Below are 105,566 nucleotides of genomic sequence, written 5' to 3'. Positions count from 1 at the left end.
TTGTTTTCCTTGCAAGCCAGATTTTATAACTCCTTAGCGATGGGGAGAGCAAGAGTCATTTTCAGTTTAGTCTTACTCGGCATACTGGGGAAAAACACTGGTTTTACTTCCCACCACACACAGGCTTCATGCTCTTCCACCGAGTTTGCTTCCTGTCCAGGCTTCCATTTCCTCACAGGACATCAAATGCCACGCAACCCGCAGGCTTGCACAGAGCTGCTGGCCATGAGATCTATAGAAGACTAATAAGAAAGAGGACCAAGGGTTGTGGACATGGATGAAGCTGATGCAGAAAGGCAATTACTGGCAGAGAAAAAAAGCCCTCATGTGAGGTTGGGACCCTCGAAATATTACAAAATATTTCAATATCACAACATTAATTATGATTATTAATTACAAATATTAATTTGCAATTTAGTTAATTTGAATAAGGGAGACTAATGAACTGCTCTGAAAATATTTCCATGTTTGGTTATGACTGTCCTCTGAAAAATGCTGTCCTTACTTTGAGAAGACATGCACAACTTGGGGTAAGAAGTCAACTGCTCCCTGTGTTTGGCATCACAGCACATAGGAAGGATGGGCAAAACCATGGGGAGCCCTTCTGGGGCTGCAGGTACTGACCTTGCGAGAAAACAGCGATTTGCTGAGCCTTAGAGATGTCCAGTTCAGAACAACCTGACTCGACAGGGAGCTCATCCTAAGGCAGAAGTATTAAAATCAACTTTTCCAAGGCCAGACTTCGTTGATTTGGAATACCAACGCAGTAGCAAGTAAAAAACCCAAATGAACAATCAAAAAACCTCTTAAGCAATGGCACTCTCCTGCTGGTTACACAGCTTGGAAATGCCTTTGAAATCCAAGATTCAAACCTTCCCAGAGTGCGATCAAGTCATTTCAGTGCTTTGTTGTTTATAAAGTACTTTGAAGTAGCCCTTGGCATTCAGTACTGCTTCAGCACTTCATTTTGTTACCAAATTAAGGTCTCTTTGTTAGTCACCTCATACTAGAAAGACTTTAATGTACTGAACTGTACATTTTCTCCTCCTTTCATCCTGCCATAAGATGAACCATAGCACAAGCAATTCCTGGAGCACTGTAGCTGCGCTAGCTCCCAATAAACTGTTGAATGATACCTCGTAGGCAAGAAATCAGGGCCAGTATTACAAACTAGCACAGTTCTAACGTTGCTCTACTTTAAGGAGAATGAGAAGCTTTAATGAAGCCTCACAAGGTGCTACAGGTCAAAGTGGAGACTTCTGCTCTCCCTCTCCCCACTTCACCTGTGGCTTTGCGCTCGGTCTGGCTTTGTATGGCTCTCTCCTGCACTGCTTAAAGGTGACCAGAGGCCAATACCGCGTGCAGCAGACCCAGCAGTCAGTGTCAGGACCCGTGCACATTTTTCCCCTCTCGCAGTGTATTATTGTGCTCAAGATCTCAATGATCATGAAACTGGCAACAAGGTATTTACTTTGATCAAGGTGTTTATTGCATCTCAGAGGGCACACATGCACTGGGGGGTTTTGTTTTGTTTTGGTTTTTTTGTTGATTTTAAACTGAAATACAAAGAAAAGCCATTTTGAAATTAGCTTTTTCTAGAACTTTCCCATTACGGTGTATGTTATCCCCACAGCAAATTCAGATACAACCACTTTTAATGGTACCATACATTGATTAAATAGTTCATTTGAAAGACTTTAGGTGAATATCTTTCCAACCCAATATGCTTTTACAGAGAACTGCCAAGCCACTTGTAACACTGATCAACAGTGACCTCATTGAAGAGTCAAGATCTTACGCCAAGCCATCAGCAGAAACAGTATGAGAACAAATAAAAATTAAAGAAACACAGTATGTACAGTAAAGGGCATGGATCTCTGGATCAGAATTAAATCTAATCACCAATAGTACAAAAGCTACTCACAGCGCATTCGGGGCAATGGAGAAAACACTAGCCTAAGGCATACACAGGTAAGCACTAAATTAAGAGATGTACGTAAGAACTGAACAGAAATGGGTAACGTCACTTGTAATGTTTTGACTACAGATACACCAAAGAGTGCTCTTGTATTTGAAATCCCTTAATGCCAGCACAACTATGGTCGCTTTTTCCAACTACACGGAGAGAAACTGACCCTTTACATTTTCAGTGCATTTAGCAAGAACTGATAAATAAGCCAATTTAAAATGCAAAAACTTAAATAATTAAAATAGATTAAAAAATAAAACCAGCAATAAATATGGTATTCTTTCAGATATGATTTTTCATTCTTGGTAAGTCATCGAAAAAGTAGTTGTTATGGAAGTTTATATTACTTTAAATTATCTTAACATATACAGTGCCACAAAAATAAAACATTTTTTTTCCACGACAATTGAGATTCCTGTGACCGGGAGAAAAAAAAAATGTATTCCGCACAATTTTATAAGTATTTTTCTTACTATCTGGTATTATCACACTATATTTCGTAACAGATAAAGGAGAAATTAAGTCCTAGGGAAATTTTAGGTGTCCTCAAAAAGTTATATACATTGAAACCTTCAAAAAACCACAGACATCGCTCCAAATGGCTCACCAAACAACAGCTGCATAATCTGCCCCCATGGGATAGGTTCAGAAAAGCACTAGAAGGCATCAGAAACATACATCCATTGTTTAAATTGTAAAACACAAATAACCCAAGTACACAAATTTCGAGAAAGTAGGGATAACAGCTAAGGTAGTACACATTCCTAATGTTCACTTTCACAGCTGTGCTACACGTTTCAGGAGGAAGAGAAAGTCTGAGTAAGCGCTGGGTTTGGTACTGGTGGCTCACTTTGAAACTCTGAGCATCTGTTTGTAGACTCCAAACTCATGTTTTTATCATCCAGTCAGAAAAACTGCAGCTGTGAATACAGAAAAGTATTAGATGAAAACCAGAATAATGAGTTAGATAAAGCACGTTCTAAAAAGCGAACCAAATCTCCTCGTGACTTCACACCTCAAAGGAGACGTTATCAGCTTTTAATGAAGCAGCCGTCTTCCTCTTCCCACAGACAGGTATGAATCTGTCTACTATAAACTCAAGTTGAAAGCAGCGAGTCCCAGCAATGAAGGTGCATCTCCACTCCTGGCCATCTCCACCAAGTGCCAGGTACAACTCCCCAGGGCTGGAATGTGGAGAAGGGGGAAGTGGGACTGGGTGGTGCCTGCTAAAAGGAGCCTGCTCCCATCCACTGCTGCCAATTCCAGTGCAGAGGGGGCTTAGAACAAGTCTTAGAATTAAGCTATAGGAAGAAAGAAAAGGGACTTGTGAAGAAGACTTTTAGGATAGGTAATGATCGTCCTCTCCCCACCTGGCAAATCATCCTAGTCTTAGTCACAAAATGCCTTCTTTATTTCTGCATTATTGTTTTTCATTGGCTTCAATGTCCGATTTGATCTGACTTTTCTACTTTGCCCCTCTTCAACTTTCTCTAAAACCCCCACTGTAATGGTTTTGCCTTTTTTTCCTTCCCTTCTGTAGAACTTTTTTTGCTTCTCCTCCATTGTTTCTTTTCATTTACTCCTCTGTTCTTGCCCGCTGCTGTTCTACACGGCGCTGCTCAGGACCTCACGCCTGAGCGTTCAGAAAAGCAAAGCCTTGAAAATTTGTATGGTTGGGGAGAACATTAGCTGGCAGCAGTTAAGAGATGCAAACAACTTTCCCTTGAAGATCAGGACATGCAAGTTTCTCCTCTTTTGATCCCTTTGCGCCTATGTTACCAACCCATTTCCACGTCCACAAGCCTCCTCATCACTGTTTTGCCCCCAGTATTTGTACCCTGTTATGATTCTATTTGTTTCAGTATTCATTTCAGGGCGAAAAAACCCAAGCCATTAACCCTTGGATTGAATGGAAACAAGGTGAAAATGGAAGTTATAGACCGAAGAGAACTTCTCCTGGCAGTCACTTTTGGCAAAAAAAGTAGCCAAAAGACAAGCTTTCAGGCTAAAATTAAGAGCCTGGGCAGAGGATTCTGTTTTCTGTGTAAACCACCACAGTATCAGTGCACGTTTCTACCTATCTCTGCGGCTACGATGTTATCAGTCATACTCAATCTACCAACCTAATCAACACCTGTGTGCCAGACACGTACCACAGCGTAACATGCTTAGGCAGGCAGTCACAGAATACCTTATCGTTTACAAGAAATCCTTGATGTTAAGATCCGCTAATGGGTCCTTTGTTGGAGGTTTCTTGGGACTCTGAGTAGCAGGAGTTGGGCTTGGAGAAAGCTAACAGACGCCAGCCAGGAAGGCAGAAAAAAACAAAGCAGACAAGGATACACAAGCATTAGGTAGATACGGCCGGTTCTCAGACAAGCACACTGCAAGCATACAAAGTTCTCATTTTTCTGCAAGTTCAGCGTGCTGCCATTTGGCTCAAGCATTGTTCAGACTCCACCCTTACTACAGGGTCAACAATGTTTGGCTGGTTTAATGGATAAAGTTATAGACACTGTATATGCTAATCAGCATAGCACCAAGTCTCTCTCTCCCTGCAAGACAGAACGCTGTCAGGATCATCAACCCAGACAGAAGTTAAGCAATTGTTAGACGTTAAACACTGAGGCGCAGAATAAGCAGAGTGCATGCTGCAGAGTATAGCTGAAAACCCTTGCGACTGGCATTTAAGTACAAGTTGTTCTACACCAGTAAGGCAAATAAGAGTTCAAAGCGTACTGGAGACATGACTATATTATACCCTGTCCCTCCTCTGGTAGTTATAAAAATCATCAGTTATTCCACAGAAAATGTTAAGGTTTTGAAGTTCCGTGCAACCGCTCTCATTAGGAAGCCAAATGATTCTCTACCATGTCCTTACTCCTCCCCGTCCCCTACCTTACTCAGGGTACTAGAGGTGTTTTATATGTAGCCCTGGCACCTTGATGACTAACCTTTGAGAAAAAAAATAAATACATTTGTGTCTTCCATAGTATTATTCTTGATAATAGATGTGCAGAGACGGTTTTAAGGCGGGAGGAAAAGAAGACCAAATACCTTCTCACTTAGAGCAGTTTCATGTTCTTCCATTCCTTCACAGAAAACCCAGACAAACTTCAACGGGAACATGGTTCCCTACTTGAAAAGTGTGGTTTGATACAGGTTGATTGCTTAATATTTGCAAAAAAAAGGGAGGTGGCTTTTCTTTCAAGTTTCAAGTGTTTCAAGTGTTACAAGTCAGATTTGAGAGCTGCAGCACCGAATTCCATCTCCCAGCCTACTTGAAGGACAAGGTGGACTTCCAACTTACAAAGAAGCATAATGCTATAGCTAAGGCATTCCCTGCTTTTCCTCTGCAAAGACCCTTTCCTTTTCAAAGTTATTACAAACCAAATTCTACTTTGAAAAAATAGCCTGGAACAGGTATTATGACTTAAGTTGCATCACCTACTGGCTATGAGCCAGAAGCTTTGTATCAGAGTGCTGCACTTCCAAACTTACCAGCTTCAAGTTAAAAAGAACCCTTAGGTAAGTATGAGAAGCAGCTGATACCACCTGCTTCAACATGAAGGATGGTTATGTCTCCATTCACTCAACCTACTTCAGCATTAATTACTCCATTAGGTTTTTTTTCATCATATTAATCAAAGGACTTATCACTGGCAACCAGTGACCTCTGACATAATCTTTCCTGGTTGTTTTTAATTAGTATAGAATTAAGAATAGGCTTGCTTTGGTTTTAGGTGGCCAGCCTTGTGTCTGTCTAAATATGTGACTGTCACAAAGCCAGACTAAGTAAATAGAGTTTAAAAACATGAAAAACAAAGCAGTGTCATGTATCTCCCACTTACAAAAGAATACAGACTGACTGAAGACTGAAATCACTCATTTGCATTCCCCCTTAATGTAAGTTAGAAGAAAAACTTCATAGTACTTAAATTCGCACGCTGCTGTGAAAAGCGTGCATCCTGAGCACTCCCACATCCCATACGTTACGGTCATTCATACTTGAACGCAGTTGTTTTGCACCACAAGAAACCCAGCAGGCTACCAGTCTGAAACAAAGTTGTATCTATCGAGAAACAGCCGTCATCCAAGAACTGGAGACTTTAGCTTGTTCACAAGCAGAAGGTTGGTTTTCTGAAGAAACTCTTGGTGGGCTGGGAGGGAAGTTGTTGAGCGCAGCTCTAGTAAATTTTGACAAGCTCTAAGCAGAATAGGAATGCCCACCAGCTCCACTTTGAGCTTTACTGAAATATCCCCCAAAACCACACCCTGGATGCCAATAGCTGTAGGAGACTTTTCAAACCTGTCCCATTGGGCTCATACAAGGGAATCGAAAAAAATCAAAGTGGTTCATGCGATCTGCCACCAGTCAGGCAGCTGATGCTGTAAGAAATCTCATCTACATATCTACAGGTAGAATTGAACTGAAATAATCTGTACACACAAGCTACTTTTTAGAGAAATGGAGAGCAATTAAACATTCATCTAGCAGTAAGACTTACCTGTACACCAGGGCCAGTGGCAGCTCCAAATGGTGGCCTCATCATAGGCTGCCCGTACATAACTGGCTGCTGGGGCATCATTGGTACACCTGTGCCTGCTGGGGGCTGTAAATTAACACAGTGTGAGCAGGGCTCCGGGTGAAGAAAGGAAAGCAGCGTAACAAGAGAGACTCACCATCCCAAATGCTGCTCCTGGCTGTGGGACAGGTGGAGTACCTCCTGTGGTAGGAACAGCACTTGCCGGAGGCACGGCTCCCGTCTAAAATATTTTAAAAAAAAAAAATGTCTAAAAATGCAGGAATCTCTGTAACACCAGCCATCTGGAAACCACATGGAGTCTCCAGCGTTCCCAAAGTTGTTCTGGAAAGTAGGACTGTTATGTAGCAGGTAATACCTAACCTCCAAACTACAATGCTTCAAAGAATGAGTTGAACGAGTCCTTACACTGATGCTCAGCTTGCTGCTTCATAAGCAAGCAAGGGTGACAGACTCCATTCTCTCATGAATGGAGTCAATCTACTGAATACAACCCAAAATAGGCTCATGAAAGTTTGTACTTTCCTCCTCCTCTACATAATGTCAGAAAGTATCCCAACTTCATAATTGCTAGCCAACACACTATAGCACTTGCTGTAGCACTGTGTTTTAGTAAAAGCTTAAGCAGGTTGTAAAGCTAAGGAAAATAACTGCTATAATTAGCTTCCAATTAAAAAAAAAAAAAAAAAAAAGAAAAGTATTTTTCTGCATTGAGATTCATTAAAGTTGAAGAATAAGTCCACACTTAAGCCGCAATCACAACCATTACGTACTTTACTGGGGAGAATTTAGTTTACCTTGTTATGCTTTTCATGCATATGCTTAACTTGTTATGGTTTTAAGGTGACCTTTAACTAGGATTCAGGAAGACAGAACTGTTAGTTTAGTAGTCTGATCGGATATACAGCGCAACAGCATCTTTGAACAAGGCCACCCCCCTTATCTAGCACAACCTACACATCATCCCTCTTGGTTCCTTTATCTGTAACTTTCCATGCACAGTCTCCTTATGGCCTCAAAAGCATCCAGGTCTCTCTTTTTCACAGGAGTATATACAGCTCAAATTATTAACAACTCTAAAGAGAGGCAGGAAACATTCAAGGAAGGCATTTAAAATTGGTAGTAGGCTTTTTAGGAATCTCATTACTGCTATCGTATGTCCTAAGTATACTGGCCCAATTTCTTCAGCTATTACAGAAGCTGTAGGGTCATGCCCAAGCCTCCACACCCCTTACGACCTACCCTGACTCAGTTATATCCCACCACGTTTGGAGAACAGCTAGCACACTTTCAGTTCAAAGGACACTGTGTCTCTGGAGATACGTTGGAATTACTCACTGCACAGTCCACTTCTGTGAATGCTGCATTCACTGCCCTGGGTTGATCCTTGCTTCCAGACTAAAATATGCCAGTTTCTTAGGAAACCAGAAACAAGTCAAGATTAACCTGTTCCAGATTCATTAATAATTACTTATTATTCTATATACTATACTCTTTATACTCTATTCCAGCCTGAATGTTTTCTAGGGAGCATTTAAATTAAAAGCCGTACTGTGCTAGCAGCACAGCTGTCCCCAGGCTAAAACCAACATCTGGACACTCAGGTATGGAAAGCAAGGTGACATCAGACGCAGTAACTGGACTGCAGCCACAGGAACACAACGTAGCTTGAAATCCAGTTAGGCAGCTGCCAAGAAAATGGCCACACAAACTGAATCTGCCTTTGCCCCAAAGCACTAAGATCACTTGAGGAAACAGACTTATGAAATTCTGCTGATTTTACCCCAGAAGGTGAAAGGTCACAAAGAAGGGAAGAAGTGACCAAAGTGAACAAACCAGAAATGGTTCAACAGTGACATGAAGCAAAGCTTCATTTCAGTGTCCACATTTATTTTTCCTGCAGATCTAGTTTTCTTTACTTTCAAAAAATACCTGAATGCATGACTTCGAAGAAATATATACAGCACCCAAGTTTCATGAAATGCCATCAAACCCACCCAGCTTTCCAGAAAGGCTCGTTACTTATCAAATGGCAAAGCCACTACGAGATTAGGCTGATGTTACAGAAGTTAGAAATTTCAAGTAGTACAAGACATCAAATAGTTCACATCCCAGTAAAGACAGTTTGAAGCCATCATTTTCAAGCTTACAGGACAGAAATGGTTAATCACTGCTACCATATTCAAGTACACATTGCCCGAGAATTGCCTGCTGGACAGACTGTCCAAGAAGAGCCATGTTAGGTGGCTTCTAGCTAGTTTTAAGCCAGTAGTAATAACTGTAATGCAGGTGGGGTGCTGTTAGTATCTTCATGTTTAGTAAGTAAGTACAATAAGAGATTTAAAAAAAAAAAATAAAATCACTTACGCTGTACAGTATTGCCCAGCCTTTCTATTAAGAAAAAAAGTTGACATTACAACTAATACATTCAATGAAGTACCAAGTTCAGGGAATACTTGTGTCTTCCATAAGGTTAAGGAACAAGCTGGAACGTGCTTAAGAGTCACGTTAACATCTGGCTGTGGCAGCAGGGATCTGAACTGGTCATGCTCCCCCTTGACAGTCGTTTTCTTCCCTTTCCAACCCAACTTTTTCAAATGGAGGACATTTTATGCCCTGTGCGACTTTGATGAGATGAAGTATGACCCCTCTTCAGATTCCTCTTGTAGCTTACGCGTGATCAAGTTGCTCTTGCGCCAATTTTAGATTTTTAGCTCAATTCAACCCTCTTCTCTCAAAGCTAGTGCCTTCTGATACGTTTTAAAGGGCAGTTTTAGCTTTTCCAACAGACTGCTTTGCTCTGCCAAACAAGCTAATCAGTTCTGATCTGACATCAATCACTTGATCAGTATGAATATCGTGTAGTTAGTCTTTTGATCTGCTTCATTCAGGGAAGCTTGAGAAAAACTTATTTTCCTCTCCTTCCAGTACTTCAGCTTTGGATCAATACTATTCTCTTTGGGCAACTGACCTGGGGCTGGTGTTGGCAAGACCTATATGGCTAACCACACACCTGGAAACGTCCACAGGTATTAAGTGCACATGTAGAGTAATATCTTGATACATATGCTAGTATATTTTTCGTTGCCCTGGTCTCAATGATTGATTTACGCCAGCTGTAAATCTGGTCTTAAAAATGTGACTTGAAACAATCATACCATTTATACAGAAGCAAGCTCTTTACCTGAAGTAGACTTCAGGAGCCGTGCCTACACGTACGCCTGCATAGTCTCATAAAATATTGAGGTTTCAATACCAGTGGTATCGATGGATTAACTACCTACCAATGGACCGCTGGGGACACCACCAGTTGACCATGTTGCAGGTGCTACTTTTGGCTGCCAGTTGGCTCCTCCCGTTAGCTTCTTTTCTCCAGCGTTCCACTGAAGGTCTCCCCTAACAGACGGGGAGACAGACAGGGCCATTATTTACATACCCTCACAGTGAAAATGAAAACCAGTTGCGGCACACATTAACATTGGGCTTGCAGCTACATTAGTTTATGGTGTATGCAGTTTAAGTTATTAACGGACAGGTACACTTTCAGAGTCACTCAGTTTCAAGGGTTGTTAGCAGCAGAAACCAGTACGCTCTATACTGAAGTCAGCTATATAGTTACGGCCTTTGGAGTGAGAATTAAAAAGAGGTTTTATTTAGTATTGAATGAAGGTAAAGTATTATTATTATTTCTTCTTATTATTATTACGCCCTTGAAAAGTAGGAAGAGGGACTGCTACTGCCTGTTCTAAGGGGCCAGGCAAGTAGCACTGCCTGCTAGAAGTCTTTGAAAGGTCATTTCATTGCTGGAAATCTTGCTCAAACAGCTGAAGGAGGAAAGCATTCGGTTCTGAAAAAAGTTGATAGAACATAAACACATCAATCATAGAATAAAAGGGCCGTTGCAAACCCAGGTTTTGTTAGAGGCCATTCTATCCAGAATAAGAAACACCATTTGAATGAAGTAGATTGAAGGAAGGTAATTTCTGGGGATAAACCTCATGATGTGTTTATACATATCCCCCCTATCATCTCCACAAGAGGCACAAAACATTTTGAAGTACACGCATCATAAACTGGTCTTGCATACAGAGGAAGACTAAGCACAGAAGGAAGCAATCAGATTAAGATACATTCAAAAATCAATGCAATGATGTAAATACTTCTTCTTGCAAAAAGAAGCTTTTCACTGCATGGAATGAACTTCTTTTCTATTTTACAAGTATTCCAATGCCTATACGATAAGCACATCCCGTGTCTGTAAAAAGATAACAAAACTATTACATATTAGCCTAGATTACTGAGGGGAGCTATAGAATTTATTATCTGGACTATTTTCCCATTTTAAGTTGTTTGGAGATCAGCTGTCCGATATGAAAACAGTGATTTACATAAAAAATTCTAGGACTCAGATTAAAGCAAGCAAGTTTAAAAGCTACGTCAGGAGCATTTAACCTTAATTATTCAGTGAATCTGTACAGAATAGAATACTTCTTCCAGAATTTTTCTGAACTGATTTTTTGGGTGCAAGGGGGCGCATAACCCATTCATTGATTCTTAAAAACCACTGAAATAGATGCAAGATTATAAAGCAGAGTTGAGAACTTTTTTTTTCTTTCTTTTTTTTTTAAAAAAACAAAGTTGAACTTACTTTTTCGAAGTGGTACCAGAAATGCCAAGATCTGAAAAATCATAAGAAAAAAGGAAGTCGTGTTCAGTAAACTAAAGCACGTAAAAGTAACAGCTCATGTTTCATTGCACATGGGCTTATACAGAGTAATAAAGTTTCAGCTGTCCTCATTTAGGCAGCGTCAGAGGACTGGCCACATCTACCCCTTCTTCTTTAGGACAAACATTTGAGGAACCCTGCAGATGTCTTGTGCTTGAAGAAGCCGGTTTTGCTCCATAAGCAAACCAAAGTAACAATATATTTAGGTCTACAAAATGCTGAGTTATTTAAGGGCACCAAGCTATTTGCCATGAATGACAACACTAGTCTCTGTTCCTCATTATACATACGGGAATAAAAAGCTATTTTTCACAGACACATAGATCTGAATGTTACCTGGAAGATTTGCAATGCTTTATCTGCTCTATCATACATGGAAGCTCCAAGTAGTTTCCTTAATAACTCTTTGGAAAAAGTTTTAAGCTAAGTTGTAACATGACCAGTACACGTCCTGTAAGTGACAAATGGCTAAGTTTGGTTTTCTCCCCCAAACCTGGACGTAGCAAATGACAGGCAGAAGTGGTTTCAAGTGATTAACAGTCCTTCTGACTTCTAAGCATGGTCATTTCCCCCCACACCTACCAGGATAGTATGCATCATAAGTTCATTATATCTTGGCTGTGGTGTGTATACATATACTAACAGTATTCCATTTACGCAATCCTCCAAAATACAACTTCAGTAGTATCACACCTTGGCCTAGGTGTGCCTCTTCGGTTTTTTAGGGGGCTGTGGATATTTATCTCTATTTATAAAGGCTCTAGCCCTTCTGCTACTACAGGAAAGAGAACACTTTTTAGTTCAGCATTTCAAGAACATGCTTTGGAAATTTCACTGTTGGCTGCTGTGCACTCCTGACCCCACTGCTGCTCCTCCTCCCGTTAAGCAAGAAGTCAGCCATTTGGGCCACCAGCTTTTCTGCCTAAATTCCACACTGCTGTCAGATGCTTTGGACAATGTTTACCTCCCCATCCACTATTACACAGGGGCAGACCCATTAAGGGTCTGATGTGTCTGTGAATGTACCTGGGATGTTCGCGCATTGCAAATCCCACCTACCATACACAGATCCCATCACTTGACTCAGACCCTGGGCACAAACAGGGACAAGTTATGAAGCCAGACTACAAGTTATCTGGATCAGGCCTTATTCCTGCCTATAGCTTCCTGATCTGCCCAGGGAAACAGAAGGACACTGAAGCCAGCTAAAACACGGGGGTATTTGGCTCTGTGGGAAAGTAACGCAGTTGTACGCCACACCATTTACACCCAAAATTTGTCACTTACTGCCTACTAAGTTTGCAAGAGATGAATCAAGATCGCTCCCGAGGCCCTTGCTTGCTGCTGAAGCAGTGACTGTTGCTGTGGCTGAAGGTACTATAGACTGGCCCGAAGGAACCATAGTTGGCATAAGAAGATCACCTAAGCCATCAAACACTGGAAGTGAAAGGAAAAAGGGTTAGAACAGCAGCTGTGGTAAGACAAACCCTACCTGCCACTTTGCTGTTGCTCCAACAAATATAGCACAGACAACCACATCACAAGTCTTACCAAAACACTGTTTGACGTTAGAAGTAATGCCAACAAGGGCATGCATGTCATTTTACTAGACACTGAATGTACAGTAATCCTGCAAGAGCTATACTGATGCGAACTAGTTCGAGAAGACATGCCTAGAAGGACTTTAAATGGAAAGTTAAATCTCCATAGACACAACACCACTTCCACATGACACTATTTTTTCTTACAGCCATCCCTAGAGAGATGTCGGATGCACACACACTTGTTAGGAGATATTCATTTAAAGGTTTTTAAAATGAACATCTTGCAGCAAACACCAGTCAGAATTACTGTGACAAAGGCAGTCTTATACCTTGACATCTTACAGCAACAGGGTTGGAAGTCTCAAGATGTTACTATTGACTTGCAAGCAGCAGGGAATTGGGAAAACCTACTAACATCTTATAAGATCAGAAGGAACCAGAACCATCCACACTGACAGAGCCAGCCTCCTTAGTCCAGTCATCTAACTCGGAAGTTAATTTTTAGATCCCTTGAAGTCAAACCACCTGGTATATCTTATGTCAGCGTTCTATCTTCTGATCTGTGTTTGAGGTACATGCTAATGTTAAGTCTATAGGAAGGGGTAGCATGTGCACTGGCAAGCAACCAATTAACCAAGCAGCAGTACTACTTCAACTTTTTTTTTTTTTTCTTGTTCAGTTGCAGAACTCACCAATTTTAAGTTTGTAGCAAGGACCCAGCATGGAAAACATAGAATGGAAGAGATGCAAACAAAACGATAGCAGTGATGAAAGTTTAAGCTTATAGTCAGGCAAAGAACGTGAACTCTGTCCCCATTTTGTGTACACTCAGGTGCCATGCAAGCTCAAAAATAGCTTCAGCAGGAGCAGCAATACGACTTGCCTATATACTCGATTTACAGAACAGTGTTTTCCTTGCATAATCCCTGATTCTGCACATCTCAAGCACATGCAAGGATGTTTACACTAGTTTGTTTTTTACTGACATAGTAGAATAAAAAATGGGTACAGAGAGCTGTAGGGCACACAACAACCTTAACATCATCCTGAGTTCTTCCAGTAGAGAAGGAAGAGGGAAATAACTGATATTGCCTGTACTCAGAGCCTAAATATGGCGTCATTCACTCATCTAACACATAAAACACATTAGAAAATTCACAGGAAGAAACCCTGTGGCTCACCTGATGCATCAAATGAACTGCCAGTCGTTGGAGCTGTTGTCCCAAACGCTGCATCAAAGTTAGGCTGTAGTAAGCTGGTTTGAGCTGGAGTGACTGGGGATGGTGATGGAGAGGGAGCAATAAAAGAACCTCCAAAGCCTTGAAAAAGCCACATAAAAAGAGATGTGGACATTAGAGTCAGTCGTCCTGGGCTGTGTTTAACAAAAGCTCAATCTATACAAGGCGGAATGAGACACAATTCTTAGCAGACCATTACAAATAACTCCACACTACACAAGCACCCTTGGTATGCCAGGTCTGACCCAGTGAATTTTGGGAGAGTCACCAATAACAACTTTAATGTTTTTTATTTAGATTTCTGCAGAGACAGACCAACAGAGTAGAGAACACACTTCTTCCAGTACTACGTGCTATTGCTCTAGGTAAATAATCTCACAGGCAGAATGCAACAAACAAGGATTAGTTCAGAAAAAAGAGAAACAGAGAACTAACTTGAGAAAAGCTTATGATGACCCATCAACTACTTTGGAACCTCAATTCAGAAGGCAGTGTTTTACTAATCTAATTCAGCTTCTCTCACCATCTTAAAACATCCTGGTCTCCTTCATCAAGATGTCTTCAAGCTGCTGAACCCCCACACTCCCATGCCAAAGCAGGATCAAGAGCATCCACAAGTGAACTGCTTGTAGGCTGGAGATTATATCATATATTATAAACCCTCTATTTATATAAATAAATCCTACTCATGGAGATTCTCTAGCCTGCAAGCAATGCACTTCCAAGCTTGGTTATTCTTAAAATCCCTCCCTTGCCCTCCATATAATTTGACCTCCCTTGCAATTAAATCTTATTTGTATTATCTACAGACTCTGGAAACTGATTAAATATGCAAAGACTCTGGCAAAACGAGACCAGACATATGACACTTTCTCAGTTCTCTTTAGTCTACAAGCCGTTCCTCTTATTCAATCTTCTTGACAGTGATGTCTGAGTCCTCTGTACTACATCTTCAGTCTCAGCCTTGTTTTTCCCCAGCTGCCCTCGCATAGAAAGGATCAGATCCCAGCTTAGTGCTCCAACCACGACTACACAAATACGGTGGGAAGAGCATATTCTTTTGCCACAGCTGAGCACAAGACAGCGACGAGCCCACGCTCCACCACTGCCTTTAGTTTCTTTTCAGGGAACGTCCTGCCTTACAGTCTGCTGTCCCTATTTGTCCGGCTAACCGCTGCTGCCTGTGGATAGAAGCTCGAACATTTACTCATTTGAAATTTCTCCTTTAGATAGTTTTCTCAACTTTGTAGAGACCATTTTAAATCCTATTCTCGTATAAAGTAAATACAGACCTTTTCACATGGGTGAAATCTGAAAAATTTGGCATGCTACTCCAACAGTCACATTGTTGAAATTCAGTACCAAATACAACTTATCAATTTAGAAGAGATCATCTGTTTACATGAAACCCTTATCACTGCTTTCTGCCTTTTTACTTAGTTTGTACCACTCTTGTTTAAGCAGTCAACTAATTCCTTTCATCTTCTGTCCTTCAGCTTTCTTTAGTTACCAGTTCAGTGGGGAAGCCTGCTTTTTAATAATGGGAAAATAAAGAAAATTCTGAAGATCCTCGAACCACCTTTTTTATCCAGACTGCTTTCCACGGTCACAGGGTATATTCGATTACAGCACATTATGCAGACATCTTACTGTACTGGTTTTGGCTGGGATTGAGTTAATTTTTTCCGTATTAGTTTGTATGGGACTATGTTTTGGATTTGTGCTGGAAACAGTGTTGACAGTACAGGGATGTTTTAGTTGTTGCTGAGCAGGGCTTGCAGAGTCCTTTCTGTGTCTCACCCCACCCCAGCAGCGAGCTGGCCGGGGGTGCACAAGAAGCTGGGAGGGGGCACAGCTGGGACAGCTGGCCCCAACTGGCCAAAGGGGTATTCCATACCACACCACATCATGCTCAGCAAGAAAAAGCTGGGGGAAGAAGGAAGGGTGTCGGAATGACAGTGTTTTGTCTTCCCAAGTACCTGTCACGCGTGATGGAGCCCTGCTTTCCTGGAGACAGCTGAACACCTGCCCGCCAACGGGAAGTGGTGAATGAATTCCTTGTTCTGCTCTGCTTGCACGCACAGCTTTTTCTTTGCCTATTAAAGTGTCTTTATCTCAACCCACAAGTCTTCTCACTTTTACTCTTCAGATTCTCTCCCCCATCCCACCGTGGGGGGAGTGAGGGAGCAGCTGGGTGGTGCTCAGTTGCTGGTTGGGTTTAAACCATGACACTTGCAGTGATAAGAGCACATTTCCCAGCTATGAAATCGAGCATCTGCCAGGCATTTAACTATGAGACAGGCTAGAGCTCAACATACAGAACCTGTGCTCGAATTGCAAGCATCCACTATATCAAGTGTTACTGTGAGATCTCAGACGCTGTCTCTGAAAACGTTTCTTTCTCAAAGAACGCAGCAAGACTAAACACCAAACACTTACAAATTGAAAGAGTTAGAGAAATGTATACACACACACTTGATGCAAGCATCAGACTTATTTACACATCAGATGCATGTTTCAGAAGAGGAGTGAGTTAGCAGCAGCTAACTGTATTCAAACCCAAACGCTCAGCAGGGAAATGAGAGTGGTGTGCCATCACCTGGGCACCAGGCCAGAAACTTGCTCTACCACCAGCAAACAGGTTTAGTTGTGGAACAACTGGTCTATAGGAACAACTACATTGGCCCCAGAGACAGCTGGGAGAGGACAGCAAACCTGACTATGCACTACAGGTCGAGGAGAAAACAACCTGATTAGAAATACCTCATAAATTATGTCCTTCAGCTGAAGCTTGCCAGACTGCAGGCAATGACCAAACCCACTCTGATTGTAAGTTAAACTGGTCCCTTCAGATGCTACCGACCAGGCGCCCTGGCTGGAGCCAGGGAAGCAGCAGCGGGAAGCAGAGCAGCCTGCTTTCTGCAGTCCCAAGTAAAGAGCTTTTCAAAAGCCTGTGTGAGCTTCCCTGCTTCCCACAGAGCCCTTATCACCCAAACCTTAGTCCACAGTAAGCCACACGTTCACACATGCTAACTCTGAATCTGGACAAACGTACTGGGATCAGAGACCTGTCCTCAGCTCTCCAAGGTCTGTTCTCGAAGCGGGTTTGTCACGGCATAATTTAGGCTGGAAGGGAACTCTGGAGGTCAGCCAGCCCAACACCCTGCTCAAAGCTGCTGGCCTGGTGCAATCAGGTTGCCCAGAGATCTGCCTTGACACCTCCAAGAGGACCGATTCCACTGCCCCTCTGGGCAGCCTACTGTCATATCTGACCATCCTCATGGTAACAATAAAAGAATCCCAGTATTCAACTGGAGTTTCCCCGCACATTGCCTTGTTTCCTATCGCTGTGCACCTCCGATAAGAACCTGGCTAGTGTTCCCTGTGTCCTCCAGTGAGGAAATTTAGACACGAACGAGGCCTCCCTTTTGCCTTCTCTTCTCAAGGCTGAATGGACCCAGTTCCCAGCCTCTGCTCATACGTCATGTGCACCAGGTCACCGTCTTGGTGGCCCTCCACTGAACTCACTCTGGTATGTCTTGATCACCCACATCAAGGGATTCTCTAACACATTCCAGAAGTCCCCTGCATTACCTGTGCCCAGCCACATTCCCTATTGCCCTTCCAGCCCATACTGTGGTGGCTGAAGTTGCTGCCAAAGCCTGTGACAGTGAGGCTTTCTGCAGGCTCCCTCTACTGCCTCTTCTTGACCAGGTGGTCTGTAGCAGACACATGCTAACACATCACCGATGCTGGCTTATCTTCTGATCCTTACGTACAAGCTCTGTCCTAGTCCATCACCTGTCCCAAGGCAAAGCTCCATCCATTCAACTATCTGCAAAAAAGGTACCTATCTGCAAAGAATCAGTCCAGAAGCAGGCTGATGAGATACACGGATGACAAAAGGCAGTTGACTGGAGCAATTCCTAAAGCTCTGGAGCCATCTAAAGATCCTGTGCTCAGTTAGATCCTTTCCATATCCCGAATGAGAACAAGGAGCTGGGCAGCACGGCATTAACTTAATTCCTGTAAGATTCTGCTTTAAAAGTTACCTAAGCTTTTGCAAAGCCCCATAAAGTGTCTGTTCTCCAGCTACAGAAGAGAGTTCTCCCCAGCTTCAGGTAAAGTTTGCATGATGATTGGTCTTAATTCCACAGCTTTTAGCCTTGCACAATTTAACAGCAACATCTGGCACAAAAGCCATAGAAACGCTTTAATAAATTAAGTTCTAGCTGTCTAGGACTTGCACAAGACCCAGAGACAGTCTGCAGAAACAGCAGCAACCGAGTCAGAAGTATTGTCTGGACATCCCTAACTGCCCAGTTTTGAGGTTGCTTTTACTTACGCATTCATGTAAGATTTTTTTACAGGAACATGCTATTAGGGTATGTACTGGGATAGACCTAGAAGGGTGAAAGGTTAGATTATTGTATTTATCAGCGTAGGTCTAGTCTTGCCTGGTGAGAAGCTTAAAAAAGTATGAAAAACATTCTACCACAATTTCTAAGTGAGCCAGGAAGAGACTAGAAACTTTTTTGACAGCAGAACACTTAAGACAGTGATGCATAGTAAGTATACTCATAATATTATGCATATGAACACTGAGTACAATGAAACACTCATAAACCATGAAGGACAAGCCGTCAGCCACCATATGAATTCTGGACACTCTTGAATTTAAAACTGGATTACACTGCAGGCTATACATCTGCCATTATTTAGGGTGAACAAATGTTTAGCAATATGCTGTGATGTTTGCAGAATATCTGTATCTGCCAAAAAAAAAAAAAAATAAGTCTACTTGGAGCAAAAATAAAATTTTAAAAGAAATCATCTTATTCACCCCAACTACTTCAGGTCAGCTTGAGTATTTATAACTCACAACTTATAACATTTCTTTTATAATTTAGGTTTTGATTTAATGTGACTCATCAGATTCAGAGAGCACACTGCTGAAGTTTAAGCCATCTGGAGCGTAATTCCTACTGGAATTTAAGCTTAGTTACAGATAAGGAGATAAAATATTTTGTATTGTAATGTTTGCATAAGCAGGATTAGCTTCTGCCTGACAACATCTTTGCACCCAGTCCCCCGATAACACACACGACTGAAAAACCACTGGTATCTTTCAGAATCTACTACTTTAAGCCTATTCTCCTCATGTAATGGAGAGCCTCTCATGAGCATAAAAAGGAAAAACATACACAGGGTTGGACCTCTGACACAGGGTAAGCTGGCGTGAGAGACCTTCAGACGTACAGACAGCAGCTGATGTCAGGGCCCACCACACCTGGAGTGGTCAGCAGTTGCACAAAGGGCAGACTATCACTCCAGCTCAGAATTAATGGCACAGAGGTACAACACAAAGCTAACCATCATCTTCGAAGTTCATGAAGGATAACCTACCAACGCATCCTACTCACAAATTCACGTTTTGGAAACATGGGGACAAACTGAGTCAAGTCTTCCTGAAGCCAGAAGTGCATTAGTTTCCTTTAAACTTGAGGAAGGCAGGCTGGGATCTTGTTCTCTACTAACTTCAAACCGGGATGGGGAGGAGTCACGACTGTTTAGCACACTCACTATAGCCACCAAAATACATGGTGGTTTAGCATGAATTTTGGAGAATGGTACAAACAGAACTCAGCTGAAGCTGCTTACTTGTAGTATGCCGACTACAATGATACAGTTATTCAGCTTTTGAAATAGGGCGTGACAGTGATGCCACACTCAGCATAGCAGAGACCTCATTTCACCCAGTGTGACGAGAGGGTCACTATCACCTCTATGCCCTTGTCCTCAGAAAAGCTCTTTCTCGTCAGCCTGCTCTCCTTGGCTAAACGCAAGACTGCTGCCAAGTCATTCATCCAAGCTCCTAACGCTTAAGTGTGTAACCTGCCTCGATTAAATCAACCGAGAAATCGAGATGTATTAGAAGTAAGGAACAAGTAGCATAGCCTGCAATACTGCTTAAGTACTGCTGCAGTCAGCCAAAGAAACTTTACGTACACGCTCCTATACAGTGAACAGTATAGAAAAACAGCAGGAGGTAGGAAAATGAGGAGCATAGGAAGAAGGTAATCTAGGACATTAACTCGTACTTCAGTATAGCCCCTCCCCTGTAATTCACCGTACTTTTAATTTAAGACATCTAAAGTACTAAGAAATCTTGTAAACAAGTATTTTATTCCACTGCAGAAGTCCACTTACACCCAAGGAACATAAAAGATTTCAAAGACCATTTCTTAGTTTGCCTTAAAATAACAATTTGCTAGAAGTTCTTTATTACCAGCAAGTAGGTCTGCAGAAGCTGAGGAACTAGAAGCAGCCTGGGTTGCGGGCTGGGGTTCAGAAGCACTACTTCCAAAAGCATCTAAAGGGAATTCCAGAAAGCATCAAGAAAAGGTGAAGAGTTCAATATTAAATGCATCAATTCATCACTTAATGTAAACAAAAGATGACAAAAGGATAACCACTTCATTCATCAGAAGAAGAAAATGAAAGCGTTTGGCCATCTCTATTGCGAAGCAGTACCACGGATGTGAAGTGCAGGTGGAAAAAAGGAGGGGCAACAAACCAACACTTGAGAGGAATCTCTTCTCTTTTTAGTTGAGCCTCTTCTCAGAAAATCCATGCAAACCACAGCATTTTAGACAAGAGGGCTAAGCCCTTTGGAGGTGAATGCATCAGACGAGAGTTTGGAGTTAATTCCAGACAGAACCTACTGACTCGTATTAAGTCTTTTTAGAGGAGTATGTCACTAATGTTTGAAAATTCACTACTTCTGAGCAACATTTCTGTTCTACAACACTCCTAGAGCTGGCTGGCCCATCCTAATTTCCACCTTGTCAAATCCCACAAAGATCCTGTGATTCAGATAACCCACTCCGAGACAAGTCACCCCCAAAACTTCAGCTGCTTTGAGAAACGGAACTGAGAGAAAACAACATGACCACGGAGAGTTGCAAAGAAGAAAAAAAGAACACAACAGACTTTTACTGGACCGCTGAGGAAGAGCCACACATGCACTGACTGAAAACAGAATGGCAAGTGTCATGACAACGAAATGAGCACGCTGACAGCTTATTTGCAGTTCGTTAGTGTGCAGTACTAAGAACTGGGCATGCTAGTCTTAGCTGTCATGCTACACAGAAAAGCTGTGAGAAGGGGGAAACCTCAGCTTTAGCAAAGCGCAAAGGTAATTGAAATGAAGTGATTCAACTCTGAAGTGGTGAGGAAAGAAAAATACCCACCACCAAATAGGTCAATCACACCTGAAGAATCCACCTTTGCTGGAGAGGCAGTGGGTAGAGGAGAGGGGGCTGCAAATGCATCCACTGCAGTAAGCATAGGATAAATAATATTTAGTATCAGCAAGGCAACAATGATAGCTAAATATTTCAAAGCCACATGGGCTCCACCAGTTAGAACGACAGGGTTGGTAAATTCAGGTAGCAGTCTTCAGAACTGCAAACAGAAAGTGTTACATTTCTCACACCGCAACTGAAAACCACAGTGCTTTAACGAAAACATTGCGTATTAAGAAAATTCTTATGCTTGGAGGATTTACTCTCTCAACAACTACATTACTTACTCAGCTTCGGTGTCAGCCACTTCACAGCTTGCATCTTCAGCAACTGCACATCTTGTGACCAAAGCATCAAACCCACAACTTAGTATTTCAGCTTAAAGATGTAAATTGGTAATAAGTGTTTTTTGGTTGGTTTTTTTTTGTTGTTGTTTTTTATTTTACTCTTGGGGAAACAAAAACAAGCAAACCCAGGAAGTCTGTAAGACGGCCTGTGAAAACAAGCACTCACCAGATAAGAGATCAGCAGTGAGAGAACTCTCAGGCACAGGAGAAGCTCCATGCGGCGGAGATGAAAAAGCATCTTCCAGAAATGAAAGAAAAACCGAGGAGAAGTAAGTATCACTCAAGTCAGTTTACACCATTACACGGCATCAAAGCAGCAGAGTATTGGAAGAATTCTCTCTTTACCTGTACCAAAGAGATCTATGCTAGGAGTAGCATCTGGTTTAGGTGCTGCGGGTACATCAGGAACAGACTCAAATAAATCTAAGGCCAAGAACATAACACATCTTTAACTCATTTTTGAAAGGCAGGACTGAAAGCAGAACTTCCATGTTTTATACATCATATTTTGAATTAATAGGCTCTCTGGTTTGAAAGCCCAGCACACAGCATGCATGCAACAATGATTTGTTTGTTCTGTACTCCTGACAGATCAATCCAACAGAATCAAAGAGTTAAAAACAAAATTACCACCAAAGATATCTAGAGCAGGAGGAGCGGAGGTGGTGGTGGTAGCAGTAGTGGTGGCGGTAGTGGTAGTGGCAGTAGCTGTAGTAGCAGTAGCAGCAGCAGCAACAGCAGCAGCTGGAGAAGGAGTTGTTGCAGGAACTGGAGTGGCTGCACTAGTTGTAGGGGTAACTACAGGAACAGCAGTCTCTGTTGGCTTCATAGCAAAGAGGTCCAGCTCAGGAGCAGCCTCTGCACTACCTTCGGATGGGGCAAAGGGGTCTTGTAAAAAGGAGAGGGGAAATATTTGTGTATACGTACTTAGGATCAGCGAGGGAGGAAGTCAAGAACAAAGCAACGACAGGCAATGCACATACTGCAAATACACGCACGCACACAGAGGAGGTCGTTAACATTCAGCTTACTTATTCAGACATGTTACTTATGTTTTTCCAAAATAAAGACCACCTGAAGGGCTGAGCAGGCTAGTTAAAGGGGAGAACTTTCAAAGGCTCTTTGACAAGGCCAAAAAAAGACAGAAATATGACAAAAGAATATCCACTTTAGCAGGTTACTGCTTACAAAACTCAGCACTGATAGAATTGTCCATTAGCACTACCAAATAAGTACAAAGTTACTGGGACTCAGTAACAGGCAGTTTTGTTAGGCATGCTCTTCAGTCTAACATTTGTTTTTGACCAATTGCAAACACTAAGAAAATTTCAGAAAAACACACTGCCATGTAGTTTAAACAAAAAGCCAGCAAAACAAGAGACTATCTAATGACATAAAACCCACCATTTCCTGAACATGCATCAAGAGCTGCTGCTACAGGGGTTGGGGTAGCTGGTGCTGCTGCCCCTTCAGCCGCTGCAGGGGCTTCCCCAGGAGAAGCTGCAAAGGCATCTTGGGTGCAGTTTAAGAACAGAAATTAAAAGGAAAAAGGATAAAGAGAAGAAAAATATAGTAAAAGAACCAAGTTAAATTGCACAGGTAGATCCCCTTATACAACATGAATGTTCTTACTCTGACAGCAAGACAAGTCATGCAGCACAAAACGCTCTGCCTCTCCCCCAACCCCACATGAGCAGGTTCTAGACAGGGTTTGAAGATAGAGCTTCTCTGGTTGCCTGCAGGAAGTACAGTGAGTGTAAAATAAGGCATTATTCTCATTGTATAAGGGTTCAGAGCAGCATGCTCATGTACTACCCAAAATTAACTGAAGAGCGAGCAGAGGTATGGCAGTAAGTTGGTGTTTATAAAAATACTAAAAACTTGCATGCTCAAAGCCTGTAATACGTGTTATTGATCTGTAACTGTGAATTTACTCGCACAGTGCTTTGTGAACTTAAGCACCATTACAAATAACAGTCCAATTACATCAGCACGAGATCTGCATCTACCATTTCTCAGTTTTGAGCCAAGTCAGTCATGCAACATCTGAGAAATTGAACTTACTTGTTTCTTGACAGTATTCCAATTGGATCTTTCTGAAGCCATAACCTGACGCATAGGTTATATTTACTCAGCTTGCTTCTGACAGATCAAGGATCTTAACTACTGGCCAGCCATAGTGTGTCTCTCCTCCTTTTAGGATCACCTCTAGGCCAACCAACCGAGTCAGGGAAAACAACTGTTTGGAGGTTTTGGAATGACTTGCTCATGAGTTTTCTTTGACCATTTTTTTCCTTGCCACTTGCTAAGTGGTATGTTTAAATTTTAAGCTCTGAACTTTCACAGCATTATTCCTAGGCTTAAACCACCATCTGTAGCTCTTAATTCCATGAAGTAGTCCTAATGGACAACGCCATTTGGACTATCCTCATAGGCAAGCATTTTCTTCACAAAAAGACTGCACAATTAAGATCAAATGCTTCAAGATGCTCATAAAGGCCATTTTTCTACTGCTACAAAGTTAGCAAGTTAAAAAAATAAAATCTGTTGGGGAATACTGCAATTGCACTGTTAAACTACTACAGGAAAAAGCTTACCATGCTTTAACTTGAGTGTCAATTTTAAAATGAAAACAACCATTTTAAAAACAAGTTTGTGCCACTTAATCTAAAAAGCTCAAAAGAACATGCACTGAAACTTCAACAGAAGAGATGAAAGCCTTGTACAATAGAATTAAAATGAGTTAGTAGCAAAAAAAGGCCTGCTAATAAGCCATTTCAAATACAATTCTATTTTTCACATAACAGGGTTCAACAACAAAACTGGATGGCAGTTGTCCAAGTAAAAAAATTGTAATTTGTCAAACATCACAGTGTTGTATGTACACCAGACACTGGCATACATCCTATAGAAGAAATTCAACACAGCACCGGACTGAAGAGTTTTGAATGGTACTGCTTAAGAACATGCTATGCATATGGTCATGTGTGTTGGGGTCTGCTCTACAGGGCCAGCTTTCAGATAGAGGGTCACCCTGGGCTCTTCCAAAAAAGCTTATTTCTATCCACACAAGCTTGTAGGTCATCAACAGCACAGAAGCTGGTCAACGCTATTTATAATTACCTCCCAGAATGAAAGGATAGCCTCCAGGTTTCATATGAAGTGGTGTTTCAGAATGCATACAGTTAGTCACCAGTTCTATGCTGGGACCACTTCAGCCTCAGAGCAACACCCATTGCTGTCCAGATGTGAACTACTGAGGTTCCACATACAGCAGCCATAGAAATTCAGGTGGGCACAAATTCCTTCCAGTCCATAGATGGAAGGGAACGGCTAGCGTGGCATCAGCTTTATTATTTATTGCCGCTTCCAAATACGAATAGGTTGTTGCCAAGCGTATCATATTCTTTAGCATCATAGTTGGGTTAAATAGCAGGTGGGATAAACACCTAAGTTCATAATGGAATCTAAAGAAAAAACTTTAAATATTAGTTACTCCGAGAAGTTCAAGAAACTTCTATAAGCACAGAGACAAACCAACCTAACCAGGTGACCCTACAGCTCACAGTTCAAACCAATGGTTTGCTGGGTTGGTTTTTTTTTTAAGTTAATACTTATCAAGTTCATTGAAGCCTTCCAAAAGGCTGTGCTGCACCTGCACAGATGCCCTCTGCTAAAAATCGAGCATGACATGCAGAAATTGATAAAATTAAGTATTGCATGTTTTATTACTAAAAAACAGATTGGAATGTTTCTTTTTTTGTTTCTCCATATTGGCACAGTAACCCCACATTTGCATTTCCAGCACTGTAAGAGATCTTCTCCCTTTACAGCAGTTACTGTATATACTCAGTTTATGCCTCTTTACATTTGTGCATCTTCTGCTTCAGAAGTGAATCTAGCTTTTGACTTTTAGAATCAAGTAGCACATGATCCTCGCTTGGGTTTAAGATGTTGCTGAAACCTTTGCAAGTTCACACTACACGGAACAGCCATTAGGAGTGATAGCTATGTATTCTGTACTGCAAACACTTAAATTGTTAAATAAAATCAGTTCTTATTGAAGTGATGTGCAAACAATGGCATTTTTAAGTTCTGAAACACTGAAGCAGTGCTTCAACACATCTTGTCTGCAGCAAAGTAAGTGTTCTTGAAGAGTGATCTGTTTAATTTCATAAATTCATAAATTCAGGCTTCATCTGACACCATGGCATCAATATACAACAAAAGTTACTCACGTATGATGATACTTATGTATGACTTATAATCATTTAATGTATTATGCAACATCTGAAACAACCCTATGGCAAGTCACAAGTATTTGAAAGATCATAGAACTAAAGTGCACAGGTGAGCAGAATTTTTTTCTTGTTTCCACATTTTTTTTTCCTCTTCAGTCACCCTTCATTACTTTGGCATGGAAAACCTGGCTTAACAAGAAACACCCCACTAGGATCACTGCTAGGAAATAATAGTAAGAATTATGGGATTTTTGTTGTTGTTTTTTAAAACTTAAAAAAAAAAGTTTTCATTTTAAAATAATTTTAAAACACTTTAAAATAAGTGCTGGTTTGCTACAAGCATGTTCCAGCATGAGGGACATTCATTTGCCAAGTGCCAAAAAGTCTCAATCACTTTGCCTTTAGTTTCTTTAAAGGGAAAACCACAGTTCCCTGCCTGCTTGTGATTAATACTGAATACTTAATAACTGACATTTGCACAGTGTCTGCCATGAATTTTTACTTGCACCACTTACACTATAATCGCACAACAAAATATAACTCAAGAACACATTATTAGCATCTAAAAATACTGTGTCCAAATTCTATTATTGAGGTACATGGCATTTCAAGATCTTTCGCCTTTCCTATACATTTCCCCCTCTCAGGAATGATTCCAGCTGCACTTTGAAAACAGCCTCCTCTTGTTTATCTTGGAAACAAGATAAGGAATTCTTCAAGTTGGCCCAGGTAACTGAAAGCTTGCCCATTAATCAGACTGAATTCTTCAAAAAAGCTATGCTGGATCAATCCTGCATTTCTCATCTGCTTTCCAAAAGCATGTTAAGACATGAAGACATAAAGCAGAGCTGCTTCTCCTCTTAAAGACAAAGCCCAGTCCCAGGCAACACGCAGGCTCCTATCAGCTGAAGTACCAGCGATGCAGTGCAAGAGAATTCAACAGTCATTCCTGCCAAGTCTCCTCTTCTGCTTCTTCCATCACCTTGGCTGCCTCTCTCCTGCAGCTTTCAGCTTCCCTTCCCTACCCAGCCACTCCCTGAAGACTCTACATTCTTTCTCCCAAGATCACTGGTCCTGTATCTTCCCCTACCACACCTCCCCACAAGGGATTGCATAAAGCAACTAAGAACTGGCAAGCTGCAAAAAGTTAACATGACCTTGAAGACTGTATCTCTAGCAGACCTCAAAGATCAAGTACCTACTTTAAGATTAACTGTAAGCTTTCCTGGCACCAAAAAAGCTAGAGTGACAGTGTCTGCCCCCAGACTACCGCTTCTTGCACTGTACGTAGTCTTGAAGTAAAAAGGAATGTTGGTATGGGATACCAGTTACAGCAAAGGAGTCAGACAAAAAAAAAAAAAAAACAAAACAAAACAAAAAAAAACAAACAAAAAAAACCCCAAAGAAAGAAACAAACAAAAAAACCACAAGCAGAGAGATGGAAGTTCAATATGGACTCCAGGATCCTAAAAGGGTCTGGCCTGCGGGTGTCTTGAAGGCACTGCAAAAGTACCTTCACTGCTGAGTGTGTTTAGACTTTTTTCCTTCTTGAAAACCAGAAGTTTTCTGCTATTGTAAATAACAAAACCTTGCTTTGTCCTGAAGCGTTCCAGGAAAAAGTCAGCATTCATCTACTATATAATCCACTGGAGATTTATAGTATTCGAGCAAGAAAATACATTCTCTTTTAAAAAAACTGATCAAGTCACAGAAGTCTGGATGCTGCAAAAGTATAATTCTTTCCACACTGGAGAATGAAGGCAACTCCACTTGCTAACATGTGCCACTAAGTAATCTAATGATCAGTTAAATCTCTAGAAACTAAATGCATCCAGCTCTTTGCCACTGATTTGGTAGCAGCCATTTTTCCAGGCACAGAATAGTGCAAAAGGTAGAAAAAAGGAAGGGTACATCTTGCTGCTGGAAGCAGTAGCGCTGGAAGAATATGCAACAGTAGGTGTTTTTCTAATCCTGTTGCAAGTTTACAGTGATTTCTAGCCATTTAACTATCATTTAATTTTTTTAAAAGGTCATATATCTATGCTAAATTACTAATGTGATTTGAAAGTGCTGTATCCAAGACTGGTTCGACCCCAACATCTACACACCAGAAGTGTCATGCGCTGTGCATCTGCAGCAGTGTTAACAAGCACAGGCCTTGGCTTCTGCAACAGTCTTCTGAGGGTAACGAACATCAGAATCTCTCTTGCGCCTAGTGGTGTCCAGAACCATTGCCCACAACTATTTTAAAATTGCTTCTGAACTGCCTGACCCTGTGGCACTTGACCTATTATCCATCTTTGTAAAAGGGGGAGTTAAGTAGCAGGTAGCAGCTGTACTCCTTTCTTGCAGCTTCTCAGCAGTTCCACTGGGGATATCCTGGAGCTGTCTGTCTAAGTCAGTCCTAAAAAACTTCTAACCGGGAACTCTGAGTCTTTAGGAAACACCTGTTTATGTGTGAGACCTCTCCAGAACTCCTGTCAGTAGAAGCGATAAAAACACCACACTCCACTCAGAACATACTGGAATGCAGTTTTGCTAGCAAGGATGTTATTACTAATTCCTGACATACATGGTCATACTGGAAGAGAAACCTACAAAAATACTGTGGTCAGGTGATCTTAAACGTGTTAGTAGTTTGTAAATCAGAAATTTTTTCTATTAACCTGGGCTGGTATAGTGCTGAAAAGAAACGGTAATTTCTGACATGCTGCTGACAAGCCTCCTGCTCCATGGGAGTGACAAGAAAACTGACAACGTACAGGGGGAAATTTATTCTTATTCATGAGGTTAGCAGCTACCATGAGAGACTGAAAGAGCATAGCTAAACTCAAAGAATATGTTTCTTACACATCAGTTGTATAGTTGGCATTTAGTACGAGTTCACTGCCACTTTAATTTACTATTAATGCTACATGAAATAAAACCCAGATTCAAGAACACTGTAATATAGTAGTTTCTGCTGGCTCCGTACTACATTTACTGAAAGGACTCAGAAGAAACACAACAGAGCTCAAGCGCCACACGTAATGAAGGGGCAGGAAGCTGCCACATCCCTCCTCAGCAACTACGAAAGCACAACTGCGTTTCCCACAAATTGTAGTACAGTGCGTAGTTACTGAATAATGTGGAAAGAATACCTGCTTCTCCGGGTGTGCACCTGAAACCTAATTTTTTTTGCTGTTCAACCATAAAGTAATTCAGTCTTAAGTGTGCACAGTTTTCCATTTCCATATACATGCAGAGGAGTCTTATCAACTAAAAGCACAGCAAACAACGAGGCAGTTGGACAGTTTACATTTCCTGCTCCATCTAGCATCCAACACACAGGCACCTCTGGCAGAATTGATTAAATCAGAGGCCTTGACACAGTAGCTGAACTCAGTATTGCTTCATCTACCTTATGAGCTGGCATAGAGCACTAGAGCAACCAAACTAACCTCCAAAGAGATCCACTTCAGCAGTGGCAGCAGTAATAGTTGTGGTTGTAGCAGCGGCAGCTGAAGTAGTTGCAGTATCAGTAGTTGCAGCAGTAGTTGCACTAGGCTCTGGGGCAAATGGATCTGAAATCTGTGGCTCAGAGGTAACACCGGAAAGTGCAGCCAGATTATCTATATGCAACCACATAATGAAGATCAAACAGGAAAAGTAAGGGGAAGAGGGAGAGAGACCACAATTACTCAGCTCCAGAAAGCTGGAGCTTTTAATAAGGAGTCTTAACATTCAAAAGTCTTAGAAATCAAAAATGTTACTCACCCTCTCCCAAGAGGTCTAGTGATTGTCCGTTACAATGACAGCAGAATAAAGAAACAGACTAATTAGTAGAACTGCCAGACTGAAGATGTTCGTTAGCCATATGTTCATTCTTTTAAGTGACATATCTAGGTTAAACAATTTCTGCACTTGATCTTCCAGCATTCAAGAAGTTACTGTTACATGAAAAAGTTCATTCTGTTCAATAACTCTATTCAAAACAGAACCAGTATGTAAGTTTCACAGAGGTGTTAAGTTCTTTAATATCTAATCAGCAAGATGTTCAGACACTGGTAGTATTTATCACTTCTGTTTTATACAGCTGGCTTTCTTTGCTTAAACTGTAACAAAGAGAACCAGGGAGTTGCCTGTAAGGGTAGTACCTTTCACCACCCCAGGGTACACCCAAGAACCACTTCTTTAGAAGCTCGATTCATCACTAGACTACTTCTCTCTTGCATTTGGCCTAGCACTGTGGAGAGTAAGACCAGAAGTAAGGTAGACTTCTTTGAAGTTCATGAGCAGCTCTCATCCCCCAAGAACACTGCGAATTTTAAATTCAAGTTCCTGGGCCTAACAGCACACAGCTTCAAGACTTTCATCGAGTAAGAGTGTACACAGGGAGAGTGAGCCCCAGCGAATCCCAGTGCTCCCATACAAGTACAGTAAACAGGCACTGTCGAAGCTTATTTAAATCAATAAGCTAATAGCAGAACATGCTCGGGTACCAAAGAGAATCTCAAGATAATTCTGCTTAGTTGCACGTATTTTCTAGGCCAAAGTAGTTAGAAAGCAGTCAAAATCAACATGACAGTCATTAAAAGTAGGCAGAATTCAGCTTATTGTTCTGCCGAAGTGAGCAGTTGTGATCCACCCATCGGCCCTACAGCCCTTCACAAAACTGGCACCAAAGCCAGGGTACTCTAGCAGAGAGCAGCCTGCAAATACAGTGTTCAGTGGCTTCAGGATACAATACACGGCATCCCTCCTGCCCCAAGTATATTCCGAGAGGCAAACAGGCTGTGGTTCTTGTACTCAAGACAACTATTTAGCAAAGAAAAAAACAGGAGACCGGCTCCTCTTTGAAAGCTTCTCCTGCATTTGTAATAGAGCAAGCAGAAACAGCCACCTCTGCTAACGCTTGCTATGAGGACCATGACCGACTGACAATATAAGCAGGTTGGCTCTGTTCCAACTTTGGTTCCTTAGTTAACTGTTTCTGGAAGTCACTGAAACATCTTTAATGACAGACTTCCCCACAAATTGATGTCCTCTAAGATTAGTCAGATTGAGCTCAAAGTGAGCTTTGCCTACATAAACCCCAACTACATGCTATAAAAAAAAAAAAATCTGTGAAAACTAACCCGTTTGGCCTATTACATTTTTATACTGCAGTTAGAATAGTCTGAGCTCAACAACTGCCTATTTACGAGCCAGTAGCTCGGCATGGCTCCTAGATTCCTTGTACAGGTAACAGAGTCATGGCTTCATCTGAGGCATCACCGAACAGTGAGCAGAGTCCGGATGCTTTACTGTGGGTCAGTATGGAGGAAGCAAAATGACTTGAGCAAGCACAGCTCAATCTTCACAAGTTTGTCTTTATTTTACAGTACTTGTTAAAAAGCTACCAAGGAACCACATGCAGGTATTTTCGTAATTGGCTCCTTGGGAGAACTCTACTTGAGACTGACTGAACAAGCCGAGGTAAGTCAAAACACCATTCTGAAAGAACATTAACAGTGTATTAGAGATGTAGCACTCTGGTATTTCATTACTGCACATCAGGTGGATGTCTCACAGCTAGACGTAAAACAAGCAACTGCTGGCAAACTCTTACCTTCTATTAGCTTCTTCTTCAACGCATTTTTGTTATCCAATTATGTTATAGATCACAACACAGTGAAATTACAATTATCCAGCATGGCAATCTACCTTTACTCTTAATACGGGAAGGATTAAAACCAATGCTCTACTGTACAGTAATATTTAACTATACTAATAGAAAATCCATGTTCTAATGCACACTGCAAGGTAGTTAGTTCAGTAGTTAGAAATTCAAGTCAGTCTGCTTTTACATCTGAGAGTCAAACCTCACGAGGATGCAGAATTTGACCTACTGTATTTTTTGTAATACTAAAGTCAAATTTGCTTGCCAAATGCCTATCTATTCACCTTGCAGTATGTTGCAGGCAACTTGTTACCCTACCTTGATCATCTCCTGTTAGCACAAAAGTGTAGATTTTCACGTTATAGTTCATTTGCTAGATAACTTACGCTGTATTCAGAAATATACTAGTTATACAACAAAATATACAGCGCACTGTCTATACCACTAAATACACAGTGTACTATACCAAATATACAGTGTATGCCAGAATACATGGCATCTACACTGCCAGTGAGATTGAGTAAGCAGGATCATTCGTTGGTGATGTATTCCTGAGGTTTATGTGACATGTAAAGTGCCATTTTGATGTTGCATCTTTAAGTACTTGCTATTTACATTTTCCCAGCTATTCTGAACTGCAGCAATTCTTCCAGCTTCCTCTGCCTACTACTTTCTGACAAGTTGCTGTGTTAACTTGCTGTGGGCCAGAAGAGTTCTGCAGATGAGGAAGAAGCTCAAGTAGCAGGGAGGCACTGTTACACATTCTCCCAAAAGTCCTGGGTGGAAGAAAGCTCATCTTTTCCAGCCTCCTGCTCAGAACATTACACCCAACACCAGATCAGGGCAGTAATGGCTTTGCCTAGGTCAGGTCTTGAAGAATCTCCAGGAATGGAGAGTCCACTGGCTCACATCGGGGTCCTGCTCCACTACTGCCTTACCCTCCAAGTGAAATAATTTTGCCTCACGTCCAGTCTAGCTCTGAAGCTGCAGTATGTTGTTACCCTTCATTATAATCAACTATCACTTCCAACCAAATTTTGGCTCTGCTCTGTAACTCCCCTTCAAGTAGCTGTAGGCCACTAGTAAGAGTTCCCTTTAGCCTCCTCTTTGCCAGATGACAGCAGCCCAGCTCCCTCAGTCTCTCTCTGCAGAGATGTGGTCTAGATCCCTGGAGTCCTGCCAGTCTTCTGCCAGCCCCCTCTCCCTTAAACAGGAGAGCCCAGGACTGGATGCAGAATTCCTGATGTGGCCTCACCTGCACTAATTAGAAGGCTCTGTAGTACCTGTGAGGTTGTGCAATTTGTAGTGACTAGTGGCTTCATCCTCCAGATTTAGTTTAAAAAACCCCAACACCTTAACACAGGCTGAAAGGATTTCTCATTACCAGATGAAACATTCATGGAAATTTCAGTATTTTCACCACAAAGGCATTCCAGTTCTCCATTTATGCACGTCTGATATGGTGTTTGGCAATTATTTAAAACAGTTGAAAAAAAAGAAAAAGAAAATAAAAAGGGCAAGATTCTGGTGTAGTAACAGGTCATCATACCTGGACTCCTGCCAGCAGTAAAGCAGGCAAACCTGAAGCTTACTACGATACCAAAATGCTATTCTGAAAGGCAAGACTGAAGTATACTTGAGGTCAGTGATAATCTTGACCAAAGGAAGAAAAGTTAGCTGTCCTTTTCTGTTGTGGAGTAAGAGGACTAGGTGCATTACAACTCAATTTTAGTTTTCAGTAATTCAGAAGACCAAAACCACCTAAGTTCCAAACTACAGGTGCTTTGTTCAAAAGAGCAAAGAAAAAACCCAAATAAATCTGCTTTCAATTGCAATGTGAATCAGTATTTTACGATATTAATGGCTATTTACTCTGCATAACTGTGCAACTGCCTAAAAAATTAACTGAGAGGCCTGAGCTCTTTTGAACATCTCAAAAGCTTGTGTTCCAGTACTTGCCAATGACAAAGCAAGACAAATAGGATGCAATCAAAAACTGCAGAATAATTAGTCCCTGGCATCCTAGAATAGATGACTTTTTGGTCTTGCTTTCTGGGTAAGATTATACTTCAGTTAATAAAACTGACACTTCTGGAAAAAATAAAGTAAATCGATTCAACAGATTAAACTGGAATATGCAAAACATGGCCTGTGTGACAGCCGTAGCTAGCCTCTCATTATGAAATGGCTGAGATACAATGTCACCTTTAATGAACTAAAGCTAAAAAGAGAAATGTGGCATGCAGAAGCCACTAGTACCCAGTATCAGCATTCTCGGCAGCCAGCGTGACTCAGTGTACCGCTCTTACCGTGAGAGCACTGATGAGTTCATTAAGCTGCCACACCAGGTTTCTTAACATTACACCGCAGTGGGTTTACAACTGTGTAAGTTAAATCACATTTACTGGCCTAATTCATTGCCTTCACAGGACAGGAGAGAACACTGCCTGCATGTGTTGCGGTCCTCTCCAGTTCGGCAGCTGCCAGTGCTGCTGGGAACAACAGGCTCAGCTCACCACAGAGCTCACCTTTCAGACTGGTTAGGTATTCCTCTCTGAAAGCACTCAGCCCTCTGCTTCTGTTTTCAGACTATTATTCTAAGCGGACAAGGAAGATTTTAATAAAACGTGTTAGGGTTTGTCAGAGGTAATCACACTTGCAGCGGAACTGATTTGTCACCGTTGGCTTTAGATGCATCACTGCTTTAAAAGGTGTTTTTGACTCTCCCCCTACTGATCTGTGGGCTTTGCTTTATGAACAGCAGAGCCGACTCCTGCCCTCACCTTGCCCATGAACACGAGCAGTTCTAGTTCTTCTGTTTTAAAGTGCCTACCCTACCTGTTCACCTTCAGCCATCCCCCTCCTGCTCACTTTTAGTCACATAATCCTGGCTCCTCCCAGCTTTGCAGTCAGGCCCTTATAAGCAGCTTATACCACTATGCATATCCCTGGAAAAAGAAGTAGCCTTGTGCTGCGAAGGGATGCCTGACTGTCAGGTCAGCAGAAGCCTGGGATTGAGCTGGGCACATCCTGTGCTAGCAGAGAAAGAGCCAAGGTTCAGTTCAGCCAGGCAAGAAGATGGAGACTGCAAGAACAGATGCTGACAGCGAGGTTTTTCTACCTCCCCATGAAGTGGCTCCAGCAGGGGCTGCTGGAGCTGCCTGCCCAGTAGCGGCGAAATCTGGCTGAAGATCCAGAAGATCGCTGGATGGTTTGGAAGAGCTGCCAAGGAAAGGAAGAGAGTTATTATTAAATACTGGAGGAATCTGCCCACTTTAATCAAGCATAGAAACACAATCATGACAGGATTGTAGGAATTACCCTTTGTTTGTACGACTGATGAAATCATTGAGAGACACTTGGGGTTTTTTAGGCCTTGGGATCAGAGAAGTGGCCATAAACACCTCTACTGCAGTAAGTGCTGAGAACACATTACACCCTAGGATGGAACCTTAACTTCCTTTCATTACTTGACAATGGCATTATAACAGATCTATGAGACTTTAACAATCCTAAAAATCCCCCAAAAACAAACAAAAAAACCCCCACCCAAAACCAAGGTCTCAGGTGGCCCCTAAGAACAGGGCACATAACTGAAAACAGCTCCATTCTACTTCAATATTTCATTGTGCCATATCAGAAAGCAAGAAATCTGCATTTCCAGGCAATAAATAGGCATTAGGCAGAAGAGAGTTGGCAAAACTACAACCTAAGCCAGTCAGATATATGCTTAGAAACAAGGTCTTGCTCCTTTAGAACATTTAAATAATAAACAGTAGAAGCTCTTTCTTCAGTTAAGTACTTCAGCTGAAATTTAACTCAAGTTAGTCACATCTTCAGACTTTTGGTTCAAGCTTAGAGCTTTTACATTTCTAGAGTTCTTTCACTTCTGCTCATCACAATGCGCAACAGCAGTTTGTTCTGGTCTTAACTTGAAAGTACTGTTCAGATTTTCTCATTGGTCAGATGTTTATTTTTTATTTTAACCTCCAAAAGTTCACTATTTTTGTGCTTCGTTAAGTGATTTGAACAGCAAGAAAAAGGAATCTTAATCCAGCAGTTTTAGAAACAGAAAACTGAAAGTCAGTAAAAACTAATTTGGATTTGCACTTTACTTCACTCTATTAAAATAAAAGTTTGTTTGGAATGGTAGTACACACTAGTACACTGAAAGCAAATCAGTGGCTACAATTATTATATATTTTTTTGTGTGTGTTACAGCTCATTTGTGATCTACACTGGTAGAAGAATGTAGCCCACTCAATACTGATGTATATTACCTGTAAAGTACACAAAATCTTGCAGGCAAGCCTCCTGTTACAGGTGTGACTTCAGCACCTACCCCAAGCTCAGTAACTCAAATACGCTTTTTAACTTACCTGACTGGAGCAGCTGTAGATGAAGTTGCAAAAAGATCAACTGGAGGAGAAGTATCAATAGTTTTTGCTGGAGTAGAACTAGGAGATGTAACAGTTGTGGCTGGCGAAGACTGGAGAAATATTTTAAATATACATTCAATATACCAACATTTCTCCACAGGTAACTCGTGCATAGATTCACTTGCTTTAAAAATCTAATTTTGACATCAGGTCTTCTTATTGTGAGCTGTTCCCCCCTTTGAAAGAATGTAAGGATGATTGGGCTAAGTTTTCAGAGGGTGGTGGAGCTGAGAAACTCCAAGGTGACTCCACCTAGCAATGCCTGGCTCAAGACAAAATGCCTATTGCATGCATTCAGAGAACCTGCGGACACCAGTGGACAGTCTCATATGAGCTTTGGTCCCTCACGTTGAAGACTCACCCAACACCTAAGTAACTGACTCAGACTTGTGATCTGGAGTTGCCTTACCTGCCTTTTAAATCCCAGTTAGGGTAACTAACAGTTCCTATGTGTCAAAGGATTCTCAGCAAGTTCCAAGAAAATAGTTTGCTCCCCAGCAAACTCCCTCCTCTCAGTTTTAAGACCATCCTGAAGATGGGAGAAACAAAACATTTCTGTGGGTTTGTTTCTACGTTTTGTCCTCAGAATGAAATATCTGTTCATCCCCAACATCACCTTAGTATTGTAACCACAGAAATGGTGGGAGAAGAGATATGGTTAGAAACTGAGTCAAAAGTGTGTACGTAAACCTTCAAACTGAAGAGAATTTAAAGAGCCATCAACAGCTAACAGTTAAGTCCTTGCGAAGATGTAAAAGACACCTCAGCCTATGATTTTGCTTCATTAGCTCCTCCAGTTCTGGATAAAGATACCTTAAGTATGGCAAGGACAGACACCCAGGAGAGTATTTTGCAACTCTTCCGTGCACTTGAAGACTCAAGTTACCTTGAAGAGTATCAATTTAATTCTAAAAGATACTATGAGCTTTGTCACAGCATCTCACACGTTAGAGAGATCCTTTTCTTAACGGACGAAAACAAGTCCTATGTTTGCCATTCTGACTACTTTCAAGAAAGAAAAAGTCAGAACTTCCTCCTAAAAAGCTGCAAATAAAGTGAAGAATTTGGAGGAGAAACAGTACGGAGTATGTTTTTCACTGACATGAGGAATAAGGGGAAATAAAATAAATAAAAAAAAAAGTTGAGATAGATATGCCTCTTTTATGCTTTCACAAAGCATGACCATCAAATCCTGGCAAAGCTGCTTAGCATCCTGCACTGGTATAAGCACTATAGTCCTTCAGATCAGTGAAGTGCTTTTATGGGGCTACTATTTACAAGGCCATTAAAAGATGCAGTTTTGTCAATTAAATAGGGCCTAGATGGCAAAGTCTAAAAAGCTGATTAGGAGACAGAAACTGAATTCTTTATGCTATTAAGATGTTCTAAAGCATTATCACCCAAACAAGAATTAACTACAGCAACTGGCAGTATTTACCTTGCTCAGAGGAGAAGGAGCCCCAGATCTAGAAAAAAAAAAAGGGGGGATTTTCAGATAAGTACACTTTTTGAAACTATGTTTCTGGTCATCAAAACTCCTGTAAAAAGACCAAAACCTAAGTGTGACAGCTTTCTGGACTTCTCTACAATTGCATGCCCTCGCCATTTCTCAAAATTCCATGTGCTACTTTAGACAAGGACTGCAAATTTTACTGCAAATTTTCATTTCAAATCTTAATGTTTTAAGCTAATTGGTATCACTGAATTATTCTGCCTTTTAAGTAAGTTCTACTAAATGGAGGAAAGGCAGAGATGCATGCAAATGTCTTTCTGTTGGGCCTACAGGAGCAAGTAGGAAAGAGTTACTAGGGCAAGATGTCACCATTATGACCATAATGTCACATTATAAAACCATGCAACAGCAGCAGAACACCAGTAGTATGGAAGCAGTTCTCCAACACAAGTGTCAGCAAATTTTCAGTCTGCTGTTCTTTTAAAGAAAGTCAGAGTTACTTTAAAATAATGATATTTATAAGTATGGAAACAGCTGGAAATCTAAGCTGAAAGTTCTCCCACATGCAAGAAAAATCACACTAACACCCACCAACAGGGCCTTAATCACAAGTCAAAATGTACGTTGGTGCATTTGTTTACTTTCGTCATTATAAGGTACGAAAATACTGCCACATATTTTTAGAGTTGTTTTGATGTAAAAGAAAGGAGGATCTGACGTTAAAACTGCACCAATATTGAACTAGCATCCATCCTATAGGTGGCTTGAATTGGGCAAGTCCTAGGAGCTGTAGAATTGATTAGAAGATTTGGAGCTATGACAGAAATGACCAAAAGTAACTCAATAACTATATACAAATATAGTTATACTTAATAACTATATAAAAAACTATATAAAAAAGCAAGCAACAGTTTAGGTACAGTTTAAAGAAGATATCTATTTCTAAGTGTTCAAGCTATCTTAAAAAAAACCCAAACGTCATCACATCTGCATGCAAGTGATATGCAAATATATGTACTTACCCTTCGCTAAATTGCAAGGAACGCAACAGTAAAAGAGAAAACACAGGTTTAGCTTAATCCGTCCTAGACTTAGCCATGACAAGTATCTAGTAAGAAGATGCAGAGCCATTAGAAAACAAATTTTGATAATAAAAGCCTTTGCAGCAGGGAAAAACAGTTCCTTCTAGGAGTTTTCCAGAGTTAATTTTACTTAATTTGGGTAAATGTGTAGTTGTTCAGTGTGTTGCTGCCCTCCCCGCCCCCCTCCAACCCCTGTAAGGAAAAAAAAAAGGTTGCCATTAAGATGACTTTGTAAGAGAAAGGAAAAGCTTAGTCCTATCACGGCTTATTTTCCAACTAAGTGACAAAAAGAGGTTGGGGGAGGCAAACCTAAACATCAGCTGGTCTCACACTGTTACTACTATGCCTTGATACATGGTATAACATATATACCTACTTGTTGCCAGGTTTTTTTCCTTCCAGTGAGTTTAGATGTTGCTCAAGGGTCTCCATGAGACTGCTAGGAGCCTTGAAAGCAAAGAGAAAGATACGCTTCTAAACACGCTGCATTGACCTAATGATACTTTGAAATCTCACACCAGCTTCCCTGAAGCCCATCATGTGCATGCTCATGCTGTTATTTTATTTACGCTACTGAAAACAGTGGATTTCCATGCTAGAAGTATTCAGGCAAAGACAGCTTTTGAAAGATAATACTGTGTCCAAATTTGCAGAGAGAAGACATTTACCTCTGCTAAATAGCACCTGAAGCCTTAAATCCAGGGTGTGCTGCTCATCATGCTTTCAGCCAGTATCAAACATTGACAACAGCACAGGTATCCACAGGGTTAATTTTAAGAGTTATAGGTTCAAGGTCATCCTTTCAGTTTCGATTTTAGTCAGACCTCCCAACACCTCTTTCATGACTAGAGGGTTAGGTAATATTTGCAGTCTAAACAAAACAAACTAAAAGTCCTTTCCCATACCCAAAGCAAAAACCCCTTTGGTTCAAGACTCCCAACGTCACAAAACTGTTTCTTCTCCAAATGGCAGCCAACCACAGGTTACTAAGCCCAGCAGCAAACTCACAATTCAGAAAGATTATTATTTTAGACATCGACAAAACCCAGGCTTTTCCAGGCCTCCCTGATCTTAAGATCCATTTTAAACAACTTTTTTGTGGTCAGGCAATACCCCCAGGCATGCACTTGCTGTTACAATGGCAGATAGGAGAAGCAGTTGTAAATGCAAACAGTGTGCATAGCTACTCCAGTGTAGAGTCCAGATAAGTAGACTCCTACAAGATCAACAAGCAAGGAGGAAACCCTTGAGAGATAAAGTAGCATATAACAGTCAAGTATTTCACCAGGGTTACTGGTTCATCAATGGTACGGTCTTTAAATGGGAAATTCTCTTTATCAGTCTCTTTCAGATCAACCGCAATTCCTGACAGCTATACCTACGGTGTTTTTAATAAATAATGTTTTTAATTTCAGGGTACACATATGCATGAAAAAAGTCAGTCTGAGATGCTTGAAAACAGACTATCCACTGCTCCTGTGTACAGTGTGCTGAAAACCAGCTGGCCTGCTAAGCCAGACATTTTAGGATGCTTAGTACCTGCTGGTACCAATGGACAGCTAATTGTACTTACAGCATCTGCATATTAATTTTGACATTAAAGCTAAGCAGTAAGGTAACTTAACACATGCAGAAATTTAAAATGTTCAAAAAAATCCTTAAATGATGGCTTGAGTTTAAATATGTCCTACATACATATGCAGTGCAGGAACATCCTAACCATTGCTGCTTTTTTAGGAATATTTATTCATGTTCAACTAATTTGAGCACAATTAAAAATCCGGTTAAACACAAGTAACTTAGTTACAAGAATTCTCCAGCAGCAAGAAAAACAGGAACAAAGGCTCCCATTTGCTTAAAAAAAAATAACAAAAAACCCCAGACTTCTACATATTAAAAAAGGCTACAGCATAAGATACAAGTTGTACCTCCTTAAGCAGAAAGCTATATTTAAAAAAAAAAATTAAAAATCCATTATTTCCTGTTACCAGTTACCTCTACACATTTTAAATAGCTTTCCAATATACTATTCACAGGTTTCTTAAAAGCTCTCTCTCTATCTCTAACTCTCATCTATCAAACAATTCACAGAGGAAGCTTCAGAAAACTTCTACCTAGATGCAACAATTCGGGAGTTAAATATTGTCTGGTATCTATTTTGCAACACTGAACATTGCTTAATTTCTTCTAGATGCTGCTTCAAAATTAGACTAATTTAGCAGTCAGCATTGCGGTAGAACCTTAGAGATGGGTTCCCCACTAGCTATTTGGAGCAAGACTGCCATAGTTTAAGAATTGCTAATAACTACAAATGAGCCAAGCTCTTCAGCTGCCAAGACGCCTCCACAGCCTCCAAAACTTTGCAGCCAAACTTGGAAGTCCAAAGATGACAACTAGTGACCTGTGTTTCAGTACTGCGGCCGCTTGTTTGGATTTACAGAGTATGTACACACACCCAGCGTCAACACAACCAACTTCTTGTGCAATATTACTGATATCGGCATGACTTGCTTTAGGAATTTAGGTATACCACTGGTATTATGTACAATTATATATTATTTATTAGCTGAGATTCAGTTTTTATGATTCACTTTGCATTTATTTCTCACTGAGATACACTGCCTAGGTCTTGTACACAATCTACAGCATGTTGCAGATTAGCCTTACCAAGTGAGTCCCAAGCAGCCTTTGGGGGAATATAGCTATGAGCGGCTACCTGAGAAGACCACTGAAGGGGTCAGGCAGTTGGACTAGACAACCGTCGTAGATCCCTTCCTTCCAAAGGAACTATTCTATTAGATTTTAAAGTGCTGGTTCATAAGGTGAAAGGGACCCTCCGGCAAAAGTAACTAAGGCACTGCCGAGCCAGTGTGGTACTGACTGATGATGCAGAACAGGGCTTGTGCAGTCCCAGCAGGCAGCCTTTCCAGCAGACTGATGCAACACAAACAGATGCAGACAGAAGTGCTACAGGAATTTATAAAGCATATTTCATTAACTGAGTTTGAGGCGAGTACTTCTGGTTCAAGGATTTAGTTGATGACTGACTGGACCCTGTTGAAAAAGAGCCCCTGAGGTACAGTTAGGTGAACGTACTACTGCAGCTGTTTCAGAATTGGATTTGATATTCTACGTGCTACAAGAAGTCTAAGCTTTCCTCTGCTAAAGACAGGCTGGACTTCATATCCCCGTAGCATCTGAAACTCATAAAGATTAAAATTCTCCACCTTCACATCACGTCTCATTTTCAGAATTTAACCGCCTTTTTAACCAAGACAACCACTATTCCAACACTGACTGAAACCGGGCTTTCAAGAGGCTTTCAGAAACTGCACATACATAAGTTACGAACACATTCAAAAGTTAGGATTTACAACTGTTAAGCAGTTTGGGCTGCTCTTCTGTTCCAATTTTACTGGCATCAACACTGCCACGAGTCTTCAGCATGGATCTCTTCTTCCAAGTAAATATTCTTTTCACATTAAACACAAAGCCAGGCACTCAGGCCAATTTGCAAGCAATATTGGAAATGGGCCAGCACAAAAGAATTTAAGCAGCTACAGCATAAGAGAATTTTGATGTTAAAAAGTTGTGATGCATACTGACAGATGTTAGAAGTTTTGGTGCATACTGACAGAGAAGTTCAGCAATCAAATCACAACTTCTGCATTTAAACTTCAAGTTCACTGTACCTAGAGCAAGACAGTAGTGCTAGTGCTGCTCTGACTTTCATCTCTGGACCAAGACTGTGTCAAGGAGAGATTATTAAGCAAGTCACTCCACAATCTCTACACAGTCGATTGTCAAAAATGAACTTGAGCTACAAGCTGTGAAAATCCGTCCTTTAGCAAGGAAAGAGCAAAACAGTCCACCCTTCAACTACAGGTCGGAAGTCATAATGAAAGACATTAATTATGTCAGTCTTAAAAAATAGCTTTGGGCAGTTCTTATTTGCAAGTTGGGAGGGCTTTAAAATGTTAGGTGGTATGACTTCCTACCAACATTTACATTCCTGGTATGCTTCCTCATTACAGAACTTTCAGTTATTACACAGACCCAAGAAGACTACAAGAGAAGCTTACCTGCGTAAGATCAGGGATATCACCTTTGTCAATTCCAACTTGCTGTGGATGTAAAAAGTAAAATGTTAAGTGCATTATTCAACTGCAGCAGGCGCTAATTTTGACTAGAACTGTGGTACTCTTGCTCTTCAACCTTTAATGCACTTTATCTTTAGAAAAAAAGACTACAAAGTTAGCAAGTGCAGATGCCCATCTTTCCAGTAGCTACTACCTTCAAAAACTTGCAGCAGTCTTATTTTTTTTTTAACAAACTAAACATCCATTTAAAAAAAGGGGGAGGTGGGGGGGTGGAAGCGAGTTTGATTCCACCCAAGTAAAGTGCATATTCCATACTGCAAGTCAGGTAGGGCTTTCTGGTCATACAGTCTTGTCTCAGAAGACAGCGTTACTGAACTGCCAAACACACGCTGTCCAGATACCTGACTATCCTAATGAAGTTCCCTAAAATTCAGCCAGTACACAAATCCTAGAAGGCATCACCAAAAAATGCTAATGCTCAAGTCTCTTCGTTGTTCCACCCTTCTCTCCTAGCATTTCAAATACAGCAAGATGAGGTTTAAATCTTCTATTAGTTGTCCTGTTGCTTCACCATAGCTCTTTGAAGTGCCTCTTGGTTTAGCTTTTGCAGAAGAACAAGTTCCACTGCACCTAGTCATCCCAAAGTACAGTCACTACAATCCCTGTCCTGCAAAGCTGACCTATAGATGTCTAAAGTAGTTCAGTCCGCAAAAGTTCAACATTCATAGCTGACATGACATGCCATTTGGGAGTCTAGCAGGCTTCCTCATAAACAGTTAAGCAAATTTGCAAAGAAAGAATCTTTTTATTCAGCTCATTACTGCTGTCCATTACAATGAAGCATGAAACATGGAAAATGTGCATTTTGTGCCAAGGAGCCAACTACCACAAATGAGAGCCTAGTAAAAGAGTTAAGTAACCATGTAACATTTATATTATCCACATAAAGGGATGATAACAAGATCAGAATCAGGAAAATCTCACATTCCAGTTAACTTGCAGCTGGCTGCGAAGATTTAAAAAGCAGAGTTATAAAATCATTGCACTTTTATTCCTAATTGCTCTATCTTCCTCTAATGTTCAACCCTGTCCTAGAAGCCTGCATTTATTGCAACGCTACCAAGAAATATTGATATGGTTGAAGTCATGTCATCTGTTAACGTTACCAGGAAAGCTGAGGCTGACTGCACAGTAGAAAGATGTGGAAGTCCTAAGCAGGTCTTAACTACCTCAAGAAGAGCTGAACAATCAGATCCAGGAACTTCTATACTGCCTCACATCTGTACACAGTGAGTCAGATGCTTAACAAGTGCAATTAATATTTTATATCAGTGCTAAAATAATCACAAAATACTTAAGTGTCAGACTCCAGAAGACTGGAAGTCACTTACCTCTGCAACTTTAAGAAACTCTGATACTCTGGTCATTCGAGTAAGAAATCGTTTGTAGATTTCAAGAGCATCTTTACATTGTCCCTTTTTCATTTCAAAAAATTTCTCTAGAGAAACAATTTGGCAAATTTCAGTTAAGTTATCTTACATTAGGTCTGCATTCATCAGCAACTCTAGTTTTCAGGAAAATCACACTTCAAGAATATTGCACTCCATTAACATTTTTCTACTCCGACACTAATCTAGTGGTGTTCCTAGTCCTTAGCAGAATTTAGAAATTGGGCTTGCTGAGCTGCTAAAGAATTATATAGACTGGAAAACTGCACCCCAACCAGCTGTAGCATTGTGTGTGATGTAAACCAGTTTTTTAAAAATAAAACGTAAGGAGGTGAAGTAGCTACCAAACTTTAAATTCAAAGTAATTAAGGATACTTAAACATATATTAATACATCCTCTCCCAAATTGTATTTATGCCAAAGAACAGTACTTTCTCTACTTGAGTAGCTCTCTAAAGTTGGTTTGTGCCCATTATCAAGCACAACTGCCACGTATTTCGACCTGAACTTACGCTTTAAGTAGCAGTAAACAGCAAAATCTCAGTCCAGTTTTTATGCCCAACACATTTCTATCTGCTCCATAAGCTTCCCATGCCTATAGTTTCAGTCAAGACACTTTTCTGAAACCACCAGAAAGTGTTGCAACATGGGTACAAAAAAAACTGTCTGAGCTTTACAGCTCAGGAAAATCTTCTTGACTGTTTAGTCCCTGTAACCTCTCTGTTTCTTCCTTTTCTAGTTGCAGCCAGAGTTTTAGGTCGGTCATGCTGGCCAAGCAATCTCAGTTTTCAGTTGTCTTTATATACCCGCTGAGGTGCTCAAAAGTTTTAATAGTTGAAGCTTATTTTCTACAGGGTCAGTTATGTTTCCAGCAGTTTACAGCAACTCCTGGTGTCAGACTTCATCACAAAGCCTTTTGCAGGCACAGCTTAAGGTATGTTATGCTGGTGATCATGCCAAGCTGTCTGATCACCAACACGCTCACAGCCTTCTATAGACCTCGTAGGCTGGCAGTAGGTAGGGTTCTGGAGGAGATCCAGCTTTGGCAGCCACGCTTTCAGACAGATCGGGAATGTTATTCAGGAGTATATTCCTTCATCTAAGGCTACCACATAGCATATAAAAGAGAAGAATCTGTGCATCTTAGAAATGCAATCAAAGAGTAAAAGTTGCTTTGCTAACCTTGCAGGATATATTACGCAAGCTCACACAGCACTGTACATTTCTTAAGCACAGAGTCTTTAAGTAGATATCTGTGCAATTTTAAGAGCATATGAAAATCCAGCCTCAGACAAACACTAACGCAAGAGGTTATGGCTTAAAGTTTTCTCTCACTTCAGAATAGAACCCATCAAGAAAAATGTAGTTTTAATGAAAGTTAAGTCAAAAATCTGAAGCAGATTTGAAACTCATTTTTCACTCGCACATGGTTGTGAAATATAGACACCAGGTTACTTACCTAGTAAGTTAATAACCCCATCATTGTAGCAAGCAAAAAGTTTGATAAGATCTTTAAACAGAAGCATGAACGCAGCATTTATGACACCATTTGTCAGTTCATTTGGATGAACCTACAAATAAAATACCAGTTATTTACAACAGATGTATTGATTGCAGTCAGAATTTTTTAGCTTGCACCAGGTATCTGATGCTGTTATAGACAGAATCAAGCGCTGAATACAAGCTTTCACACAAAGAAACCAAATGAAAGTTTCAGTTAGCAGATCACGGATTGCTTTCTTCACCACTCCAAAACAATGCACCACGCCACAGGAGTATCCCCATCAACAGTAAACACCTTAGTCTTGACTCCTTCACCTATCACAAAGAGGAGGAAGGCAGAAATGCTATTAAAGTTTTAATGAAACTGGACAAAAGATGTCAGTTCACGGCAGAGCTTGCCAAAACCTCAGCAGTCTACAAAATAATAGTCGGGTTAATGATGTCAAGACACTTCCAACTCCTACGTTAACTTAGGCAGAACATAAGTGCTCATTTAAAAAAAGATCTTTCTTTGATTAAAAACACTTCCTCTTCTGAGACCGCTATCACTATTGTTATCCTATTTAAAGAACAAAAAAACCCACTAGGCTTTCCTCCGAAAGCTGTAATAGGCCCTGTCTTCCACCTGGAAGCGTGTCCTTCTGCCCACCAAAAACAGAAGAACCTCAAAAACCAGAAGAACCTCAAGACCGATTATTTCAAAGACCTCTCTGCAATGTTACACCGTACCTCCTACAACAACTGACTCCCGTTTTTATCCTTAAGGCAGATAAACAATCTGACCAACATTCATAACATTATAAATACATTGTAGACACTTATTTCTATGAAGAGTCTAGATTAAAAGTTTAGTCAAATTAGTTTACAGCTGAAAACCAGATGAAGATTTTGAGGAAGCCAATGCACATGTATTTTAATTGCTCTTTCCCTTCTCCCAAAAATAAATTGGCTGCCAAGAGAGAGAAAAAAAGATTCTTCAGTCTCCTTTGTTTTGTCCATTTCTTCCCCTCACTGCTGATGCAGAAGATGAAACTCCCAACTCCAAGTCAGCATTCCTCAATGCCCCTCACTTCTCAGGCTGCTCCTCTACCCACTCTACAAAAAAATATTGTCATAAAAAAAAAATATGTAGTGCAATCTGCACAAATCACATGTATAGGAAAGGGCCATCCTTCACCGCACTACCTCAGTGGGACACTGCAAAGAGGGGTTTCTGGCCCACACGAAAGGATGATCAGCAAAGCATTACCTACAAGGTGAAATGTATTCATTACAACACAGCATTTGTAAGTCACTGCCCCGTGTGAATGCTGGGTCAGCTTCAATACATACATCAAATTCAAGTAGTGCATCAATTTGTTCCTGCAATATTGGCATACTCTTCAGCAGCTTTTCAGGTGCCATTGTTCTCATTACACCATCAGCTCTGCAAGAGGGAATACAGATTAGAAGCCATGGCATTTCCCCTCTCCTTTCCCCTAAACTGATTTCTTGTATAAATTTAACTTTAAAGCAGCTATAATCCATTTCAAACATCTGGAGCACTGTCTGATTCTCCTGCTTCTCACATTATCATGAGAGCTGGCATGAAAAATACTTCATCCAGCCACCCTCCCTGACAGCAGGTGAGGCAAGGTTTTGTGCTAGAGTGATGAATGAAGAGATTGATCTCTTTATGGAATGAAGACACTGAGAGTTTGAATAACTTGACAGGAAATACTGTCACAGAAGTACTTAGAGACCCGATAGTCTTTGTGCATTAAGTTTGCTAAGAATAACTAACGACAACTCATTGCTGACATGTCTGTGGTCACTGGAGACAAAAACACTCCATAAGCTGGTTTCTTCTCCCATCAAGTGCCACAATATATGCATGCCAATTCAGCGACAATTTAAATCAGGGCAATCTTTGCTTACAGTTCCCTTCCTCGGTATTACTGGTACTAATTAATTCCATTACTCCTTCAGAGCTCTTCCACTGACTTTGACCTGCCTTATCAGTCCTGAACCATTACTCCGATGGGATCACGCAGCAGTCATGGATGGGTGGCATTCCTTAATTGCCACCCATAGTCTTATGGCTGTCTTCACGCATGCCCGTTTTTATTCTGAATATCGCAAACCTGCACAACCACCACGATGCATTGCCCCGTTCTGGCTGCTGACAGGTACAGCATCTCCTCTCTGGAAACGCACACCGTTATTGTTACTTTATGCTATATTCTGAGGCAGCACCTTGTCTCGAGCACCACAAATAACACACGTAGAAAACCTTTCCAAGAACATACAGCAAGGCAGGAATATAAGGATCACCAGAAACCCAAATTTAAGTTTATTTAACATGAAGTGTTCAAAGGCACTAGGTGACAAAGGGAACTTAGATGCTAGCACTACAGCAGCCTGCTGGATCAAAGCTTGCCAGAAATATCAACCCAACTAGCTACCAGTCTGCCTATCAAAAGCATCTTAGTGTTTCCTATTCCAGATAGGTTCAAGAGGTAACTACTCTGGTCCCCACTATGAGAATGGCATCCAACTACACAGCAAAGCTGTAGGCCCTATACCTTCTGGCAGTTTGAGAAGCAGAAGAGGAAAGCCTGGCAGCAACGCCTACATTAACAGCTCAGAATCCCAAGCTGCAGAATACACTGGAACTGCCAGAAGGATCCTGTACACAACTCATGATTAGCAGGAGCATCATTAGCATGCAGTCAATTAAGCTGCACCTTCAGTGGGTGTTAAACCACTTGCTGTGTTGTCTGTGCTTCAAGAGAGAATCTTGAGCCATTAACGTTCCAGCTAGAAGAGTCAGAGACCAAAAAAATGTTCTGATAAATACCAACATACTACGCTGGCCTGGGTTAACAAGAGCAAAGTCACTGAAACACTAAAATTAAGCGCAGTGCCACAAATGAAACTTTAATGGGTCAGACAACCCTATCAGTTTACATACTTAAAATTTTGCTTACCCTTTCTTCACTCTTGCAAAGTCAAATGCCATTTGTCTGTAGGAAAACGCTTTTTCATTCAAGTATCTACTATAACGCCTTATAAAGGTGGACATGTCATAACCTGCAAAAAACAGATATGCATTTTACATTTCATTTTCATGCTTGTTTGGAGGTTCTTTACTAATTGATAATATACAGTCAATAGACCCTAAGGTGATCTCTGTTGCACTACACATCTCCACACAGAGAACAGGCATCACAAGACATCTTCCAGCTTCTGAAGGAAAAGCTGCACAAAACAGTCTACTGGTGTCCTCTGCTTCCAACAGATTCATCCAAGGCACCAGTGGCATGGTTCCTGGAGAAACCTGCTAGTGGCTTTTACATAGTTATGTGGTAACATAACTTGACAGAGAAATTTTTACCACTCTGTTAATGGGGAAAAAATGTCAATTTTACAAAAAGTTTTTACTGAACTGGTACCTGACTTCCAGGATAAAGACAGATTTCAACTTAAAACACTCCTGCTATTTTATATATGTCAGTGCCTCCAACTCTTATAGGGACATTCAAAATTCTCCTGACTAGGTTTACCATAACAAAGAAATTATGATGGCATTCACAGAGATTAGCATCTTCTTTGAACTATCACACCAGAGATCTTCAAGGCACATAACACTGTACAAGAAGCCTCAAACTTCAAGTATTACAGTCTATCCTTCAGGTATTAATTTCAAAGTTTCTTCCTTTAAGCTACAGAAATGTGTGCAGAAGCCAACTCATCCTCCTCTTCAGTACAATTCCTTTTTTGCTACCTTCGCTAAAATCCACACCCCTTGACTTAGTCATTGACTGTATATTTTTAATACCTCTCAACATGAAGTATCTCTGCCAACTCAGGCTCAACACTACCAACTCTGATACCTCATTATCTGTGACACACTGTGTATTAGCTATGAAATGGCAATTTAAGTTTAAAGAAAGTGGCAAAGAACAAAAACGTGCATTTAACAGAATTCACTGTTGCCAAATGACAGTATTTTTGAGCAGGCGTAGCATGTTTTTCTTAGACATACACAGTTTTAATATTTGTTTGGCTTTGCTCCTGTCCCATGTTACCACTTCTGAAAGACGCTCAAGTCTTTTTGGTGTCACATGTCTCCATCGAGAGATGGAGTAATGCGGCATCGCTTCGATCCTGCCCATTACTGTAGCATTCCCACATTCTGCATGCAGTCTGCAAATACTCTCTGAAAGCTGCAGAATTTTGAGTTTTCTCTCTTCTCTAGTAAAAGTACCATGAAACAGCTTTTCCTCTGTTAAGTTAGGGAACAGGAAAAGTCACTAATAATTCCAGAGTCAAAAGCAGAAAAGCAAAATTTGTAAGCTTTAGAGGGAACAACTCCTTAATTTCTGCCTAGACCTTTCTAAATTCACTACTAAAACCAAAACCAGCTAGTGTCCACCCGGCCCCAGTTAAACACTTGTAGATAATTCCTAAGAAAAGCAGTGTCCCCAGGCAACCAAATTACCATTTAAGACTGAGTAAAAACCAAGAACCTAAATGGAAAGTTATCCATTTCATCCTTAACTCCTGTAACAGCTAAGGAGATAGCTGACTTGGCCCAGATTTCAACCAGCACTTTCTAAGGGAGTTTCACAGTTTCACCTTTTGGCTAAAACTTTTCCATGAACTGAGAAACACTGTTCTGAAGTTGTTCAGCAGTTCACTTGAGCTACTGTATTCCTTAAGTACTTATAAATGGCTTCAGTAGCACATTTTTATATTATTTGCATTTTATGAATGAAGGAGCAAACTAACAATAGTATCTTATGTAAAATCTTGTTGCGATTATAGACATGAGTAGGCTTACCATGAGATCCACTTTTGTCCAGAAAATTGCTGAGATTGAACAATGTGTTTCTAGATGCCAGGTACTGAATAAATCTCTGCAACACAAAGTTATTTTCTTATCACAGGCTGTATCTGAAGGCTTTGTACCTTCTAGTGGGAAGATTACCAGTCTAGTTCCAGCAGACACACTTGAAAACCCAGATTTTTGTCTCTAGTCTGCAGCACCTTCCTCAAAACCTTTTTCACCCATTCATATTAATTGCATTTAGCCTGAATCTCTACAAAACATCCTACTATATACATAAAAATAGATCCTGTGCAGAATACAAACCAGATTGTGGAAGGAGCAATAAAAGTGGTTAATTCTCAGAGATCTGAGGAAGCACAAGATATATCTGCTTACAAAGCAGCACATCCAGGCTAGTCCAAGACTTCTCAATCCAGCAGCCCCCAGTTTCAGCCAAGCCAAGGGCCTGTTTTAGGAACAAGGAGGCCCCACACCAAGTACAAGGACTAACAGCCTGAAACAGTTACAGCAAGCAAATCAGAACATTGGCCAAAACTTGGAACAGAAAAATAGCACAGGAATAAAAATTTACGCTGTGACACTGGAGAAGTTCATTGCATGAAAACACTTCATATACAGCCAGGGAGGAATTGTTCCACAGGCATACAAAAGCTCTTTAAGTAAGTTTTTTGGTTTTATGCAGACATACGAGTCTATAGAGCTCAATGAAAAGCAAGCACAAGGAAAACACAATCCAAAAGACTATCAAGCTGAATTTACAGATCTAGGAAGATTTTAACATTCATGCAGAGAGGGCAGCTGTTTGGATGGCAGTACACATGTGCCAGAACATCAACTTCGATGCCAGTCAAAAAGTCACAGGTAGTCTTTAATCCTGCGTAGCTCTGTTTTCAGACAGCGCATCAACTGCCAGCATTGCTGAACAGCCTGCGGCTCGCTCTTACGCTATGGTTTTGTAAATAAAGAGACAGATAATCAGCATGCCTTCAGCATGCCTTCAACTACGTTGTTAAAGGTAAATTTGCTCCTCATCAAGAATCATTCTTGCCCTTTGTTGCCAGGTTATTACTGGTTCAGAAGAGACGCCTTTGAACTACTAACGTTTTTGGCTTGGAGTCTGCTCAGTGCCAATGTGGTCTCAAGAGAAAGCTGATTACACTTACCTCATTGCCATGAACCATTAGATGATGTGTGGTGACTAAGGCTTTAAATACGACCACCCAGCTACTATTTGTTGCTCGCTCAAAAAGCGTATCAGCCATCTGAGGAATATTCACGTTTGTTTCGTTAGTTGCTTGGATCAAATCTGTAAGAGAGAGAAAAGGAAGGTGTTAGATGCTACAAGAAAGACAAAAAAGTTTGCAGCATGACTAAGCTCTCAGCCCGCCAGGCTGCAGGCCATAGCTGTGACTAACAGCAAGTCAGTGCTTGCGTTCCACGTTTAAAAAAACCAACAAAACCCCCTCAAAAAATAAGACTGTATTAGTACATGCTGACAGCAACACTGGTCTGACTCTTCTGTCCAACAGTACTAGCTTTCCAAGAATTCTGTCCTGAGCTATGCCCCAGCCTTACTCCATCTTCATCCCAGCTAACTGTGGCAGCTGTGGCAGCTTACTCCATCTTCATCCCAGCTAACCTCTGGGTGAGATGAACGAGTATTACCGAACCCTTCACTTAGAAGTAATATGTCAAGCACAAACTGAACCCAGTCACATCAGCAAAAAGAGTTACCAACTGAAACAGATGCTCCAGTTATCTCAGAGGTTAGTTTCATCTACTACTACAGCACACCTCATAGTCTCTACAGACCTAGACAGCAGAAAGGTGGATTCAGGCATGCATTAAGACCTCTTCAACAGCAGGAAAGAGCAAGGATAGACATTAGTTTATACTGAAGAGTAACAGCCTTCTGCAAGCAACTGCACCTTACATAGAAGAAATAAAACATTAGACTGTCTTAGGGTACAAGAATAAAATACAGCTTTATGTCCTGTGCATTAGGAAGGTGTAGACTTGCACAGAAGAATATGCAAAATTAAGATAAATACTTAAATCATAAGCAGTAGGGCAGCAACCTTTCTACTAGCACCTATGTCCCACATTTTGACATACGACAGGTGATGGCTGTAGGTGATTACCTACAGACCCTTGCTAAGCAGCCAACAACGACCTTCTACAAGCTATCTCGTCTTTTTGAGACACAGCTGGAAACTGCATACTGCAACTACATGAACAAAACCTGTGTGATGCCAGACACAACCCCAGCAAGATTTCAGGAGACAACTTCAAGAGCACAGAATACAGACCTAGTTGTAGGGCTGAGGCTTAAAGTTTGAAGACCTAAGTAGGAAAAGTTAAAAACTTTAATTACTAGACTAAGCATTATGTGTGTTACTAACGAATATACTCATCTTTACTTTCCCTGAGAAGACAGTATCATTGTTAATGATCGTCCATGTATTTCTTTCCACCCTGCCCCAAGGCTAGAGATGTCCATCCAACTATTCAAGTCATTCTGTGAGGACAGATATCCTTCCCTAGAAGCAGACAGGCTATTCTGTTGACTGATCCTTGCACACCTAAACTATGAGTCTGCTGTAAACACTCTACAGGGCTTCAGATCACCTGGGCAGCAGGGACACCACAGACTTGCTTTCCCTCCCCAGCACAACCCCATACAACGGGGGGTATTAACACTGCTAAGAGCAGAAAGTCAAGTACAGACTGTTGTTAAACCACTGATTATGCCTCTGTCCATAAGGAAAAGTCCAGAGGATGGGACTGTCTAAACAGACTGGTAAGTGACATCAGCTGCTGAGAACCACCAGGTATGTTTCGGAAACCCACACTGTTGTACCAGAAGCATTCAGAAGTTTAGTAATTTATTTTCTTTTTTTAATCCATGCAAGTGATTTTTAGGGGTTTTTTTGTTTTGTTTTGTTTTGTTTTACTTCTGTTAAAGAGACCAGTTTAAGATAGAAGAAGTCTACAGCTCGGAGTCAGAAGCATGTGAAAAATACAGTGCTTGTGTTTATAACAGTCTTTCATAAGTGCACAAGGGCTACAAGTTGTCTTCAGTTTCAGGTCAGTGGAATGATTTTCTGTAATGAGACAGAAGACAAATTACATATGTTTGGTAAGTTCAATTTTAAAATGTTTGTTGTGGTGTGGTTTTGTTTTGGTTGTGGGTGTGTCTTTTTTTTTCAGAAGATCTTCTGTAGCCTAAGTTAATTTCTATAACCTCAGTAGTACTGCTCTTCAAGGAGGCAGTTCTGCAGACAAAGCATTACCATAGTAAAGCCGTGCTATCAAATGACAACTGTTCAAGCTCACAAAATTCCAACAATTCCCCTCGATATCGTTGTACAAACAGGCCAATAAACTTTTATTCTGTACTGCTGATTAATGCACTATAGAAGACAGCGGTTTGTAAAAGCCTAGAAGCAAGTCACAAGTGGCTTGCTCACCATTTACCCTGTATTCAGAGCTTTTACTGCAGATGACAGCATTTGTCCTCAATATAAAGAAACATGCAAGTCCTAAGTCAGAGTATGTAGCTCATCATGAAGAGGGGTGCTATAAGTTGTGCATTCCATCGGTGGATGTTAAGATAATGAAACTTCAGAGTCGTCCACCCACAGCAATGCCAGCAACGGAGGCTACAAAGCACTACTCATATATGCTACTACAGCACTGCTTCGAAAAATCACTCAGGCATTTCTGCCTCCTCTCCAGACTGCTGGAAGGTACAGCACATCAGCCTGCAGCTCTGAATGTTTTAGGACACAAGTAATTACAGTGTGCCGAGCAGAGGGGTATGATTAAATTTAAACCTACTACTTTCAGTGCACAGAAGAGAATTACACCACACATGAAGATTTCACTTGTCATCTGAGAGGGGAAAAGAAAAGACGAGGGGTTAATTTTTGCAGAGCTGTTCCCCATTAAGTCACACCACAACGTTAAGGTATTCAAGCTTCCTGGGTTTCTTTCCCCAATACCATAAAGTCTCAGCTTAAGCAGCAATCATCAGCATCTGGAGCAACTCACAAGCATAGCTAACTTCAACAAACTCTGAGCAGCAGAGTTTGGTGGCTGAGCTAAATTTTAAAATAAGACTTGGCAAAATTAATTTGACTTCAGTGCGGTAAGGAAGGGTAGGTACAAGGAAAAAGAAAACTACATTTTCAAAAGATACAGATTCAAACATTTACTGGTGGGACAGAAACTTTGTTTTCGAAAGAGACAATGACATTCAGTCTTCCACACAAGTCACAGGTGGACTTGTTAACACAAAGCAGATAACCTTAATAAGTACCAGATGAAGAACAGCCCAGAAGCCACATAAAGCAATCTTACAAAGTTGATTCCATCTGGGGTACACACAAGAAGGACAAACAAGGATTAAAGGTACCTCCTGATGAAGTTTCTGCTACTGCAGGCATCCGTGTCAAGTATACTGACAGCTAATCCCCAAACTCAGAAACTGAGCTCAAATACAGATTCCAAGCCGAGTAAGAGATCGGGAATTGTACAGCAGTAGCAGCAAGTGCTTTCATCAGGACTTTCACAGAAATCAAGTAGTTGGAGTATGATGACCTATATACCCTTCATTTGAATCTATTTGTTTACTGTGGGACTAAATTATAATTGCCAAGTCACAGTACATGATTTCTCCTATTCCCTCTCTTCGCATTTTGATAGCTGCTATTTTGAAGCCTTATTCAGTCTAGAGATCCTTGTTTAAACTATAATTTGGACTTCAATATAATTTTTCTAGTTAAGTTTTGCAATACAAAACCAATGCACAAAGATTAAATAAATGGTTGCCAACTGTTTGACACCAAAACTTAAACATCAGTCTTAGATCAGCCAAATTTTTGACCCAGTGTCCTGGTTTCAGCTGGAATAGAGTTAATTTTCTTCCTAGTAGCTGGTGCAGTGCTGGGTTTTGGGTGTGAGACCAATGTTGACAGCACACTGATGGGTTTGGTTGTTGCTGGGTCATGTTCATACCAAATCAAGGACTTTTCCGTTTCTTGGGCCCTGCCAGCCAGAGGGCTGGAGGGGCACGGGAATCTGGGAGGGGACACAGCCAGGACAGGTGACCCGAACTAGGTGTTCCATACCATATGATATCATGCTGAGCATATATAAGCTGGGGGAAGAAGGAATGGGGACATCTGGCATTATGGCATTTGTCTTCCCAAGTAACCATTATATGTGATGGAGCCCTGCTGTCCTGGGGATGGACGAACACCTGCCTGCCGATGGAAAGTGGTGAATGAATTCCTTGCTTTGCTTTGCTTGCGTGCGCGGCTTTTGCTTTACCTGTTAAACTGTTCTTATCTCAACCCTTGAGTTTCACATCCCTTTCCAATTCTCCTCCCCATCCCTCTGGATGAGGGGGGAGTGAGCGAGCAGCTGCGTGGTACTTGGTTGCCAGCTAGGGTTAAACCGTAACACCCAGCTGACATCTGCAACTTACTTAGGGAAGCAGAACTGGAGTATGATTAACACCTTCATTAATAAAAGTATACAAAAACTGAAGATCAGTACAGGGTTCAGTGAGGAAGACACTTTGGTGCTTCGTGACCTTTTAAAGGGACCGCTAAAAGATGTGACTAGTTTTGGTGTTTGTTAAGATCATAAGGAAGGAAAAAAGCAAAAAAAAAAAAAGAAAGGGAAAAAAAAAGAAAAAAAAGATTGAACAGCAAGAAAGTTTCAGGATTTCAGACATCAGTCTCATTAAAAACCACTTCCTGGTTTTGAGAGGGTTTTTTTTTTAATGAAAGATTATATAACACTTTAAAGAATCTCTCTTATTCCTTTACCTTTTCAGATTGTACTCTGGATCTGGGCAGGGGTTTTTTCCCCATTTTGTTTTAAGGTTTTTAAACTTAATTCTTTAATAAACAGATCTGGGATTCCTCAGTTCAAGGTTAATTATTCACAATCTATATTTCAGTATGCAGGGGAACAGCAGCAGAGCACAAGACCTCTCCGTTCAGAGGGATATTGTTGCCAGCAGCCAAGAGCAGCTGTTATTCCAGGTTGAATTAACATGTGAGCTACCTTAGCATCTCAGCTGTGTCATACATTCAGTTCCTACACTTTGCCAAATCTCTTTGGCAGCAGTAAACAGACCTTCCTCACTATTATGTTGAACACAATAGTCTTCACAAGTTTTTCTTTCTTCTAAGTATTTAAATAATGCCTTGAACCTATAGAAAACGAAATGCAGGGTTGTTCCAAATCCAGACTAGTCAAGAACAGAAAGAAGTGGCTTAAAGTAAAAGTTTACAAGCCTCACTCAACCAAAAAAGTTAAATAGGCAAGTAACAGTACAAGTCCTCCTTGCAAGATGCAGAACTGCATGAGGAAGCTACTACATCACTGTGCTAACCAATGCAAGACTGAACTTCCAGGTCTACAGAAGACTGACCACAAAACAGTACTGAAAAGCAGAACAAAGTCACCAGTTTCTGCTTCTACAATAATTGCTCATGAGAATGTTAGATGATTTTAATGATGCTGGCTTTGACTATCAAGCAATTCCACAAACAAGAGTTGGGGATTTATTTGTGGGGTTAAAGTTTACCATCTACTCTTTTCACCGCTAGCTTGCCCTGTCTCCACCAACATGCATCATAGTCGGACTTGTAATAATCTCCCCAAGCAGAGGAGCAATTCATGCCGTCTCCTCCTTCCTCCCCAAAAGCCCACCTCAAGAGCTACTACATCTCACCTTGACTCCAGCAAGTCTACCCTTTAAAGTCCGGCATGTTCCAGATATTGCCTATGCACTTTCATGCCTACGCCAGCTCAACAAACCTAACACAATCTTCCACAGAGTGCATGCTCTCCAGGTACTTTAACGGCTTTCCCAGTAATGCAGCTACAGTCCTTGTGACTACAAATAACTAGGGAGACTGTTACCTCCTCTCTCCAAAGACCACCCCGTCCTCAAATGTATCTCAGACTCTTGTGAGGACAAATATTTACTGCAGATCCTGAAGTCTGAGAGGTCATGGCAGTCAGTCCTTGAACTACACAACTGCACCCCACACCAAGACAACATTGTACATACAGTTTCTTCCTCTCTGCCTGTTCACAGGCATACTTGTACTACGCGCAGTAGTGTTTATGCACTTAATATACACTCAAGAAAAAAAAATGCTTCTTCCCTATCAAGCACGTGAAAAGTCTGCAGCAAGACAGGGCAGATGACTTCAAATACCAGCAAATTTCTGTTCGAGCTTCCTCCCTTTCTCAAACTGCAAGTTTACTTAGCCTTAAAATCATCTTATTATCGCACTACTTCTTTTTACTTTTTAAATACAACAGTGCACCACTTCCTATATCACCAAATACCTGTTTTGGAAACAAAGCTGAAAAATCTGCTACATTGCTGGATTTTATTCCAATGCACTTTCATATGGTTTGCACCCCTCCTTCCCCACCATAATCAAGGCAAAATATTTTGCTCTAAGTCACCTGCAAAAATCACCTCAGCTCATTAGCGCAGTATTAAACTAGTTGTTGGATTTATCCCTTTTGGTCCTTAATGATTTATCATACGTTTCTTCCTCCTGAGAGGTTCATGTGCAGCTCTCTTGGAAAGGTGAAAATAAAAGCCGACTCTCAGGTAGTCTTCTACTAGATCTGAAAGGGTGCAACCAAGGCAACTGTCTCCCTAAGTACTAATAATGGGGGAAAGTGTGATCATACTCTGTTAAAAAAAATAAATTATTGCCATAAGCAACTCCAAGCTCCATGAACTATGAATACTTTTTGCTTAAAAGTTCCCAGAACATACTGCTCCACTGCCTCTGGAGGACAATAATGTGCATTAACTGTACTGTTTACATTGGAGTTCTCTCATTAAGCATTGTACAACTGAAAGATGACATTCAGGCCAGCTCAAGTTTAAGCAGCATTCATACGGGTTTTTTTAAGAATTGTCTTTAAGACTGCTAATTAATTGGTGATGAATATATTTTATGGACAGTCTGAGACCTTACTGACACGTGTGATCCAACTATTCAGAAGAATAAAAGCTTCAGTTCTACTCAGGAATTAAATATCTGGAACAATAGAGCTGTCACGCAGAAGATGAGCTACATGAACTCCCTAGTACAAACATAGTAAGGAAAGCAGCTTTTTAGCCTCACGCACGAAGCCAGAACACTAAGCAAAGGGGAAAAGGCCCCATGGTCAAAGAATCCTGCCTGATTTCTTCCCAACCACAGCCACCATAGTTTTTCCAAGCAGCTCCACTGCATGAAGAGCCTTAGTTACTAAGCATAGAACCTTTCCCTTGTCCAAAGTAGTAAGAAGCTCAGTCCTGAACTTCATTTGTACCAACATCACTCACTTTGAATACGAAAGAACTTGCCTCAGGCAAGAATACAAGTTCAGCAAAACAGGGGAAAGAGAAGAAATCACGACTCTACATGATCCCTTCCTCTCACTCAGAGACCCCATCTCAGACCTCTTTTCCACCCAAATCCTGCTCCACAACTAGCTCAACAGAAACGTGTATTTTTCTGCTCAAAGACAAGAATTGGGTAGTTCTGCTTATGTTGATATGAAACATCAAGTAGTTCTGGAGCAAGATGTGCCGCTTCTCTATTTTACTGATTTACTGCAAATAGCAGCTGAGCCACAAATCATCACTGTACTACCATTTTTGCACAGCTCAATAGTTTAAGATATACAAAATGCCATTTGCATTTGGTGGACACCAACTGAAGGTTATAAGGTTGAAATATAAAAGCAGTTGTCTTGGAGAAATGCTATTCCCCATGCTATTGTAATATGGCATCTCAGATGCCAAACCCTTGAGGAGGAAGGGACGTGGAAAAAACCCTACTAGCACTACAGGTAGCATTTGTGTTAACCATTTGACCAATAACTTTTATCTGATATCCTGTAATAAGGAACTTTTATCCCATATGGTGAATCTCCGACTTCATTCTACAAGCCATTTCCTCAGCAGTTCAAACCTGGATGCCTTAACCAAAACACACATTAATTTAGAGAAGAAATACGTAACTGCGGCCACCAGCCAACCTTCTGCCAAACCTTCAAAGCATTCACTCAGTTCCCTCTAAGGGGTACTATTGTTCTCTCCATCCATGCAAGCATTAAAGCAACAGCCTCATTGCATCCCAGGTCTTGCTGCAAACAGAACAAGTTTAAAGGGGATATATTGTTGCAAGATTATTGCTTAGAAGGATAAAAGTCAATAAGATCTAGTTAATCGACTACTGCAACTAGATACCAGGATTCCAGCTGTGGCTTATGATTACGCTTCCATGAGGGTGAACAACCCCTAACACTACCTGTCGGTTATATCAATTCATAACTCTCATCACTTGGCCGTTTACTGGAATATCACTAACAGGATCAACTGCGTCTTTTGTCCGGAACAGCACAGATACACCAGAAAAGTAAGGATTTCGTGTTTGCCACAGCAGCATGGGGTCATTTCTGGTAACCTCTCTACTAGAGCATTTTCTAATCAGCCTTTACATGTTGGGCTGATCTTACGCTCCAGCCATACCTGGCAGAAAGTGGTAATCAACCGAGGTGGGACACATGAGCTATCTGAGTTGCTGTGCTGTTGGTTCTTATTCTGAGAAGAATGAACCCTAGTTAGTGCTTTCCACCCCGAAATGATCTACTTTCTTCAGAAATCCGTTTGTTTTTAATAAACTTGTTGAAAGGAAACTAGCCTACCAACTCTGCCCAGAACAGCAATTTGTAATCTTCTCCAAATGGGAATCAGACTGAAAACATACTGGAAGCAGCCTGATGTTTCAGCTGCACTACTTAACTGTTAGGTGTTGGGAACACATAAAAAAATAGGGTGTGGATGAGACAACAGGCAAGCAACTTCAGTGACACGTTAGCTAGCTACAGCCTGTATGCTAGGAACAGGTCTGTATGCTAGGAACAGGTCAGCTGAGTAGGCAGGCTCAGCAGGTGACGTACCCAGCTTTCAACATCCAGACTGTGGTCCATGGTTTGCCTGGTCTCTCAGCAGAATTCTTCTGACAGCCCAGCGATTTTGTCAGTGGATGCCACATGACAACGCAACTTTGAGTAGGGTCAGCCTCAAAAATAACCAAACAAGGCCAGAGAGCCCACGCACTCGGCCAAGCTGACAAGCCACCGCAAGCTCAGCATGGGTTGAAATTCTTATACTGGGAATGAAATGCCCACAACTATGCAGTCAGTCCTGTTGAAAACAAGGACATATCTGTAGGAAAGAAGAAAACAAATGTAATGCAAACCTGTCTACGCAGCTGGTGCAAGAGCATGGCCTCCTAGAAGTATACCGAAGCAGCTGCAACTAAACAGCAAGTACTTTATAATACGGGTGCAATCATTTTAATCCATTTTGTCTTGTATCTGTATATCTATAAAGCAACAGAAAGACCACAAGAGTCCCTAAATTAAACCTGGTGGATTTTGTTGTGGGTTTTTTGTTTGGGTGGGTTTTTTTTCTTTTTTATTGTTGTTGTTTTGTTGTTGCTGTTCAGGGTTTTTTTTGTTTGGGGTAGTTGTGTTTGTTTGTGGGGTTTTTGTGGTTTTGTTGTGTTTGTTTGTTGGGTTGTTTTTTTTTACAAACTAACTGATGTCCTTCACAATTAGACAGAGCTTTACTCTCTCCTTGCTAAAAATAAAAAAACGAATGTGCAATTCCTTTATGTTCATTCCCCTGTACTACACCAGTTAAACAAGAATCCTTTGCATCTGCCACACGACAGGTGAGTTTAAGTCTCACTTGAAAAAACACCAACTACCAGTAGACTTTACTCTTCAACGTGAGCCTGCAGCCTTTCATATACTGCAGATTTCTTGATGTTGCAAAAGAATTCTGTTAAATTCAATGGAACACCCACCTGAGAAATGGAAGATAGTTAGGACTACTAACATTTTTTTAAAAACTGACAGTATTTAAGTTGCTACCTAACAGTTCAAAGTCACCAATGCCGCTGGAAGATGTGTTTGCCACTGGCAGTGAAGTCTCCTATCAAGCTGTTGATGACTGGGGAAGTTGGAATTAATCACAGAGGCTCACATCCACACAGCAAAGCTTCATGCAACGTCAGATCTCTGGAAGAGCCAGAAGTGTCAAGTAAAGTCCAAAGCACGATATGGAGGTAAGTTTTGAAAGGTAGCTTCTCATAATACAGCCTAAGCAATTTCCAGCTTCCTGATAAGAGGAAGTTCTTTAAACTCACCTATTCAAAACACAGCAAACTTTGCCTGTTAATACTCTTGCCATTCACAAATAACAGAGCAATCGAAATTTAAATCAAGCTTAGCAAAACTAGGAAGAGTCTACCTGGCTTAGAAAGAAAGATCAGATCAGGAAGTCACAGGCATGGCTCACATATGAAAATAGCATTCTGCTTCAGATGCCAGTAATGAAACATCACTGATGATAAAACGTACATGTTTTCAAAACACTGGCACACTAGATATGCTGACTTCCTCTGGCTTGCTGCCCCTTTGCAGAATGTACGTTCTCCTATAAATAGGTTTCGATATAGCTGTAAAACTTCAATTAAGAGCTACAGGCACAATAACCATACAGAGTCAGGCAGCAAGATCCAAACCCAAGTCTCAATTTGAAAACATTAGATTTTAAAACTCCAGGGCTGCTAAAGAACTGATGCAATGACGTGTTAAAGCTTTCATCTATATTTGACCTCTACATAATGAGAAACAGTGGCCTTCAGAGCCAGCAAACAGGCCAGCTGGCTTCCCCCTTTCATATAAGTCTGAAACAAGAAGTGAAAGGAAGAGTTCTTTTAAAAACCGTTTGAACTCCCACTTAAGTGCACGTATGTGGGCTCTTCAATTATGTGTAAAGATGTATGTGCTAGCTCGTGCAGTCCTGCACTGTGGCAAGATAACAATCACTTGCCTACTTTGCAGACCTTCCTCTAAACTTGTAACCTCACATACGTTCTAAGAATGTGGGTGACAAGTCAGCATGTTTTAGTCATGCTTTCAGCAGTCATGTCTTCCCCTCACTTCTATGAAGGACCATTTGAGAACGTTCTGTAAACTATCAGAGATACTTAAGAGATGTAACAAAGCTATGCCCGAGGCACTAGGAGCCTGCCAGGCTCTGCAGGCTCACTGCTGACCATCTGTTATGGAAGCACCTGCTGCCGTTGTGTCATCCGCGCTCGTGCCAAGCCGTGAGCCAGTTTGAAGCGACCGACTGCACGGTCAGTAGTCAAGTCACAGTCTCGTCCCACCTCTTTAAGACAGCAAAGTTTAAGACACTTTCTTGAAAAGACTTTTCTTTCTTCCTTTATAGATACGGTAGAACAATCTTGGCTCAATTGAACACCAAACTCTCCAACCTACCCTTACCGGTGTCTCACATCTCAGCCATAGCCTAGTCTCCTAAATACCTAGAAAGAGCCACCAAAGAACATGGCCTTCTTTTTCATTCCTTTGCAGAAGTAAAGCCACCTTGGCAAAGCACAAGGCTCAACTGTTTTGTTAGGGCTCTGTGGCCCAACTATGACACAGGAGTTCCTGCCAACTAGCTTTCTACCTGTGGTAATTTCGCATATTGGCTTACAACCAAGACAAAGAGTTGATTGCCACGAGTCATACCCAACCTGCAGACACGTCCTGTCAGCAGCTTGCAGTTCTCAGTACATACAAGAGGCAGGGTGTGCTTTCTTGGTGGTCTTCAAGTATGGTCATGCCTATGTACTCACAAAATCTCCCCTACAAGAAATATCGTAACACATTTGAGTTTTATTAATAGCTAGAAAAAACAGACTCTAGGAAAGGCCACTGACTGACACACTGCCCCAGCTCAAATGGCCAGAGTACAGATTACGCAAACACACAACGTCAGCGTGACACCAGGACTTTTCAGCATCCAATTCCTTTCATTAAACTAAGTTAAGATAGAGATAAAATCTAAAACGAAGCATGAGATAGCATTATCCTGGGCAGGGAGGAGGAACAGAAAGGTACTTAGACTTGGTTGATCCAGAAGTCAGTGGTAACACAGTGCACTGCCGTTTCCTATACTGTGCCTACAACTACACTGCAAGCCTCAGACCGCCCAGTGGATGCACCATTTGCCAGTAGCCTAGAAAAAAAAAAACTGTTCTAGGATTCCACCTACATTCACAGTGACATTTCAAGACTGATGTCCAATAACCATTTGTGGTGCTAGTCCAGATTGCTGGTATACTCCCTTTCCTAGTGGATTACAACTTTCAGCTGCTTCAGCAAATGTGTTTCACAACCTAAAGAGAAGAATTTTTTATGAACACGAGCATCTTACTGACTACCAGCTATGACTGTTGAATATACCTCTGAGCTCACTCTTGTAAAGCTTGTTTTGCATTGACTTCCAGTGTTTTCAAACAGCTCTGCAGAAGTAACCATGATCAAAATAGCAAGATTAAAAATATTAGAAACAGTTTTAAGGGACTAGCAAGCAGTTTGCAAGACTCCAGAAAAAGCAGACTTAACCATGCTCTACAAAGTGACAAGCTAGTCTCTGCTTAGTATTCCAACTGCCTTCCATCAATTGCCAACATCTGGTTTATTCAGTTTTTATTTAAGACACCAAGCTCTCATCCAAGAAAAATTTTGGCCAGTAGGAAAATCAAGCAACCATGCTGAGTCTGACAGTCTGGGATACTCTAATATCCACCTACCAGCAAAGCTTCATACTGCAATCTTGCTGGTGCTGCTGACTCAGGAGAACAAAGTACTGCTGCAAACCCTGTGCTACAGATCACTGCCCGCAAAATTGCTAGTAAGGCTTCTTCTATCATATCACTTGGTTTGAGTTCAGGGTTCAGCCCCATGCTAGATGACCCATTCTTTCAGCACACTAGATGTCCTGTGCCGAGATTTAGACCCTGATTTCCTGGGTTGCTTTATTCCTTGCTTTTTAATTGTCGTGGTATTTGAAACTCCTCTCTCCAAGCCAGGCAGAACATTGCTCCTAATCCACATGCCATGTGTTGAAGTTTGGAGATTCAAGTTTCATCAGACACTCACTGGTGAGACTACTGCATCTCCCCTAGGCACACATCAGAACTTGTGCTCTTCCACACCTGCCTGCATCCTGATACAAGCCTTGAAAAGAAGCTCCAAAAAGGAACAGGGGATGTTAACTTAATGATACTGTTTGGTACCACTGACTCATCTTTAGACTACAGTAAGACTAAGGGAGGGAATATAATGTTACTCCCCCTGACCCCGCCACAAAAAAAAATTTCCCCACCCCTAGAAACACTGGAGCCAGCTCCTTCAGCAATACCACATGTCCACAGCTGACAGAAGAAGGTCTCTCCTTTTCTCTTCTGTGGGAGCAGGGCGTATATTGGGAGCACATGGCAAGGCTTTGTTAGCAAAGGGGAACGCTGCAGCTGTGACCTTTGAGAATAGGGGTTCTTTCACAGGCTGCAGGGGGTATCTGCTCCAGCACCATGGAAATCCTGCTCTACCTCTGACCTTGGTGTTCCCTCCACTATTTCTCACTTTCTCCCTCCTCCTGCTCCTCTGCCTGCCCAGTGTTTTCTGCCCTTTAAGTATGTTTTCCTGGAAGTGCATAAGCTTGGTGGATGGGCTCAGCTGTGTCCTGTGGAGAGTCCATTGTGGCACTGGCTGCGTCTGGCACAGTGCATGCCCTGGTCTCTCCTCGGAGAGGCCACTCCTGCAGCCAACACCTTGCCACGGACACCCAGGACTGGGGAAAAGGCAAGTACGGTAGGAAGAGCAAAGCAGTCTTGAGTATCTTTAAGAGGCAGAAAAAATACTAGAAGCAGGTGCACTTCTGCTCTATTAGCATTTCTTTGGAAGTGGAGACTAAGAGGGCAGCAAATTCTCCTCCTTGGCTACCAATTTCTCCATTCAGCAAGAAGGAGGGAAGACTAATAGCATACAAAATGCTCTATGCCCTTCGGAGTCATGCTGTCATCTACTTTTAAGCACTTCAAAGGATCCTTCAGCGGGCAGAGACACAGAAACATGGACCAACCACACCAACAGAGCACTTTCTTGGAGACTTCACAGAACTCCTCACTAGGACAGGCCCAGGTAAGGCACACACAGAAGATAAAGGGTTTAAGAACCAGGCTGGGAAATCACGAGGCACAGATCAAATCAAACCACAGGAAATCAAACCGCAGATTTTTATTTTGTTTGTTCGAAAGATGTTCAATTGCTGCCATCCAGGACCTAAGGGAGTAACACTATGAGATTACTATGAAACATATTGAACTACTAAATAGAAATCCTTAAAACTGTGGACTGATCACTGCCATACTGACCATCTCATGAACAGGGGGTCTCAGAGAAAGACACAGCTACTCCATTATCAAGGTCTGCTCATGGTAGTCAGTACAGCAGAAAGACCTGACTTGTCCCAGATTGTGTCACCCATGACCTTGACAAAGAATATCTAACAGAAGGATCTTGATGACTATTGAAAACGGAGTAAGAATACATGCCTTCGGCTGAGGAAAAAACAAGGGGAGGGAGGGTAGGACGAGTCAATCTAGCTTTATCGAGTTACACTGTTTGGATGAAAGAAAGTTTAATATTACACTGCCTACCCACCCTTCTGTTTCCTCATCGTCCCTTTCCTTTCCTTAGGCATTGTACCATAGGACAACTTAAAACACAGAAAGTTCAGATGTTTCAACTTTCGTATCTTAACATGAATTCAAACCTCTACTCAACTTGAAGCATATTTTGAAAAAGTTTTAGTTAGCCAAGTCTTAGCTTACTCAAAAAGGCAGCCTTCCCTTGGTACAACATGTGCCGTCAAAACAGTATGGGGCTGAGAGGGGGAACTGAAAGTTAATGCCATTGAAATACTCAAGATCAACTAATCTAAAAAGCCTTCTTACTAGCTCCCCTTGCCCATGACAGACATTTCTACTCCTATTCAGAGATCAACACACTTCCAAATGAAGTGAGTCTTCAATACTGTTTTGGGAAAGGACACAGGAGAAGCCCACAGAAACAGAGACCTGTTCATAAAGGCCAGTGACAAGTCCCTAGATACATACACACCCACACAAATAAATGTGCTAATCCAATATCCATTAATGAATTAAAGAAAAGAATTGCTTGTTTAGATTTTTTTTCTTTTCAGGTCTGAAAGAGATCCATTGGGGTCACAAGGAGTTCACAATTTAGAATACACCCCAGCTGTGATAACAAACACCAAAACAGTGTATTGCTGCTGATCTTCAATGCTAACTTAAAGTCGGTTCTCTCATTCCTGGAAACTGTGACAATTGCTGCAATACAAAATACAGTGAAACATACAAAAGTAGTTTCATTAGTAAAGTGCAAAGGATTAAGCCCTGTTTGTACAGAGACTCCATTCTTGGCAATTTTCTTGAAGGTACTTCCACAGCCATAAAGACAAAGTGTCACTTGGACTGCAGAGCAATGCAGTACTCGTACGTCTGCGCTACTCCCGCTAGGAAAGTAGCCCAAGTGCCAATAGACTTGGAACACACCCCAGATCACTTCAATAGCAAACAACTTCTGAAATATGCATCCAAGTTAACCTTAACAGTCGCTGAAATCTAGTGACTCAAGATAGCTCCACTGACACCCCTCCACACACACCCCTCTTCCAAAAAACAGAGACAGACTTATTCCTCAGGAATGAAACAGAGGTTTCTAAGACTAACCTGTGGGGACTAGCAACTTTATCCTTACTGAGACTAGGAAAAAAGTTTAACCCATTGATTTTGCCCAACAGCCACTTCTGTTTCAACACAAGATACTACAGTGATTCAAACTTCAGGTCATGCCCACAGCTTGTAGAAGAAAGGCAAATCACTGCAGAAACTAAAGTGTCTGTATAAGTAAAATACTGATACCAGCCCTGCAGTTCAGTTACCAGCATGAATTAAACTATAAATTTCTTTTTAGAGCCTTTGTTTGCCAGCCACATACAAATATGCAAAATTAGACTTGGGATGGAAAGATGTTACTACAGATACACAGGTCATCTCCACAACCACAGAAAATCAAGTTCTGATCTTCATCTGCTTTTTTTTCCACATTTCATGAAAATCTCTCAGCTCTTGTTCAGGCCTCCAGAAGGGCCTTCTACCTTACGAGAATTAGTCTGAAGAAGTAAGCAGGCATCACATGGCCTTTTCAGAATACACACTCCAGAACTTCCTCCTGCTGCAAAACAGTTCACTCGACAAAATAAGTCAAGGAAAATCCCAGCCACTTTGATCATTTTCAGCAGACACGTACTTGTTACAACCAACCGCAGACGCAACAACCTCGCTAGTATCCAACTCGCTTCCCTAAATGAGAGCTTGACAGTCTGTTTCTGAGTGAGATCCTTTATAAAAGGAGCTGAATTCAAGTCTACCTATTTTCTTCTCATCTATCGTGTGTTTTAACATTTGAAAGTCAAGTTGGTTCCCTCCTCCAAAAGCTTCTCCCTGTTGATACCATCAGTCACCCCCATTCAAGGCTGGAAGCTGCCTTTTACTTGCCCCCCACAATTAAACCCTCAGTGAAGCCTTAACACATCTTTCACAACAATTCTGAGAATGAAAATTCTATGCTGTGCACTAGGATTGCCTGCCCAGTTGAACTACTTACCACACCTTGAAGTAGCCCATATATCTCATTCACCCACTCTGCAATGGCTCTTCTCGCTGCATCAAAATCAAGTTGCTAACCCCCATTTCTTCATGGAAATACTCGCCTCATTTGCTGTATCTAATTGTTATTTATTTAATACTGTGTGGGTAGCTGAGGGAGATGAATCCATACCACTGTGGTGAATTCAAGACAACTTTAAGATAATACCAGTTTGGTAAGTCCAAAAGGATCAGAGCTCTAACATGCCAACTGCAACAGCTTGCCCCAAACTATCAGAGCATCCTAGATTTACATTCCTTTTCTCCCCACAGGGACTTGCAAAATGCATTTAATGCCATCTGACACTACTCCCAGCAGTTGCTGGAAATTCACTAGTATGAGAGTTGGCATTCAAGAACATGGTAAATCTCACTAATGAGTATATGATAGCAACCTAATCGTACCTCAGTACGTGACAAGCCTGTGCGGTACCCAGAGCCCATGCCAAAGGACAGACACTACAGAACATCCATACCAAAGCCTGTATTTGAAAGCTATGCAAGTATGAAAACCCACACAAAGGTAAACACTTAGCAGCTCAGCTTTTGTTCACAGAAGACATTCATTCTGTTCTCCCTTCCTCACACACATGCACTCATACCCAGATCATGCTTTTTATTCCTCAGAGCAAATTCCCTTTAGGTAGTACTCACTTTAAAAAAAAAAAAAACAAACAAACAAAAACAACCAACAACCAAAAAACAACTAAACCAAATCAAAAAATGACCCCACAACTTGTCACCTATCATCTTTTTATAACCCTCCGTAACTAATACCTCCTGCAAAAAACATTAAGGACAGGCACGATTGTGTCCCATCCTCACAGGACTACTTAACTCATGCTAAATAGTTGATCTCTCCATTTAATTTACAAAGCCCAGTTGCTATACAGGGCAGTGGAAGATAGGTTGTGTGACATCACACCTGGCCACTAAGAAACTAAATAAAATTATGAAGCTCCCTAAGGGTGCAGAACTCCCACACCAATACTAGAATTACAGCTCTTCATAAAGCACCGCTCCAACCATCGCTTTCTGGTACCTGAAGCTTTAATTAGCTAAATCCTTCACACCTTGACTCAAAGCTTATCTTAAGGCATTGGCAAGTGTTATCCTTCATTCCCTTCTCCCTATCTTCAAATGCTACTTACCCACCCTGAAATGCAGTCAGCCATGTGCCTCTGATCTACCTCCACACAGCAGTACCTCCTGCGTGCGTGGGGGCATTGCTCTTTCCGTGGATGAACTTGTGATTTACTCTCGCTACAATTATATAAAGCCCATTTCAACACTTGTTCACAAGACATACATCAAAGTTCAAGGAATTGTATATCAATTCATAGTTATGAGGAGATGCCTCAGGTTTAAGAGCCTGAGAATATTTTTCTTTTAAAACATGAGCTTGATTTTCATTTTTAGTTCACAATTTTAAACGTGCCTATCTCCCACCAACAAGATTCTGTCTCTAACAATACCAGATACTTAAACTCTCAGCTATTACATATAAGCTTGGAAAATAGAAGGAAAAATTAATAGTTATTGATGTCCCCAGGAAATGATCACTTCTCTTCCTCTTGTGTGTCTTACACGCAGGCGGGTATTAAATCACATGGAATACTACCAGCTTCAGTCTCCCCCAAGCTCATTTTCTGAAGGAGTAATACTAGCACCGATATCCAAACGCAGTCCCTTTCCAGACCTTAATATAGCACCAGTAAATAACTTCTACCTCACTTTAATCTTGCCTATTCTAGATAGTACTTTTATTTATATATATAAACATATACACATATATATGTATATATATAAGAATACACACAGAGACACAGCATGCTACTACATACAAGAGCTATGCTTTTTTTTTTTAAGCTGAGTAACAGATACAGTAGGACAGTCCAGACACAACCTACAGATTAAGACGTGTTGACAGCTACAAAGCAGCAACATAGGAGACATCAATAACCAAGATGTTTGGGTTTTTTTAAAATCTACAAGAAAACAGGAGAGGATATCTATCAAGACCACTGATCTATTTAAACAATGGTTTAGACTCAAGTCAGTCTTCAATCAATGCTGCTTATGTCAGCATCTCTTAGACATATATACAAGAGTACTTAGATATACTGGAAGATTGGCATGCTGTTTGCCACTTCAAGGGTTAGGTAAGAAGTCATTAGAATGGAAATCTGGAATATCTTCCAGAAGTAATAGTACCTCCTTTTAATAAATACATCATCATCAGAACTGTACTTACATGCACCTGCACCAGCATTACTTAGTAACAGCCAGCAGCCAAAAGACCGCTTGGTATAAAACCTGCTGATCTTTACTTGAAAGCATTTCTTGTCATGCCCAAAAAAGAATGGGAAAAACATTTAATTTTAGACATTAAAACCTGCTGTTGATCTACTGAGTTAAATGCTGGACAGAGTTACTACTGGTAAACATGGCCAATTAACCTCATGCAATCAAATTCTTTCAGCATTCTACTCCTTGGTGTCTCCAAGCAGGGACTGACAGTTGAGTGGGTTGAAAAGAAACAAAATTGTCAAGACAAAACATCACTAGCTCATTGGTTTTTTAAGAAACATTTTGACTTCAGCCTTGTTTCATGCATTAACTAGCCAATGCCAGTACAGAATAGATCATAAGTCTATGAGACAAAGTCACCAGCCATCTTCAACAAAATATGTTGTAAACTATCGGACAGCTCATGAAGTCACTGTCAGATATTTGGGACCTCAGCAACAGCCCTTACGTTCTCCAAAGGCTGTCCCAACCTACAGCATAGCGTTATCCAAGTGCCTTGCCATTTAAGTACACCATCATCTAAACCCCTTCAGAGGTCTGCTGTGGAGATGGCCACACTCCCACCAGCGCCTGGCCAGCTCCCGGCGTAGCGTTTATGTCTCTGCCTAGTGTAATTCTCACCAAAGTAGACAGTGACAAGCGCATGTCCGTTCTGCCCTGTGTCCAATTCCCTTCTCTCTTTCCGAGCCCCTGCTCCACATGGCACCCTTCGCACTGCCTTCCTCGACAAAAGGCAAGAGGTCATCAGGGGAAAAAAAAAAAATATGGCCGAAAGAGCAGTATTATGCAATAAGAGACAAAATGCAACAATAACTCATCCTCTCCTGGAGACATCTCATAAACCTTCCAGTCTGCAAGCTGGATGGCAGCAAGCGCGACGGCCAGACGGCTCAGAGGCACAGCACGGAGCCCCGCGGGCTGCCCCCGCCGCCCCGGGCCTTCGCTGGGGAAAGAAAAAAGGGATGCTCACAGTCCAGGTGCTTTTTCTTGGGCCCCATCACTTCATGCGTGGTGGCTTTGCAGACGGCTCTGGCTACGGCTGATCCCGTAACGCTGTACTGAGCAGCTGCGATGCGATCTGTCAGCGTCTGACCCGACATCTTCGCCTGGCGTGCCTGCTGCTGCCTGCTCGGCTCTGCGGAAAACACGGGAGGGGAAGGGGAGATCCCGGGTTTATCGCCGAGGGGAGGGGGGGCCGGGGGTGGCACGGCAGGGACACGCACGGACACACACGGCCACGCCACACGCACAATGGTCCGCCAGGCAGCCCGGCCCCTCCCGAGGCGCAGCCCCCCCGCCCCCTTGTGTAAACCCTTGCCTCCCTAGCAGCCGCCCGGGGCAAAAAAAATAATTAAAAAAAAATAAAAAAAAAAAAAGAAGAAGAAGAAGAAGGGTATTTGAGACGCTGCAGGGAAAGGACGAGGAGAAAATAACGATGGCAGCAGGCACACAAACAACGTACGAGCCCCCGGAAAGGGGGGAAAGGACCCGGACCCCCCCACCTGCCCGGCAGCGCCCGCCCCCCGAGCCGGCCCGCAGAGAAGCCGCCGCCGCGCCCCGGCCCCGCCGCAGCGCCCGCCCCGCCGCCTCCCCGGTGGGGGATTATGGCACCGTTGCGCCATGTTATGCCCTCCCGGTGCCCCCCCCCCCGCGATGGGGAACGGGGCACCGCTGGATGCGGCGGCGCCCAGCGCCATGCAGCAGCCCGGGGCGGGGGACGAGGACGAAGCGAGCGCCGGCGGCCGACCTGTCAGTGCGTCCTTCCCTGCCGGCCTCCTGCCGCCGCCGCTCCGGGGAGAGCGCCCCGCCTCCCGCCGCGACCGCTCCCCAGCCCGGCCCGCCGCGCTGCCCGCCGGTGAGGAGCCCCGCGGCGCAGCAGCCCCCCCCTCCCTCCCCCCGGCCCCGGTAGCCCCAGGTGCGGGGCGGGCTGCCCCCTCCCGCCGCCGGGGATGCGCTGGGCGTCGGCAGCCGCCGCTGCTATTTCCAGCCGGCGGCTTAATCCTCCCGCAGCCTAATCCCCGCGCTACTGCCGCAGCAGCGCCGCCCCCTACCCCGGTGCAGAGGGCGGGACGGAGCGGAGCGCCGCCGCCGCCGCAGATCGGTGGCCCGGCGCAGTCAGGTGACCCCGCGCGGTGCGAGCGGGCCGGGCCGTGCCGGGCCACCCGGTACCGCGGGGCAGAGCCCCCCGCCCCGCCGCGCCCTCGCTCGGTGTGCGGCGAGGCGCCGCCACCCCCACCCGCATCCACATCCCCGCCTCCCGCCTCCCGCCCGGAGCTGCTCCCACGGGGGTGCTGACCGGGGGAGCCCGGTGGGTGTCCGCGGGGCCCGGGGGCTGGGGACGGGGGAGCCACTGGTGCTTCCCCTGTCTGCAGCGCGGTCCCGCCGTTAACGCCTAAAACAACGCGCCGAGGGATCCCGGAACTGCACACACACACTAGATTTCTCCAGAATCTTTTCATGATGTTGTTATTGTTATCAAAGATACCCAAAATATGGCTCCGGAGGGGGTTTCTTTCTGTTATCTAAGGTACCCCAAAGGTCCGGGTTGCAACACAGCGCTGTGCCAGGGAGGGTATATTTTGTTTTATTTTACACAATTTTCTTCTGTAGTTGAAGCCTAACGGGGTGATCTGTGGAGTACTGAGAAATGTGGCATACATATATTACCATAAATTGGCTGAACTTAGTTTTGGAGTAAAGTGATTTAAGGGGGTGGGGTCTAAAGGAAATGGTACTGGTAGCAATTACTGCGAGCTGCTGTTAGAACAAATTTCAGAAGATGGTGTAAGTGCATGTTATTAATTAGCTGAAGAAAACAGGATGTACAGGCAGCGCTGAAGATCTGTGCATATGAAGTGGTAACTGGGTTGTGTTGCATACAAAGTCATACAGCACCATTTTCATTGTGCCAGGAGCAGAATACTGACAACGGACCGTGGTCTGTGACAGTATGAAACAGCAGCTTTTTTTACTATTTCTTTACTTTTTTTCTCTTTTTTACCTAACAACAAAGAGATTTTCAAGTCCTAGGTAGCCTGAAAGCTTGGGAATCCTGTTAAAACAATGCTCTAAAGTTCAAATTCCAATTTTATGGAAAATCTCTTCCAAAATAACTGTTCAAACGGTGCTTGTTTACATTGAAGAAAGGTGTTTGAAATTTCAGGCTTTCAATACTAGTTAAATTGCCTTCCTTTTTGCAGAGCAGGTAGAGATGTTTGGATTTCAAGATTCAAATGTTTTCTCAAATGCAGTGCTTGAATACAGAGAGGGGTTTCATTCCAAAAAAGATGTAAAGCATATGTCACAAAACGCTAGCAATAGGCATGAGGGGTCTGCAAACTTGGAATGTTCCCATAAGTGAGACACTTATATTCCAATAGTGCAAACGTGCCTCTGCCTCTCAGCTCTACTCAATAATAGGTAGCAAATGGATAAATGCTGGAGTTGCACAGAAAGATAATATAACACTGTTCTTTAGCATTACTATAGCCTATTTTTCAAGTACGGAGAAATTTTAGTAATATTTGGAAACCATGTTTAATTTACCACAGAAATGTTAACTTCCATTCTTAGAGATTCATCTTTGACGGAGTGATTGGGGGGACCTCAAAGCTTGTCTTAGCAGAGGCACACAAACAGTTTTTCCTCTGTACTTCACAGCCAGTTATTGGGGTCACAGCACCAATCGATTTCAGAGAAGAGAAACAGTAGGGATCTACAGATACTTCATGTTCCATTAATGGCGTTAAAAGTGATTCTGAATTCTTCTCGCTAATACTGACAGGATTTTAGAATGGCTTGACTTCCAAAAAGACAGAAGGTTTCTTTTAAACTGGTATATAGTAGAAGAAAAAATACAGACACTGTTTCGGAGTTTGCTGATTCCACCCCACAAGAATTTAGAGAAGCTTTACTTGCCACAAGCTAGATAGTTTTTCAATTTTACGCTACACAAAGTATTTAATTAGTGATGTGACATCTTATTAATGACTAGTGTACATCTTCAAGTGTGAAGGTCTGGATACTTTCTGAACTACTCCATATTGTTATCAGTAGCTTCTGTCACTGAGATTCTCAGCTGTGTTACCAAAAACTATGATTGTTAATATTCAGCTCATTTTATATCTTCATATTGTCAAAATATTTAAGCAGAAGATAAGCCAGACAATTTGTACTATTGCCTTAAAATTTATGTATTGCAAACTGAATTTAAATGCAAAGAACAGAGTTCTTCCAGTGTTTTGGTTCTAAGCCAGCAGATGGCAAAGTCATGATCTGGAGTATGCAAAGGAACAAATTGCAGGACTGCAATTACAGAAGCAAATTTAAGATATTAATTTATCTGCCATTACTTGTATATTCAGAGACAAATAACCAGTGTCATGAATGAAAACCACTATGAAAGTTTGTCTTGTTTACATCTGTACCATGTTCGGTCAGTACTGCTCTACATGGGGCTTCTCTGTTTCTTCTCAGCGTTGGTTGATGGACTTCCATCGACAGCCACATACAAAGACTTTGTTGAGCAAAAGCAGGATCACTTGACCCTGAGAGGTTCAAGAGGTATTTCAGGCAAATCTCATTCTCAACAAGCACGTCATCTGAGTTTTTGATGCATGACGATCTTTCTGAAAACCTAAGATGCTTCAAGAGAGCGAGACAAGACCCCGAGTTAACAATTCAGAGTAAAGGGATGTGTTCTACTGAAGCTGTATTGCTTTCGGATTTAAAAACAACCACCACCATCCAAAAGAATAAGCCAACCCCACAAACCCCACAAAACAGGATTTCAGGTTTGTAATAAAAGCCACACAGGAAATAGGAACCATCTTGAATAAGGAGAGGCCACGGCGGGAGCTCCCCAGGCCTAAATAGACAGGGGCTTGGGGTAACCATTTGGCAAGGTAGTTTTAGACTCAGTCCCACAAAGTTTTCTGGTGAGCTGGCTCCGTGAAACCCACATGGAGGGAAGGAGGCACGTCTAGAGGCACCTGAATTCTGCACCAGAGATGCCCATGTCTCAGGTGATGTAAAACATATAGGCTCTATTTCATGCACTTTAAGTTAGGGTTTTCTTTCACTGTATTTCTGCTTTTTTTATTTCCCAGTTTTTCCTCTCAGCTCTTCCAGTTCTTCTGCCAGCTTCGATGCCCTTTCCTCCTGCCTTCGCGGCCCAGGCGGAGGTTCAGACCCCATCCCGTCTGTGCCCAGGCCAGCGTCGGGCCCAGCGCTTTGCTTCTCCCTCATGCTCGCAGGGCCAGTGGTACAAACAGCGCTCCTGGAGAGGCTGGCTGTAACCATAGCGATACCAGCAGTCCTCAACAGATCTGTTTAGCTCTGGGAAAGGGGAGAAAAGGACTTTTGAAAGGAGGAGCATCCTCCTGACTTTGTATCAGGTTGATGGAGCCAGTATTCTCCCTCTATGGTACCTGCAGCAGAAGTTGCAAAACACCAGTAGATACCCAAATCATGCAGTACCCAGGAGTTTCTATGCTTCTGCTGTGAAATATAACCTCATCGCCTGGTGTTGGGTGGTGTCTGTCCACAACAATTCATTCAGCCTCTGTACCTCTTTAATGGCAGCTTTTCCAGTAGTTCCTTTGGTTACTGTGACAAAAAGCACCAATGAGAAATTAAAGCAGGTTGTCAATTTTTCCAGTCAGAATGATGGGCCATGAAAGACCCAGCCTGAATGTGCTCATACAATCCAAGTAGACTATTTGTTAAATTTTTTGAAACTAATTGAATCTACGAGAACAACAATACACGGTGGTACAGGTACAGGCTAGGAGGTGTGAGTACACACTCTGTGTCCCATAGAAAATGCCTTTTTGTGTTTTTGAAGAACTTAAAAAATTAAAATTTGTCATTTATAGAAGAGAGAGAATTGATATGAGAGAGAAAGTTATACAAAGAATAGCTAACAGGCTCTTCTACTGGTCGTTAAGCCATGTCAAACCAAGGTCATGTTCTGCAGAATATGGAGCGACTGGCATATTGCAGTGTTGATGATTACAGAAAGGTGGTGATTGGCAGATGTTGTACTGTTCTGTACAGAGCACCAGCTGTGTTCCTTCCCCTTTTCCAGCATGCTGGTTCCCACCAGGACAACCTTAATATCTGCATAATCTGAGACCTCTGTTGACTGATGCGTTAGTGGTCCTCATCATCCACGTCACACGGATAACTTTTGCTGCTGGAGTAGCTTTTGGCTTGGGTCTGGCAATAACACAAAGGTTAATAGACCAGAAATGGGACAGGTGGACACATGTATCAGAAATGGGATGAAAGTCCTCTAATTACAAAAGTACCTGTGAAACTCCTCACTATTTCGTATTGATTTTGGTCATTCGTTTTATAATCTTGGTAGAGCCTCCAATGCAAAAGTCTGGAGTTATGAAATATAATAAATTTCCACACAACAGACTTGGGCTAGGCTTATTTTTGTCTATTTTTTACCTTTTCTTTTATGCTAAGAGTTAATCTTATTCTATGGATTTATTTAAACATTCTATGAATTTATTCTGTGTACCAAAAGCTACCTAACTCGCTGCTTCTATAGGTAATGTGTATTCTAATATATTCAATGTAGAAATAGCAGCTGTATATTGGTATTAGACAGATGTGAGAATTAATTTAAGAAAGTCCGCAGGTTATCTTAAATACAAATATTTAATATTCCATCGAAGCTGCTGATAGCGGGAAGGGGAACATCTGTCAAACAATTTAGGTGAAGTCATGCTAGGCTTCACAGACATCAGCATGAAACAGATTTGCAGCAGCATACAGAGACAGATAATTTACTACTAATTGACTTTTAAAAATTATTACTTATTGACTAATTGATGGTCCTGTCTTTGAACACAAAGTAACTCTGAAGGCACTGATCACAGCTGCATCGTTTCCTCAGAGAGAAGAATGCTGCCTGAAATAAAGCCCAAATTTCATTTCTCCATGCGCTATAGAAATTGTGATCCATGGAACAGACAACAGACTGTTGTCTAACCTACTTTGGCTTTGTGCTCATTGAATTTTTCTGGTCAAGCAAACCCAGCTTTTTTGGGTAAAGGTGTATTATTTTGTTATTCATACTCACAAAATGCCAACATTTTGCTGTCAATGGTGAATTGCTATTGTATTAATAATTGCAATAATTATACAATTGTGGTAATTGTATTTTAATACAGTAGCGGCTGTAGCCTGGCTATGGCCATCATGTACAGAACCAGGGAGGCTTCATTGACTGTCACTTGTCCAACTACTGTCTGCTCTGCCAGTGCAAGCATTATGCTGCTGTAGCTTACATTGAGGAGAAGCAGCATAAGTGGCACAAACTATGGCTAAGAGGCAGTTAGCAATGATTTGCAAAGGAGAAAACATCTCTATATTCTTCCAAAAAGAAAAGGCTGTCAGGAGAAGGCAATTTCATTTATTTGCCGTGCTAAATCAGTAAAGCATTGCTACCATCCTGAAACCTAAGCCTGGCATCTCACCTGCTTGTTTGGCTCTTGGCAGCAAATCTAGGTGGGAAATTGTCCATTTCTGCAAAAGGGGGGCTGCCGTTAAACAGTAACTTTAACATGCTGAATACTTTTTGGTAAACTATGTGCATTTACAACATGTTTTTAATGTACATGTTATCCAGTATCTGCAGGAGCTGATGGACAGAGAGTGTTAGGCAAAAGCTATTAAGAGCGTGCGTGGGCCTTCAGTCAAGGCCAGGAAGGACAACCCCAGCCCTGCTCAAGAGCTCTGCCAGATGATGTGAACTGTTTATTTGAGCTTTTCTGCATCCTAGAAGCAGGTTTAAACCAAATAAGAATTTGGTGTATTATAGAAAGAAGCCCAACTACAAGGAAGAGGTTGCTGGGGTTGAGCATAATGCATTTTCCTCATGGTCAGTGGAAGTGTGCTACCATGCAAACTTCAGGGCTGAGCTCAAGCACATGCCATGTGCCCCATCTGCTGCTGCTCTAGGTTCAGAAATACACATCTGCACAGGAAAGTGACAGCAAAGTATTGTCAAAGTCTGCTAAGAAATTTCTGAAGTTATAATTTCAGTGACAGATTTGTTCAGCGGAGGTTCAATAGGTGTCAGATATATGTCAAATACAAGTAATATTTTGCAACCCAGAGGGTAGAATAAGTTTTAGGCAAAAATAAAAGCACATATCTAATAGGGGAGGCTTGAAATCATAAATGGACAAATACGACCTCTGTCCACTTGAAAAGAAACTGGATTAGGCAATTAGATACATCAATGTATGCTGAAACATATATGCAGATATGTATATCATAGTGATTTTTTTCCTATTTTTTTACAATACTTAATCTTTTAATAGTTCTGGTATTTTCAGTGCACATTAGAATTTTGCTAAGGCCTCTGAACAGAAAGCTCCGTCTGCTAATGTAAGACCAAATTCTTCTGCAATGCTTTTGAAGTGGTAGCATGACTGGTATGGCTTGGTAAGTTCTCACTTCCTACTCTTCCAAGCTTGAAGTTGCTCTTTAACTGAATCTGTCCACCCACAGGAGAACGCTTTTGATTGTACTGGCCTCCAGTGGCAACCTAAGGGCCATTGCGGTGGTGGGATGTAGTCAGTCAGCTCCTTATTCTTGACTTCATGCCATATACATTTAATTGGTCTTGCACAATGTTGACTGTGTAACAGCCATACAAAGGACTAAGGCCTTCTGATTTTTGATTGCTTGGCAAACTGGGATCGTTACCAACACTTTAATACAGTCAAGTGCATATATCTAGAAGCAAATCCTATAAGATTACTTGCTGGAAAGCTTTTACTCTGAAAAAGGATTAGGGGTCACAGCAGGCAAACAACATATTTGACCTTCCAGTGTGATGCTGTGTGGAAAGACCTGGTCAGACTTACAATTTTATAATCAGATACCACCAACAGGACTGGGGTGTAATTTTCATTTCTGTGTATGGCATGGATGACACTGGCAATCCAAGACTACTGAAGTTCTGATTTTCGTGCCCTCTTTAAAGAATTTTGAGAAAATGACTAATGTTAGGAAGCTCTTTCTGTCCTCTTGATAGAGAGGTCCATGTATCCCCTCATGATAGACATATGGACCATGGATATAGGCTGCTTTCCACAAAGGGGAAGAATTTTTCTATTTCTCCAAATTAGCTAAATCATTTGATAAGAGGAAACGGAAGAGGACAAATAATTTTCTTTGTCAGGAGCATCTGTAAGAGATAAGATTTTATTTCTGGCATTTTTTTTCTGTCCAGCTGTAGATGTTGCTACTATTTCTGTAGAGAGATATGCATCCTTTGCACAGGATGGTTGGTTCAAGCTGCCTCCAAGCCAAAAGAGAGATTTTCCACTGTCTCTCACAGGGGCAGGACTCTACTCAGGGTGTTTGCAACCTCCAATCCTGGCAGAGAGAACTGTAATGAACATTGACAAACCTAAGTTCCCTTGCCCATTCCTTAGCTCACTGTGCAGTCTGATAATTACCACTTACTTGGAAAAAACATATATTCCAGCTCAGGATGAAAACTGGCCACTCCTGTGTTTGCACGAACACCATGAAGGTATTTAGCATAGGCATTGCCCAGTGCAACCTTGATGCTCACTGCTGCTCTTCCTCCAACAGTTCTCTCCAGTAGCGCATGTAATGTGGACATGTTTGCTTGCCTATGGGGCATTCCCTATTTTTTTTTTTTCTGGTTCTGGGATGATATTCTCGTTTCATCAAAGCTGCTTACACTAGAATAGAAATCCGGAAAAGCAGTCCTCAACTTCTTGAAAATCAGGACTATAAAAAACAGTCATGGATTTGGCATTGGGTAGACAGGTGAGTTCATTTTATACTTAAAACCATGGTAGGGATGTTTCCTTAGAGGCTACACTGTTAGGTTATCACAAGAAAGCATAATTTCCACAGGAGAGGCAGGACCTGATCTTAGTATAAATTACTGCTTTAAAAAGTATGCATCGTTCAAAGATATTCATGATATTATGTTGAGTTCAGCCTATGAGAAGAACGAACTAAACACTATTGAGATTTTTCAATCTTCAACTGTCTGATGAGACAGACTGTTTTCAATAAGTGCTGAGTGCCAGAGCTCTCTTTGTAAATGATGGTACTATGAGTATCTTGCAGCTCTGGAAAGTGTTGTTGGTTTTTTAAGATCCAAAGATTGGCAGGCGCAAAGTTATTGACCCTGCCTCAGATTAAAAATGGCTTATGTGGGAGCTAATATTGCGCTAAATTTGGTGTGAAGTAGGGGATTCAAGTCTAGAACTAAAAAAATGTGATGCTTTTAAGCATGCGTACTTGCACATGTAGCATGTATGGTTTCATCAAGAAATGCTGCTTCCAGTGGGCAGAACAGGGAAAAGGATCTCTAGGAGGATTAAGAGAAGTGGCTTGATAACCAGGTACTCCCAGAGTGAGGCCGCATAAAAGTGTAGTAGGGCCTGCAAGAGCAGGAGGCTAAAGATGATTACAAATTCTTACACCTGAAAGAGAGGAACAGCCTCTAGAAGCAAACGTGTCAAGACCAAGATGTGGACAGAGATTGTCTATCTGACCATGCCTACTGGGCTACTTATTTATATCCCTGGGTATATAGTTAGTGCCTGTATGGAAGACTTAAGTTTAAAATCATAACTGATCCAGATCTAGCATAAGTCTCATTTCTGTGTTGCTAATAGAAAAATTATGGCCATTATTGAATAGCATTGATTGTTGACATTTTTGCTTCACAACGTACTTTGCTTTAGCCTACATTTCTATGGCATCCTCCATTCAGAGAACTCCAAGTACTTCACAAATGCTAATTTAACCTCCCAACTTCACTGTGTGGAAGGTAAGTATTATTATCCCCAGGGACTGCCTTCGCTTTACGGGGAGGAAGTGTTTACTACATTGCTGGCACTGCTAGAGACCTTCTGTAATAAGCTGTTTGTGGCGCTAGAGACCTAAGCAGCAAAACCAATAATGGCCTATCTTTGTTCAGTGTGAAACAATTCTGCTAGTAAATCTCTAGGCAGTAAGTTTAAAAATGTGCAGGAAAATGCAGCTGAGTGAAAAAAATAATATAAAAAGGCACAGCAAGATGTCATATAGAAAATACACATATGTTATACTCCGTTTATGTTTTGGTGTACAAACAGTATTGATAAACATGTGGACACATATATATGTGTCTTTCAGCTGTGTAAATTGCAGTTAGTAAGTCTTACTGCTGCACTTAACAGTGGAGAATATGTAAGTTTATCTTTTTGCATCTTTTTTGCATTTACTGTGTCAGACTTGGCAGATCAGGGCAGAACACTCAGTATTTGTGGGTGTTACGTCTTGATGAATTTGAGTGGGACTGCTGTAGAGGAAGGCTAGCCCACTGCATAATGCTAACATATTTATATGTCTTTTCAATAATTAATTGTATGCATTTCTGTCTCTTTAGTAAGGTTTCGTAGGAATAAACAGCCTTTTCTGTGTAACATGCAGGATTAGATATTGCTTTTTATTTACACTGAATTTCACTGGGATTATAAAGCTATTTGATAACTGCTTGTGAAGAAGACAGAACATGCATACCATTCCTTTAAAACTGGAATGTATGCATTTTATGTACATTAATAGTAGTATCATTGTTAAAGAAATTAATTTTTTGGTAGGGATGAACAGGTCTTTCTCTCTCAGGACTGACACTGGGTAATTTACTAAATCCATTATTAAAGTTTGATATCCAGAATGCCTGATAGTCATTCTGATCTCTGGTAATGACTTTGGAATAGATGTAATGAAGTGGAATAACTCATTTAGATAGCATCTTGTCAACATCATTATTAATTCAAACCACCCATTTTTGAAGATTAAAGTAGCTTTTGATGATCTGCATTGGCAAAGAAAGAACTGAGCAGAATAGTGGGGCTGGATTTCCAGTCCGCTGCCACCCTTTCATGCCACTCCTGCCCCATAAAGGGTCTGGAAGCCCACCAGGATCATCCCACAAGTATTTCTAGTGGCATAAAAGCGATAAGTGCATGGGACGCTGTCTCTTTCCAGCCATTCAGTAGGAAAGGCGGCTGATCTCAACCATGAATGACAGTAATGGGGATGCTGCAGCCCTTCATCATGGTTTCTCTAACCTGTATCAGGCACCAAAGAGAATTTCAGCACTCACTGCAATGCATCAAATAGTCCAAAGCTCAGCTGTACCGATGAAGCGAGGCCTAAATTATGTGGTAAGCTTTTATTTAGAATGCCAGCGCAGTTTGTAGAGTTAATTCAAACTGTTAGAGATTACCATAGCATTTAGACTGTTTGGATGATACGAGACAGCGCAGGAGTGCCCCTGCATGCTCTGATTTTTAGCATGTTGGTTCTTCACTGCCCTCAGACATCCTTGAAATGTTACTGAACTGCCTCAAAAAAATCTGAAGAAAGAAAAAGAAGTTTGCTTCTGTATCACTGGCTCACAACCTGGGGAAAACAAAACCAGAACTCTTCAAGCTTTCTTTTCTATTGTGCACTAGTAGCAAAAGATCCTGAGGTAACACCTGTTTACACAAATAAATCTGATGCAGGCAGCCTTGCCCACTCACCCCTCGCACACTTACAATTCTCTGCCCTAGTTACCTTGGAGGGTTAATGTCTGATAGCCTTGTTTTACAATTCAGCCATGCTCTGGACCAGTATTCCTATAAAAAGTTTTCATATAGATGCTTTACAAGCGCATGGAATGTAAGAGGAGGGTAATATTAAATGTGATGGATTTTCTGTGTGTGTTGATGCAGAAGTAAAAGCTTCTTGGTCTTACTAGCTTCATTCACAGTCAATGGTCCAAATTACACAAAGCGTAAGACCTTGCACAAAGGCTCTGTGAGAATGATGTGATTCTTCTGAGACAAAGTGTGGTTAAGGAAGACCGAAGTCTTTATGGAAATCAAGCACATTCTCTTTACAAAGTAAAATCCCACACAAATTCAGGAATCCAAAGAACCTGGATACAATAATGTTTGGGGTTTTTTTAATTACAGTTTTGTCATTTGCGTTGCTGTAGAGGTTTATTGAAACTTTCAGAAATTTCACTATTCGTGTCAGGTGAAATAGGAAGTCAGGTCTAGTTAAAACACTTGCTGTCAACCCTCACACACAAAGCTATAAACAAATAAAAATTCTCTCTGAAACTCACTGAGCCATCTTTAAATTTTGTACTGTTTGCTGATTTTGAACAATTGGATGAGGTGGATTCCTCATGATTGCTAAGCAATAGGAGTCCACAAACTTGGTTTTGGCTCATGTTCAATCGACAGTAACAAAAAACTTCTTTTGGTATTGTTGGGGAAAATTATATAGCTAAGACATCTGTTCAAGTACATACGCATCTTCAGGTTGTGTTTTTTTTAAAGCAAGGGTAGCTAAGCATCTCTTTCTCTATGTCAAATACATAGCAAATAAAGAATAAGTAATATTTCTGAGTGGCTTTGGATATATTCCAACGTGGGTCATCATATTTCTGTTCTCCCCAAAGGACAACACTAAATCATAAAAATTCACATCAAAGAACAGGGTGTTCTTAAAATAATAAGAAACTGCAGTGAACCTGCTTCAAGCACCCACTTGAGGGACAAGCAAAAAAACAGCTACTTAACATATAATGATCTAAATGACATATTCTCAGCTTGAAATCAGTTGAGGATACTTTGGGGTAGCTTCTTGAGAGGGGGTTACCTAAGCAAGGAACACTTTCATGTTGCTTTTTACAATACCTAACATGTAAGTATTGTCTTGAAAAGAGTAAACTGAAATTTTCTTGGAAAAACAATCATTGAGAAACAAATAAAAAATGAAAACATGGGTATAAAATGAAAATAAGCTAGACACCTGTAACGGGAAACACAGGATTGTTGCAGAAACATTGCTCTTCAGTTCTCACCCAGAAGGGTGATGTCCTTGTCTTTGGCTATTTCCATATTCTATAACCTTTTTCAAAGTTATGTGTAGCTTTAGTTGTCATTTACACTTCTGTCATCATTACAACAGAGTTCATTGTGCTGGCAATACCACAAATTTGAAGAGATGGAGATCTAGCTCTAGGAATATGATTCATTTTTTGAAATGCGAACATCTATCTGAGCTATTTATCTGTTTTCTAGCCAAGAAGTGGCAATTCTGAGGTACAATCCATCTTTTCATAAAACAGATGTCTTCATAAAGATCAGATGAATCCCACATATTTCTCTCCTTTAACAATAAAGGAAAGCCAGGTAATGAGCTACACACAAATATTCATGGTGTGGGCATCTAAAGTGACCTAAGGCAAATCTTACAGCTTCACCAATTTATTTAAACTTTGAGGCCTTTAATTCTCTGTTAACACTGTTTTAACCCCTGAATGAATGATGCAAAGCAGGGATGATTGGATAGGACATCTGACAAGTATTAGGTCTGGAAATCACATAACATACTGCAGCCTCTCCAGTATCTTCATATGATTCTGCCAGGGATTTCAAGAATGTTACCAGTTCCTTATAGCTGACAATTTCAGAGGCTGCTCAAGTGTGGGACAAACACCTGGTCTTTAGCAATAATAAAGGCTCCAGGCTGTATCAAAGGTCACAAAACCTGACACCTGCTGAGCTGCTGAAAATACTTCTCCTCCTCTGCAGTCCTTTTTTTTTTTTTTTTTAAAAAAAAAAAAAAAGATATTTTAGAGAGGGCAAAATTAGAGCTCTCCACAAATCTTGAGTGAATGGGCTTTCACATTTTTCCTTGAAACTGAATGGGAGAGGTGGGGAAAGAGAAAGGAAGGAAAATTCCCTCTGTTTTGCAGGTGTAGATAGAGAAGGAACAGGACATTTGCTCCTCCGGTGGGCTGAAGTAGTGGCTGCTTCCCTAGAAAAGACTTTCTGACCTGTTTGTGCCATGTCCTTTTATATCCTACTTTATATCCTACTACTTACATGATCCAGTAATATTAGAGCAGAAGAAGTTCCCGTGATTTATCCAGCTGCCTACATACCTGTTTCAGGGATTTCCCTCTTGCACTGCTCAGGCACCCCACAGGCTATTCCCACCCTGTCCATGCAGCTGTGTAGGATGGGCAAAAGGGTTTTACCTTAATATTACCATTCCATTCCCTCAGCAAGTTCACTTATTTCTGAGAGATCTTACTAGAAATACAACACTAAGATCTTAATCCAGTGTAAATCATAGCTATTTTATCTTTGGATAAGAAACTGCCTGCAAAATTTAGAAAAAGATGCTGTACTGTTGTACCCAGTTCAGTGACAGACCCAGTGGCAGCTCCAGTGCCTTTTAGCTAGGGGGGGTGTCAGAAGAAAATTTAGTGAGACTCTGTGCATGTTCACAAGTGTGCAAGCAAGCACACACGGTGCGATGGCAATTTTAGAGTTCATGATCTCACAAAATAAGAAGGCATCACAGCACATGGGAAGTATATGAAGATGTGCACACACACTAGCCCTTGGTGCTTTTTCTAAGCTCATATAAACTTGGGGAAAAAAATCTTTCCTTAAAGCAGAATGGAATCTGATACGCTTATATGTAAGCACTGGGGAAGCAACTGGTAGGAAAGATTCAGGCCGGTGTGTATATCTACTGAAAAGTCCCTCACTGTGGAAGGTGAGTGCTGACTGTGGGACTACAAAGGGAACAAGTTATTCTTTGATGTGAATAAAAGTTTTAGAATTTGGATCTAAGAGAGCATCCTGAATATGTTTAGATTTCCTTTCCTCAATTTTTTTATTTGCATAGAGGTGGCAGACATAGATCATCACAACATACACTACTTCAGCACTTTTGCAACAAATAGCTGATGCATAATCTTTCAGAACTGAAAATAGTTTTCATTTCATGTAATGTTTCTTTCTATGATTCAGTACCTTCTGTGATTTCAAGATGCATTTGATTGCTGACAAATATACATAAATTTCTTGTATTTAGTACTTTAGTTTACAAAAGGAATGTTTTCACTGCCAGGACATACACTTTAATAAATATTGTTCTACATTCTGACAATTTTTTATTTTATATGCTAAAAAATGACCAATAAGGTACATATTCATTCCAGATTACTGTCTCATGTTTCTATAATAGAACAAACTGGTATTTGATCACCAGCTAGCCAGCAGTCTTGCTACAGGTTTTAAAGTCACAACTAGACATAATACTAATTCTACTATCAAAAAACAATCATGGAACAATTCACCACCCTAAACCTTTAATTCAGCCTAATCTGTGCACACATAAGAGATGCTAATCTTCCCCCCTCCCCCCAGTTTTTTTTTTTTAATTAAAATCTGTAAGGCCAAGGAACAGAGTGGGATATGACACTGATTTTATATGCTTGCGTTCTGGCTCACTTGTGATGGCAGTGCTCAGAGCATGCGAAGCAATGCTTGTTTAACGTGATTTACACAGTTATTCTTCCTGATTTTTTCCTCTAAAATCCAAATCATTCTGTCACTGATAGGACCAAATATCAAATGTATAAATCAGTGCAGTTGTTAAGATAAGAGTATAGACACTTCAAGAGTTATTAATATAAGCTATAATTTAATTCAAGGGGCTAACAGTCAGTAAAGGCTAAGTCCAATTTGCCTTACTTATGTGAGTTACTACATTGCAATGAGATCAGTCACCTAACGTAAGTGGGAGTTGGTTCTGTAACAAATCTGCAAACAAGCACACAAAAATGGAGTGAATCCTGAAATACTATTTTTAGCTTGCTCTCATTGTGTCTCTAATATTATAGAGGTCTCCTAGTGGTGACAGTTTTAGCCTTGGCTCTCTTGCTTTTTGAGAGATGAAGTCAGTCCTTCATCTGAATGTTTTTTTCATACTTTAATATCCTTATCAGTTTTACTTGAAAGCTAGGCTAGAAAAATGAATAATAAATTTGATGAGAGCTGGTTAAAGAAAGCATTGCATTGAATCTGGATTGCTCCCAGCTGTCTTAATTGAACAAAGGGAAAGTTTCCAAATACACCTTCTATATTGGCTGACTGCCTTAAAAGTTCTCTGAAGCTAGAAGAAAAAGTCCTTCCTCTCCAAATTAAAGCACATACTGTAAAAAAAACACTACGCTATTAAAATCTGTTGTATGAAGTTAAATCAGAAATAATATAAAACAGATTATTTCATTACAAGTTGGCATCAGCATTAAGTTATACTATGTATCTGGTTTGGTATTTGAATAGATAACAAGATTCTAGTTTTTGTCATTGTGTAATTTTGCATATGGATAAAAAACTTTTTAAAAGCAAAAAGTCCTGTTCTTATTTGGGTAGATGTAAATCAGTAAAAGTGCCGGCACGATTTCCTATTGATGTAGAAGTCAGTCTGCAAGGTCTGGCCCCAAATTGGAACGGGAGCTGCTGATACCTGGAGGCAATTGAAGAGAGCTGGCTGGTGGCACCAAAAGAATCGACTGGAGCTTGGATTATTTTACCATCTAGAGAGAAGATAAACCCAAAATGTGGTGTTCCATGGAGCCGCATTGTCCCTTCAATACAGTACCCAGTGGTCGGTTGTGGCCAAAGGTCTGCGTAGCCCTGATTTCCAGCAGAAGCTGAAGGGCAATGAGGTAGGTAGGTTGATGACTATCAGTGAAGAGAATTCCTGCCTTATTGTGTTGGTGCTTTCTGACAGTGGGATGAGATTCCTGCATCCCTAAACTGCAGGGAACTCCTTCTGGTGATGGGAAGGGCCTGTCAGAGAGGCAATATGAAGCCTGTGGTGGCAAAGCTTTGCAAGGACTTTTCCAGGGGTGGAGGAACAGCAGCACAGCAGTTGTTAGCATCCCTCCACCATGTGTATCCTGAAACGCAATATCCATGCATTTCTCAGCAAAAAACCCTTTAAAATCGGCAGTTTTGCCTGGTATGGCACTCCTGGGCTGCAGTCTGCCAAAACCCACGAGTGAGATGTCAAGGACCTTATGGAAATGGGTGTGTAACGCTGTGAAGGTGGCACTTGTGTAATTGAAGGCAGTGGTATTTGTACATCATGTGTAACAGCCTGCTTTCCCACCATAAGACCAAAGATTTTTCCATATGGAAATTATACCAGCATCTCAAGAGCAGCAGAAACATGTGATTTTCAGAGTAAATAAGCCTGAGCAGAGGAAGGCAGCACAAAAAGTACATATTTAAAACAAAAGGGAGTTAATGATTATTATCTGTACATTATATTTCAGTCTGCTCACAACAGCAATCTGGCTTACCTTCTTCATACATAATTTCCTGTATTTGTCATATAAATTGCAAGTTCATGGGAGCTGCTATTTGCCACTGGCTATATGGCAATTACACCCAAATTATACTAAAAAATTAGTACACATAGAGTTCAGTGTGCAGAGGCATGTAATTAAAGAATGTTAATGTTTTTAACCAGCTATTCAGCCTCTGAAAAGTTAGGGAGTGCCAAAATTAGAAAAGTAACTCAAATTTAGCTCATTTGTGCATATGGTTAATAATACCGTACCTAAGGACACAGTCACATCCTTTTCCCACAGCATTTCTGCCTCATTTTGTCTAGAGAATGGACAGACCTCACTGAGGGACAAGCTAATCAAATATTCAGCTTTCAGTAAGTTCAGGCCTTACTTACACATTATTAACACAATTATTCAAATCCTCTAATGAATTATTAATCTCCTTATGAGATTTACTGTTTGCAATATTATCAGTGTTTACCAACGTTAATCAGTGCATCCCTGCAGCTCTGTTTTGAGGTTACTCTTCCCTCAGTTTTATGCCCAGGGACCTGAGACAGAGACCTGAAGAACAGATGTTAAACCCAGAATTATCAAGTATTATGCAAATTTGGGTGCCCAATTTCAGAAGCTCAGAGCCTGATTTTTTTCCATGTGTTCAATTTGCAGCTAGCAATTTTAAATGCAGCTGTGAATGTTCAGCCCTTTTCTAATTTAGACCCAGATGCCTACCGTTGGGCCACAAGAAAATGAGAAATGACAGAGGCAGGGATAACATCAATCTCTCCAGGACTGAATTCAATTGTCTGCAGTCCCCTGCCTCATTTGCTGCACATTTCATAACTTCTGGAGGCAGGGAAGCAGGAGTCACACTGACAACAGCTAGACCAGTTACATGACCCCAAAACCCTCTTTAATTATCTGATTGCATATGGGCTTTTATCCAGTTCTGTCTGCTTATTTAGTGCAGAGAAAGAATGATCTTCAGAAAAATACCATAATGCAAACAGACCAAGTTGCACATGAAGCTTCATTCTAGCATTTCCCAGATATTGAGAGCCTGACTTCGCAAACTCTGCTTTCTTTTACGGCATGCTACCTAAGCCTTCTCTAGTGCATCATCACACTAATATCCAGGGGGCACTTCCATGCAAAATATTGAAATTATTTATTAATAAAAGGTTTTTAAATTTTTTCCCTAGTGTTATGCTCTGGAGAAGAACTGTCTTGTAGTGAAAGCTTAAGGCAAGGAAATAAATTTAGTTCCACAACTGGTTCTGCCATAGACTTTCTTAGTGACCTTGGGCACTCCATATCCTTGCTGTCATTCCCTTTAATCATCTTGAGGACTAGCACAAGGTCTGCTTCAGGGTAGTTTTGTGGAATTCAACTCATTATTCTTGGTAGAGGGTCAGATTCTCAGGTGGAGTGTGCTATTGAAGTGTGAAGCATTACGCAATACCGTGCTGCAACAGAAGTGTCAACCAAGTGGTGTTATGAAGCACTAATAATGGTATAAATGTATTAGGAGATAAGTCCTCATAAATTTTTTACTTAAATAAATTTACTTACATAAATTTAATTGCTGATTTCTCCTTATCCTGACTGTGATGATTAGATACCAAGGCTCCGATGGCTAGTATAAAATGTCCAGCATCACTGCCCAGCTTCAGAGCTGCATTTACCCAGAACACCAAGTAAATACATCCAGCTTGACATTAACTGGAATGACTCGGAGTCCAAACAGAAGTCACTGTAGTTCTATGTATTTCACACCCTGCTTCTGGCAAATTCTTTAGCTTTTTCATTTACTGCTATAGCCTTAGCTTTGTCAACTTTGTAGGAGTCTTGGCTGCAGGAGCCTAGCCCCCACATAGTCCATTTTTTCTATAAGAGTCTAACATTAGTTAATAAATGTAGCTATATGATTGCCACCCGAGAGATGTTTTTAAGGACATTTGTAGTGGAATGAAGCTGGGTTAATTAGCATTGATAACATACAGCTGTGGGCTGGCTTCAGGGGTGGTGGGTTGGCCGATGCAGACAAGGTGCAGCTGTGGCTGGTGAAGTTAAGTAGTTGAGAGCCAACGAAGAGAGAGCAGCCGAGGAAGAAGCAGAGAAGAGGAAGAAGCAAGAGGAGAGAGAACACGTGTCATGGGTGAGGAGAGACAAGAAAAAGGCAGCAGAGGGACTGTATGAAGAGTATGCTGGTGTGAGATGGTAAAAGACTTCGTTGCAGCTTGATGGTTTGGAGAGTGCTGTGGCAGACATTCACCTGGCTTTCCAAGTATGGTTAAGCAGTGCAAGATACCGATAAATAATATTTAAACATGATTGAGAGCAAGCTAAACAGAGCATTTCAGAATTGTCCTCGGGGGTTACTGTCAAATGTAAATATTTCTAATGGGGCTTTACATGGGATGCATGGCTGCAGCACATGCAATGCTCTCCACAATCTATAGCAGATCTATAACACTCCTGGTCTGCGGAGGACACGGACTGGCAATATGCTTATGATGAGGACTGGGCTGTCATACACAGTGCACTGAACAATTTAGTTAACTGCACTAAATTATACTTCAATATAGCCCAAAGCAGTCTTACGCACCTTGGAACAATGTACTCAGACTGTGTCTCGGTAAGGGAGATGTGGCCAGGAGCGGATGTGAGGACCACGGCAGGCAAGCAGCTCACCGTGAGAACCCCGCACCACACACAGTGTGCTTGCATGGGCTTGCAACCATCAGAAGTGTGGGAAGATAATGTTGGAGGTGTGGCTGGTGAAGCAGATATTGAAACACCACACAGAGTCTATGTACACATCTTTAGAAGGCAGGGGATAATGAAAAAAAAAGTGCAAGCAAAAGACACAGAAATGAGATATCTGGTAAGGTGCCAGAAATTGCAGTCTTTACTTGGGGTAGTTAAAGCTGCTAGAATTTTTAAAAAGAGGTTAAATTACAGTGAATCAGCATCTTTCTGGAGAAATTATGATAGGTAGGATAACTCTTTTCAGTTTGGGAAGGAAAGCTATAAAATACCAGTGCCTAGAATTTTAAACTGGGCAAAATTAATAGGCTAGAAGATAGGATTCTTTTTTGTGGGATAGTAACTAATCATGGGAACATGTCACCACCAAGGATAGTGATGGATTTTTCTGTCCCTTTGGATTCACAGCTTGGATGCCACCTGGAGGATAGGCAGCAGTCCAACACAATATCAATATCATCAGTGATATACAGGACGATCTAATGATCCCTTTTGACCTGATACTGAAGGAACTGAAGTTCATGGGAGTTCTGCCATTGACTTTAACGAAGGCAGGATTTCATCTTCTGTTCCCAAGGCTTTAATAATGGAAAAGGTATTAATTACCTCTGCTCAAATGAATGGAGGCAGAGTGATGTGCAGTACCGTGGAGGAAAGCTGCCAACAGAAAGCAGCAATGATGTAAGTTGAAACCATCTTCTTGTTTTGTGGGTTTTTTTTAATGAGTATTTTCTGCATTTCAGCTGCATAGTCTTGAGGCACATCTGTGTGGTCAGTTCTAATTATAGAACACTTCTGGGATGCAACCCCACGTACAGCGGGAACCAGGGCTGCATCACAGGCTTTGGAAAGCAGCAGATGAGAGGGAAGATCCTAGTGATTCAGATTTCACCAAAAGAATGGATGCAATTTTAGTAATTGAAGGTGAGCAATGTTGTCAAAGATGGGGCAAACTGAAGGTCATCTGTGTTCTCAGTGAAGGGAAGCAGGATTAACAGCAGCAGATAATTCTGGACTTTGGAAATGACGCATATTTGTCAATGAGCCAAGAGAAAAGATAGATTCTTCTGCTTCAGCGGGGTTGACTATTGCTTCAACTTCAGAAACTGGCTTATTTGTGTAGCTGCATTTAGATGCTTTGCCAGAAGTGAAGCCACTGGCTATGCACTAGTTTCTTTTAATAAAGACATGTTCAAATGTTACAAATCTGCAAGTGTTTCTTTCCTTTCTATCTCTGCAGCATACCCTGCACATAAAAGGCTCATCAGTTATTTTACCCCTTCCCAGTTAAGAAGAGCTGGAATATTTTCTATAATAAAAAATACTGGGTTTAAAGGTCAAGTACCACAAATACTGTGATAATACTGCAGCTATTGAAAGCATACTTTTGATTTTCCTATTTTCTTATAAATTGGCATTTTGAGGCACCAGATCATGAAACGTAAGTGATCCCTCTAAGATATGGACACAATCCAGTAAAATACGGACGTATATTTGAGATGGATGCATACCCACAGGCAAAACCACGAATGTACAACTGATCAGAAAGTCTTAGAATCATAGACTATGAAGTAGCCCCCAAAAGGATTTCAACATTAAATATTTCAAAGATTTGTGATAGTGAGTATGTACAGTAAGCCATCAGAATAATCAAAGAAAAAGGATTCATTTTATTCTGTAGCTCTTTGAAAACAGTGATTCCTCCCATGAGCATGGAGAGGAAAAAATGCATAAATGAGTGGGTTCCAGATTATCAACTGTCCCTGATATAAGCCTTTCTCATTCAGAAAACCCTTAAATTCCAAACTGAGTTTGCAACAACCTCACCCTGGAACAAAGATTACGTGAATACACCTATATGCTTTAGCCATCCAAATACAGAGCTTGGTCTTTCTTGGGAAGCAGAAGCCATTAGGACCTGGTCCACAGTGACTTAGTTTGGCCTCTGCTGGGGCCTGTCTGGTGCAGCTGAGCAGAGACAGAGCTTAGGAAGACAAGACAGCCAACTTAAGTCACTGCACTGAAGCAATGTGAAAAACCCTCCTCCATCCTCTTATGGGACTGTTGTGTGAAAAAAAGGTCAAAAGAGGGGTAGCCTTCATTAAAAGTGATGTCGTGAAAGAACCAATGGAGGTTGTATCATTGCATGATCTACTGTGAGTCTCTGCTGGGGCTACAGATCCCAGATTGGAACGCCCTCATGCAAAAGAAACAAATTATAAATTCCTTATAAATGGTGAGGCTAAAAATCTATCATCTAATCACAGGAATGTAGATGTCAGGCCATAAATCCAGAAAAGAAATTCTATGACCTATAATGCAAGGACTTAGAACCTCTTTATCCTGCAGTGAGCAGCCTAACAAAAAAATGGTATGAATATGCTGAGATCCAAAGGGAAATGAAGACAACACAGCATTCATATACTGGCATTCACTTTCACCTGTTTGATTTGCATAAAATCACTGTGTTTTTTCGTGATAATTAGACCCAGGATGTATGAATTCTGCATTCCTCTTTCTGAAATGACCTATGGTCTAAAGGATTCACTTAGTGTCAGTGCCGCTTCATCTCCTTATCCAAAACCATAAAAGGTTTTCCTTCCTGTTGAAATAAGTGCGTTTGTAAGTGCCAAGTATTACAATCCTGTCGTCTGAAGAAGAGCAAACTCATCATTTCAGATGTATGTGGCTGAGGCTGGCCACAATGTTTACTACCCTTAAAGTAATTGCACTTGTAAAGCTTAAAACATTATTTCTCTGGCTATTTATTGATCAGTTTGATTTTCCAAAGCCAAACCTCTTTAAGGCTTCTATACACCATACTCAAACCACAAACAATGCCAATTGTGCCATGCCAACTGGGTCACTTCCATGAAAATATTTGTATTTTTAAAGTTCATTGTACCTTGTTTTCCCCTCTTCTGTTTTTCCCTTTTCTGTCAGGTGGCGAGAGAATGACAGCATGTCAGAGAGGTCTGCCTGGTCCAGCCTTACTTCTGCCTCCAGCCTAAATTGGAAAGTAAGAGGATAGTTGAGTAAAAGACCTCTTAAGAAATTGCTATGGTTGTTAGACTATCAGGGGATAGTTTTACTATCACTGACCAAATTCAGACACTTTTAACAGTGCCATATGCAATCCTATTGCCTGTACTTTTGATATTACAAAAGCCATCAAAATTCTTTATAAGTGCTGCTGTGACGTTACACCTACTCACCTTGAGAAGAAAAGGTCCCAGCAGCACAATGTTGCCATTTGACAGCTTCATCATATTCAACTCTCTTTCAGTCGTCCTGCAGAGACTTATGCTATATTCACAGTTGGGGGGGGTTCTCTTTAATTTTTTTGTTTATTTTGTATGTCAGGGATACACACCTGTTTTCTTTCTTTTTTTTTTTCCTACTCCCCACCTACATTTATTGCTTTCTTTATATATATATACCTTAAACAGTTTAGATAACTACCATTGGTTCATTACATTTGGTTTCTACAGATGCTGGAATACTTGGAAGCAATACCTCTTTGTAAGTATTGTCATTTTCTTAAATCCAACAAAGTCATTTACAGCCTATTAGCAAAGTAATAATCACCAATGGTGTGGTACTTTCAAATTCTGAGCCTTCAAACCCCTGGCTAGTAAAATTCTGGCTTGTGTAATCTAGAACAATCTTATTATCAATGTGAAACAGCTGATCTTAGTCAAAATATGGGAATGAATCTCCCAGCCCCCTTCTCTGGCTCACAAACATGCAGGTGCACACCATCTTCTTCACTCGAGTACTACACCAGAAACCTCACTGATGCTGTCAGGAGATGCCCTGCATTAGTAAACATCAGATGACTGAGACTATAGATATGGATCTGTAGACAATTTTTGAGTCATTTGGCTATTTAAAAAATCAGTTAAGATATCCTCTTCTTTTAAATTCAGTAGAAGTTCCCACAACCCAAACTGACTAACCAGCATTGCAGCCATTAATTAGGTCAGTAGGAATTATTGGCTCAATATTATGAGTTATTGGAGGAGATTCAGAGGTCTGTTTTATACAAAGACTGCACCAGCTGGTCGTGTGCTGTCGGTAGCTCTGAAAATATAGCAATGCACTCAATGGGATTCAGTTCCAGGTCAACACACCTGAATTTAAGTGCCTACTGTTGTCGCCACACAGGCATCTAGAGCTTTTTGAACATCCCTTGACTGTCCTGCTGGGCCACGAGCTCCTGCTGCAGAATGGTTTGGGACTCCTGCAGGTCCCACTGTCATATGTGGCAGCTCTGTGTGGAAGAGTGAGATAAGCAAGGGCACCTCAAACGGCACAAGGTGCCTGGGTGTGGGCGCTGCATCCCACTCATGCCCTCCTTCAGAGGCGGTGGGAGTTTGTACACTTGGCCCACATGTAGACCTAGATGCAGACGTCTATGTGCAGGTGTTTGCATCCTTCACTGTGTGTCATCTAGAAGACAGATTAATTTCAAGAGGTTGTTTACCAACACCCAAGGTTGGTCCTAGCCTTGATGTGCCCTAAATTTCTCCAGAATTTCTTTGGGAAAACTCACAGCTGCCCACAAATGCAGTCAGACAGTGCGGCTGAACCCAGAGGGCGGAGAGAAGAGACACAGACCTCTTCCCTGGGACAGAGAAGCTCTCCAGGCAGCGCTGAGTTTGTGCACATGCCCTTTCTGGCACTGCTGGCTGCCCCCTGCAGAAGAGCTACTGCTGGGAAGGGAGCCGGTAGGCAGCACTGCTGGCATTGCTTGCCAAGAGATGGGCACACAGATGTGCTGCAGCATTGTCGGGGATGAACGATGCTGTCAGAACGATGCTCTGTTTAGCTACTCAGTAGTTTTTACATCTGAGTTGTCTTTGCAAAGCCATGGTCACAGCCAGACAGCATCCCCCAAAAGAACACAGCAACCACTGGCCATGGCACTGGCTGGTGCCCATCCTTGAGGATGCATGGGAGTAAGAAGGGGATGACACAGCAACTAATGTCTGTAATGAATACATCATTTGTGTACAAAACCAGATGCTGTAGCACCATGTTTCCTCTTCTCCAGTAAAATTTCCTAACTCCAAACCCCAAATTAATATATTGTGCTTGGCTGTGAAGGCCAATCTGAAAAGTATTTAGCAACTCCAGAAGCCTTTAGGAGCTCACTGGTAGCATCCAACAGCTGGTAGAGAAGTGATACATGAATATCCATAGACATATTTATAGATGCATTGCATATCAGTGTAGTTGCTGATCTCATTAAAACACATCTGCATGCTTGCCTTCCTAAAATAATCCTGGGATGTGTGAACGAGTATCTGGCCGTAGATGGCACCAGACAACCACGAGCAGAGCAATCCCTTCCTGCTGCTGGAGCAGCCTGGCTGAGGCTGCTGGCTTGCTGCTGCACCCCGGGCAGCCCCAGCAACAGACTGTATGCCATGAGATCCTCGAAATTTCACAACTTCTGCTGCCAAGACACCATCCTGTATATCCCCTCAAAATCAAATAGCCTTTCTGAGCTTCACAACCATTTGTTCCTGTTTAATTCCACCACCACCACCCCTCCCCTAGTAGTTTTTTTCTTTAGTTACAGCAGCACAAAAAAAAGCCCTATCACAGTCATGGATGTAGTACGTTGGCACTTTGAAAGAGCACAGGAATGGACCATTGCTGGTCTGAAGACCTAGCAGACTGCTGCATAGGATTGTACGTCATGAAGCCTAATTTTTGCTTTTGTAAGCAATTAGGTGAAGTAATTCTGTTCATAAACTGATGAAGCTCTATCTTAAAATCTAGTTACTGTTTTTTATTCTCACAACAGTTATTGGGGTGGTGTTTTGCTCCTGTGCTTCTCCAAAACTTAGAAAGGTTTTAATTTCTAACCTAGATTAATTCACGGACATATTATCCTATTTCATTCCTGTACCAACACTGTGCTTTAGCATAAACAGCTCTCCTCCCTACCTGGTACCTCCTGCTCAACAGAGCTTCCCGTCAGAGCCATTAGACTCCGTGACTCCCAGCCATGGGCTCACTGGCTTGGGAGGAAGACATGTGCTCTTTTAGCCTTCATCTCTCTACCCTGAAGATATGCCCAGAGCTTTTCCCTCCTTGGCTCAGCTGACACTGGGACTAGAGCATTGCAGGCCGGGTAAAGGGCTTATAAGGACGTCAGCTTGATGAGGGCCATTCGGAGGGCATGAGCCAGGTGAGAACAGGGGAAAGATGAGTAAGGAGTAAACAAGCAAGGAAAGAAGTGAGGGGATGAGATCTCTGGAGAAGGGGCAATGAGGTTGAGCGCTGGTGCAGATGGCTTGGGGGAGATTGCGTCTCTCAACTAGCTTTGGAGGCTTCTGTCACTACCTATTGTGAGACTACCACAAAGGCTAGAAAACAGGCATTGTGGACCACGTGTGAGGCCGAGGCCCTGCTCAATTCACTTCATGCTATTGCCTGTTGTCCTGGAGTCTTGCCATTAGGGTCATCAGTCTCCTACAGCTTGCTAACCAGATGCTCTCCCGACCCGCTGGCATCCTGCAGCTGTGTGCACCTTGGTGCCCACTCATTCACCAAACTTGACAGTTAAACTGGATCCCCGTGGTGATCCTGCAGCATTTCCCGGAGCACCCTCCTTCAAACCATTTGCTTGCCCTCAAGCACAATGTGCTGTTATTCTCCATCCCTCCTTCTCCTTCCCTCCACCTCAGCTGTGGCCACCTGGAAACTCCCCTCACCATGCCTTCCTTGTACAGTTAAGCTAATATTTTTCCTCTGTGGAGGCCTTAGTAAATACTTTGCAGAGGTCCACGCAGGCGTCCCTCCTCTCTGAAATAGGTAACTTATTTTGGAAAGAGGAAACTGAAAGTAAGTAAGATTAACCAACAAACAGGTGTACTGACAACACTGGGTGTTCACTTGCCCAGAGGGGGGCAATTTGTCCCCAGCCATAGCTACTATACTTTGGCCTATCTCTACTACTCTTTTTGCAAACTTAAATGCACGTACTGAAGTGCAGTTTTGTGTATAGTTAAGAACAGGGGCTGGGAAGTTGGCATGTTGCTGGGTCTGAAGGTCTGCTTTCATAATCCTCAGCTCAGATGTGCAGTGTTACCTCTGAGAGGACTCCTTGCCCTTCGTTACATTTCCATTTCATTTTAATCAATGAGCATTGACGGATACTGAGTGACCTTTTCTGGGACTAAAAAGGGGAAAATGCCACATGGATATGAAAACAGGATGGGCAAATTTATTTTGCAAACACAAATTTGGATTTTTAAGACTTTGTTCAGCACAGGTCTCTCATTAAACATAGATTATAAGCTCCAGAAATCAAGGATTGTCTTCTGTATTCTGTAGCACAATTTAGCTATGAAAACAGTAACAATTCTGTTGGGAGTTTTGCCTCAGTAAAGATTGAACACAAAGTACGGAACTAGAACATAAAAAAGGCTCAACTGGCTCAGCCCAATAATTCACATGGGGTCTTCATCCTAGGAGAAGGCAAAAGGACAGGGGGAATGTAAAGGGATAGTGCTTTACATCTGCAGCTTTCAAGAGTCTGGCTCTTGCTCTGGTTTGTATTCTGCTTGCGCTCAACTCATCTCAACATTGTAGTAAAATGTTTCACGTCCCTGACGTGTTTCTTTCCTTTTGACCAGGTGGTGGAGGCAAAGCTAATATAGTCTCAAGGCTTCTGATTAACACCAACGTTTACTTGAGCAGATGCACAGATTATATGTAAAATAGATAAATTTATAGCCAGACTCTGATATCACAGCTTCTTCTCTCACTTAGCACAAAGTAAATTAACCTAAGCATCCCTTTTCTACTGTATTTGCTATTGGTCATACATGATAACTGTGATATGTCCAAATAATAGTTGTAGTCCATGTTCACAAGCTTTCTGCAATTCATATTAGTATATTTTCATATTTAAAATACATTTCTGTCCAACAGAATGAAATGCTGATTAATATCAGCTCACTACAGGAAAACAGAAAGGAGAGATGGTATGACTAGACTGGCCTTTATCTGAGCCAGGTGGAATTAAACCACCATTTTCTATCCTTCTTTCTGTTTGTTTAATAACGTAATAGCAATTTTATTTTATAAATTAAAAACTTTCCCTGAACCTTATCCATCCTTCCATTCCTTTTAACCTTTCAGTCTTTTTCTTTTTTTCTTCTGATTTGCTTTTCTGTATTACCAATGACCCCTCCTGAATTAATATTCATATAAAAAAAGAATGTTTTCAGCTTCATTTTGAAATTTATTTTCTGTCATCTCCTTCACATAAATTAAGTCTAAAGCAGAGTACCAGATAAATCCACCTGCCTTCCTGCAGATCCCAGGACACCTAATATCAAACTGATGCATTTTAGATAGGCTGAGTGTTACCCGTTTCCCAGAACCTAGCAGCGCTAGGGGTGGGTTAGTATGATCTCAGGCAGTAAAACCATCTCCATTATGCACAGGCAGGTAGAAAGTTCCCAAGGTCCCCAGCACATCTGAGCTCGTGGAAAATGAAAAGAGTCAGGTCCCAGAGAGATTTGGAGCATGTACTGGTGGTGGCATGGAGGGTGTTTCTTTTTCCTGACCCTGAAGCCTTGAAGCATGAGATTTGATTATAATCATTGTCCCATTGCAGAGCTGCAAAATTTATGAGCATTAAGAGCACAGCAGCGAGTTTCCTTTTCTCTGTAGAAGATCACCAGTGGGTATATAAAGTAAGCCCCAGATTTCAAATGCACACATGTGCAGACAACACACACAGCTTTCCCTACCATGCCCTCAGGCAGGAGGGAGAGAGCTAATTCACCTGAAAGTACATGAGCAGCATCTATTGCTTTCCTGGGTAAAGTGTTCAGTCATTCACTCCTCTTTCTTTTTAAAATATTTTAATTTCATCTAAGCTCAGCTGATAATTGCTGGACCGCGTTTTGCTCCTGTTTCCAAGGATGAAATGATCCTAGCTTCTCCATATGAGACAAGGTTATCGAGTCACCTCCCAGCTTCTTCTCATGAAAGGATTTTCCTAATCTCTGTGTTATTTCTGGGTCTATCCTCCAGGCCGGTGCAGTGTAGGTGCTCTCCCAGCTGGGTTGCATGGGGGGCAGGTGTACGGCCTCACTCACAGGCCACCTCCCTCCCCAGGCGACCTCTCCTTCCCTGCGGCTGCTTCTAGAAGCAGTGCTGTACCACAATTTGTCTTCTCCCCCACATTTCCCTTTCCCATTTTGTTCTCCTCAGAGCCGCTCATTTCCAGCATATTCTTTCACACTGAGAATGTGTAGAAATACCCTTTTGCCCCCAATAACTGGTTCTTACTTTTGTAGATGTTAGAAGAAACCCTACTGCATCAGGACCATGTACGCATCAGATCCAGAGAACTATGTAGCCAATTCCTAGTACATGTTACTGATGCAGTCTTCTGAGATCCAAAATCTTGTCAGCAAAGGCTTTGTGACTCACCCTGTGAATCATCAACGTAAATGCTGAGTAGCCTTGGACTAGAAACTGAACGCTGGGAGACCCAGCAAAACCAGCCTGCTTCATCAGAGGTCTCTGTTCTCATCTAGCTTGAGACCTGTCTGTGAACATCTGGATTTACCACTTGCCTTCTTAATTTCACCAGATAACAGCTTTTAGATCTAAATAGAAATATTAAAATATATTTAAAAAATAACTATATTTCAAATATAAATATGCATTTTTTATATAGAAATGCTCTGTGGAAACCCATGTAGATTGCATTGACACATTGTTGCTATTGCCCAAACTGTAACCGAGTCAAAGACAGTGAAATTTCATTTAAGATCTACCTTCCATGAAACCATGACATTTATTACTTCTATTTTCAGCCTCTACCTCTTTGCTCCTACAGTCTTACAGAAATCATTCCAGTGTTTTGCCTGTTACCTTCCGTATATTTTCCCCTCTTTTTAATATTGCAAATGAATACATTGAAATATTTCAATACCTTGAAATATTACTGTTAGTGGTTACAAGATCTTTTCGTATTATTTCCTTTGAAGTCCTTGGTGTGAAATCTCTAGACCTGTGCACTTGAAAATGTTTTAGTAGGTACCACTTTGCGTTCTCCTGTGTTAATTTTATAAAAATAGAAAAGAAAGTTTCTGTGCCAGCTGAAAAAATGTTGCTGTGGTTTGCGTTTTTCTTTTTCACTACATAGGCTGAGCAGAGAGCTGGTTGTTTAATACCCCTGAAGTCTATGGAGCAAATCTGAGTCTCATGTGAGAACTTCACCCGAAAGCTTTTAGGCAGCAGCTTCAGGGAGCCCTCCCTCCACTGTGGCAGGGGGTGTTCAGGGCTGCCCACTGCCCCACACATCCCTTGGTACCTGCCACGTTCACCAACACGCACAGCACTCATGGCTATTCCATCTTCTGAATTCCCTTTCAGCTACATGATTTGCAGGTTTTGGATTTACATCCTGATCAGCTACAATGTGATTCACCAGATGATTTTTCTAAGCATTCAGAGAGTTAAAAAGAAAGCAGCGTTTCTGGTTTTAGTACTCTAACTACAGTTTAATGACATGCTGTGCCTTTACTTCCCCCCTGCTCTACAGCTTTTCGCTCCCCAACACTTAATTCTGATCTTCAGGGTGCATTTAAACCCTACAAATTTTAGCAGATTACAAAGCAGTTACCATCTATCTTGCCGTGATTGCATTACTAGCCTTGTTTTCTCTCCAGAGTTATTACTTATGATACCTATAACAGGCCTTCCCCTACAGACCCTAACTGATATTGATGTTATTGACGACTGTGTTTTGGGAACTCTGCCTCTCTGTTGAGGCAGGGCATTTTGCTCTCAAATTGCACGAAATACTAATTATCATTTTTAGTATATTGAATTTTACATTACATAAATTGGAGCAGATGATTTAAATCACTTTGCCTTAGGTGTGGAAATAGGCTTCCCATGGCCATCTTACATCTATCACTGGAGTGGACTTTGGGGACACATCACAGTTTGGCCACAGTAACCCTGACCAAGTGATTGCTGGAGTGGTTTGAGATCGCTCTGTGTACTCCAGAGGTTTCCACATGAGCTACAGCCATCTTCAGTTGTTTCTTTCTTGTCACATTGCAGAATGAAAGCCAGTAGTTGGGTGGTTTTTTTCCTCTGGACTATCATTGCTAGTGAAAAATAACAAAAGCTTGCTGTTTCATAGAATCATAGAACGGTTTGGGTTGGAAGGGACCTTTAAAGGCCGTCTAGTCCAACCCCTCTGCAATGAGCAGGGACATTTTCAACTAGATCACGTTGCTCAGAGCCCCATCCAACCTGACTTTGAATGTTTCCAGGGATGGGACACCTATCACCTGCCTGGGCAACCTGTTCCAGAAGCTTCAGAAAGTTTTGCTTAACCTGAAGGACAAAATTCATGGCATGAGATGAAAGTGCCAGGAACTGGTTTGGTTCTCAGTGTACTATGGATGTAAACCTAAGCACCAGCTGTGTTAACTGAAATATTAATAATAAATACTGATGGCTTTCTGCCGTCAGTTGGTTTTGTGAAACACTTCTGATGCTTTAAGCAAATTGTCCACAAGAGCTAAGCAGGTCAACAAAACCATGTTCAGCTAAGAGAAAGAGATATGCTCGGATATACTTAAATATTGGGTTACATTAATTTGGACATCAATTACCCAACAACATCTTTCTGAGTTAACTTGCCTTTGAAGGCATACATGTGTGAGCTTACTTAATTTTTAATGTGTTAGAGAGTTCATATATGATCTCTCAGTCATGTTAAGTGAGACACATTCTCAAGGAAGTTATATAATACTAAGGGGAAATATTAAACATGAACCTATTTTTTATAATTAATAGCTATGTTGCCAGTACAGGTGAGAAGTGCTAAAATATGTTGATTAAATGCTGGCTGATGTTGGGCAAGCATGTGAAACAGCTGAAGATCAATATAATCATAAACATAAAGGTGAAGTCTTCATCCTAAAGGAACCAAGCCAGCCTTTCAAGGAACTGCAAAAGGTGGGAACTGTCACTGACATTGGATCCATGCACAGGCTAAGAGTAGTTAGTGGTCCACCAAAGAAGCCTGGCGCTTCTTTCAGCTGAGCTGTGGTTTTGTTAAAATATTAAAGATGCATAGCATCAAAACCACTAAATATCACAACTAAGCCTTTTTACATCACTCCACTTTTTATACATGACAGTTGCAGGTTCCCTAGACAAGCAGTGATTCCGTGGGTACATCAACACGAGTCACACGTGCATTCACAGGGCAATAAAACTGTTAGTGTATGCCTGGGAAAGCACTGCTTTTATTATAAAGCAAATATGTAAATGCGTCTGCTTTGTGTGGGAGCTCCTCCACTCCTTTTTCCATAAGACACAGAGGGAACAAGGAAAATATCAAATGAAACACCATGCAGTTTGAGAAGAGAATATGTATTTCTCTGGCCTCTTGTTAGAAATGCAATTAGCTTTCCAAACCATCACTTACTTCCTTATGTGGGTAGCATGGAGGATGCAAAAATTTACAGTGCTCAAGTAGAGCTACAGAAGATGGCAAGTGACAGAGAGGTTTTGCTCCCAGATCCTCTTAACAGGGCACGGGACTTCTGCAGTCGGCACAGCACCTCAGCCTGAAACAACAGCAATCCCCAAGAATGCTTTGAGTGACAGATCAGCAAACTCTGAAATCAAAAGCAGTTTCTTTCAGTGAGCTGATCTGAGTACAGGAAGAATAATATCTTTTTTTATGATGCTTTCCCAGGGTATACCACACAGGAATTATAGCTGTAATATGGTACAACTTATTTAAATGTCAGTGCTTTACTTAAAAGACATGAGACTAACTCAGGAGTTACTCCTCACTGGTAGTTGGTTCTGAACCAATGATTTCATTGTAGTAAGTTTAAAAAAAGGATATTACTCTCTAACATGTCTCAGCTAGTAGAGCAGGAAAAGAGAATAAGCATTAAAGTACAACACATGCTCAAATGAAACATTACCATTAACAAGGTTTATTAGTCAAGTGTCCAGTGTAAGTCAGTCTGTGCTACAACAGGCTGAGTGGGTATTTCTGAGGCTTTCTGCATGGCTAAGAAGTCAAAATGATGGATCCTGATTTGTGACATTGCAGAGCTTTTGTTACCTTAGGTGCTCCAGTACCCCTGTGAGGCCTGGTCTCCACTGAAGTTAACTAGGGGAGATTTAATCACAGGTCTAAGACCTACATTTTTTTCTTCTACCTTAGATTTAGTTATTAGGCTTTCATTTTTCAAGTTCTTGTTTATCTTCCTTCATATCATTAAATGTAACAACCAGCAAACTGCAATTTTGAATCTTCAGGGATTGTGACAAATGTGAGATGATGAAAAACTTCAGGATAAAATGCCTGCCAGGGACCCCCAAAGTGAAATTCTCAGGACATTTCTTTATTTTGTGCTGATAAATCTAGCTGAAAGAAAACAGGATCTTTGTTTCTTAAGACTTTGTTTCCTTCCACTATTTCTTTCCTATACTAAGCTGCAGATTGTAATCCTGTTTGTCATCACAGTCTGTCGTGGGAATTATGATATTAAGCCATTCTCACTGACGGCAAAACTCCTTTTGACTTAGGAACACAGGCAACCACATTGTGTAATCTTTTTCCTCAGTTTACATGATGTAGAGTCAGCCCTAAGTCATCAAATGGGAAAAAAAGTAAAATACTCCACTCTCAGATAAGAAGAATAAGCAGAATGTTCTAGGTATAAGAAAAATACTCTCAAATTTATCTGTTTCTGTGTCAGGCATTTTTAAAAAGTGTTCAGCATCCCTTACTCACTGAAAGATAGTTTATTCACCAGGCTCAAGGTGTTTGAATATCTTACGTAAGGCTCCTCAGGACTGAGACACACAATATCAGAGACGATGAACAAAAATTTCATTCTGGGCTCTATGCTTTCTGCGTAAGATTGTGCAAACTGTCCTGCAGAAGCATGTGATCTGCAGTGGAGCAGGATCCCCCAGTCAGAGAGGCACCAGCACTGCTCAGCGTAGCACAGCTCATGGCAACGCATGAGAGAGATGCTCTGGGGACTGAATGAATCCCCAGGACCAGCCTTATGTCATTTGCTTTCTTGTCAGGGTGTGACCCCAGTTTTGA

General features: G+C 41.4%; 1 protein-coding gene across 27 annotated transcripts; it reads right to left on the bottom strand.

Moving 5' to 3' along the window:
- Nucleotides 1-1,466: 1,466 nt before the first annotated feature.
- SNAP91 (synaptosome associated protein 91) lies at nt 1,467-75,088 on the bottom strand. Of its 27 annotated transcripts, none has more exons than XM_080389460.1 (30): nt 72,725-75,083; nt 71,399-71,563; nt 51,580-51,722; nt 50,408-50,483; nt 48,552-48,654; nt 46,915-47,008; nt 45,539-45,650; nt 44,023-44,129; nt 42,614-42,655; nt 38,908-38,978; nt 37,435-37,462; nt 35,937-36,046; nt 34,679-34,779; nt 29,673-29,687; nt 29,357-29,527; nt 23,080-23,187; nt 22,306-22,563; nt 22,021-22,098; nt 21,842-21,913; nt 21,275-21,358; nt 20,311-20,394; nt 13,965-14,102; nt 12,527-12,676; nt 11,162-11,192; nt 9,798-9,909; nt 8,881-8,904; nt 6,653-6,736; nt 6,478-6,582; nt 4,161-4,261; nt 1,467-2,889 (listed from the first exon to the last, which is right to left on the bottom strand). In XM_080389460.1, the coding sequence occupies exons 1-29, from the start codon at nt 72,885-72,887 to the stop codon at nt 4,169-4,171; spliced, it is 2,922 nt and encodes a 973-aa protein (XP_080245586.1). In that variant the 5' UTR covers nt 72,888-75,083; the 3' UTR covers nt 1,467-2,889; nt 4,161-4,168. The 27 variants fall into 27 exon arrangements, 21 of the variants coding, with proteins under 21 accessions (XP_080245586.1, XP_080245589.1, XP_080245588.1 ...); XM_080389463.1 differs by lacking the exon at nt 72,725-75,083 and adding an exon at nt 72,480-72,648; XM_080389462.1 differs by lacking the exon at nt 72,725-75,083 and adding an exon at nt 72,176-72,449.
- Between the last annotated feature and the right edge of the window lie 30,478 nt (nt 75,089-105,566).

This window comes from Falco punctatus (assembly GCF_963210335.1).
Source record: "Falco punctatus genome assembly, chromosome: 5".
NCBI lineage: Eukaryota > Metazoa > Chordata > Aves > Falconiformes > Falconidae > Falco > Falco punctatus.
This window is presented reverse-complemented; position numbering and strand designations above follow the sequence as displayed.

Excerpts from the sequence above, each read along its gene's own strand:
- SNAP91 (XM_080389460.1), bottom strand. The coding sequence starts at position 72,887 with ATGAAAAGATTCTGGAGAAATCTAGTGTGTGTGTGCAGTTCCGGGATC. Across the intron at positions 34,780-35,936 it reads TCTACAGCTGCTCCAGTCAG|CTCTTCCAAACCATCCAGCG; the intron begins GTAAGTTAAAAA and ends TTTCCTTGGCAG. Across the intron at positions 23,188-29,356 it reads TGAAGTGGATCTCTTTGGAG|ATGCCTTTGCAGCTTCTCCT; the intron begins GTTAGTTTGGTT and ends ACTGCACCCAAG.